General features: G+C 53.5%; 7 protein-coding genes and 2 long non-coding RNA genes across 12 annotated transcripts; 2 read left to right on the top strand and 7 right to left on the bottom strand.

Annotated features, from left to right (window-relative positions):
• Window positions 1-3,975: 3,975 nt before the first annotated feature.
• On the bottom strand, window positions 3,976-20,161 carry FKBP1A (FKBP prolyl isomerase 1A). Its single transcript, XM_044986239.1, has 5 exons — window positions 20,047-20,161; window positions 19,884-19,931; window positions 8,211-8,323; window positions 5,457-5,618; window positions 3,976-5,002 (listed from the first exon to the last, which is right to left on the bottom strand). Exons 1-4 carry the CDS (start codon window positions 20,081-20,083, stop codon window positions 5,490-5,492), a joined length of 327 nt encoding a protein of 108 aa, XP_044842174.1. The 5' UTR covers window positions 20,084-20,161; the 3' UTR covers window positions 3,976-5,002; window positions 5,457-5,489.
• A 140-nt stretch (window positions 20,162-20,301) lies between these two features.
• Window positions 20,302-23,042, top strand: LOC123347989. 3 transcript variants are annotated; one of them, XR_006573137.1, is made up of 3 exons: window positions 20,302-20,575; window positions 21,435-21,514; window positions 22,836-23,042. It is a non-coding gene; the product is annotated as an uncharacterized LOC123347989 (long non-coding RNA). The 3 variants fall into 3 exon arrangements; XR_006573139.1 differs by having other exon boundaries at window positions 22,872-23,042; XR_006573138.1 differs by having other exon boundaries at window positions 22,886-23,042.
• A 132-nt stretch (window positions 23,043-23,174) lies between these two features.
• Window positions 23,175-39,137, bottom strand: LOC123347987 (sodium-dependent lysophosphatidylcholine symporter 1-B-like). Of its 2 annotated transcripts, none has more exons than XM_044985192.1 (14): window positions 38,938-39,130; window positions 37,281-37,403; window positions 36,805-36,929; window positions 35,351-35,483; window positions 34,380-34,458; window positions 33,384-33,541; window positions 33,174-33,264; window positions 32,551-32,672; window positions 31,409-31,492; window positions 31,015-31,098; window positions 28,866-28,978; window positions 27,774-27,917; window positions 27,148-27,324; window positions 23,175-26,033 (listed from the first exon to the last, which is right to left on the bottom strand). In XM_044985192.1, exons 1-14 carry the CDS (start codon window positions 39,022-39,024, stop codon window positions 26,003-26,005), a joined length of 1,551 nt encoding a protein of 516 aa, XP_044841127.1. In that variant the 5' UTR covers window positions 39,025-39,130; the 3' UTR covers window positions 23,175-26,002. The 2 variants fall into 2 exon arrangements, 1 of the variants encoding a protein (XP_044841127.1); XR_006573136.1 differs by having other exon boundaries at window positions 27,148-27,263; window positions 38,938-39,137.
• Window positions 39,138-46,754: 7,617 nt separating this feature from the next.
• Window positions 46,755-65,566, bottom strand: NSFL1C (NSFL1 cofactor). Its single transcript, XM_044986363.1, has 9 exons — window positions 65,410-65,566; window positions 63,537-63,634; window positions 56,247-56,321; window positions 52,978-53,143; window positions 52,502-52,594; window positions 51,657-51,766; window positions 50,815-50,952; window positions 49,863-50,027; window positions 46,755-48,695 (listed from the first exon to the last, which is right to left on the bottom strand). The coding sequence occupies exons 1-9, from the start codon at window positions 65,509-65,511 to the stop codon at window positions 48,533-48,535; spliced, it is 1,110 nt and encodes a 369-aa protein (XP_044842298.1). The 5' UTR covers window positions 65,512-65,566; the 3' UTR covers window positions 46,755-48,532.
• Window positions 65,567-68,963: 3,397 nt separating this feature from the next.
• Window positions 68,964-75,181, bottom strand: LOC123348664 (signal-regulatory protein beta-1-like). Its single transcript, XM_044986256.1, has 4 exons — window positions 75,057-75,181; window positions 70,655-70,993; window positions 69,908-70,013; window positions 68,964-69,138 (listed from the first exon to the last, which is right to left on the bottom strand). The coding sequence occupies exons 1-4, from the start codon at window positions 75,127-75,129 to the stop codon at window positions 69,120-69,122; spliced, it is 537 nt and encodes a 178-aa protein (XP_044842191.1). The 5' UTR covers window positions 75,130-75,181; the 3' UTR covers window positions 68,964-69,119.
• Window positions 75,182-80,817: 5,636 nt separating this feature from the next.
• LOC123348913 (tyrosine-protein phosphatase non-receptor type substrate 1-like) lies at window positions 80,818-87,214 on the bottom strand. Its single transcript, XM_044986613.1, has 6 exons — window positions 87,142-87,214; window positions 85,656-86,000; window positions 84,041-84,355; window positions 83,075-83,425; window positions 82,305-82,412; window positions 80,818-80,953 (listed from the first exon to the last, which is right to left on the bottom strand). Exons 1-5 carry the CDS (start codon window positions 87,212-87,214, stop codon window positions 82,309-82,311), a joined length of 1,188 nt encoding a protein of 395 aa, XP_044842548.1. The 3' UTR covers window positions 80,818-80,953; window positions 82,305-82,308.
• Window positions 87,215-97,577: 10,363 nt separating this feature from the next.
• Window positions 97,578-103,232, bottom strand: LOC123348284 (signal-regulatory protein beta-1-like). The gene is made up of 5 exons (XM_044985792.1): window positions 102,009-103,232; window positions 100,516-100,860; window positions 99,311-99,625; window positions 98,344-98,694; window positions 97,578-97,681 (listed from the first exon to the last, which is right to left on the bottom strand). The coding sequence occupies exons 1-5, from the start codon at window positions 102,079-102,081 to the stop codon at window positions 97,578-97,580; spliced, it is 1,188 nt and encodes a 395-aa protein (XP_044841727.1). The 5' UTR covers window positions 102,082-103,232.
• A 3,859-nt stretch (window positions 103,233-107,091) lies between these two features.
• Window positions 107,092-110,059, bottom strand: LOC123348914. Its single transcript, XR_006573282.1, has 2 exons — window positions 109,928-110,059; window positions 107,092-107,776 (listed from the first exon to the last, which is right to left on the bottom strand). It is a non-coding gene; the product is annotated as an uncharacterized LOC123348914 (long non-coding RNA).
• Window positions 110,060-119,154: 9,095 nt separating this feature from the next.
• LOC123348836 (tyrosine-protein phosphatase non-receptor type substrate 1-like) lies at window positions 119,155-130,228 on the top strand. The gene is made up of 6 exons (XM_044986498.1): window positions 119,155-119,662; window positions 121,685-122,029; window positions 126,890-126,994; window positions 127,097-127,118; window positions 127,608-127,650; window positions 129,816-130,228. Exons 1-6 carry the CDS (start codon window positions 119,590-119,592, stop codon window positions 129,951-129,953), a joined length of 726 nt encoding a protein of 241 aa, XP_044842433.1. The 5' UTR covers window positions 119,155-119,589; the 3' UTR covers window positions 129,954-130,228.
• The last annotated feature ends 821 nt before the right edge of the window (window positions 130,229-131,049 follow it).

The following is a 131,049-nucleotide window of genomic DNA, read 5'->3' on the forward strand; positions in this document are numbered from 1 at the left end:
AAGCCGTACTGGGCAGCAGAGCGGTGCTGGAGCCATGCTGCGGCTCAGGCTAACACAGCTCGGGGAAGATGAAGCTGGCCCTTTCTTTAATATAAGGCAGGATTTTCACAGGCATCAAAGTAGCTTGAGAGCAAAAATGCCCGCAGATGCTTTAGAAAACCCCAATTTCCTCTACCGCCAGTTCAGGCTCAGACCTTCAGAAAGTCGGGAGGAGGACAGGTTTTAATGACAGGCCAAAGCCTTTCCAGGTGAGTATCATCTCCTCATTATCAGTTAGGAGCTCAGAGGCAAGGTGGTGACTCAGATGCTATTTTAAAGTGTGGAACCCCCCACCCCCACCCCCTCCAGTTCTGAATCACTGGCACTGTAACTAGTGACAATTTCGAAGTGAGGCACAGAACTGATGTCTGATGAAGGGACTCACCCCGTGGGATAACTGATGGATGGGTGAGGAAGCTGGGATTCAGGAAAGCTTGATTCAGTGTGCTCAGCTGTGCCACTGCTTCCTCAGATGGCCTTGAGCAAGTCACCCAACTTCTCCACACCCCAATCTCCTCCCCTGTGCCACGCCGCTGGTTACCCACCTTCACAAGACAGCGTGAGAGCCACGCTCATAGTGCAGTTAATTGATGGCTCCTGGGGCCAGATCCCTAAGCATCACCTCCACTCACTGCCCTGCTGAAGTCACAGGCCAACAGAGGACTCGCTGTGACAGGGCGATGGCTGCAGGTGAACGGGCCCCATTCCCGCCGAGAGCAGGGTGCGAATCTGACTTCTGTCCGAGCGGTTTTATGATCACTGCTCTAGATCTCCGTTCCCTCTCCCAGGGCAAAGCTCCTTGGAAGTTGTCTGCCCATTTCCCCCTTTGATGGAGCTTGAGAAGGGGTCAACTGCTATTTTCTTACCACAGACGAATCCTGTAAGCTGAGCTGTTGCTAGCTTTGAGGTCCACAAACGGCAGCACTCAGAATTCAGAGCACTTACACTGGGGAGAATCCACCTGAGTGCAGGTATGTGCTGGGCAAACCCCCCCCCTGCATGTGAAGCAGACCTTGCAGCACCCCTCCTGGCCCCGAAACAGCCAGTTCTCCAGGAACAAATCCAAAGAGCACCCAGGCGGGGTTTGGGGAAGGGGGAAAGCAGAGATTTAGCTCAGCTCACTCAACTTTGCAACTTAGCACCACTGCTGCTGAGTGAAAATAAAGGGCCTCAAAGGCAGAATTCTATTTAGATGTGAACTACAGAGTGATTGTGTGCCCAGCCCCAGCTTACACTAGATACTTCCTGCTCATTCACACTAGCACCCTCAGGTCCCCCCTTCCCCCTCTGGCAAGCAGCTCTTTGGAGGACCTGAACTTTAAGGCCAAAGGAGGCTATGCCTAGCCTCAGTTCTTACTGCCCCAAATGAAGGGAGTGCCAGCAGCTCAGCCTACTCATGCCAATCCTCAGCATTCTCCTCCTCTTGTCCCAGCTCTGGGGTGCAGAATACTGCAGCAGAAAGCCTGATGTGGCAACTCGAATTCAGCTCTTCCAATGATCTTGCCCTGGACTTGCACCAGAGCGTGACAGGCCCTAAGAGAACCCGGACAGAAAGCAGTAATGAGTTCACATTTAAAGCCAGGAAAAAAAAGTATTCATTAAATGAAACATGTTAGTAATTTCAACTATTCTGTCCTTTGCTGGATGAATTACCCTCGAGAGGGAAGCTTCTACTACTATCAAAGAAATCAACTCCGAATCGTGTGCTTTGCCTGCTTTAAGCAATCAGTATGTTATTGAAACTGAAACATCAGAGGTCTCTGGCAATTTCATGAGGAGCCAGGAATACGGCCCGGATCTAGTCACAAGGAGCCGGGGGCTGCTGCGGATCAGACTGCAGAACAGGGCAGCCTCTTTTGGACACTGGCTGGATTTTTTTCCAGGAACTGAAAAATTCCCAAGCCCAAACCAGTTGGTGTTTCGAACCAAAACTGAATTTTCAGGTTTCCCCCCCTCCCCAAAGCAAGATCTCCGACTGCCAGAAGCTGGACCTGGAACACTTGATGACTGCCCAGTTCTGTTCATTCCCTCGGAAGCATTGGCACTGACCAGTCACACAGGACACTGGGCTAGATGGACCATTGGTCTGAGCCAATATGGCCGTTCTTATGTAAATACATCTCATTTTGGATCAAAAACACCTGGCACCAACACAGATTTCCCCCCTCCCCCCTCCGGTTTTTGTTTATGGGCTGTTTTGTTTTTTATGAGGGTGCTGAAGACTCTACCATCTAGATCAGGGGTTGGCAACCTTTCAGCAGTGCTGTGCCGAGTCTTCATTTATTCACTCTAATTTAAGGTTTCGCGTGCCAGTCATAGATTTTAATGTTTTTAGGTCTCTTTCTAGAAGTCTATAATGTATAACTAAACTATTGTATGTAAAGTAAATAAAGTTTTTAAAATGTTTAAGAAGCTTCATTTAAAATTAAATTAAAATGCAGAGGCCCTTGGACCAGTGGCCAGGACCCAGGCAGTGAGAGTTCCACTGAAAATCAGCTTGTGCCCCGCCTTCGGCACGTGTGCCATAGGCTGCCTACCCCGACCTATAGCTTACTAGCAATCATTTCCCCCCCTCAACAAATTCAAGACTCAAAATTCCTCTCATGCCCTTGGATCATAAATAAATAAAATAAAGCCACCAACATGGACCAAGAGCTAAGTGAACTCAGCAGTACGTGAGCACAAGCACGGCTGTCATACATAGGCTAGAGAGATGGATTTTGATTAGGCAAATCTACTTGCAGGGACATGAGTGCTGCACAACTTCTGCTACTGAACAGCCACTAAACCAGAGTCCAAGGTGTAACTTTGATCTCCTTCCCACAGACAAACATTGACGTTGGTATCTCTGCTGTCCACAAATGGTAGCATCAGGTCTCCTCTATGTCCCCCTGGTGCAGAGTAAGCCGTCTGGACGGGTACAGCAGTGTGGCTGCTCCCAGCCCCCCACTCACCCTCCACTGACTTTCTTCCTCCATTTGTACAAGAAGCAATTTCAATTTCCTGCTGCTCCACTTGGCAGTAAAAGTGACAATCTGCCAGATTCCCTGTCCGGCACAGAGAAAAGTAATCAAGGATTAGGAAGAGCGCGCAGGCAAGCAGGACACAGTGGAGGGTGACCAGAAGAGAAAAGGGGGTGAGGGGCAGAGAGAAAGACAGCACTTGTTAGAGAGATGACAGAGGTGGGGACTAGAAGGTCTTTGGGGCTTCAAACATTTTGCATTTGTGACAAACACAAACTTCTCCACAGCAGGGGTTGCCAACCTCCTTCCCTACTCAGGACTCAATTCCTAGCAGCTGGGCAGAGTTGCCAGCAGCTCTCTGCTTTCCCGGCTTCAGGTGGAGCTTGTGGCTGCTGTTCTCACTGATCAGCTAGGAATCAGAAAGGCCTCGGGAGTCCTGTGCTCCCTGCTAAAGGCTGTACTACCACCCTCCCCGCCCCATATGCAGGGGCCCTGAACAATGCTGAGAACTGGAACGCCAAGCTCTGGCGCAATGCCCTGAGCTGCGCTGATACGAGGGATAAACCATTCCAGCCAGGGCTTTCGAACGCTCCCCACGCAGAGCAGGGCTGGTGCTTAGGTGAAAGCAATTTGCCCCCTCAATGTCTGCAAGGTGATACTTTTAATAGCTTTACGGTAATGCAATTATGTAAACTTAGGCAGGCTGCCTTGTCACTAACACTCACAAGGCATCTAACAGCCTGAAGGCAAGTTCTCAGCCTCTCTGAGCCTAAAGGGCCGAGATACCGAATTCAAATGCCTTGCTCTGGAGAGAGCTGGCACACCTACACAAGCCTTCGCACTCCTCAGACAACGAAGGCAGCCGTGCGTCTGCACAGATCTGCTGCCTCCACCGCCAGCTTCCGTGTCAGCGCGCTGTTAGCCAGCCGGGCTAAGTAGCAGAGAGGCGAGCGAAAAACCTCCGACACAGGGGTTGAGAAAAGCCAGCATAAAGCATTTTATTGCAATAATAAAACGTGATACTTTAATGTGGTGGAGGAGGAAGTGATGGCGGCAATTTCTCTTACCAAAAATTACTACACAGGGCAGAGGCAGGCGAGTGGGAAGGACCTCAGCGGAGCAGGACTGTGCGTCATACGGGAGACTGCTGCGAGCTGTGATGACCAGCATCAGAGTTTGGTAGAGAACACTCGGGTCTAAGTCGTAATGACGACGACCGGGGTTGGGGTTTGGTTTTCTCTTGTGGGCTGGTTTCTTTTTGGATCTCCCCCCACCCAAAACAGCACCTTCAATTTAAAAAGTTCAATTCAAGTTCCTGAATGTAGGTAGTTGCAGAGCTTTGATGGCTAAAGATAAAAAGGTCTTTGAAATCCAAGAGAAAATAACCAAGAGATGGAAAAGTCAATGGGGGCAGCTGTAAAGGCAGCCCCAGCCACCCTGGAGGGAAATTACTGCTGGGGCAGCAACACCGCCTCAAAACTGTCCTTCCACGAGGCAGGCGGGAACGGGGAAGCGAGTCGCTCCCAGGGGCCCAGTTTCAGCCAAGGGAACAAATACATTAGCCTAGAACGACTCTGCTTTCCAGAGTCCCTCAGCCCTCGATAGCTCCTATGGCTTTTGGAGCAGCAGCAGTTTTTAATACACGATATTTGCATCCAAAAAATTAACAGGTTTTCTTTGTTCAAACGATTCCTATCTACGGTGAACCCGTCAGTGCACTCACTGGTAAATGCTCAATCATACACAACTTCATCTACACCCAGAACAAAAATAAGATTAAGAATTTGACCCCAAAATGGTGAGGTTTACGGCATACAGTTTAAAAGACATAAAACCACACTACACGGAGGAAGAGTCAGAAGCAAAGCTGAGTGATCAGACACATTCAATCAGGGTATATGGTTATACAATGAGTGTAGTGGAATATCAGGAAAAGCTCCATACAAAGTCATGTGCATTTTTCTTGAAGCTGAGATTCTGGATTCCTCCATGTGCCAAACCTGTTGGAGAGAGAAGAGGAGTCAATGCATCAAAGGAGGCTGCGGAGGGAGCCCAACTTGGAGCCCCAAGACCCCTGGAGGGGGTAACTGGGGCACGTGAGGGGATTTGAAGACAAAACCACTGCAGCCCGGTTATTACCAGAGCAGGTGCATTCTGACATATGTTCAGCTTTTGCAATTAACTCTCCAGCCTGCAGCACGAAAGCCCACTCGCTGTGCTGGGTTAGGAGCAGATCTATGCTCTGCTTCACCTCGGAGCAGGCCAAGCCACCCAAATCCCTACACACAAGCAGGCTCAGTCTGCTTTCCTTAAACCCTGTTACAGGCAACACCTTCCCTCCTCCCCACACACTTCTGACTGATGCTACTTCCCCTCCTCTGAGATCAGCAGAACCAGCTGTACAACATGCAGCAAGTGCTGGCGGTCACCAGGCAGTTCCTGGCTTTCACCTACCCAAGAACAGGGAGTTGAGGAAGGGGCCTCCTGTCATTCCAATCTAATAAGCTCTACATCAAAAATTAGCGTGGCATTTGGGGGGATGATGCCTGGGTGGCCAGTAGAACCGTAGGCGTAATCTGGAGAGATGATCATCTTTGCTCTCTGCCCAACACTCATCTGTGGAAAGACACAGAACAAAGTCAGATGAATGCAAAAACTCCAAACCAGGCAAAGGCACCTCGAGAGGGCAATGCATGTTCTAGCCGGGGCAGCTACCCACAGGGCAGTGCCCGATGTTAGCACACAGGCATTCTGCCCACTGCACAGAGGAGACATCATGCAGTGAACAGACAACAGAACAATGACCACGGTCAGGCTGCTCTTGTGCTCAGACCACTGCCTGTCACACTGACAAAGACTCATTGTTTCCTTGTATTCCCTGTCTGTCTGTAGCTGTTATCTTGTCTTATACTTTGGCTGTAAGCTCTTTGGGGCAGAGCCTGCCTTTTGTTCAGGGTTCGTACGTCGCGAGCGCATGGACCAGCACCTCTTCATGACTACGGCTCCCAGGCACTAGGGTAACACAGATAATTAATAATAATTGGCCCATGCAATGCAGCCCATCCTCCTCCTCGGGATATTCCTGAAGACAAAGAGGAAGGAGAAGTCACTTATCTCCTGTATGTGCTCAGATTCCATCCTGCTCCTACTGATTGATCTAGGAGGTGACTGTGTGGGAACTACTTCCATTTAGACTAGATTACAGACGCACACGGGAATCATCTCACTCAGAATTAATGCACCCATGATTCTTGTGGGAAGGGACTACGTTAGCTACGTGCACTAACCTTTCTGCCCACGGTACTTTAGCATCATGGCAGATGCTCCTTTCTCTGCTTAGTCAAAGACCCGCAGCCTCAGATAGTGTAAGTTTGATGCTAGGCTCCACAGTTCTGCAGAGGGTTGGCATAACCATGGAAGAGATACGCACCTGTATCCAAGTTCCTGACTCAACCAGCATTACAGCAGACAGCTGTTCTGCTCTGATCAGGGGCTGGGCTACAGGCATGCTGCATGGGACGTCAACCAAAGACATGGGGACTCGCACATGTGCTGTGTGGACAAAGGCAGCTAATGAAGCCTGCTGTGCCACCCACTCTGAGCTGAGATAGCTCAGCATCCCACCCATGAGCACTCTGCAAAGCGCAGCGGAAAGCCAAGAGTAAGAGAAGAATGAGACTGGGGAAAAATCTCTGACTTGGCTTAGATTCCTTCTGTCACCCCTGCCTAGGGCACTCCTGCTGCCTAGTGATGGTTAGTCCTCCAAGCCACAGATGCCCTGGAAGCCCCACCCCAGCACACATTTCACCCCTGTCCCATTGGGTGGAAGGTACTTGGAGTGAGATTTTCCAGAGCACCCAAGCGAGTTAGGCACCCAGCTGCTAGTGAAAGTCAATGGGAGTTTGGTGCTTTAGAAAATACCATCATTCTTCTGGCTCCATGTGCTGGCCCAGCCAGGTGGGGAAAGGAGAGCAGTGCAGAGAGTAACACTCAGAGGGAGGAGGAGATGACAAGAACAGGGCAGACCGACACACCCCGTTACGGAGAGACAGAAGACTGACGGTGAAATGGATGCACACCTTGGAACAGGAGCAAGGCCCAAGACCACGGACCCAGGGAATGCAACAGAGGGCGCAGGAAGGCAGAGGGAAGTAGAGAACAGGAAGTAGAAAGAGGAAAGCGAAGGGCGCACCCTGAAAATGGGCTACACGTCCTATTTTTAGATCCCGGTTAAGGCGATGCACTCAGGGGAGGAAGCGGAATAGGAGATGCCCTTCGTATGAGCGGTGAGAAGGGGAGCTCAGACCATTTCCTCAGGATACCGGCCGGCTCTGTATTATGCAGGGGCTGCTACACACCAGGTGAAGCCTGAGCCCTGCACAGTCAGGAATGATGGGAACTAAGTATCCACGTCCTACTGAAACTGCAGGGTCTCAAAGGGGGCAGGGTAGAGCCCAGGACCCCAAACTGGAATTTGGCCAGGACAAGCCAGTTTGCACTCTCCCGCCTGCAGCACGCCTTGGGCTCCATTTTCAAGGGACACCTTTATTTACTCTCTAGGAGCCCTCGTCACAGACCAGGGCCCCACTGCCCCAGGTGCTGTACGAACACAGAACCCAAAGATGGTCCCTGCCCCACAGAGCTGACAATCTAAGTATAAGCTGAGACACCAGATGGATACAGACCTACAGGGGGAGCCCCAAGGAAAACACTAGAGGTCAGCATGACAGGCGATGGTCTGAGCACACCAGCAGCCAGCCACTGCCCAGGTTTTTGTAGGCACCGTAGCAGAGTTTTAAGGAGAGATCTGATGGTGGACAATGATTTTGCAGAGGTTTACAGGGAGCTCTTCCCAAGCATGAGGGGCAGCCCGGGAGATGGTAGCCCCACTTTGGGTCTGTCTCATCAGAGACTGTGCTGGGACATTAGCTCAGCGCAGATTCAGCGGGAGAGATGGCACCTGTTGAGTCACTGACACTCTGTAGGTGTCCCACTGAAGGGCTTGGCAGGCCCAGCCCCGCTGAGCTCACCAGATCCAGGAGGCGGTGAGGCAGAAGGTGACATTTACTCCCACACTTAAAATCCTGGATCGGGGAAAAGAAGAGAACAGCACATGCCGCAAGCATGAGTCTCTCCCACGTCTCTGAGCCTCAGCTGCTCGTCTCCAAACAGCCCTCACAACAGACACGGAGGGATACGGCCACACACCTGCGCGACCCCTTCTTCCCAGCCGCGGATCACCTCCTGCTTGCCCATCACAAACTTGAATGGCTTGTTCCTGTCGCGGGAGGAATCAAACTTTTTCCCATCCTCCAGCATACCTGAAAAGAGAAGCAATACCTCAAACATGCAGCATGGAAAAGACCCCACACCTCATCAGAGCCTGGTGCAGTCTGACCATCCATGTGACAGCAGGGTACTGGCTACCGGACACCGATGCCAAATGTTGCAGTCCTGGCATCAGGGAGGGCTCCCAGCAGAGCTCAGTTACTGGCCTCCAAGGGGCGGCTTTCAAGTACAGGTGCCACCACGGGATGCACAGCCCAGAAAGCAGAGCTCCCAGAGGGAAGACAGTCCCACCAAACACCACTTGCAGCTGGACCCAATGAACTGAGTGCAATTCCAGATGCTATGTCCTCTCTAGCTAGCAACGCAAGGAGAGAAGCTAAGGTCACGGAGAGAAGAAACATTCAGACAGGACAGGTGAATTTATCACTCCCTCCTGTGGCAGGAACAGCTTCCTGACATGTCAGATCACATGCAAGCCTCCCGAGCTCAGAAGGAAGATGGGAACTACAATGATGGCGGGGAGGGAGAAGACCCCTTCCATCTCCTGGTGCTTCTTGATGGGTCATGTTGCACATCAGACTGCACCACTGTTCTTGCTGGCCTGACTGCACCTTGCTCTTCACAAGTTCAAACTCCCGAGTTAGTCTGTAGGAGCACAGAGAAATCTCTCCTCTCGCTTATGCCCACAGATCTGCAACCACCAATTGCCATGCCAACCAGGCACGCAGAGCTGAAAGAAGCTGTGCAGTGAACACCAGGATTTCTGGCTCCTGCGCTACCAACCCCACCCAGCCAAGGGGGGAGATGGCAGGGGTTTTAGAGAGCCAACACTGCACAGCACACCCACGTTGGTCTGCTGCTAGAAGCTGGAATGGGGGCACTCGTATCAAGGTGTTTCTCCTGGATCCCCTGGCTTGTTTCAGCATTGAAGAACCCATAAGCTGCAGCCAGAATCAGGGACATGTTATGCTAGGTGCAGAATACAGCCCTCTTCTAAGGGAGCCCTGTACCCAGCCCTTACCACAGTGAGCGCATTGGTACTTTGGCTAAAGCAAGGTTAACGTCCTCAGGGCTAAATATAGTTCTTCAACACAAGCAAAGGAGGAATTTCCTCCTCTTCTGGCAGTTCCCTCCCTTGCTCCTTGGAGTTTCCATGACCTTCCTGGGGAAACATGGGAGCTTTCACTGCCTTATACGAGCAGCAGAGCTTGTCCATTGGCCAAGTTTCTTACACAAACGGCCAACCCAGGAATAAGCCGTTTGGGGGCTGCACACGCGAGAGGAGCTTGGGGCACACAATGTATCAAAAGTGATTTCTGCACCACCGGGTGTTCTCCTGGAGTCAGCGTCCCATTTCACTGGCTTTGTCCTCATCCCACACATTCCTCTAACCCTCCACACACGGCCAGAGGCAGCCAGGTGACGGTCTAGCCAGTTCCAAGGGGATCTGAGCTGGGACCCCACTAACACAAGAAATCCAAACCATGGGGCCTCCGAGAACGAGGGGCCCAAGGTGCACAGGAAATCGGCGTGCTCACTAAACCGAGGCAGGGCAGTGGAGTGGGTCTGTAAGCAGAACTAAAGAAGCAAACTGATAGTGTGACACAATGGATGCCTGAGGCACTTTAGCCCAGGGGAGGTCTCCTTTCTACAGGAGCCCTAGATCCGGCTAACAACAGGTCACTGAGAAATCAACACCCACAGGCACCAGACTGGAACAGGCTAGTTAGCTACTGCAAACAGGCTGAAGAGTAACCAGGAGTGTAATGATTAACTAACTGCATTACCCACACTTCTCTTTTCCCCAGTTCTTCAAAAACAAGCATCTGTTTTCCCCAGCGGAAGCTGTTTTACTCTTGGAAAAATAAATCCGTTGTCTCGTCCAGCAGGGCACTGTCCAGAGAGATTTCCCCTAATCAGGGCAGGCAGTGAGTCACTGCCCATGGGCAAGAGGACACAATGCACTGTGTGCACGGGGAGAACAACAAATTACATCTTACTTCAGGCTACATTATCACAGCAGCCAGAGCATCTAGGAAGTGGCTAGGAGGGTCAAGGATATGGGCAGGGGCGGCTCCAGGCACCAAGCCACAGAGGGCGGCCTGCCGGTCGCCGTGAGGGTAGCAGTCAGGCTACCTTTGGCAGCATGCCTGCGGGAGGTCCGCCGGCCGCGGCTTTGGCGGCAGGTACGCCGAAGGTGCAGGACCAGCGGACGTCCCGCAGGCGTGTGGCTGAAAGCCACCTGACTGCCATGCTTGGGGTGGCAAAATACATAAAGCCACCCCTGGATATGGGTCTGGGTAGATCTGCTTTTCCGTCCCGTGCTGGGGGGGCAGTAAGCACTGCAGTTCCTCGCATGTGTGAATACACCAGTGAAGGGAGATGCAAGCAGCACAGGAGCTCGCCCTAAACAATGCCGACTAGATGAGCTGCTCCTTGATTGATCTATGCGCACTTGGCTCAAATCAGCTGTCACTGACCAGCCGCATCAAAACCACCATGCGCCAGGACTGCTAACACCACACTCACCGGGTGGGATTCCTGCTCATCAGGCAGCCTGCTGCTATCCAGCCAGCATTCCCGAGGGGTACAGATTTAAATTTTATTAGAGAATATTTAAAATAAACGATACAAAGTGTTTGAAGCGTCAGTTAATATCTCATTGGGGGTTACATACAGGTTGTGGGGGGATGTTAATGTTTTGGTGTTAGGCAGCATATACATATACACAGTCTGTCATGTCCCCAATGCGGGGTATACGGTGGGTGAATTCAAGATACAGTCAGTAAACAGTGAGGGTACATCACTCATACAAACAGGTTACAGATAGTCATGGGCATGAATAAGCGGGCTGAGTAATGGGGTTAGGACGACCCTCCCATGGAGGAGTACGGTTTGGTGGGTTCAGGGCTTAGGGGATAGAGTCCAACGGGGGGGTCCACGGGTCTCGACTAAAACCCACACCAAGCGAGACATGGCCTTTCAAAAAGAGGCCCATTAGCTCACCGCTCGCCAGCAGTGCTGAGGCAGCACCACCTAAAGCCTCGAAGCCAGCAGAGTACATTTGAAAAGCAAAATAATTCTAAAGTCAGGTACACAAAGTGAAATCTGCCCTACAGTCATCCACACGCTTTCTAACCTGTGTGAAACGGCCCTCGCCGCATGGTGCGGTTCAGATTTAACAAGCTGGAGCACATTGCCGTGCGGAGACCATTCGCATACAATCCATTACAGAACATTGCCAGAGTACCTCCCAAAGTGCTGTAATTACCGGCGCCTTACAATAGCGAAAAAACCAAAGCACAGAACGCCCGGCCCCCATTCTAGCTCGCAGCGCCCCAGGCTCCGCAATGGCGCTGCCCCGCTGAGAGTGTAGGCGAGCCTGCCGATAATGGGGATTGTCTGCGAGTACAGAGAGTGCTGGCAGGCTAAGAGGAGCTCTGTGCCTTGCTGTGTGTCAGAGGAGATCTAGCTGCAATTAGCACAGTTCTCACACGGTGCTGTCCAGCTCCATTCGGGTCACCCACTAGCACTCCACCCTACCTCCATGCAGGCATGTGTTTGCTGGAGTTTTGTTCATTTACAAGAATAAGCTCCAGGGATTTTTCAAATACTGCTAATGTGCCCAGTGCTTGGAAAGCAGCTCCACTGCACCAAAGAATTCAACTCCGAGGTCCCTGGCTCAGCAAGTCAGCACCAGCATAGCCCTGCCAAGCAAAACACTGTCCTGGCCCAGGGAACAATGAGCTAGTAATTACTGCTGGCTTTTATCGGGGACACAATCCCTCCCGGTTCTCAGCCCTCTCGCACCTCGGATCAACAAACCAGCTACCATCTGCTGCGACTCCCCCAAAATCCCACAATCCTTTGAGCCACACACTGGGTGCTGCGCCAAAGCAGGAGCAGGAGGCTGGTAGTTTTACAGGGTCAGGCTGGACAGTGCTTTGCTCTCCTCCCCTCTCCCACCACCACAGTGTTCTCTTCCAGGGCTTCCTTTCCTGGAAGCAGAACACAACGCTGCCAGGGAGGTGCTGCAACCAGCTGGAGCAACAGCACAAAGAGGGAGGGAGTGAACTTTCCCTCTCACAGATAACCCTTCCCCCCTCCCCCAAGTCCTCTTTCCTCTCCCAGTTATCATTCTATTAACGATGGGTGTGGCACAGGAGCCTCTCAGCTCCAAAGGGACAGGCGCGGCTATTCTCTTCCTCTCCCCTGCGCCCTCATTTTAGCGCACCGCCCCGGTGGCGTGCATGCCTACAGCACCACGGATGGCACTACGGTCACTGATTTCCTCTCCCCTACAGCTTGCGACTTCGGTGTAGAGCTGAGCATCACATGGCCTGGGTATGTTGTTAGTGCTAGGGAGCAGATCAGCAAATGCTCCCACAAGCCAACTGCAAATTTTAGCGATGTAAAGGGAGAAACTATTCCCCAACCTTGCCCACTCTACAGTCAGGTACAATGCACCACGGCCAGGCCAGCGCTCAGAGTCCATGCACCAGTGAACAGCTTCCTGCCCTGGCCAATGCGTGGGGTGGGAGGATATCAAGGCATCTGATTTCCTGCAGAATTTAAACTCATGTAAGAGGCCCCAGCGAGGATCAGGGCACCGTTGTAATAGGCCGTGCACAGGGAAATGTGGCCCCAGCCCTGAAGAGCTTCACTTTCCAAGTATGACCTGATGAAGTGTTTTCCTGAGTCTGCAAACGCATGACTCTGGTGCGTCTGCTCACACTTGTGGCATGGGGCAGAGGGAAATTAACAGGATGCTAGTCAGTTTCACAGATGCTCTTTGGAACCCTCTGGGCAGCTGTGACACTGTCAAAGATCAAGTCACTTCCACACTGCAGCTGATCGGGAAAGCTCTAGCAGGTCCTGGAGTGAAGCAGAGTGGAGGACCATCCAGAAAGAGAGGGGCAGAGCAGCAAAGACAGCTACCCCTTTTCTTCAGATGCTCTGGGACCAGACACTCTTCCCTTCCAGTGGCAGGAGGCAAAGCATCAAGACACTAACTAATCAGAGGCTGAAATGGAGCCCACAAGCAGGAAAGCACCCTGGTGGGAACCCCAGCCCCCTCCTTTGCTCTCCAGCAGCTGAGATGGCCGGGGTGGGAGAGAGCCAGGCTGCCCACTGGGACGTTGCCTCCCGACCCCAATGGGCAGAGCTCTGCTTCCTGTGCCTTTTGTATTTACTCCTGTAATGGGTTTTTCAAGCTTTGGACTTGATGTTTCCCATTCGTCCCCTTGAGCAAGAGGACAACGTGCTGCATCTGGCATGTTACTATTGCTGCAAACCATGTCGCTAGCTGAGGTCTACATGCCTTTAGAAACACCACTGAGCAAAACCAGCCACAAAGGAGACAGGACGATGTGTCCCCCAACCTCCCTTAGCATCGCCTCTCATGCAAGGTTCCCCCTTCAAGAGCCCCTCCCCCTCAGAAAGAAATGAGCCCTGCAGAATGCCCTGCAACTCAACAGCTTTGGGCTACATCAGAGTGGAGGGTGTAGTGAGCTCCAAAGGCGAGGGACCCCCACAGAGAACAGACCTGCCGGCAGCTGCAGCCCAGGCACCTCCATGGACCAAGTGTGGCTGCCTGGTCCAGGGCAAGAGCCATTCACTCAGGCAGGCAGTTCCAACGCCATTACGGACTTACAGGTTACGGATGTGGAGTCTCCTACCAATTCCTCTTTGGAGGCCTGATCGCTGAGATAATGGCACAAACTGGTGACAGCAAAGCCAAGCCAACAGGAAGTTTAAGGTTCGCAGACAGGGTTATGTTTACTGTGCAATGTGAAGGAGAAGGCATTGTACTAGGACTGGGGCGGGGGGTGTAATCCAGAAAGCAATCTACCTCCTGCACCAGGGATCCCAGCACACAGCCCGCTCTGAACCGCACTTGGCTCTGCTTCAAGAGCTGCAGACAGCACACACTTGGCAGTTCCTTGCTACGGTTTGCTTAGGCGACCTAAGATGCAATGTGCAAGCCAGCTAAAGCTCCCTGCACAGCACCCTGCCCTGTTGGTCAGTAGCGCTGGAAGAGGGATGGCCTGAAATCCACCTGCCCTCTGGATGAACCAGCAGCTTCAGGCCTCTCCATCTCCTAAACTGAAAAGCAGAGTCAAGGCAGACGGAGCCCTCACTGGAGAAGAGGCTGTGAGAAATGGCATGGAAAGCAGAGAGCATTCCTGCACTAGCACTGTTTATTGCGGGAGGTATGAACAGAATGCCTATGTCATCCTAATGCTCTAAGAGACACCTCTGCTCAGGCCAGCTGCATTTCCTAAGGACTGGTAAAGGGGCAGGAAACCTTGTAACTCTAGGTCAGCTCCGATCCAATCTGGCTCAGAGGTAGCCTGTGGATAACAGCAGCATACCAGAGGTCACCAGTCCAGCATCCTGCCACTGACCAACGCCAGATGCTAAAGGAAGGTGTTAAACCCCACATTGAACAGTTATGTAATAACATACCCGTGAGGGGAATCTCTTCCTAACTACAGACAACAGTCACGCTTTGTATTTATGGCAGCACCTCGGGGCCCCAATCATGGACCAGCGACCCACTGTGCCAGGCACTGCCCCCAAACAATTTACAGCCTACATGGACAGGTTCTAACCTTCAAACCAATTCAAACAGACTCCTAACAAGGTCAGCAGGGTGCTATTAATTAAGGGACACTATTGGATTAACCTCCTCTCTAAGTTAACCAATGTTAATTTTTCTAGGCTCTTTCTACAGAAGCTTTTCCACATCCACTGCCCTTCTCTTGACCTTTTCTAATTTCTGCCACGTGCTGTAGAGATGTGGATGATCCAAACTGACCGCGGCATTCCAGGCGAGGCTGCCACCAACTTCCACAACAGCCTGGGGATATTGTCCTTTCCTCAGTGCAGCCTCACACCCGACTGCTTCTCTCTCAGTGCCACCGTGCAGCAAGTGTTTCACTGAGCTGGCCACCGTGACACCTACATCTCCCTTCCAGTGTCCCACATCCTGCATTTGCCGCCACTAAACTTCACCTTCCGGCCCTCAACCAGCTCACCCTCAGCAAGCAGGAACTCCCTCCACCTACCACGGCCAGCCAGGACTCTGGAGCGCAGACACCACAATGAGACGCGCTATGTGAACACCCCCATCATGCTACCCAATCTCCCACCTACGTTAGCTCTTTCTGTGGCTCTTCTATATCCAACTGAGCTAAATAACTGTAGCCTCAGTACGCTTTGCTATCCTACTCCCCCACCCCCCCAATCATTAGTAACCAGCCCTAGCACGGATCCTTCGGACTCCTCACAATTAACCTACTTCCCCGTTCAGAAGTGGCTATTCAGTCCCACTATTTTCTCTTAACCAGTTTCTAATACATGAGAGAACTTTACCCTCGACTTAGTTTCCTTAATAGCCTTTTGTAACAGACTTTATCAAAGGCTTTTTTGAAAACCCAAATGTGTTGTATCCAGCAGGGCTCCTTAGCCGCTGCATTGCTAACCCCTCAAAGAATCCTCACAGGTTGGAGAGAGACACCTTCCCATTACACACACAGCTAAACCCAGGGTTGTGAGTTCAATCCTTGAGGGGGCCATTTAGGGAAGTGGGGATTGGTCCTGCTTTGAGCAGGGGGGTGGACTAGATGATCTCCTGAGGTCCCTTCAACCCTAATAATCTGTGATTCTGTAACACACTGGTTGGTCTAGCATGCTTTCCTAGGTGCTTTAAGACTATTCTTCTAACTTGTTTACCTGACACTGTGGTAAGGCTCATTGATCTAACCGCCAGGATCACCCTGCCCCATTTTTACAGACAGGCACAATACTGATTACCCTACAATAGAGTGGCTGATTTTGATCAATTACATATTTGAGTTGGCTCCAGGTCTAGTTCCTGGTGGACAGGTGTCTATGGTGAAAGCCAAGATGGGCCCTCAGCCACAGGCATCCTCTTTCTGCTAGAGGTGGTCCCTGGGGAAGAGGGTTAAGGTACCTTGGTAGGGAAGCTCAGGGGAAAACGGCCGCTCTGGCCCACGAATACAGACTGTGCGGATTACAGACATCAAGCTCCAAGGATGTCAATCTAGCATCTTTCATGAACGCTCAGTTTGACTGATTTTATAAAACGAAACACTTGTGGAAGTGCTGGGTCAGCGACCCTGGGGACCAGCGCCCGCTACCATCCCACACGTGCAGTACACACATTCTATTGCTGAAGAACTGGTGGAGCAACATTCTGAACACATACTTACTAAGTGGCAGCCTAGAGAGACTTCTCCACAGACTTTTGGCAAATGCAATACATGCTTTTTACCTAAGTCACCGTGCTCAAGAACCAGATGTGTTAAAATGAAACCAAATAGGACAGAGAAACAGGAGCGCTGTGGTTTACCTGCACCCAGCTAAGCTAAGCTGCTTTGCTCTTGCTAGTCACATCCACGCAAGAGATCCTGAGCTTCTCTAGCTTTGCAAATTCAACATAATAGGTACATTGATACTATTAAATAGACCGCTCTCAAAGATCCCCATTTAATTATGTTGAAATAATGGTTTCAGAAGTAGATATTTGAAATAACTTTCTAATCAAATGACTCCAGAACTATAACTTAATGAAGCTGAATTAAATAAGACCTGCATTGCCATATAGCAATTGTGAGCCATTACTGAAAGCTACAAGTATGCAGCCTTGGGACCGGAAATTCCTACACTGCCAAGAATAGAAGCTATTTGCATTTCAGACAATTGTGATTTGGGGATTAATCCCATATCTGTGCCCTTTAAGGTACCTTTTGGGAACAGCATACAATGCACTCCAAATTAGTGCTCTCATTTATGCTGTTCTAGATTCCAGGGATGTTACTAAATAGCCAGCGGGACAGGGGAGCTGAGCTGTGCATGCCTGAAACGTTTATTTAGGACACAGGTCCCCTCTCCAATCTGCACAGCAGAACTCGACTCACCCTGCTCTTGACATCCCCCCCCCCCCCCCCCGGGAGAGGGGGCTATTAGAGCCAACAGCCACTGCGCAGACAGGAGAGTTTTGCTGGCATTGTCCTGGGGATTCAGCACCCCAGGGTCTCTCACTGCTGAGCTGCCATTCTCTCAAGGAACCAACAATTCAGAGCAAATCCTCAGCCCCAAGGGCCATTAGAATATAAGCGGGGGCGGGGGGGGGGAAGCACTGAAGACAGGCTGCTGCTGCTTCAAGAATAGCCTCAGATCTGTAGCGGGGATGGGCTGGGAAGGAAACACTTGGGACATCCCCCCCTGAATGAATCTGTGGGGAGGAGTTAGGAAGGGGTCCCAGCGAGACGCCTCTGTGCTGCCTCAAAGCCAGTAAAGGTTAGCAATAGGGATGGGAGAGGGGATGCGGAGGGCTGGCATGCAGCAAAGCTGGCCCACCGAGAGCCACCTGACTGCCTGCCTGCCAGCCATCCCTTTGTTCTTCCAATGGCAGAGGAAATGGGGCTGCCGGCAAAAGAGGCAGCCCCATTTCCTCTCCCCCACCCCGCCCCCGATTAAAAGGTTAGCGGGGAAGGAAGGAGAAGCAGATGGCCTGGTTGTGAGCCATCAGCCTCGCAGGAGCAAGCACAGAGGTCTAGCCTCTGCGTACCCTGGAACCTTCCCCTCCCCCTATCACCACCATGGGGCAGGACTGTAAGGGGCACGGCTCGATGGACCCAGGCGTTCCTCACCCCATCCCGACAGTGGCTCTTCTTCAAACAGTAGCAGCCTCAGGAGACTGCCACCTCCCCTCCTTCCTCAGGACAGGAGGAAGAGTAGAGTTTGGAGCATGGAGACAGGGGAGAACTATCTGAGATTATTTATCTTAAAAGTGACCAAGTTACTGAAGACAGGCCTAATAGGCTCAGCCATAGCAACATGAGCCTTAGAAAGACCTTGGAATGACCACCACCACCACGAACGGCCGTGAGCTGGGAGTCCTACACTTGGTGTGCCAGAACAGAGACAGGCAACCAAGTCGTAAAACATCCATCGCTCACCAAATGACAGCTGGCATCTCCCACTGCCCCTCTTTACAGCTACAGAGCTGCTCCTAGAATTGAGAGCTGCAGGTTGGCTGAGCGGGTGTGCCATTTTACATCACTGCCAATCTGGCTTCAAACCAGGAAGGCAAAGAATCGCCAAAGAGGGTAAAATAGGCTATGTGCTTGTCCCAGCAGATGCACAATGTTACATCACGGAGAGTGTTAAAAGGTAACAGGCAAGGAATGAGGAGTGGACAGGAACAAGAACACGTGTCACTACAGGATGTGCGGCTGTGGAGAAAGGTTAGTCGGCTCAGATATTTCTGACCCAAGGAGCAGCAAGCCCAACCCTTCTACACAGTTAGTTTTTTTAAATTTCTTGTCAGGAAGACTTTCCAGCTGGGTTTAGTCAAGAATTTACGGGGGGAGAGAGATAATAGCCTGACCAGAGCACAGAATGAACAGCACCTTCACGGAAAGGAGTCTCCAAACCAGAGAACTACCTCTGACTTCTTGTGTGAAGGAGACACCATCAACCACTTCGGGGCACTTACACTCTGCACTAATACAATTGTGTCTTGGGACCCAGTTAAAACACTGTCCCTTGACCTTCCCCTTCTTCTGTGGCTGAAGCTTTGGACAGCACCAAGACATTCACCACATTACAGTCCTGCCTACGCTGAAGTTGGAATCCTATTACAATCAGGTTCCTGACATTTGTAATGTAGATGGACCCATAGCACACACAGCATTTGGACTCCACGCCACCATCCCACATGCTTATCCCTTTTCCACCCCCAAAGGGAACAGACGTCTGGCTGAGAAGGGTAGAACAAACTGGAGACATTAGGGAAAGATGACAGGGCAAGTCGCTTGCAGACCCTCCTGCTAGACCACAGATCCAACCAAACAGCAGGACACCCAGAAACTTCACCAAAGCGCCTCCTATCTGACCTACAACCAAGCGGGGGGCTGCTAAATGCGCCTGTCTCTAGCGAACCCACCAGAAGAGACACAGCAAAGAACAAAGTGAGACGATCCCTAGCAGAATATTGTATGCGAAGGAGCTTTCAAGTTACACAGCCCACGGGGGACTGCCTGAACACAGGGCTACCAAGCAGCTGCTCGTTCAAGTGCTGCAGTGAACGGTTACCCCTTAAACGTGTATCCCAGTCCAGGGTGGGGTCTGCTCTCGGCTCTTGTGGGTTGGTCTCAGCACTTAAGGGGGCTCCTTCTGTACCAGGCCTCTTCATTGCCTCGCAGTGGCCCATCCCATAACCACTCCCCGACAAGCCACACACCCTACTGCCCCCCCAGCTCCATCAACTGCTTGGAGCCCCCACCCAACTCCCCACGGGGCACAGCCTATAGGGCACAGCCCCCACCCAAGCCCACAGCCCCCAGGGCACGCCCACCCCCACGAGGCACAGCCCCCACCCCACGGGGCACAGCCTATAGGGCACAGCCCCCACCCAAGCCCCCACGGGGCACAGCCCCCAGGGCACGCCCACCCCCACGAGGCACAGCCCCCCCCCACGGGGCACGGCCCCCACCCCCACGGGGCACGGCCTATAGGGCAGTCCCCCCCCCGGGCTCAGCCCCCCGCGGCGGGACTCACCCGTGTAGTGCACCACGCAGGTCTGTCCGCGCTTGGGGAAGGTCCGCCCTGCGGGGAGAGACAGAGAGACCGTGAGCGCCGGGATGGGGATGGGGCGAGGCCGGGGGTCTCGCGGGGGGGAGGAGGCAGCCCGCGGGGGGCGGCGGGCCCGGGCGCCCCTCACCGTCTCCGGGGGCGATGGTCTCCACGTGCACGCCCATCCCGCAGCCGCCGCCCGCCCGATCCCGCAGCCGCCGCACTCAGCTCAGGAAGCAGGAGGAGACCGCGTGCGCATGCGCAGCCTCCTCAGCCCGGCCCGCACGCCGCCGCCGCCATAGAGAGCTCGCCGCCTAGAGAGGCCCCGCCCTGCGCGGAGGCGGCGGCCATCTTGCGTGAAGTCCCCCCCACCCCCTCGCTCCCCTGCGCGCGGAGCCGTGTCGGGCCGCCGCAGGGCGGCCATCTTGGCCCCACAGGGCGCGCCGGGATCGTTGCCATGGGAACCGGGCGCCCCTGAGCGGAGCCGCTGCCGCCCGCCGGCCTGGAGCCCAGCGGCTCCCCCCCGCCCCCTGCAGTCAGGGGAGGAGGAAAGAGACCCTAGGCTAGAAACCGGGGCGCTGCAGTCACCTGACTCCAGGAGCTGGGGCTTGGGGGCATCGCGGTAGCGATCCGCGCCCCTTTGGCCCCAGGCCGGGCTCGCTGCAGCGAGCAGGCGGGTAAGACTGTCCCTAGAGCCCCGTGAGCTCGCCTCCCGGCGCTTGTCGGGCTGGGGCTCGGCCCCTGGCAGCTGCGGGGCTGCACTGAAGCCAGACAGGCCCGGCCTCCCTGTAGCGGGGTAACGCCATCGCTCGGGGCGGGGGTGAAAATCCAGCCCCCAGACTTGGGCTGACAGCGAGCACGTGGGAAACATCAGCACAGGGGTTTCTTCGGGGGGAGGGGATAGTTACCTGTCTAAAACATAGCCCCTAATCGCCGCCCGTCTGATCGCCCTACACGCGCCCCGCCCCAGGGGACAGCGCTATGTCACAGGCAAGGTTCTCTTGCCGCCAGAGCTACCACCTCTCGGGGAGGTGGACACTACAGGAGAAGTAGTTGCATCTTCATTAAAACACCAGAGCCGCTGCATCAGGGCTGTAGCTCCACCTGTAGAGAAGCCCTCAGACTTTGAACAATACATTCAAGGGCGCTTCCCCCCATTACCTGAGCAACTGTTTTATCCGAAAATCTCTTCAGGACCCAGGAGCGGCTTTGCATTGAAGAGGATTATTTCTAGTTAGACATCTTATTTCCTCAGCTGAAGTGGAGGAATTTGACTTTTGCTAAGTGAGCAGGGATGCTTCACGGACAGGGAAGCACGTTAAAAAAGCAAACACTTTCAGCGGGTGGCATTAAAATGCGAGACAAGCGGAGATGCGTAACATAATAGATAAGAGGCTGGAACACAGGTTTTTAATTGAAATTCATTGCTCAAATCTTTCAGAAAGCAAAATATTCAAACTCCAACATTCCTGGTTTGCTTTGTTCTTAACTGTAGAAATATTTCAATTCACACACTCCTGTTCTATTATTTGCCAGATTGATGTCTCTCCCACTTCCACCAGACTGGTGCCAGCAGAGAAAAGTGATAATCCCAAATCCAAGATGGAAATAGGAAGGTGCGTGCTCATCTAACTGCTGATTATTATCTCTGTTGAAGGGGACCGCAGCAATCTGCTCTGGAAATCTGTAGTGTTCACCTTCCCCACATTGGTAAATGGGAGTGAGGATGTGGGAAGGGAAGACACAGCTCTGTTTATTTATAAGTATTTTCATGATGCTCATCACTTAAGAATATGAGCACTTTGCACACTTTAGTCATTTTAACTGCCCAGCTTCCCTATGAGGTAGGAAGTGTTACCATCTTTGTTGTCAGCTGGTGAAACCATGCCACAGAGAGGTCACATAAGTAACCTGTAGAATAGCAATGGTCCAGATCACCTGATGTTTAACCACAGGGTGATCCTTCCTCCCTAGTGGAGCTGTAGTGGTGCTAACTCCCGCAAGTCCTTTAGGCAGCAATTAAAAATGAACCGGTATTTTGCCCAGTCAGTTGACTATAGCCCTAAGCACCCAAGGTAGAGATGATCCATTACACAAGATGTGATCGCTAGTAGTAGGCGAGATTATATCTCATGTAATAGCATCATCAGTAGCGTGTTAATAAGTGCCTGGCGAAGACTGGTGCCACCAATGTACCACAGATTATCCTTAGAAAAGTAAAATGGCATCTGCTCACGCCCCCGGTTTCCATCACAGTGTACTGGCAGAAGTGAAGTTTGTCAATAACTCCAGCCAGCGATTACTCTACACTTCCTCAGGCGCCCCTCAGAGCTCTCGGCACCACTCTGGCCTCACAGCAGACTGCTCAGTCACTTTTCTCAGAAGCTCTCCATGTCCCATCTACCCTGCTGGGTCAGGACACAGCAAAGGTGTTTAGTGGCTCCTAGAAGTATCAGAACTAGCTTCTTCCAGCTCAAACACTGAGCCCCAGGAAAATGGCTTTGCTCAGTTAACCTTCCCCACATACAGTCTAAGCTCTAACAAAGGGCCTCCTTTACTTTCTTGGATCCAACTGCTCTTCTGGCCAAACACTTTGTCAGCATCTCTGCTGTGCTCTCTGGAGAAACATCTTACCCCTAACTAGAGCTCCTCCCAGCTGAGAGACAGGTCTCTTTATAGCTGTAGCCAGTTTCAAGTATGCCCAGTCACCTCCCAGCCCTGCCATAATCCCTTCCTTCCCTGTCAGACTGCATGTGAAGGCGTGTACATTCCACCACAAGGCTATGTTAGAAAATACTGGTTCAAGACATAAAGCTCAGAAGAAAAATAAAGAGCTACGTTAGGTCCGTGGTTCCCCATTAACTGTTGTGGAAGGCTTGGTGAGTTAGTCGGTCACCCCTTGAGCTTGGTGTTCTCGTCTTGCTCCTTACTGAACAGTGGACTGGACACCTGCAATGCCCATATGATTTCCAGGATCTCTTTAACAGAACTTTCTTAATGGGGAAGGACGTATAGCAAGGGCTGCCTGAGACAGAGAGATGAGCTGGAAGACCTCAGTGGTCAGCCTTGGTGACACCACGGTGAGGTCTGCACTCAGCAGGGAACAGAATGAGGTGTCAGCTTCTAGTATCTCAGTTCATGGTGAAACTTTACAACCTGCAAAACAAGCTGATTCTCCTTGAACAATTCCCCACCAAGCTGGCTGATATGCAGGGAGAGCTGTGAAGGGAGGCCTTCTCCTGCTTGCAAAGCAAGAAATGCCAAGGGGAGAAAACATTCATGTTTGCACTGGTTTAATACTTTTAAAAATCTGCCTTTGAGTTTATAATTAAAAAAACAGTTGAAAAATACTGACATCAGAAAATACAAATCTACAAATACAAATCCACCTGAAAGGATGGTGCAGCACAATACACATCCTTCCCAACCTGAATGGTGCGATATAGCAATTGCAAATGCGTCTGAACACAGTTCTTATCAACCATATGGCTTTTAGCATGAGAACTAATCATGTTTCATTTCTTGGCACACAAAGGCCATCAAAATACATAGACAACAATGTTGAATGGGAAGCAATGGGCCATAGCCCACTAGGTTCAAAACTCCCAGACCAGCCTTCCTGAATTACATTTCTGGCCCTGGTGACAAAGTAAATGTGATCTGCGTGTAACTGATATAATGTTGCTTTCCTGCCAGGCTATCTGCAGACATCCTGCTACAGCTCTGAGATGGGATCTTCCCCATTCACTGCGAAGTGTGGTTAACTCTTAAGCCTCGTGATGCCACTCTAAGGACCAGATTTTCAAATAAAGTGGGTGCAAAACTGGGGGCTAATCTGCACAAATACTGCCATTGTGTGTGCAGATTGGGTAGCTGCAAGCTCAAATGTTTAAAGCAGTGGTTCTCATTGTGGGCCTCATATGCAGCTCTCTGTGTGTTATGGGGGCTGCGTCCACACTACATATATATATATTCTACCTGTATGGCCCTGAAGATGTCACATGAGCCGCAGCAGTGTGCTGATTGGGCCGCTTGTGGGTTGAGAACCACTGGTTTAAAGAAAAGGCAGAAATAGCACTGGCCTGAAAAATAACAAGCTAATACATGATGCCAAAGGCAATGAAATTTTACTTACTGAAAGTTTAGTCACTACAGAGGGCCAGAGCCAACCCTTGATCTTTGTGCAGTGGGAGATTTGGAGTGTGCTGAAGGTTGTACAAGATGCTGATTTTGTAGAGCTGTTCTAGAAACTATTAAAAGTGCAATTCAGCTGTTTCCATTGAGTGAATTTGACACCCCTGCAGATGGCAGGCACAGGGCAGACCTTGCAATAAACCCCTAAGAAAGCAAGATTGCAGGTAGCTTAGTCCATTCCTGCGACCCCTTTCACAGAAAAATTCATCTGATTGATAACTAGCTGAACTGCCTGCTAATGAACCCAAGGCAGGGAACCATGGTTGGTTTTGGAAATAGTGATACTAGAGGTCGTGTGGTGTGTATACTTCTCCTTTTGGGCATGTGCTTCTCTTTTGAGTTTCTACACTTGAACTTTGGTATCTTTCCGTAGATTAATAGATTCTGTCTTTAAAAACACAGGGGACCAAGCCTCTGGGAAACAAGGTGAACTAGGATCATCCTACTGGCTACTCTCCGGGAACAGCATCATGCCAGCAGGTGATCAAAATACTGTAGCTTTCTCTGGTAGATGATGAAGGCAGGTGCTTAGCCATTGACAACAGGCAGTGAAGCACTTTTCCTTACACCTCCCAAGCCTCACAGCCTACATCTACCATGCTTCCTTCAGCCCTGTCACTAACCAGCAGTAATACCTCAGACCTGGTACCCATGTTACAGCATGTCAGAGTGACTACCTACACTGTATCTAACCCACAGTTCCAAGTGGCTGAATTCAGCAGTTCTCTTTGGCTTGGCGTTCTGGTTGGAGAACAGTGAGTCAGCTGCTCTGCATGGGGGAGGTTGTAATCCCAGGCCTGCGCAGGGCTACAAGGCAACCAACATCCCTACACTCACCTGGGCCACTCCCTGTGACCTACAACCTGCAGAGGAAATTCCACCTCAGGTGATCTGACTGACAAGTGGTCTAGTGATCCCTGATTGGTTCTTTGACCATAGAGACGCCCATGGGGCGTACTAGGAAGTGTCCAGGCAACAATGTGGATTCCTAACTAGCTACTGTACTTCTGAACTCCTGGCACTGACCTTGCTCTGACTTTGATTCTGACTCCTAATCAACCCCTGGAAACCCAACACAGACCCCGATGCCTGGTATTGACCCTGGACATGATTTCTGACTATGGCTAGACCCTCGGCTTGACTATTGACTCTGATCCCTGGCTTCAGTTTTGGGATCCCAAGCTCTTGCCACTAGTCCTGCCTACCTTTACCTAGGAACCTGATAGAAGTAAATCTTCATGCTGCAAGGCAGGAACTGATCACCAAATGGGGTCAAAAGGACCCTTCCTCCCTCATCTCCTCACAGGTACAGTATTATTCAGTCAGGATCATTAAGGGCTTCCTCTGAGCAGCCAGCATTGACCATTCCACTATCAGAGATAGGATCCTGGATGAGCTGGACCATCTGTCTGTTCTGGTGTGACAATTCCTTTGTTCCTAATGAGAGGGGTGGGTTAGTACAGTGCAGGAGACTTCATCTTGCCAGTTTGATGACCTAGAAATATATTATGCATACAATACCCTTCCAAAAAATTTTATTTCCTCCAAAACTTAGCTCTCGATACTAATGATCCTGATCTTCCAAAGAGAAACTCTCTCTTTTCTCCCCACATCCCCCCCACCCTGTGGTCCTGTTTTGAGTGTGCCAGAGCAGCCAGAAAAGCAAAAGCTAAGCCATGCAGAACGCAGTGCTGTGGGGTCACGCCAGCTCTGCAGGCCTCACTGCAGAAGCACTGCAGGGCTGGGCTGGCGCAGGGAAAGGCAGTGAGCAGAGCTGTGTCCTTTGTGATGGGGAAAATCAGCAACAACAGGCAGCTGAGCCTTTAAATTACACTGATGCATCCTCGTGGCCATGGAGCAATACTGGATTCTTTCCAAGTGAATTTCCCGGCAGTGGCTCAAGGTTTAGTTTACCCTGGGTTTTCATTCTTTACCCAATGACTGTTAAAAAGAACAGAAATGAATATGAAGTCCAACTTAAAATCCACATTAAAGAGTGAGAGGGAGGATGCAGTGCTTGGTCCCAGACCCAGTCCCACTGCATCAACATGGAGCCCCCTGGCCATAAACGGGTTTATTTCCTGGCAAATTCTCCTTTTCTCCCCAAACATCTAGGCAGGGGACAAAAGGGAGCAGAGGTGACAATCACTCAAGCTCAGAGACACATTTCAGGACCCATATCTCCAATTGTTCTTGAGGCAGCACTGCCTGCTAGCAAATGGGGGGGTATTGTTCTGGTCATCCCCATCTCAATGTACAGGGTGCAGAGGAGACATCTGACGGAGCCATCACTGCTGGCCAGCCATGTTACACCTCCTGAAGCTTCCCAATTCAGGGGGCCCCCAAGCTGACATCCTGCAGCAGACCCTGGAACTGGTGGCATAGCATTGTATAAAGAACTTTAAAAACCCCAGTGTGCTGGAAAAAGCCTGAGGGCTACACTAGAGGCACTACATCGGCATAGCTGCACCACTGTCGTGTGTCTGGTGAAGATGCTGTATGCTGACGGGCAAGAGCTCTCCCGTTGTCATCATAAATCTGCCTCCAGGTGAGGCGGTAGCTATGTCAGTAGGAGAAGCTCCCCCACTGCCACAGTCCTGTCCACACCAGCATTAGGTCAGTGTAACTTACGTCGTTCTGGTGGGTGGCTTATGCACACCCCATGGGTGGCGTAAATTCTACCCAAGTAAGCGGTAGTGTTGACCTGGCCTGAATAAAGACAGTACTCCCGGCTCCATAGCAGGAATCACTACGGGGAGTGGTGTAGGAGAGGAGACTATAGGGGAGCTCCCCGCTCTCCCAGTCCCAGCCTCTCCTAACTAGGAAAAGGTGTAGAAGGATTTGCTGGCTGGTTGCCATTGAGTGTGGATTGAGATCTGAGTTGAATTCCACAGCAGAGTGGCTATAATATACTCATGCTGGGGAGTCCCTCCAAGTCAGCCATCTCCTTTGTGATGGAGACCTGTGCTTGGCGTATTAGGCAGTTCTAGCATGGAGGCTCGAACCAAAGAACTGCAGAACACGGTAAATTCTCCTCAGAGGGCACTGCACTTACCCAGCTGCCTCCATCTCCACCCTCATCTGTTTCCTCCTCTCCTCATCGATGGGGTAGAAGCAGAATATGGCCATGGCAATGAGCAGCAGGGTTATTGGGACAGGGGCCATGAGTATCTGCAGCGTGAGGATGACAGAGGGGTTGTGTGTGCAGTCACTGGCTCTGTAACCTGCAAAACTGAAGAGAAGCACAATAAAAAAAGCACCAGCTTTCAGCCATGGAAACACTGGCCTTCGTTTCCCCTAGAAACAGGAGCCCCTGGGCAGAGTGCTGGCAATGGCAAAGCTTGCACACACCACAGTCACGGCAGAGAACTGGAAAGGAGCAAACCGCGACTTCACTCGCAGGTTTGCTGAGCAGGAAGTGCTGTGGGGAATGGCATCGGAGAGCTGGCCATAGGACACTGCCAGCTAGTCCAGTTCCAGCCACCTCCAGCAGGAGGTGCTGTGGGGAATGGTGTAGAATGCTGGCCCTGGGGAGCTCCCAGCTAGTCCAGTTCCAGCCACCCCCAGCAGGAGGTGCTGTGGGGAATGGTGTAGAATGCTGGCCAGCTGTTCCTGTTCCAGCCTCTCCCACGGGGTACCTGTGAACCCAGTGATAAATAGAAAGTAGATTTTGAGGCCTACTGTAGGCTCATTGTTGATATCCCCAAGGAGAGTCCTCCTGCAAACTTGTTGAAGAAAACATAGAACGAGTAGAAAAAAGCTTCCAGGTTTAGATGGTTCGGGTTCTTCAGCCTGAAATCATCCACCGCGTCTGGTAGCATGGACCTGGGGATGAACAGCCTGGTAAAGGTGCTAGTCAAACACAACACTGCCGCCTGCCCTGGTTCTCTCCTGTTAGCATTGCCGGGTTTTGACACTGCAGCCCTCCAGCACTGGCCAAAGCTTTGGACTATGATTTGGGGAAAAAACATAGTAGGACCCAGGTTTTCAAGACTGCATGTGCACTTATGTGCCTAAGCTGAGCAATTGCTCTACCTGCATGTGCAAATTAGGCATGCAAATCTGTGCACATATTTGCATGAGTCTGGACATTGGGCCTTGGATGCTATTTTGCAGGAGGCAGTACAGGAGAGAAGGTAAGTGTTTTGCAAAATGAAAGCAGGGCCACATGCGTGCAGCTAACTCGGCGTTTACACTGTTCGCAGACTGACGCAATGCCGGTGCTGTACAATCACTCAGTGACACACAAACCTCTCTGTCTAATGCCACTCACCCCCATGACAAATGTGCCCATCCCCCTTTGCTCTGGAATTTGGCCACGCAGATGAACGCAACCACGTCTAGGCCTTTATCAACCAGGCTTCCCAACAAACTCTCCCTCCCCTGCACTCAGTGGGTAGGTCTACACTACGGGGGAAAATCGATATAAGATACGCAACTTCAGCTACGTGAATAACCTAGCTGAAGTCGAAGTATCTTATATCGAATTACCTACCGTCCTCACGGCGCGGGATCGATGTCCGCGGCTCCCCATGTCGACTCCGCTACCGCCATTCGGGTTGGTGGAGTTATGGAGTCGACATGAGCGTGTTCGGGGATCAATATATCGCTTCTAGATGAGACGTGATATATCGATCCCCGAGAAATCGATTGCTACCCGCCAATATGGCGGGTACTGAAGACGTACCCAGTTTGTTCCTCCTACCAACCTAGCTCTTTAACCGTCCAGGAACGAGCAGCCCCAGCCGTGGCTTGGCGAACCGCTCCACTCACCAGGGTAACAAGTAGAGGACAGCCATGCTGCATCCCGCTAATACCACCATGAAGACGAAGACCAGGAAGTTGTGACTCACTACCGTGATAACGATGAGGGCAGGGATAATTAACTACAGCAGAGAGAGAGAAAAGTGCTTATGCTCCCTTTGCTCTGCATGTGTGTGGCTCTCACGCCCCAGGACCCAAAGACCATGCTCCCCGCTGTCTCCATGCAAATGCCTCCTCGGCTCACAAATACCTACTATGGACTAAACCTCACTTCTCCCACCAGAGCTGCCTGCATCAGAGGCCTGCAAGTCCAGTAGCAGCTCTGCATCAATGCTTGGACATGAGACTATTTCTGATATTTCGGTGCCCCCTCTGTGGTCTAATACTCTATGGAAGCTCCTCGGGGCAGGGACTGCATGTCTCCTTCCTGTGTTCTGTGCAGCCCCCTGAGAGCACGGACGGAGCTCGACAGGTGATAACATAATGCTGCATTAATTACTAGAACTCATGAGTGCCATAGGAACCCCCAGAGGAGCAGAAATCAAATACGATTCTAGCGTAGAAGGGAGCATGGTGCCATGGTCAAACTGGGAGTCTGGATTCCTGGGTTCCGGCTCTGCCATTCTCACTAGATAACCTTGGGTGAGTCACCTAGATCCAGATTTACAAAGGGATTTAGGTGCCTAAAGATGCAGATAGGCACCCCAGTGGGATTTTACAAAAGCACCTAAGCAGGTTGGGCGCCTGACTCTCATGACTGTCAATGGGAGTTAGGCACCTAACCTGCCTAGGTGCTTTTATAAAATCTCATTAGGTGCCTGTCTGCATCGTCAGGTACCTGAGTCCCTTTGTAAACGTGGCCCCTAGAGGTGAGCACCCACAATGGGGGCCAGGCTTTGAGCAGAGCTTAGCACAGTAGATGCAGCCCTAAGGGAGCATCCCAGCTCCCACTGACACTGACTGCAGGTGTGGACACAGACCCCTAGGGCTTGATCTTGTGAGGTTTGGGGTGTCCTCAGCAAACCCTGACCTCCCTGGGAAAAGTCCCTGCACAGCCCCACGTCCATTCCTTCACCTCCCTGCGCCTTAGCTGTACCCGTTGCATGGGCTAGCAGGAGGACAAGTTAATTAACCTGAGGGGTGGAAGGCTCTAGGGAGGTGGGTCACACGTGGCCCATCAGGGTAATCCGCTGGCGGGCGCAAGACAGTTTGTTTACATTGACTGTCCACAGGCACGGCCACCCACAGCTCCCAGTGGCCACGGTTCGCCGTTCCCGGCCAATGGGCGCTGCGGGCTGCAGGGAAGGGCTGGCTCATGGGCCACGGGCTGCCCACCACTGCTCTAGGGGAATGCAAAGCATTAATCACCTCTTCTTACTCTCCCTGGGTATTAAGGACACCGAACAAACAGCCCTGTGAGACTCCAGGGCAGTATGGGGGAGGGGAAGGGAATCATGCTGCAGTCGCTATACTGGTCCCTGCCCGGGCTGTGGCCGATCGGTTTTACACAAAGCTGAGCGTGCGTAGCAGAGGGATCGCAGCAGAGCAGACAGGGCATCTCCATGCTGCACGTTCTCTGCTCTCCCTGCACCGAGCTGAGCCTGTGTGATTAGCCCAGGAGGCCTTTCAGCCCGGTGCCATTTTCAGCCAGCCCTCCGGGGCGGTGCTGGTGCCAGCGAGCCCGCCGCGTCCTGGAGGTGGCTGCGCTGGGGTGTTTGCTGGGGAGTCTCGTGGAAGGGCGCTGGGTCAGACTTTCGCCTTCCCCATGGGCATGTGTTCCACAGCGGGGGGGTGGAGGGGCCCTAAAGAGGAGGGGCTCACAGAGGCACCAGTGCCAGCTCTGTTTGGCAGGAGACACTCCAGGGAATGGGGCAGAACTGCTTATGGACACGCTCATCGCTACCCCGGTGGGGGCCACATGCAGCAGGGGTCCCTGCAAGGAACGGCACAGGTGGGCTGGGGAGGGGCTTTCAGTTACTCCAGTGCCAGCCCCTCCCAGCAGCAGGAGCTGTAGGGAGCAGGGTAGGAGGGCTGACGGGGGGCAGGGTGCCCAGTCCCAGCCTCTTCCAGAAGGAGGCGCTGCGGGGTGCAGGGCAGAAGTGCTGTAGGAATTTCAGTTTAAATATCGATGTAAAGCCAGAGGCCAAAGGAAACTCACCGATAGGCCCACGAACACGGCGGGTTTTTTCCCAAAACGCACCAGGAACCACTGCCAGAAGGGAATGGAGAGCGAAGCCACGACCTGGGGGAGACAGAGCCACAGCGGGAGACTCAGCAAGGCCTTCCAGGCCCCTCGGAGCACCCCCCAGAGACATCCATGTTATGGCACGGGGGCCACGGGCAGCAAAGATACCGAAATCCATCAGACCGGCCTTGGGCACCGTTACCCCCTTTCCCTGGAGGCTTCAGATCAACCTCTGTCATGCGAGGTGAAAGAGTGGGAGGGGCCCTGGATAGGTGGGGGTTTGACCCCTCCCTTGAGTACACTATGGGGCACCATTGGCATCAGCGAGGGGCCGTGAGGGGAGACGGGTTCCGCTGTGTAGACGTACCAGCATGATGAGCATCAGATGCTGGAACCTCCCAGCCAGCCCAGCAGCGTGTGTGCAGAAAAAGGCAAAGATCCCCTGAGCGATCTGGGAAGGGAACATACAGACGCTCAGCGCTTAGCTCCTGGGCCTGCTCTCCAGCCCCGAAGGAGCCTGCAGCGTAGCAAGCTGGGAGGTCAGGGGGTTCTTTGCTGCTCCTCACCAGCTGGCTGGAGATGCCTGTTCCGCCTGCCCCCCACTCGCATACACTGACCCCCCATCCATTTCTCCAGGGGTCTCAGAACCCACCTGTGGAACGCAGTTCTCAGCCAGTCCCAGCCTGCACTTCGTATCACCAGGCCTTCATCTCCCACCGCCTCCCGGGGGCGGTTTCATTTTATTTTAATTTTAAAGCCATAAAAGCTCCTGTGAGTTCTGTGCTGGTGAAACGAGTCAGACCAGCCGCCCCATGGACCCAAATTCTCTCTTTGCTCATGGAGCAGGCACATCATGGGAGCAAACGCCCCCCTAGCACCTGCCAATGTGCCCTGGATAGACCCTCCCCACAATCAGGGGGTGTTCACTCTCTTTGCCCATTCACTCCTTGGTCTCTCTGCCGAGGCTGCCGGCTAGAGGTAGGTGAGGTGGTTCCTAGGATACCAACACTCATCCTTGGGGAATGTGACGGAGAATACGGGACTCGTGATGACCAAGAGGCCACCTAACAGTGTCTCGCGGGAACACCTCTCACTCACTGCAGACCTGAGATGGATTTGAACCCGCACCCTAGAGTTAAAGGCTCTGCCCAGGAGCTCTCCTGGCCTATTGACGCCCTCGGGGGTCTCATCACCACAGTCCCACAGCAGGGGCAGCTGCAATGGGGGATTGTCTTGGTGGGCAGGGATGGGAAAGGTGGAGCCAGGGGCAGGGCACAGCCTGTCCCACGGGTGGTGAAAGCCCCAGGAGTCTGTGCAGGTCCCGCCTTGCCTCTTCCCCCACAGCTCGTGTGTTTCAAGCTGCCGGTCCCCCTCCATCCCCCTACACCTCGGTGACCTGCTTCTCCTCCTTCTTCAGATACTTCTGCCCCAGGCCGTGCGGGAAGAGCCCAGCTGCCGCCCGCGCTGCCGTCACCCCTCTCTCCACGCCGGCCGGGGCCGCCATCGTACCTGGAAGGCCAGGGACATGAAGAGGAAGCCACCCAGCAGCCAGGCGTAGGGCAGGTGTCCCAGGATTATCCGCAGGCTGTGACAGAAGGGCAGCTGGGTCCTTCCCAAGGGACTGAGGGGCCCTGCAGGGGTGAGAGGGGAACTGCTGCAGAGTCACCCCCAGCCCCACCCCACGGTTCGTGTTCAAGCCCAGAGCCGCAAACACCAGCCCAGGCCGCCTCGCCACTGACGAGGCCTTCGCCATGCTCGGCCCGGCCCCCAGCCTGACCGGGGTGCTGGCCGGCCTTGCCGTCCCGCGGTCTCGTGTTTCCTGCTGCCTTCCCAGCCGAGGGCAGCAGCCTCCGCAGAGCCGCTGCAAACTGGATGGTGGAGGAGGCTGGAAAGCAACAAGCCACCAGCTCCCACGACATCGCAGGCTGGTGAAAATCGTGAGACTGAAGCATGCCCCATGCCCCTCGACCTGCCTCCGTCCCACCCACAGGCCAGGCACGGTGTCTCCCGACAGCCCGCCCAGCCGGCAGAGTCCCAACTCCCTCCCCCGCAGGACTTGCACCCATCCCCCAGAGCCGCGGCCACAGGGCACCTCCCAACCATCACAAGAGGAGCCAGAGGAGGGACCTAACCAGGCTGCTCCTTCACTCCGAGGAAGAGAATCAGGCAGGCCATGCAGTAGAGCGAGCCCAGGACCACGGAGGCGATCACGTACGCCCTGCGCTGGAAGACAAGAGCCGAGGCAGCCGTCACAACCTAGGCGCTGGCTGCAGGGAGCACAGACGGCGCTCTCCCACCCCGAGCTCTGCAGCGGGGCAGGGAGCAGACGGCCAGGTGCTTACTGTGTTCTCCAAGGTGTCGCTGAGCCCCGCGGAGGTGCTGTTGTACAGAGTCCCATTGAGCACGCTGCAGCTTTTCATCATGCTGGCGTGGTACCCGCCGACTATCTGCCCCTGGATACCCGAGCCGACCAGCGTGCTGAACACCTCCACCCCCATTCCTGCCAAGAGCCAGGACAGATGGGAGAGGGGTCAGTCAGCCTTGCGGCCTGAGCCTCAGAGCAGATCCCCTAGGGAAAGGGAGGCCAGCATGTGCCTTGCAAACTAACGTATTGGCTTTGTGTGCCCGAAAGGTAGGGTGACCAGACAGCAAATGTGAAAAATCAGGAGGGGGGTAATAGGAACCTATATAAGAAAAGGACCCAAAAATCGGGACTGTCCCTATAAAATCAGGACATCTGGTCATCCTACTGAAAGGGTAAGACTGCCCTCTGGTGGCTGCTCACAAAGCAGATAAGAGATCTACTGTTTCTGCCTGCTCTAAAATTTCCCCCTTCACTCCAGTGGTAGAGGGCCTACATTTTGGGAACTGAGGGGCTAGGAGCTGGTCCTGGTTCCCCATGGGAGTTGTTTGTCTAATAAACGCTTCTACGCAGAGACTTTTTACAGGAACCAGCCCCAGGCCTGTGTGTGTTCAGGATAACCACACCCCGTGCCCTGTGATATTGCCTGCGCCGTGGGTGGGCTGATTTAACAAACGAAGAACTTCTTCTAGGGATGCCACGTGCCCTGAGAGTGAGATCCAAGCCATCAGGGCGTCCCTGGTTAACACTGCAGCCCAGTTATTGTTTAGCTACAATAACATGGGGATCCCAAGTAGGGGATTTTTTTTTCTCCATTTTATAACGTATCAGGTCAAATTCACACCCGGCGTGACCCTATTACAAACCCAGATTCAGAGACAACACCCCTCTGGCCTGGAGTGAGAAGTCACACACTGGAAGGACACACCGGCCTGGGACCGTGAAGGAAACCCTGCATCCGGGCACAGACACTTACTGTAGGCAGTGGCCGAGTCCCGGTCTCGCTGATTCCCTCCCAGAAACATGGTCAGGGAGGAATATGGCACATGATAGCACTGGGGAGAAAAACAGCTCAGATACCAGACAACTCAGCTGCTTCTCCTCTGTCTGATCCTGGGATCCCCTGTCTCTCACATCCCACCCTCTTGGGGCAGACACCCCCCTCCCCTCCCGGGAACACCTCTGGTGACGTGAGCCCCTTGCAGGAGCTACCACCACAGAGAACAGATGTGAAAACTAAAACTAGTGCCCTGGTTCACGATGGCACTATATGACCAACCAGATACCATGCCCTACAGCGCCCCCTGCTGGGAATAGCTGGGATGGGAAGAACTGTGAGCTCCACCCCACCCTACAGACTGACCTCCACCAGAACCAGTTACCCTCTACCATGCCCTACAGCGCCCCCTGCTGGGAAAGTCTGGGGCCAGAGCAGCTGTGAGCTCTGCCCAGAGCCAGTGGTCTTTTAGCGTTCCCTACAGCACCCCCTGCTGGGAGAGTTTGGCACTGGAGTTGCTGTGAGCTCCCCTACAGGTTGAGTTCCTGTTCTCGAAGGGCCACTCGGGCACCCCCAGCATAGCAGAGATTCTGGTACTTGCAGGCAGTGGCAGGCGCCTGGCATTCCTGGGTGACCCAGCCCCTGCTCGCGTGACCTTGCATGCACACTCCGTGCGAGCTCACGCCCCCAGAACGTGCCATTTTGAAGAACATGCCACTCCACCCCTGCTGGCATGACCTCGCACACACAGCGTGCTCCAGAATGGCATCCCTCATCTGTGATATGGGAAACAAACACATCCGGCTTTGTGTCAGTCCCAGGCAGGGGACAAACCATTTAGAAACAGGATGGTCCAGCTTAAAACAGGACAAGCGGCCTGCCTAGCCTGTTCTCTGCAGCAAGGTGAAGACGGCTCCGGGCATGCTTAGCCGCAGGCACTGTGTCCTTACACTCATGCTTGTCTGGAAGAAGCAGTACATGGTCAGGTACCAAAGGAACTTGAGGGAGACAGGCATGGCGTGCGAGGGGGTGGACCAGACCAGGCAGTAGAAGACCACCCCGAACGGCGTGGAGGAGACAATCCTGCAGGGGCAAGAGATGATTTGACACAAGCACTGAAGCAAAGTGCGAGTCGGGTTTATTCCTGCCTCATGCACTGGCCTCCTTTGCTGCTCGCCATGCCACAGGTCATCCGCTGCAAGATTAGGGTTGCCAGGTGTCCGTTTTTCAACCGGAACGCCCAGTCAAAAGGGGACCCTGGCGGCTCCGGTCGGCACCACTGACCGGGCTGTTAAAAGTCCAGTTGGCAGCGCAGTGGGGCCCGGGGCTAAGGCAGACTCCCTGTCTGCCCTAGCTCCATGCGGCTCCCAGAAGCAGCTGCCAGGTCCTTGTGGCCTCTCAGCACATGGGCAGCCAGGGAGGCTCCGCATGCTGCCCCGCCCCTAGTGCCGGCTCCACAGCTCCCACTGGCTGGGAACTGCGACCAATGGGAGCTGCGGACGGTGCCTGCAGGCACAAGACCAGTGCACTGAGCCTCCCTGGCCGCCCATGCGCCTAGGGGCCAGCCAGGGTCCTCACCCGCCCCCCACCGCAACATCCTGCCCCAGCCCGGAGCCCTCTCATGCACCCTGAACCCCTCATTTCTGGCCCCACCTGGACCCCACACCCCCAGCCCAGAGCCCATCCCTCCCACCCCAAACCCCTGCCCCAGCCGAGCCCCCCACACACCCCACATCCCTGACCCCACCCCAGAGCCCGCATCCCCAGCTGGAACCCTCACCCCCCTCCTACACCCCAACCCCCTGTCCCAGCCCGGTGGAGGTGAGTGAGGGTGGGGGAGAGCGAGCAGCAGAGGAAGGGGGGATGGAGTGAGCGGGATAGGGCTGTTCTGTTGTGGGTGATTAGAAAGGTGGGGCAGCCCTCTGCAGGCCCAGGGTGCGCAGGGGAGGGAGCTTTGCTCAAAGCAAGGAAAAAACAGACAGGCAGCAGCAGAACCCCGCTGGCCCCAGATCTGCTTATCACAGCGCCGGCTCGAATATTCGAGGCTCTGAGCCAGCAGTGGGATCCCTGGGGACAGGGGTCCAGCCACCGGGACCCAACTGCAAGGTCAGGGGTTAAATATTAGAGCCGCAATCCTCTGTGTATTTACTGTGCTGCTCACTCCAGGGGAGAGTTGTCCCCTCCCACAGCTCAGCGGATTGTCTGGAGGGCTCCACGGAACGCAGGTGAGAGCCACTGGGGAGCAAACCTCCAGTCACCTTGACTAGTTAGTGAATCCTGCAGAAACTGCAACTGTTCCGAGCTGAGCGATTCCTGTCAGCGCTCCCCCCTTTCAAACTGCCCGTCCTAAGCGCAGAGCCAAAGCCAAATCGACGCCCGCTCTGCCTCAGCCCCCAGCGCTCACCACGGGATCAGCTTGCCAAGCCTCCTCCGGGGGCTCCTGCTGACCAGGAAGCCGACAGCGGGGTCGGTAACTGCGTCCCAGGCTCGCCCGAGGAAGAGGATCAGAGAGGAGTGGAACGGTTCCAGCTGGGAGAGAAACGGCTGGATCAGGCCACAGCGCGAACGTGAACAAGAGCCCAGCCAAAGGTGGAAAGAGTCCGAATGACTCGGCTCTGGGCAGAATTCCAGGCTATCTTTCTGGGAACTGGAATGACATGGAAACCTCCCCCCCCCCCCCACACCCTCCTCCTGCAGCTCTTTGGAGCTAAGGCTCCTGATGAAATCAGAGCACTTGAAGCTGTGGGGCACCATCAAGGTCTTTTTCTAAGAACAAGCTGCAAGACCCACTTTCACCCAGGCTGCCCCACACATGCACACTCCGGTACGGAGTCGCTCTGCTTCCGAGCCCCACCATCCAGCGAGACAGCGGCCGCTCACTTGCACAACGTCCAGTAGGAAGATCTGGAGGAAGAACCCGAGGGCATTTCCTGTCATTTGGTAGGGAGCACCCCCTATGGCGTAACAGAGCTTCCTGTAGAACGGCAGTGGGGCCGGCTGCATCTGGAACCAAGACACAAATGAGCCCCACTCGCTGCAAACTGACATGCGCCCAAGATGGGAGCGACCCTGCTCTCTGCCGACGCTCTTCCCATCCCTGGATATCCTCCCAGCCCTGCCCAGAGCCTCAGCTTTCCCCTACCCATGATCCCTGCCACTGCAGCTGTCACTTGGGCTGAGGACTCCACAATCTGATGCAGCCCCAGGAATTGGTGTGACATGAGGCTCTCCTCTTTCTTCCTTCCAGGCCTGAGTATGTGACTGCAGCCCGCCCACCACGCTCCGGCCTAGCAGGGAGCAACGACCCATGTGTGCAGTGGCCTGTGCAGCGTCCGGGCACGTTCCTGCTAGATGGACTTTTCTGGATCAGCGTTTAGTTGGCTAGATGCCCAACTCTGCTAGGAGTCCGAGACACTAATGCAACTTCCATTCCTGCTCTTCCCAGCCTGTACGTTTTCACTCCTTGTCCCGTGTGCACCCAGGTGGGACTATTGTTAGGTGAGCTTCTGCCTTGACTGCATGCTGTTGGGATCCGCTGCTTTGGTACTTTGTGGACATGAATCTCCCAAGTTACAGACACCAATGGCTTCGTTCTCCTCTCATGTACCCTGGTGTATGTCTGCGAAAAACACCACATTTCCACTGCACCACACTCAGAATCTAGCCCTAAAGCACCAGTTAATCACTGATCTGTTCAGATAACACCCTTTTGCTCTTCCTTTTCCGCTGAGGCTTCATGATAACACATAAGTGTGAATTTCACACAGCATCACTGCTGCTGATCCAGGGACAGAATAGAGTCCAGAGTCCACTGAGTTTTTATAGATCGGGGAGAAGGTGCAGCAGGGGAACATTTTAGGGGAAAGGAGACGGGCTGATGACAGAGTCCATCATTCAGCTAGGTGCAGACAGATGTATTCATTTTCAGAGCTGGCAGCAAAGATCTAGGATCTCGTGAAGTGGGATTCCCTTGTGTTTATAGACAGTTTCACTTTCCGGCTCTCATGCACAAGCCCACAGCTACCAGGGCTGGCGTGCATGCAGTGCAGGGAGTGCTGAATTGTTTAATTAACAGTTTCCAGTGCAGCTCCGTTTTTAAAATCTCTTGGCTTTGTAAAAGTGTCTCTTCCCCTTGTGCTTCCCTCCCCATCTTTTCGGGGCCCCCAGCAGAGGTGTTGACAGGTCACCTCTTCCTTGAGTGCCGCCTTACAACAGGTGCTAACTACTTATGCTAAACACTCTGTCCCACCTCGCCTTGCTGGGAGCCCCTGTCCCAGCCCTGCGCAGAGCTGCTAGGGGCAGGTCAAAAGCGTGTAAGTTGAGCCACCAAAATATATTAACCCTCCCGCGACTCGGGATATGTGAACGTCTGCACAGCTCAGTGCCATCCGCTACCCAGTATAAACGCTTCCCTTACCCAGGGTGTTCTCAGGCTGAGTCATAAAAACCACCGAGGCCCTTAAAATCCCCCCTGGCTCCCCGAGATTGCACCGGGCTGTGAGGGTCTGGCCCCAAGCCCGGAGCCCGCTGCTCTTACCTCGCCGTGGCTCGAACTCGCCGCAGCGCTGCCTCCCGCGTGGGTTAACCCGGGCAGCGGCGCACGGCCCGGCCTGTCTGGAAGCATGTTTACAAACACGCTGCCTCCCTTGCAGGCAAGGGAGCCTCGCTCCTGGGTGGGGAAAACAACCCCCAGCAGCCCCCGAGAGGAACGGGAGAGCCCGGCCCAGGCAGGGGCTGAGCTGCCTTATCAGTGGGCAGAGGCAGAACCGAAACTGACCACACACACCTCGGGGAGGAGCCTAGTGAGCGGCAGGGGGGAGACTCCTGGCTCGGGTCCCACGCTGCCCTGGGTAGGGGGAGGAGGGTTTGCACTGAAACAGGCCGGTCCTGGAGGCAGCTCCCAGCGAGTGGCTGGGGGGCTGGAGGTCAGCGGTTCTCAGCCTTTGGGGGCCCAGGACTCATGTGTCAATGTTTATCGGCTGTCACGGCCCAGGAAATAGTCTGGGGGTGGGGGCCCGGGGGGTCCTGCAGCCGGGGAGAGGGTTGGGTCCTGCCCAGCACCCACCCCACAGTGGCACTGCCTGTGCAGCGGGGTGCCTGGACTCGGCTCTCCACTCCAGGTGCTGCAAGCTCCCAGCTTGAGGCGCTGCTCAGGTTTACCCCCCCGACTCTCCTATCTGGACCAAACCTGGGGGAGTGGAGTCATGATCTGGCTCATGGGGTTGCAGCGGCTCACGTTCAGCCTACCCAGACTCCCGTCGTCATGGCGGCTGGGCCAAAGCTGAGTGGTGCTGGGACCCTGGTGGCTTCAGTGCCTGGAGCAAGGGGGTGAGCTCAGCCAGCCCTGGGGGACAGGAGCCACCACTGCCCCTCAGAAGCATCCTGGCGCCGCAGGGGTTGAGGAACCCTGCTGTAGAACTGACAGGTGAGGGATCATCATCAGCCCTTTCCAGTCCCCTCCAGCTTGGGCTAATTTACTAAATCTGGAGATTTTGCAGGCTGAGGCACCAGGCTCCGCGAATAACAGCGCCGTGACTGACTCACAAGCACGTCTTTTCATCACCCTGTTACTCACGTCCTGGATCACAGACATTACTCATACGGTACCACAGCCGAAGCAGTTGCAGCCACCTCTGACTCCCACCAGCACCCCGAAGGCAGTTTTATTATACCTAGCAGCAGGGAGGGAAAGACTGTGAATCCCAAACAAAAATCCACCAGGGGCCAGATTTTTCAAATACACCATTGTGCGCCTGCCTGCAACCCGCAACTCCCCCCAGGCGCACACTGCATGAGATGGAGAGGCACAAAACAGCCTTTGGCAGTCAGGCCCTTAGTGCTTGTCCCCTCTGACTCTCCTGCGGTTTCTGGGTGCAGCAGGCTGCCTTTTCCGTACACATGATAAAAATGGAGTTTGTGTAGGTCAGTGGTCCCCAATGCGGTGCCCAAAGGCGCCAGGGCACCCGCCGGAGCATCTATGTGCGCCCGTGTACTGGCCGGTGGACAAGCGTCTGCCGAAAAGCATCATCAAGAGGCGTTGCCGCCGAAATGCTGCCGAAAAGCGGCGTCATCAAGAGGCGTCGCCGCCTAAATGCTGCTGATTTTTGGTGGCGACGCTTCTTGACGTTGCCGCTTCTTGACAACATTTTGGCGGATGCTTGTCCGCCAGCCATGGTCCTTGGTGGCTCGTTGTCCGGTGCCTGCCACCCAGAAAAGGTTGGGGACCACTGGTGTAGGTGCTATTAAGCCTGCAGCACAGCTATGTCCATCGCTGCCTGGCTAATGCCCCACAATTCCCTTCAGTAGAGGAAAGCTTTGCTATTACTCCATTCAGGTCCTGCTAAGGCCTTTCGGTGTATCCCCACTCACACCCGCAGCAAGCCTAGGCCAGAGGTCACTAGAGGTAATGCAGACCCAGGAGGTCATGTTTGCAACCCGCTCAGGCTTGAGGGGCTGTGCCAGGGTGAGCAATTTTAAGAAATGGCACCAACCTTCTTCTGCCATTACACCTTCATACCCTGGGCTACTGGGATCTCTCAGGGCTGCGGGCGATTAACAATGCCATGCACCAAACCCCAGAAGCTGCCAGAACCAGCTCTTGAAGCACAGGGAACGCAAGAACGGCCAGACTGGTTCAGACCAATGGTCCAGCTAGCCCTGTAGCCTGTCTTCCAGCAGAGGCAAGTGCCAGGTGCTTCAGAGGGAACGAACAGAACAGTGCAATTAATGAGTGATCCATCCCAACAAGTTTCAAGGCAGCTCATGGCTAAGGAATGTGCTCCTGAAGGAGTTCCAAACAGAGCTAATTAAGCAGCTTTTCTTCGGTTGCAGCAAAGTAGAGGGGCTGGTTACTGCGGAGGAATCCTGCCAATCGAAACGTCTTCAGCCCTGGAATTTCTTTGCAGCGAACCCAGCCTTTGGATAAATTACATCTACCAGCCCCAAGAAGGCAGATTCCTCCCTGCCCTGCCAAAGATAGGCAACAGCAATATCTTCACAGAGCTGCAGCAGACGCCTTAATGGAGTTTGTGAGATGAATGTGCGAGTGGTCATGGCTGGAGGTGAGGAGAAAGGGGAATGGAAGTGCAGGTGCTGTGTGTGTCAGGCTCTGGGCAGCTGGTGTCGAAGATTAGAGAAAGCACATTGCACCAGCTCCAAGACTGATTTAATGCTTTTACATAAATTTACTGCCATAAGTTTTGGCATATACATTATTTACCTGAGTGAGAACAAGAATCACAGTTCAACCCTTAGCATTAGCCAGTTAACTTCAGGGCTTTTTTCCTTCTTCACGTAAACTGAAGGGCTTAATCCAGGGTAAAAATGCCAGTTTGAAATCCCTGCTCCTCCACACAGAGGTGTGACTGGAAAGGCCCGGCTCTTCCCAATTGTACATGGGCTAGTCCAGGTCTCATTTACATGCATAATTATTGCAATTGCACATGTACATTCAATTTGACAGCTACATGGGTGTTTGGTTGCTACAACGACAAGCAACACAAACGAATGTGTTTGTACGTGCACAGTGCTGAATATCTGATTCCAGTTACAAAGAGTTGAAAAGCTTTTCAGTCGCTCGGCTCTCCATTCAGACATACAGAAACCGGGGTCTAGAGAGCAGCTCTTGAAAAGGGCCCGATCCTGCAGCCTTTACTCATGCAACAACTCCTATTGACTACCATGGTTTTGCCCAGAATCATCATTTAAGTGCCTCCTTACATGGCTTGAGTTGCTTATAAATGTAACCGTTCTGCCCGGCGGAGCTGGCAGGAAGAAGGGCTGGGTCTGTCTCACAGGGTTCCTCTTAATACAAAACGGAGCCAGCGTGGGCCATCACCCAGTAATCTGCGAAAGTTAACCACCCCCGGGCGCAATACTTCCCCTCTCGCAAGCACTGAATCTGTGCACAGCGAAGAAAACTTAATACAAAGGGCAAAGGAAGCGAGAATTCATCTGGGGAAACACCACAACCATCATTCAAAAACATCAAGAGCAGCCTCCTCCCAGAGTGCCTTGGGCGGTGTCCTTTGCCCCGGTTTCTCACCTTGCGGTCTGAAAGTCCAACAAATGTTCCTTCGACAGCCCACTGCCCTCTCCCTCCACTGCCCCGGGCTCACAGTCGCTGTCCTTGGTCAGTGAAGACCCAGAGTTCGGAGGTGGTGAGGGAGTGAGGCATCACACAACACCTCAGCTGCTGCAGCCCTCATTACAACTGGGCTGTCCCTACCGTGGGACGTCACACTCGAGGTTCCGCCGCTTACCCCAGCTCTCAGCAATTTCAGCGTGCAGAGATTTCGGCAGGTAGTGGGGAACCGCACTGAGTGCAGGCTGTGCAGTCTCTTTCACAGCAACCAGGGCTCAGGCTCAGCACCCGGGTGTCACCGATTGGTTCAGTGATCACTCGAGCTGAAAACAAGGACTCTCAGTGGAATCCAGTCAGCTCTGTCTTTACACAGTGGACAGAGAGGCTCAAATGGTACCTAGGACTCCTTAGGCAGAGCTCACACCACCATGTATCTATTGGGTTTCCGGGAAACGGGGCGGGCGGAAGCCCGCCCCATGCTAACGGATCCCCCCCCCAGCCTAAGGGGAGGATCTACAGGACCTCAGAAACCCACTAATTGTAGGGGACAACTAATGAAATAACAGGGACAGGAGTGCGGTCAAAGGGTCATAAGAAGGGAGCCTGACGGGGACACCGAGCAGAGAACCCCGGGCAGCGCCCACTGCTCCTCGAAGGCGTCAAGGGAGCCAGCGGCCGCCGCCCAGAGGAACTCCGCCCGGAGACGTGAACGGACTAAGGATCAGAAATAAGCCCCACAGTTGCACTTAACCCCACCCTCTCCCCCTTTCCGTGGGATTTGGCATGCCTGCCCCTTGCCTAGTGAGTGAGGATCAGTTGAGGGTGAGCCCCTCAATCAAGACAGGCTACGTGCAGTTCTGCTGCCCTTTGCTCAGACAGTGGATAATATTCCATTACCTTTGCACTCAATACTGAAGTGATTTGTAACCCACCACCAGCCAAAATTGATCACTTTGGCAAAGCAGCTCCATCATGCTCTGCATCTAGGTAGAGGAGGGGTGTTCACGCAAATACAGTCTGTTCCTTAAGCCTCCTTCCCCCAGCTCATCACTAGACATTAGGGGAGAGCTCATTCAGACCCTGCTTCCATAAACGTGAACCCAGACGGGGGAAGGGAAACCCAGAGTTCTGAACTCTGCTCTTTGCTAGAGAATCAAGGGTAAATTACTGTGTTTTAACATAACTCTGTAGTTTAAGATGTATAAGATTTGGGCCCTTGATTTTTAGGCATTTCCCATTCACCGCTAGAAACAAGCATCTACATTTAGGGGCAGGGGGAGCGGAGCTCTGTATTCCTTCAAATGTGCAACCGGCCTGTGAACACACACGCAGCTGCAGACGTCTATGAACATGCCTGCGCTTGTTTCAAGGGCTCGATCCAAAACCTACTGAAGTTAACAGGACACTTTCCACTGACTTCCGTGGACTTTGGATCAGGCCTCGTGTGTCCTAAGGTGACTTACTACGTGCGTGCACACCCCGAGCTGGTTTTCTATGGCAACTTAACTCCAAAGGTGGCGTGAATTCAACGACAAGTAGGCAAGGGAGGTGAAGCTTGTGAAGCAGCTCTATTTTATAAAAGCCGAAAGGTCACCAGCAATAGACTGAACTTCAAGAGAGCATCCTGGGAGCGGACTCTGGTTTTTCAGAGGTTCTATTTAAATGTGTAATGCCGGGCAGCAGCATGAAGGCCAGTTTCTAGTTCTTGGAGATGTGCTGTGTTATGATCAGACATTTCCTAGTGAGCAGGAGAGTGTCACAATCCTCAACTAAATATGGCTGATTATAGCCAAAAGGTAACAATGACGACCTGCTACTTTAAAATCAAATCCTTAAAAAGAGATTATAGGTCCATCCATGTTAAACCAAACAGAAAATGCCCACTGAAAGGGAACCTTAGAGCAGGTCACATCGGGGTAGTGAAGCCATCTACCACCAAGGAGACCCTTACGTGGAAATAACAGGGGTGGAAGCAGCATATAGCACTGCAAAGGGGAAGGACAAGCGTTCTGGACATAGGGGAAGAGCCGAACCTGCTCAGAGAGGGGCAGAGGTTGGGCCTCAGTTGCACAAGTATGTGAAAAATGTGCAGTTATTAGAAAGGGAGGAGGAACAATGAACCAAATATGGAGGAGGCGGCGCACGAGAGAGGCCTGTGATTTCTCACCTCTTGGAGGAGACGGCCACTGCAGTGAGAATGCTTGTCAGGGGAGTGGGAACATTTATACAGCTACGACTGCCAACCACAAACAGAACAGTCGGAGTTATTAAACTTTGAGCAGTACCCTCTCCCCTACTAATACTCACACACACACACACAGAGCAGTGTTTACTCTTTACAAATAAAGCTCAGCAGACCTATGAAGGGGTCTCTCACATAAACATACACACACAAAAAATAGGCAGAAATCAAGAGGTGTAAATTCTAACATGAGAAAGTGAGTTTTTGCCAGGGTGCATTATAAGCCATGAGACATGCAGGCAGAACTCTGCCTGGGAGCAGGGAGAGAGGAAATTGGCTGCTTTAATAATAAATAAGTAACAATCTAGTGTCTCGGGCCCTGAAAGAGAAAACGTGTTTTTAAAAAGGAAATGAGACAGCAGCATGAGTCTGACTCTCCATCGGTTTTATCAAGTGTGGCACAGATTAGCTTCCCCCACAGAAAAACGGCAGAACATGAACAGCTGAAGCCCACTGAATCCACCCAGGAGTGCAGGAAAAAGGCATTTTCGCCCTCAGAAAGCTGACTGTGTTAACTAATGGACATCCCGGCAGTAGGAGTTGCAGAGGCAAGGATTTCAGCGTGAAGCATGCAAGGCCCTCAATAACAGGTTAAAAAAGGCAACTCGCCATCCCACTTGCAAGAACCATTGTGTGCTTTCCGGCCCCATTTCACCTTCTACTTTCATCCACTCTGGTGCATTTTTAACGTTTCTGTCTCCAGCAATAAGCCTCACTAATTTTCCTGTGTCTATTATTAATATTGCCTATTGAAGAAGACAAGCTTGACTCAGGAAGATCCCAGGTACTGGATAGCCAGGCGACTTTACAAGCCCCCCCCGTGTCACTAGTAGTAGTTATAGCAAATCTATATCCATTTGCACTGCTGTGCTCAGGCAAACTCTACACAGCCCTGCAGTGTGAGATGCTGCAGCCATCACCAAAGCTACCAGGAGATGAGGACTACACATTACTAGGAAAGCCTGAGAGAAGAAGGGAAGGAGAATTAGCAGAGCAAGGCGACAAGGGAGCATATGAAACTAGGCTTCACAAATGTGTGTGATAGAGAGTTAAGCCTTGCAAAGCTCCTCGGATATTCAGAGCTGAACGCTCCCGGGCAGCTCAATAACACAGATGCTTCCCACTAAAAACCTTGGCCGCGGTGCCACCCTCTGGCTTGGAGAGGTAATACACCTTTCATAATGGAAAAGCTGCTGGGGAACATGGTCTGAAATCAAACCTCCCTCTCGCCCCACACCCATCTACCCCAAATCACAGCACATGGGATTTCAAGGGTTCTCATAGAAACCAGGCTACAAAACTATTTCAGTTGTCCAGCAGAACCAGCCCAATCACAACCCATGTCTGAAGCAATCTAATCTGAATCACACTGACTCGCTGACATGCATTATGGCACACCCAGCCAGAGACAACAATGAAAGCTAGCCTCCTGCCTCAGTTTTCTTGGAAAACCACCACCAGTTAGAGGGGAAATGGGGGATTTATCTTCCTTTACTAAACTCCTCTAGCTCCGCTCAGGCAGTTGCGCCCTCTGCTGCACGTGGGTTATTACGTATGCACTCTCCCCATAGGGCACGCTGAGGCGAGCCTGCCATTTGGTGGCATTACAGCACAAGAAAGCAGGTTCATTTGGGACAAACGATTGTGAGATCCAAGTTCTCCTCTGACAAATCGCTTTGAAACCAACATCCCGGCATGCGGCAGCTCTGGCTCTACTCCGGCTGTGGGGAAAATCCACCTTCATGCTCTTTTGAGTGCTGATCACACAGTCGCCTTATCCTGAAGTGTGACACGTTGCCACTTACGGCATTAAACAATCTGTGCTAAGCCCTAACTCCATAACTCACAGTGGCTCACCGTCAGTGGAACAGCAAATACTGCCAAGATATTAATGCCAAATTAGCTGAAGATTGTTCCGTACAGAGCAAACCTGCTAGTAACACACACCCAGAGTGCAAAAGCAGATGCCAGCTGTTCCTCAACAAATGTGGACAATTTCATGCGTCACATTAGAAAGGGTCAGAAGACATTTTCCTATTTTTTAATGGTCACTTTCACAATTTACAACATTTGCCGTTACGTACATCGTGTAGCCATTTAATCATGAAAAATGCTAATTCATTCAACCCCCAGTAGGTCTGCTATCCACTCCCCTGCCTGTTGTGCTTGATGCACCTAGCCAAGCAAGTTTCTCACGCTGAGCTTGTGGAACCTGCTGACCCCTCCCCCGCGCAGGCATGCTTAGTGTTTGTTCTCTGCTCTCCGAGGAACAGAAAACTGTGAAGCATCAGGGGAGGTAGTGTTACAGTGCTCGAGCGCTAAGCTCGCGCGGGACTAAGCCTGGAAAATGGGATGCATGCTCTAACAACTCATGTGGTCACAATTCAGACACTTGCATCAGAGCGATACTACTGGTCTCAGTGTAGCATCGAATTAGCTGGTGCCACAAAGCTAATGATTCAGCACAGCTGGCCGGCTCTGCACGGGATAAATCCAGAACACCGAGTCAGACGCAAGGTGCACTGGGACGTGAGGTGCACTAGGTGGCAAACCTGCATGCACTACACGCCTGGCTCAAGCTAATCCCATTAGCCCCTCATTTCTAGGAGCACCGAATTCACCCCCAGGATTCTTAATAAAAGAAGAGACCTGAGCCCAAAATGCAAACAGTGAAACAGACAAAGTAGAGGACTCCAAGTGTGCAGCTATACTGGTCCTCAACAAATGTGAGAAAGTAAATTAAAGGGTTAATCTCTTCCCCCCAGCCTTGAGTTACACCCCGGCCATTCCTAGCAGCTCAACAATTCATTTGTAAAATTCCTTACCAAAAATCTCCACTTTCCATTAAGATAGAGTGTATCCACCTTTATCACTTTTCACTTCCATTCACTTCCACAGCAGATCCAGCATCCTGCCCTCCTGGGGAGGAAACCAAGGAGCAGGCTGTACTTCCCAAAGCCATGAAGCAGCCCCGCACACAGCAAGGCAAAACTGCAGACAGTCTTGCCTAATGGAGGGAGGAGAAAACAACTAGACCAGGCTGGATGCTGTGAGGTAGAGCCCTGCATGGGACCATTTTTTAATCCCGCTCCTGCTAGAACGGTGGTGGGTCCTGCAGGACCCCAGTCCCTCTGCAGAGCTCTACACTAGTCCCATGCAGGGCTCTCCTGTGAGGAACGTCAGAACCTGTAGTGGGGGCAGGGGGAAATCAGAACTTTACTTCTCAAAAAGGATGAGAAAAGCATTAACCTTACGCCCCTACATGCAAATCCACATACGGTACAAGAGAATTGTGGCTCCCCATGGCTCTATCGGCTAGTGCTGGTGGTACAGCAATGTCAGTGTCAGCCTGGCAATCAGCTGGGATGGTTTTATTGAACACACTGAAACAAAGGAAGCATTTTGCATAAGGCTCAGGAGGAGCGAAGAGTAATGGGTTGCTATAGGAGTCGTTCTTCCCCAGCATGGATGGAAACTACTTCCTTTGAGCTCCCTTTCAGCAGACCTCCCTCCTCCTCTACAGTCAGTAACGTGATCCATAAAGCAACTGGGACAACTCCAGTGGGAGAATTTGTGGCACAATAGGCTGCAGCCTCTTTCAAAACAGGTATGTTTTGTTTATTTATTTTAAAGTCCACTGATCATCACAAAAACATGGGAAATGCAACTAATGAGAAAAAAGTCCAACCAAGATCTAAGAACCCAGAGCTACAGGTAGATGTGACACTGCTGCATGGCGCAGGTGCGCATACAGGACGAACGACACATGCGCGCAGCAGGTAGACGCGTGAAGAGAGGTGGGTTCCATTATATTAATCGCTGGACGATGACAGCATTGAGCAGGTTGGCTTCCTTCAGGGTTTGGTCCTCGTCAGAGAGCTCTTTATTCGGGAAGGTGGTCATGAGGACAAAGCTGGTAGCAGCCATCGCTGGCCGGGCATCCACTATGAAGAGCCGGATGTCACGGATGCTGTCCAAAGGGATCAAACACACAATGGTGACCCTGTTATTTCATTTACTGCACAAATGTGTGGGAAACAGACTAACCTAAACCCCTGCAATGTCACGGCACCAACACTGCCAGCAAACGGCAGAGGCCACATTAAGCAGATTTCACATTTCAGCTACTTTTAAAGGTGACTTTTCATTTTCTGTTGCACATCTCTACAGACACACAAGTCCCCTGAAATAACACATGAAACTGCTTTCTACCTATAAGCTGTGGTCACAACTAAACAGTCTTTGTAACTTCCTGCCTTAAACACGTGCAGTGGTTGGTGGCTGTACTAGAAAGTTTTTAATACCTGCAGATCACCATGGTGTCTGGGCACGTTGGTGAATCAAGAGATTCCTGGATGTATCGTTTGTAAAATGCTTTGGTATCCCTTCAGGATGAAAGGTGCTGTGTCATTTACAAAGTGCTGGATGGGCAGGAGAGCAGCGTTCTGCCTAAGTGCAGCAGATCCCAGATTATCTGAACCCTTAGGGGGCATGATACCATTGTGGATAACAAGGGGGCCTGGAAAAGAGATTTGTCTTCCAGTCTCCCCTGCTTGAGCAGAGATGTGGTTCAATTCTCCTATAAGAACTGGAGGAAAGTATGGGTGACCAGCTGTGTTCTCCAAGACTGGCTGGCTGAGCAGGACTTCAGCACAGAAGTCACCTGCTTAAATCCTACTGAGCAATGGACTCCACGGAATTAATTTTGCTCCTCCCACTGAACCGGTTTTAAAGGGGAATCTCCTCTCTCAAGCTATCTGCAGTGAAGAGAGAGTGGCTAAGCAAACAAGTTTGTATTCAGAGTCAGAAGAAGTCAATTGAGACAAGCTTCTTAATTATCTGAAGATGTCCAAAGCCCTTGGGATAATTTAGCTGGCACTACAGACAGTTACACTGATAATACTGAAGTGTTCAAATGAGAGCTCACCAGCTCAATTAGGAAAACAAATCCTATCCTATCAATAGTTAACCATCGCCAAACCCCACAGTAATTCTGCTCCTATTCACCTATACAGAAGGCTCCCCAGAGCTCCCTTTAGCGGGCTAGCCAGGATTTTAACATCTGCTCCAGCTGTGTACAGTTTGCAGTGTCACTCAGGCCTTCCCAGTTAGTAACCTGTTTCCAGTTCCCTTGTACCTGTGGCTGTGGTTAAATTTCTGGACCAATCGCCCGCCGTCAGCGAGCCGGATTTGTATGTTGGTGGTGGGCTCTGACTCATCAATGGTGATAGAAGAACTGGCTTTGGCTTCGTTCTCTGCTTGCTGTGCTGGAGAGCTGGTGCCCATCACCTGGGGGGCAGTGCTAAGAGGAGGAAAACATGGAGGACAGATTTTATAAACCACCTCTTTCCGGGCCCAAGAATCAGGATTCCCACAAAAGAGGCACAGATGCAAACATATTAGCACTGAGAACAGGAACTCAGGAACCAACCAGTGACACATCAGGGGCCCTCAGACACTTATCTAATCTCCAAACCAACCTCTCAGAGCCAACAGATTATACAACTTCCCCTGCCTTCCAATCCAACCCCAACTAAACCTCACCTAGACATTCCCATGCTCCCAGACATCTAATCATGGTCTCTATTACCTCCCCATCTCCTTGCTTCGGACTGATCTCTTCACCATAACTGAGGGTGCACATCACACACAATATTTAGCATTTACAAACATTAAATGATTAATCACCACCATGTTATCCTCTTTTTACACATGGGGAAACAAAGGTTAAGTGATTTGACCTAGGCCACAGAATCAGGATCAGAGCCAGGAATCAAACTCATGTTTGTGGCTCAGAGACTTGTGCTCTGATCTCTGCATCACACTTTATATCTGCCATCAATGCCATTTTGCAATTGCTTCACAGGAGTTTGCAATAGGGAACTAACAGCAAGGAGTTAAAGCCAGTCCTTCATATTTGTTAAAAACACCTACGACATTAAATGCTATTAATCTTGCTTATAAAATGCCACCTATTCCTTCATCCTAACAGCCAGCCAAATCAACTGCTGTTTTATTAAAGAAAGAAACTGTGAGAGCTCAGATGGGCTATGACAACAGATACCAAATCAGAACTGCAGTCTTCTCACCTGCCCAGTTTCTGCCCCTCTCCAGTGAAAGCCCGGAAGGCACCTTTGGATTTCACAAAATCCTCGTCACGGTGGTCCTCCATATCCAAGTTCACTTGTCCACCGCGTGCTAACCTGCGGAGCTCAGCTGGGACTTCCCTGGAAGCAAGAAGAATGTGCATTGTAATAAAAATCCATACATGAAGCGCTGAAAACTACCTTCTGCGGTCTCCTGATACATAGATGGGCTCCTCTTCCGGAGCAGCTTCAAAATGGTGCTACAACAGAGACAGGCATGCAGAAGAGATTACAGAACATGCACCCAGATAATGCTTGTTTCCTATTTATGCTGCCCAGGGAACTGTCACCACAAATGCCAGTCCCATCAGAGGCTCTTAGAAACCTTCCCTCCTGTCCCCAGGAATCAAAGCATCCTTTCATCATCATCTCATCAGCTAAGCAGGATTTGAGGAGGACTCACCTTCCCAGGGCCTAACACACATGAAAGGTTTCTCACACTAGCCTGCATTTGGGATAACCTGCCTTTTGTAATCCTCAGGAGTCTGCATCCCACATATGGACGAGACTGTTCCCTCACTTCTAATCCTCAAAGTCACATCCCTTCATGGGATGGGGCTGCTTCCACAGCTAAATACCTGATAGAAAGGCAACTGCAGTATTTGACCCACCCCACTGCTACTACGTTAAGATACTTATGAGAATGCTTCAGACGAAATGAGCTATTTATATGAAGCTCTGATTCCCAGCATGCTGGATTTCCTACATTGCTATATTTTAGCATACAGGCTCTTCCTTCTCAGGCACACCCCATCAGAGGTTCCCCCAACCCTCATGCTGCATACCCTCTGCGGATAGACTCCAGAAACTGGGCATTGGAGGGGTCTTGGTAGCTCCTCAGCTCCCCGTTGTCCAGGCTGAATCCACTCTTCCACAGCTTCAGTACAATATGTACCTGCAACCACCCCAAGCAGAAGTTAGCTCCTCACCAGTGTCTTAACAACACACAGCAATGACTGGCAGTGAAAAGCCTGAACATCTGGGTAATTTCAAATAGAGGACTGTGCCCCAATGGGGACTCCTCTAAGCCAACCCAGACAAAAGAAAGAAAAAAACCATCTGCTGGCTGCTCGGTGGTATCACTCCACAACAAAGCTACCATCACAGATCACCCTCTTTTTTGGCAGGTCTGGTTAAAAAGCCAAGGAGCACATGGGACAGGGAGACTGACCCACACGCCCACCCCAGAGGTGGCCCCACCAAGCTCACAATGGAACACACTGGTCAGGCAGGGGAGAGAAGCCTACACTGCTACTGCTGCTGTTCCTCCCGTGGGGATACAGGGAATTTCATTCTCCAGTGCTTTCTATACACCACCTCTTTCAGGAGCATTAAATTCACAGCTAGAGATGTTGATAAAAGGTCCTTGAGCCTATGTGGAGCTTCCAGGTTTTTAATTAACAGTTCAGCAGAACACTGCCTACAGAACACTTGATTATTCATTAAATCTACACTGGAGCAAAGAGCACTCTCCAGTCTAAGAATTTACCCAAGCTAGGCTTACTGCACCTCAGCCTTCTATGTCCATTGCCTTCTCTGGGCTCATCAAGAGGGGAAACAGACACTGTAGATAAATAAAATAATCCACCAAGGAAGATTTTTGCAAAGTTGAAAGGTGAGAGCTACTCACATCCTGCCCAGAATGCTGCCTCCTCTCTCCTGACACATAGGCCGACTCCTCCTCCGGAGCAGCTCCAAGGCGGTACCCTCCCCCTGCAAAGGGCTACAAGAGAGAGAGGCATGTAGAAGAGATTACAGACTGATATGCACCCAGACAATGCTTGCTTCCCCTTCACGAACATCACCATGTGAAAACATGGACTTCACTGTACCAGCAATACGGTTATAAGCTACATAACATCTCAAAGCTGCAGTGGCCAACTTGTTAGCCAATTAATCATCTGACACTGCGAATTAGCTTTTCTTGCCATTATGGCGCACATCCTAGATCAGCTCTAATGGAGGGGTTTGGATACAGCTGTACTCACAAGATAATCCCAGAACTCACCAATATAGAACAGCTGTCACTGAGCTGGTGGAGGGAGAACAACTCCATTAAAAACAGATTTAAATAAGGAAAGGAAAGAAGACCCCAGCATTCCTCACTTTTGCTCTGCTGCTCTCGCCGGGGCTCTTAGCCGGCCGATCGACAGCCACCGCTCCGTGCTCCTTAGCTCCTTTGAACAGATCCTCCACCAGCTCATTGGGGCTTTTCTTCCTTGGAGGGCCAACGATCTGCTGCCCACTTCTCTCCGAGCCCCCAGCATAAAACCTGAACAGAACACACATTTATCATCTAGGGACTTGGGGTTAGTTACTTGGACAAATGATTTTCCAGGACATGGACCTGAGAAGCCCCAAGAGGTTACAGGATAAGACTGAGTTTCAGGTCCAGGATGTGGCTGCCCACACAGTTTTTGTTCTTGCACAGTTTGTTATATTATTAGTAGTAGTATATTATTATTATTATATATTATAAAGCTCTCACATTTAACAAATGGGTGGCGGGGGGAGAATCTAGTCTAATGGGACTGGTTATCTGCTATCCTGGATTCTATTGACAGATACACAACCAACTTAAGTCACTGAACTGATCTGTGCCTTAATTTACCCATCAGTAAGAGCGTTTATATACTTGGCCACCTCACAGGGATACTGTATGGCTTCATTCAATTTGCTTTGCATGTCACCCGTAAACTACTTATAGAATCAGAGAAACGTAGGGCTGGAAGGGCCCTCGCGAGATCATCCAGTCCAGCACCTGCGCTGAGGCACAATCAAGTAAACTGAGACCACCCCTGACAGGGTGTTTGTCTAACTCGCTCTTAAAGTCCTGCAATGACAGGGATTCCACAACCTCCCTTGGAAGCCATTTCCATAATTTAACTACATTTATAGTTAGGAAGTTTATCCTAATATATAACCTAAATCTCCCTTGCTGCAGATTAAGTGGATTATTTCTTGTCCTACCTTCAGTGGACATGGAGAGGAACTCATCAGTGTCCTCTTTATAACAGCCCTTAACATATTGGAAAACTTACCAAGTCCTCTCTCAGCCTTCTTTTCTCAAGACTAAACATGCTCACTTTTTTAACCTTTCTAAATCTGTCATCATTTTTGTTGCGCTCCTTTGGATTCTCTCCAATTTGTCCACATCTTTCCTATAGTGCAGTGCCCAGAACTGGACACAGTACTCCAGCTAAAGGCCTCACCAATGCTGAGTATAGGGAGACAATTACCTCCTGTGTCTTTTAAACATTCCTGTGAATACACACCAGAATATTAACCTTTTTAGCATCTGCACCGCATTGACGACTTGTATTCAATTTGTGATCCACTATAACCCCCCGATTCCTTTCAGCAGCGCTACTTCCTAGCCAGTTATCACCCATTTTGTAGTTGTACATTTGATTTTCTCTTACTAAGTGCAGTATTTTGCACTTGTCTTTATTAAATTTCATCTTGTTGATCCCAGACCAACTCTCCAATTTGTCAAGGTCATTTTGAATTCTAATCATGTCCTCCAAAGTGCTAGCAACCCCTCCCCCAGCTTGGTGTCAGCTGCAAATTTTATAAGCGTATTCTCCATTTCATTATCCAAGTCATTAATGAAAATGCTGACTAATATCAGACCCAGGCCTGATCCTGCAGACCTCACTAGATATGCCCTCCAAGTCTGGCAGTGAACCACTGATAACTAGTTGTGCACCCATTTTATAATAATTTCATCTAGGCCACATTTCCTAGTTTGCTTACCAGAATGTTATATGGGTTTCAGAGTCCGGGCTGCAGCCCAAGCCAGAACATACACACTGCTATTTTTAAGCCCTATAGCCCAAGGCCCGTGAGACCGAGTCAGTTGACCGGGGCGCTGAGACTTGGTGCAGCGAGTGTTTCTTTGCAGTGTAGACGTACCCTTACTATTCTTCCTATCTTTCCCTCGCATCAGCATGGTTTCCTATTGAGCCCCTAATACTGTCTCTGAGAAACTGCCATCTTTGCTGAACTCCTTTTGGGACCTTACCTACCAGTTCTGAGTTTGTTACTCTGCTTTTTTAAGTCCATTGCTACTCTCTCTCCTTCCATTCCTTAAAATCATGAAATCTCACATTTCATGATCACTTTCACCCAAATTGCCTTGAACCTTCAGATTTTTCAATCAATTCCTCCTTACTAGCCAGAATCAAATCTAAAATGGCTGTCCCACTGATTACTTCCATCATTTTCTGAAACAAAAAACCGTCCTCTAACACATTCCAAGAATTTTTTGGAAAAATAATACAGCAAAACCCAAAATATCCGACAGATGTCTGGGTAGTTACAGTCCCCCATTAATACTTGTGTTTTGTATATTTCTGTTATTTGTTCTCAAAACGCTTCATCCACCTCTTCCTCCTGATTTCTTAGTCTATAGAGACCATGACATCGCCCATTTCCCCCCCTCCTTTTACCTTCATCCAGAGACTTTCAACTGGTCTGACTCTCACCTCCTTCTGGAGCTCAGAGCAAGAGTACACAGCGAGGTACAATGCAACACCTCCTCCCTGGCCTCTCCTTCCTGAACAAGCCATAACCCCACTATACCACCAAGTCTCTGTGATGCCAATTAAGTCATAATTTAGCTTACGGACTAATACTTCCAGTTCTTCTGGTTTACTCCCCATATTCCTGGCATTTGTGAATATAGACATCTAAGAGGTTGAGCAACTTCCCCCATTGCTGCTGCCCCTCTTGTTGCTCCTATGACCCTACCGTAATTTTCCATTCCTGCTCCCCCCACCCCTCAACATTGAGTCCTCTGTTAACATCGCTTTGTTTTATACCTGCCTGTGGGCTTGTCTCACTTGCCCCTTTTGCATCTAATTTAAAGCTCTCCTCACTAGCTGTCATTACAGCTGTCACTGCAGGAAATTTCCCACTAACGTTTCCTAAATGATGCTCAAAAGATGGGAAAAACCCAGATGAAAAGGAGAACTGCAACTGCATTCCCACACAGCAGCGTCTCAACCAACGACACAGGAGTGCTGGGGCTCACTGCTCTAGCCAAAGTGCAAACACTCATTGTGCAGGCCCTGAAATTAACTTCTGTAAACAACGGGGAGAAGGAAATGCATTCAGAACTGTACTGATCACCACTGAATTTAACATCTCACAACTCACAAACCAGTACAGAACATTTCTACAAACAGCGCTAAGCCTGGTCTTGCAGAAACCATTTTCATTGACTAGCCTTTCAGAATAAGACTCAGTGAGCACGAAAACGTGATACTCATCAGCAGTGGTTAAAATACAGATTTAAATAAGGTTCTGTACAATTCCATGCTCCCCCACAAGACAAAACACCATATGGTTTACACATTTAACCGGAGACTGACCGTTGTCCCTCTTCCTCTTCATCATCATCTTCTTGAGCATGAACAAGGTCTCTGAATGATGTCACCCGGTGGTCACTGTGAAAAGATAACCAAATGAGCACACACATTCCCCAAAGAGACAGATCTGTATCAGCCATGTAACGTGAACTATACAAGCAGGAAAGTGGCTGTTATGTTGTGCTGCTGTCCTTTACTATGCATCTGGGTTAAGCAGCATTTATTTCCACTGAACTTCAGTTCTTGCACTAATTAAACACCCTCTATATACTGATCAAATGGCAGCTCAGAGGGGACAGGTACTATTGCTGTCCTCATTAACCATTCAGCAAAGCCCACCTGCTCTTTCCCTCTTGGGGACTGTTGTCAAAATAAGGGAGAATATCCTACTCTTAGCGCCCTCCCCCACCACAACTAAACCCAACAACACACACTCTTAGAATAGTCTAAACATATCTAAGAGATCGCTAGAAATAAATAGGTTTGTGCCTTGTGTCTATGATATGTAAAGAAAGATCTGAAAGGTTTCTGTACAAGAGAAAAAAAGGAACCTGGATTGAAGAAAGCTGGAGTGGAAGAATTTCTGCACTTATACAGTGGATTAATCTGGGTCCCTTCCAATCCTAGGGACCTGATTCTTCACTCCACTGGACCATCGAGTCACATTGGTGTAAAACTGGTGTAAGAGTGGTGAATCAGTCTCCAAGTATCTGAGCCTCTCCCCATCACATCTACAAATACCAGGTGGGTGTACGCACAATGCTTGAAAAGGGGTCACGAACACAACCAATGTAATCTTCAGTCATTTCCCTGCAGATGTACTGGATTTAGGAACCTTTATTTATCCACAGAATAGTTATGGCATAACCCCCAAAAATGGAAGGTATCCTATGCTGCCTTGTTCTAGGGAGCCTCTGTTAAAGGTGAATGGAGTTCAGGTTACACGTCTATTGATCCTCTGTGTTTCTGTTGAGCTACCTGCTAGGGTGTGTGACGTTATTGATATAAATGGGGACCATATAGAACATGGGTTGCAACCAAGGTCCTGTAGTGGCACCAAATCCTAAGTAAAGGGGGTCATATAAGGTGTCTAAGACCAGGTTCTGGGTTGCTGATTATAATTATGCTGTCTATATGTCTGTATCATTTTTAGTTGAAGTTATGAATGTTGGCTCTATGCTGTCTGTATTTCAAGTTTGTGCTGTGCTTCTGGGGGAAGCCTCCCAGACAAGCTGGTGTTAGCTCTGCCTAGCCTGTTTGATGGCCCATTAAGGACCATTAAGGACACAATGGACCCATGGAGAGAAGGCAGACACGCCTTGTGACTCAGCAAAGTATGCAGGGACTGGCCCATGTGACTCCAGGCTCCATCTTGCTGTAAATTTCCACAGTGAAGACAAAGAGATTCTTACACCTGGAAAGGCCTATATAAGGCTGATGCTTCATCTCCATCTGGTCTTCAATCCTGCTTCTGACCTCTGGAAGGACTTTGCTACAAACTGAAGCTTTACACAAGGGACTGAACGACCCATCCCAGTGGGGGATGCATTCCAGAGACTCAATTTGAACCTGCAGTTTACTCCAGCACTGCTGCAAGCCTGAACTAAGAACTTTGCCATTACTGTATGTAATTGATTCCATTTAACCAATTCTATCTCTCATTTCCACCTTTTTCCCTTTGTAAATAAACCTTTAGATTTTAGATTCTAAAGGATTGGCAACAGCGTGATTTGTGGGTAAGATCTGATGTGTATATTGACCTGGGTCTGGGGCTTGGTCCTTTGGGATCGAGGGAACCGTTTTCTTTTATTGGGGTGTTGGTTTTCATAACCATTCATCCCCAGGACGAGTGCACTGGTGGTGATGCTGGGAGACTGGAGTGTCTAAGGAAATTGCTTGTGTGACTTGTGGTTAGCCAGTGGGGTGAGACCAAAGTCCTTTTTGTCTGGCTGGTTTGGTTGGCCTTAGAGGTGGAAAAACCCCAGCCTAGGGCTGTGACTGCCCTGTTTGAGCAATTGGTCCTGATTTGGCACTCTCAGTTGGGTCCCGCCAGAATCGCTCCGTCACAGTGGCGTAGTCGTGCTTGGATCCACAGAACCAGGTCAATTAAGCTTTGGGTCAGAACCCCACGCTATCCAAATTTTAACTTTGGGATTGAGAGTTTGGTTGGTTAAAGATCAGTGACCATGAGACAGAGAGCATCAGGAAAAGCAAGGAAACTGCAAGCCTTGAGAGACAGCCTGCAGTTTGATTATGAGCAAGAACTGGCAGAAATTCGAATGGAGAAAGAGGCTGATGAGAGAAAGAAAGAAGTTGCTAAGAGAGAAGAAAAAGCTCGTAAGAGGCGTCTGGAGCTGCTGGCTGCTGAGGAGGAGACTCGACAGATGCAACAGGAGACAGCTAGACTCCAACTCCAAGTCAAAAAAGCAATGGAAGAACAGCAGAGACTGTATCCTCTTGAAAGTCCAGTTTGTAACAATGTTGGTATGTTGTATAACTCTGAGCAGTTGTGTGGGGATAACCAAATGTACCCCAACAATGCCACCTTTTATGTCAATGCTGTTACTGTGTGTTCAGTAGGGGGTGGCCCCATAAATTGTGCCAGTGCTATGGATGGGAATGGTAATGGAAAATTCATAGAATGTGTAAAAGTCAATGGTAAAAGCTGTTTAGGGCAAATTATGGCTTCTAACATCACTCTTGTTAAAGCAGATCTGGTCAAAGAGGAAGATTATTTACCAAATCAGAGTGTGAATGTTGTGATCCTCTGTGAGTTTACTGTCTGTGTGCCTTTAGCCAGAATCCACCTTGAGTGGAATGGGGCTCAGCATGAAGTGATAGCTGGCGTCAGGAAGTTATTGCCTAAAGATCTTTTAATTGGGGAAAATGTTAAAGCTTTGTTCAATCCAGGTAGCCAGTCACAGGAGAGGAATGATCTTAAACCTGTGTCTAGTGTGGGCAATGATTTGCCTGAGGTGGGTTGCTCCAAAGGTTTGTCTGTGCCAAGAAGCAGCGTGTCTGGGAATGAAGTTTCTGAATGTCTGTCTGATGTCTCAGAAGGAAATCTGGAGTTAGATCAAGAGCAGAAAGATCTCATTGGGGAGGAAAATGTTTCTCAGGAGCAGATTAAAGTAGATGGTCAGGTTAAAGCCCTAACTAAGGAAGGAGAGGGTAAATTTGTAATGGGTAATGGATTGGTGGCTAGTGCAGCTTGTAGAAGTAAACCTGAAATGGGTAACTGTGATTTGCTAAAAGTAGCTCAGTGTAGTGAAAAGAGCAGCAGCTTATCTGTTGGGAGAGGCAATGTGCCTGGTAGGGAAAGTTTGGAGGAGCCTAGGCAGCCTTGTGAGCTGATGGCTTTGTCTAATCAGCAGTTTGGGAAGGGAGGGATAGTGGAAGATGAGTGTCCATATCCCTTACCTGTTTCCTGTGTGGAGAAATGTGACAGTGGAGGGAATGTGCCTGTCTCTGTCAGGAGTATTGACTTGCCTATGAAGGAAGCTACCCCAGTCTCCAAGCAGTTGTCTGTGAACAGCCCTGTGTGCTGGGACGAGGGAAATGAAATCCCAAGCTGTGTGTCTGGTGAAGGAGAATGTGTCTCCGGCTCTTCTGTGTCTGTGGAGCAAACAGAAGGGGCCTTTCAGCCTGTGATGGTTGAGGGTGATTCAGTTGTCTCGAAGTTGGTTGTAAATACAGCTAAAGCCCAGGAAGGGAATGGTCCTGAGTTTGTGTCTGCTGGGGAAAATGGCACTGTGACTAGGTTGCATCCAGTTAGTGTCTTAGCAAAATCCCAGAGAACAGACAATTCTGGTGCTTGTAGTTTGCCAGTTGCTAATGTGTGGTTGGAAAAGGGTGTAGCAACTCTGTCTGATCAGGGTGATACCCTAGCCAGGGCACAAGGAGAGCATGAAGGTGATTTAATGGTGTTACTTACTGACAGTTTGACAACTTGTAGCAAGAAGGAAAAGATTCCTGAACTTGTTCATGGCCAAGGGAAGGAGACTGCTTCTGACCTGTTATCTAGAAAGTCTGTAGGTGTGCCTAAAAGGGGATTGTGTAGAAATCCGCCTGTGGGGCCTGAAGTGAGTCTAAGTGTAGGTGAGACCCAGAAAGCGGCTGTGGTTGCTCAGGGAAGTGTTCCTGTAAAGCAAGCCCTAGGTGGAGAGGGGAAGGGCAGAATTTCTGTGAGGGGTGAATTGCTGCTTAGAGAAGCTCCTAGGGAAAGGAATCCTCATGGTAGCCTGTGCAAGCAGTTTACTGCAACTGAAGGGTGTAAAAGTGATTTAATCAGGGAAGTTTCAGTTCCTAACAGCCAGAAATTTTCTGTTGTGAATGGATCCACTGACTTTCCTTTTGAAAGATCCAGTGTGGGCAGCTTTGAAAAGGTCTCAGGTGGAGTAGAAGCTGTTAAGGAAGTTGAGCAGCCCTATAACCACCTGGCTGTGTGTAGCCAGCTTGTTGGGGAGACAATGCTGTTGGGACAGGAATGTCTCCATGCTGAATCGGTAAGTGAGCAGTCTGTGCTTCAGGATCTGAGGACAGATTCAGTTACTGGTTTTTCAAAGCAGAACAGTTTTATGGCTGAATGCTTGAGGAGGCAGGGGAGAGCAAGCCAGCTCTCACCCTCAGACTCTTTGGATTTGTGTGGTACCTCTGTGAGACAAAGTCCAGCCTTGGAATCCATAGCAGCTGAAGAGTTAAAAGCTAGTGTCTGTGTTGATGCGAATTACTTGGCTGGCAGGGAGAAGAAAGACTTGCTAATAGCTGTTAGCACAGAGGGCCCACCCCATCAGGCAGTGATCTCTGTTAAGCAAGAGAAATCAGGGTTTAATCCTAAAGGACAAGAAGGAAAGAGAAGACTGAATTTTGCAAAGGGAACTCACAGGTTAACCCTAAAAGGCCCAAACTCCAATGGTATTGAGCCAAGGATGTGGCATGACAAACATGTTTGTAGATGGACACTTGCAATCAATTTGTTGTTATTGCTAATGCTAACTGTAACAATGTATAATGTGCCTAATCTTTTGGAAAATCCCTTGAACATGTTGAAAGGAATACATGAAAACCCACTTTATGTTAAAGGGCCTTGCTATACAGATGTTTCACAGTTAATGCCTGTAAACAGTGTTGGAACTTTTCACAGGGGAAAATACATTCCAGACCTGATGTGCTGTATGAAAGGGGAAACTGAGGCACACTACCATATTGCGTTCATGGCTAAATGCCGAAAGTCCTGTACTATGAACAACATCAATATCTACATTGGTTTAATGTTAATTGGGTTCAAAACATTGGCCAAAGCTGGTATGGATAAAGTAGCTGTTTTCTTTAGCTCTTGGCAAGATCACCTGAAACATACAGGAACCATGCTGCAAAAGCTAACCAAGTTATACCTTAAGTTTGTAAAAAGATTCATTCATGTTATTGAACATGACTTTGATAAACCATTTCGGTTATACACTGGTACGGCCTCTAGCCCAACACTAGCTGTAGTGAGACAGACCCAAGGAAAGGGGGCTCTTGGGATGCAGTCAGCGATGTTTTGTCATCCCTTCCTGCATCAATTTTGCGTTGGGGGTGTGACGTTATTGATATAAATGGGGACCATATAGAACATGGGTTGCAACCAAGGTCCTGTAGTGGCACCAAATCCTAAGTAAAGGGGGTCATATAAGGTGTCTAAGACCAGGTTCTGGGTTGCTGATTATAATTATGCTGTCTATATGTCTGTATCATTTTTAGTTGAAGTTATGAATGTTGGCTCTATGCTGTCTGTATTTCAAGTTTGTGCTGTGCTTCTGGGGGAAGCCTCCCAGACAAGCTGGTGTTAGCTCTGCCTAGCCTGTTTGATGGCCCATTAAGGACCATTAAGGACACAATGGACCCATGGAGAGAAGGCAGACACGCCTTGTGACTCAGCAAAGTATGCAGGGACTGGCCCATGTGACTCCAGGCTCCATCTTGCTGTAAATTTCCACAGTGAAGACAAAGAGATTCTTACACCTGGAAAGGCCTATATAAGGCTGATGCTTCATCTCCATCTGGTCTTCAATCCTGCTTCTGACCTCTGGAAGGACTTTGCTACAAACTGAAGCTTTACACAAGGGACTGAACGACCCATCCCAGTGGGGGATGCATTCCAGAGACTCAATTTGAACCTGCAGTTTACTCCAGCACTGCTGCAAGCCTGAACTAAGAACTTTGCCATTACTGTATGTAATTGATTCCATTTAACCAATTCTATCTCTCATTTCCACCTTTTTCCCTTTGTAAATAAACCTTTAGATTTTAGATTCTAAAGGATTGGCAACAGCGTGATTTGTGGGTAAGATCTGATGTGTATATTGACCTGGGTCTGGGGCTTGGTCCTTTGGGATCGAGGGAACCGTTTTCTTTTATTGGGGTGTTGGTTTTCATAACCATTCATCCCCAGGACGAGTGCACTGGTGGTGATGCTGGGAGACTGGAGTGTCTAAGGAAATTGCTTGTGTGACTTGTGGTTAGCCAGTGGGGTGAGACCAAAGTCCTTTTTGTCTGGCTGGTTTGGTTGGCCTTAGAGGTGGAAAAACCCCAGCCTAGGGCTGTGACTGCCCTGTTTGAGCAATTGGTCCTGATTTGGCACTCTCAGTTGGGTCCCGCCAGAATCGCTCCGTCACAGGGTGCTAACTGAAATAGCAATTTTTTGTGATGTGGACACTTATCCACTAGAATCTGGATTTAGACCATCACATTCATCTCACACAGACAACTAACCAATCAGATGATAATCTCTGTGCTTCAGATCCCTCATCTGTAAAATGGGGATAATATTTTCCTATTTCACAGGCATAGGATGAGGCCAAATTCATTCAAGCTTGTAAAGTGCCTTGGCATCCTCAGATAGGCAATGTATAGAATTGCAAACTATTCTAGAGAATTATGGTATTGTGCAGATCTCATCTGTATTACAGAAAATGTTTAGCTCAATCTACTGAGTTCTCGTCTGGCCCCAAAGCAAACTAAAATAGAATAATCCATTCTTCTTGAGCAATGAGGTAAAATCATTCTACACAGTTCTTTGGATAAAATGTGCAATACCATCCAAGACAGGGGAATATAACACTGCTGGGGTTTTCACAAAGGCTAAAGAAACTTACGAAATAAAGCTGAACAGAATTCATGGATGTCTTCGCTGATAACTGTTATACAGCAATGTGATGAGCATAGTATAAGTACTTTGATAAGTGACTTCCACCCCCACATGTATAACTGCTTAATGAAGAGGCCCATATAATTTGGAAAGTGTCTCCTCACCTGGGTGCAGTGCCTCTGGATACAGAGCTGGCAGTTGGCTGAGGAAGCGTCACAATGTCTTCATCACCCCCATCCTCATAGAAACTAGCTAGAGCAATCTGAAAGGACAGAATTACAGTAGGTTTTAAAAGAATAAGCCCAATCACCTTGTACATCATTGCAGTCAGAAAGATGTCAGAACTATATCTATTAAAAGGGTTAATATACTGCATTTACTGAGAACTTTTGTCACACCCAATCGCTTAAACCACATCTACTCTAAGGAATTTTACAAACCAGTTTCCACCTTCAGGAGTCTTAGCAGAAACAAGGCTCATCTAGCAGCTTCCAGTTTTTTACTGCCATGGTAGGGGTTGCCTACACTCAGAAATTCACAGAAATGGCTCTTCTGGAATAACTCCTTGTGGGGATACTTATTCCAGAAGAAGGGTGCTTGGTTCTGATTTAGTTTAATCTACTTCTAAAGCGGATTTAGCCAAATCTGAAAAAGGCAGCCTTATTCCAGAATAAGAGTATCTTCGTGAGGATTTATACACAAATAATTATTACAGAATAGCTATTTCAGTAAATTTCCAAGTATACACAAGCCCTTAATTAAATGTGCTAGTGTAGACATGGCCAGAGGGTAAGTTTGCAGGGAAAAAGGCAATTGGTCAAACTGGTGATCACACATTCACTTACAATTTTCGGGTCCTGTTCACACCATGGCTAAATCTGTACTAGCAATAACTGGTTTTCACCACTTCTGACCAGGTGGATACTATTCACAGATCATTCCACTCTACCTAACTGGCTAAATGCAGGAGTCTGTATCATACACAACCTTGATTAAGCATATTGCATAGACTTGGAATAGTTTCAGTCAGCTGAAATTAGGATAATCAGAGGAATTTTCAGTGCTCTTAATATATATGAGAGGACCAGTGCCTGTTTGGGTTAATCACACATCTATGGAATCTTATACCTCAAGCTAACAAAACTCAGTGATAAACATTATTTACCTGAATAGATTGCCTCAATCAGTTACACAGATATTTGTAAGGTTTCAAAATTACAAAAGGAAGTGATTTGTCACTCAGTTCTTTCACTTGATGATTTAATCTGCCTCTAAAGAGTTTCAGTTATTATTAAAGTATAACAGGTATAGAGGGGAGGCGCATTACTGCACAATATTGTGAGTCAAGACTCCTGGCTCCATCACTGTGTGAACGTGGCTAGACAAGTCACTTCATTACTGTGCCTTGGTTTCCCTAGCTGGATAATACTTATGCCAATGGCTCTGTGAGGCCTAATTAATGCCAGTAAGGTGCTTTGAGGTTTTTGGATGAACCCGATGTGCTAGAGAAAAGCGAAGGGAGGGCAGAGACTCGGTTTCTGTCATGCAAGAGAAGCCTGCAGGGATTTACAGGAGGCCTGGGAACTAACTGACGCCACATCTTGAGAAAGGCGCCCAGCTCCAGGAAGCGCCTGAGTTACCCGCCCCCAGCCTGCAGCAGACACGGTCTCTGTGACGGGCTCACACGGAGGAGCCAGTGGCCAGGTCAGGGGTGCGGCGCCTGGGAGAACAGGCCTGGGGGGGGGCCTTTGCTCGCGCGGGCACCGGCTCGCGCCCAATGAGCCCCCCCCCTCCCGCCCGGCAGGAAGAGCGGCCGGAGCCCGGGGAGGCGCTGGGGGGGGGAGCAAGTGGAGCGGGGCCGGGCCAGCGGTGAAAGCGGAGTCTGGGCCGGGGCGAGGGAGGCCGCCCCGCGGGGGGTGGGGGACGAGCCGGAGGGGGAGGGGAGACCAGGCCGGGTCCCCCCCCCGCCGGGATGACGGTGCGGTTCCGCGGCGGCCCCTCCCCCGGCCGCCCGCCCGCTGCCCGGCCCGGCGCTACCTGCAGGTCCCAGCCCGCGGACTCCAGGAAGAAGCGGGCTCGCTCCTCCTCGGTCCCGGTCACGGCCACGAACTCCCTCAGCGCCTCCTGCCGATCCGCCATCTTCCCGGTGCAGCGGCCAATCCCCCCCGGCCCGCGCCGGAGGCCGCGCCTGGCGGGCCGGGCGTGCAGCGCTCAAAGCCCTCCGTGCGGAAACGCGCGCCGCCCACAGCGCCACCTGCCGGCGCCCAGCGCCGCCTGCAGCTCCTTGAGCGGGAGGCTTCCGGCCGGGCGCAGAGGCGGACACGCTGCCCTCTGCTGGGGGGAGGTGGAAACGCAGCGGCCCCTGGAGTCGCCGGTTCCCACGTGGGTCCCGTCCCACCACGGTCCATCCTGGGTGCTCAGTCGCCTCCTGCATCTGACCCCCACTCACACCCCCAGGTGCTGGGCCAAGGGAGGGAGAGACACGGACGGTTCCCAGGACCAGTCGGCGCTGGGGCTTAGGGCGCTTCTGGGGTGCGTGACGTGAGGACCCCGGCTCCGCCGAGCTCAGGGGATGAGGGCTCAGTTCCCAGCCCTGTCACAGTCTCCGCGCACAAACCACTTACCAAGAGCTTTAAAAGCAGCCACTGGTTTTGGGTGCCCAACCTGGGCCCAGTTTTCAGACACACTGAGCATCCCTCCCGCACTGGGAGTCACCATGCGAATGATGCCCTCCCTGGAGCGTGCCCCAAACCGGAGCCGCTCCAAAATCAGGGGCTGCTTTTGAACATTTGGTCCCAATCTCTCTGAGCCTGAATTCTCTTTGCATACAATGGGCATAATAACCTCAGCCTACCTCCCAGGGTGCCAAAAGGAGACAGGCCCAGACCCTCAAAGGTAGAGAACCCAGGCACAGGGGCTACAATCAGTCGTTTGTGAGCTGCTCCCATACCACTGTGGCGGGGCCATCAAAGTCCCTGGGCAGATTAGACAGACGTGAAGGTGGTCAGTAAAACGGTTCCCACCGCGGGGGAAACACTCCCACAATCAGAACCCAGACTTGCACACTCTCCCGGCAGCACAGAACCAGCAGGGTCCCGGGAGATCACGGGCTGTAAGAGCAGATCACGCTGCAGTTCTGCTCTGCAATACGTCCCGTGACAATGAAGGACTCTGCACATCTGGGGGTGAATTCAGGCATCTTCAGAGCAGCTTATCTTAATACAGAAGTAAATGCAAAAAATGTCCTGCCTCCTTAAGACCCAGAGGCAGGAGGCTTCAGACCAAGGCTCAAAGCAGCAGAAAAGGCACAAGAAATCACTATAGATGGTCTGTGTTCCCTGTTCCCATGTCCCAGAGCTCAGCCCAGTATGGCCACCTCCAGATCTGATGCTGCTTAAAGGAGAGGCTGGGGTCCTGACGCACCCCAGAAGCAACCTAAGCCCCAGCATGAGCACCCAGGATGGACCTTGGCTGTTGTTTCATTTTCACCTTATTTGGGTTTTTATTTCTCACCAGATTCATTTCCTCATCCCCATTCTACCCACATCAGGCTATGACACCGTTTCAGTTACCCGAGGTGTCTGCGGTGAATTATTAGTGCTCCGATAAGAGGGGTCTCCAGTATGGAGGGAGCTGTGGTAGAGATTACACAGCCCCCCACCCCCAACCCTCTCCACACACAGAGCTCCAAACCTTTGTCAGATGCTCTCTGTGGCCAGGGGGACTGTGCTGCAGCCACAGCTGACCTGGCCCTCCAGGCAAGCAGGATGAGACCCATGAGCAGAGGGGAATCGTCTGCACATGGGCCAAGGGCGTTTCATCCCCCAACCCCATATTTTCTACCCACTCTTCTTCCATCCTGGCCCCTCTTGTGGATGGACACCAGTCTGCTGCAAACGGAGCCAAACCCTGAGTCCATGAGCTCCTGGTTCTGGGCAGAGATTGGTCCCTGATCCTAGCTCTGGGTCTCTCAGGTGCAGGCCCATGTCTGTGCCCCTTCTGAGGCAGCGGGACTCCACAGTCTGCCTGCCTCAGACCCCAGATCCAAACCCTTCAGCAGGGCAGGAAAGCACCTAGCACAGGCTTAGCAAAGGAGATTCTCACCCACGGCCGTGCAGGGGTCATGGGGGGTGTGTGTTTGTTTTGAGCACAAGGAATGAGGAGGGCTGGTCACCCATAACCCCCACGGGACTTGTCAAAGCCGCAGTATTGCTAAGCCCCAGCATTCAAAACATCCTGAGTCAGACCCCAAAAATCAGGAGACAGCTCCCAAAATTATGAGATTTTTTTTTAAAAAGATGAACGGTTTTTGAGCTGTCTTCTGATTTTTGATACCCCCACCCCATGTGTGCGTGTCACGTAGTGTTGCCAGTTTATAGCGGGGGATACAATTTTGGCCATTGCATCCTGACAACAATTCATTCCATGTGCCAGCCCCCACATCAGCTCTGCACCCCCAACCCCTCCTCAGTTAATATCGTGTCCTCCAGCCCTGACCTCTTCCCCAGCCCATCGACTCCGCCCACTGAGCCACACAACCCATTCTGCAGCGCCCGGTGCCCCCAGCTCCACACCAGTTAGTCGAGTGGCCCACAGCACAGCAGGGGCACTTTATAAGCAATACAGACAGCAACACACTGATCAGCCATTGCATTAGCGCCTCACTACAGACACGTCACTCAGGGGGCGTTAAGGTCGCTGCTGCACAGAGCGACCGCCGGCTCCCCAGGGCTTTCAGGACTGTGGGCATCAAACCCAGATCTCAAAACACTAGGAACCCACACAGGTCCCCACAACCTGCACCCACAGAGAATGCTTGATGTTGTCCTTGACTGACTACATGGGAGAATTCGCCCTGCCCCCGCGGGAGGTCAGCCCGAGGCTCTGCGTGTCCGGGTAAGCGCCGCTCTCTTCAATGTGTTTTTTTTCAAAGGGAAGTGATTACCGAGTTACCCGCTGCCCGCTCCCGAAGGCAGGAGGCTCCAGCCAGTCTGAAAGTAGCAGGAAAGGTGTAATAAAGCTCCCTGGATTGTGAGCTCCCTGCTCGCATCAGCCCAGTTGTGCACAGTGCATTTGTTCTTCGGAGGTTGCCCGGAGCAGAGAGGTGGGTGATTAATGGGGAGGGGCGGGGGCACTTCCATTTCTCACACTGTGTTGTGATCCCCACAGTCAGGCCCAATGGCCTGTTCCCAGAGAACGATATCGTTTAAACCCCCCTCTCCAGGGTGCTCCCGAGATTGGTCGGGGCAGACCCAGCGGTAACAGCCCGTGACTAGTTCTTTCCAGTCAGGTCACAGGGTCACATCTGCAAAACGCCCAGCTCCTGCCAGCCCAGGGGGCAAGAGTCTGAGGCTCAGGGTTGAACCGCAGGACTCAGGGGCGCTGCTGCGGGGCCACCGGGTCACAGCCACACCGTGTGTTACACAGGAGTAAATTGCATTTCCGCCCCTCTGAAAGGAATAAAATCAATAATTAAATTTCTCTTGTTTGCGCTCTGCTCCCTGAAGTGCAGGTCAGTGCGGACGGCGCAGAGAGACGGGCGAAGGGCCCAGGAGCCAGGTCAGGAATTCCCTGTCGGCTGCTCCATCAGGAGGTGGGTGAGTTTGGCGGGTACATCCCATCAGGCCTGGGCTCCCTGCCCGACCACCAGGGTTCACTGCAGGTGCATCCGTGGTGGACTCATTGCCTGGCCTGCGGGGACGGAGGTGCAGACGGAGACGTTGGCAGGCAGCGACGGTGCGAGAAAATCAGGAAACGGCCCTCGGGCTGCAGAAGGAAAGAATCCAGCTGATGAAGGAGGAGAGTCAGTCAATGACCCTTCCCTGAGCATTAGCCCGGCCCAGCCAGGAGCCCCCAGGGGAAAGTGCCACCAGCACCTCACATCCCGAGCTGGAGAACGTCCAGCCGGTAAATCATCGTTAGCCTGGTAGCGGAGGTGTTAATTCTCCAAGGCCCAGTGCTCCTGCCAACTCCACCGCAGCCCCGGGCTGGCTGCGTGGCAGGGGAGGAGTGCAGTGGGCCCAATCCCCCTGCCACTGATACCCCCTAGCTGCTGGGACAAACACAGGGTGGAGGGTCCTGCTGCCACTTCTGCCTCTCCGGTGGATGGGGGGAGGACACAGCTCTGCTGCTGGCCCTCGGGGGAAGAGGCTCCTGCTGCCATTCCTGAGCAGAGGAGGGGCCCTGCCACTGCTCCCAGGCAGAGGGCACGGGGCCGTGCCATTGCTGGGGGGGGGAGGGGAGCCCCTGCCGGCCAAGACACCCCCCAGCCCAGCCCAGAACACACCACAGCTCTTGTGCGCAATGTGACTAAAGCCTGGACTGCATAATGCAGCCCCGCCTGAGCCAGTTACTCTCCTCTTCCCAGGAATCACTTTCTCCAGGACGGAGGCCGCCCACCAAGTCGGGACCCCAGAGACATCCAGAGCATAACGCTCCCTTCCCTGGGGGCTTTGTCCCTGGGCTGCAGCACTAATGCCGCTCACGCTAGTTCCCGTGCTCTACCCAGCGCTAATGACAGAGAAGCGACAGGTACCCTGTGCCCATCGTGGAGAGGAAGGAGAAGAGGAGGAAGGCGGCAATCAGCACCTTCTCCAGGAAGAGCCCGATCCAGAGAGCTGGGCTGGCGAACGGCCACCTACCTGCGGTAGAAAAGTATCAGATCAGCAAATGGACGGGAGCCCCTTGGGAGTTTCTGTGAAGTGTGAGAGTGGGACCTGCTCAGACCCCCCATCCCCACCCGGCAAAGCACAGACTGGAGAACTGCTGGTTCCCAGCCACCCCGCGCTCCCTCCTATGCCCCTGCCCCGGCTCAGGTCAATCTGAGCCTGCATCTACCCCAGCAGGGGAGGCTGAGACCCTCACAGGCCCGTTTGGCTGGAGAGATTTGCAGAGAGAATTAACAGTTCAGTCCCGTACGTCTCCCCCGTTGGGAGGAAAAATAGCAAAAAGGGTCCCCCCCGCTGTGCGCGGCTTCTCTCTCTCACACACACACACAAGCACTTGCTGCTCAGCTAGGTGAGGGGTGAGGGGTGCGGGGGATGGGGGGCAGGAAGGGGGAATCTCCAGAGCAAATCCAGAGCTAGAGCAGAAATTCCCCCTGGTCCTTCCTGTACTGCAGCCCCCGCCTTCCATAGAGGCGTAAGTCTCCCCCTGGCCCCACTTTAACACCGGCTCAGTGAACTCTCCGGTTAGTGTCTGGGCTGAGCTGGGTTGTTTCCCTCCCGCCCTGGTACCAGCCCCCGGTGGGGAGGGCGTGTGGCTGGGGGGAGCTCGCACTCACCGCTCACAGACACGGCCGTGCCAGCGCCGGAGCTGATCTCATCGGGTCCCGACCCCTCCTGAAACTTCACACAGTGATAGGTCCCGGCATCCTCGGGGCGGGTGTCACTGATGTGGATGGTGAAGTCTGTGTCAGAGGCACTCACAGCCCGCGTCACCCGGAGGAATGATCCCGTCAGGTCATAAACGAGCTGGTGGCCACTGCCCGAGCCCTTGAACCACTTCACGGGTCCTGGTGGAGCGAGCCCAGTCACAGAGCAGCTCAGAGTGAGAGTCTCTCCCACTGGCACCGACACGTTGCTCCGGGGCTGCAGCAGCTGGAACTCCTGGGCCCCGGCACCTAACACAGAGAACAGGCCAGGCGGAGAGCGGAGAGAGAGACATTTAGTTTGGACAGCCTGAGCCGAGTATCGGGGAGCCATGCTACTCTGTTGGGTGCCTGAGTCTGAGCCCTGCTGTTTGAGAGACTTGTTCTCACGTCCACCTGGAGCTGGGAGCCCTGCACAGGTGAGAGAATTACTGAGGGAGACGGAGCTCATGCTACAGCTCGTGTTCAGGGGAGACGTCTGTGATGGGTTATCCCCGGTGCCACTTGGAACTGGGGTACCACTGAGCCCACCTAACCCACCAGCCTGGGTGTTAGAAGACTGTGAAGTAAATAGGGTAAAGACTAAACAATAATACCACAGCAAAATGAAAACCAGCCATCAAGTGTAAGGTGTGTAAATAGTAGTAAACCCACCCCATAGTGTACCAGACAACCCGGGCCCATTATAATGGGAAGCCTAAACACTAGTGGCCTATAGCGATAGGCCAACGGGTGTGAAGGGCTTCGGAATATGCTTGCTTGTTTAGCCCCGATAAACCCATCGCGTTGCCTGCAGACTGGACTCCGGACTGTTATTTTCTGGCAAACTGTGTCTGGGGACTGAGAGGGAGGAGGGAGCTGGACCCCCACCAACACTGGGCTCCTGTTAACTGTACTGCTGTGACAAGCTCCCGGTCTCACGCTTTCACCACCACACGTACAAGTAGGGAAACACCCAGCTGGTGTAACATGCAAACTGGCTTTCTGACTAGCCCCTGCATGGCCTCTTGTTGGCATCCTTTCATCTGCAAGAGATGGTGGGAACTGCAGCCTATGATGTAGATGGTTTGCAATGTCTCATGTGACTGAATAGGCCAATGTGAGGTTTGCATGATCTTTGGCAGTTATTGCAAATGTCTGTGTCTGGGTTGGGAGCTGCTTGCTTCCTACGGGCTCTTTCCTCTTCAAGCTTTGGGGGGTCAGCTTCTATCATGGACTTTCATACCCTGATGGAGACAATGGCGCCACTTGTCACGATCACTTGCCAAAATTTCCCACTGGTCAGGATCAATTCCAAATTCCTTCATATCTCACTTGTGTGTGTCTTTCTAGTGAAGCTTGGGATGTCCTGCTCTGAGAGCTCCCCTTACAGCATGTCCTTGGGTATGCGTCTGTCTTCCAACCTACTCGGATGGCCCAGCCAGCGCAGTCGTCTTTGCTTGAGCAGGGCTGTCACACATGGTAAATTTGCCCTTTGAAGAACCTCTACATTGCTGACTTTATCCTGCCATTTGGTGTTGAGTATGCGGCGTTAACAATGGAGGTGGAAGGCTAAGGTACTCAGGTGCACATCCCCTTCTAGAAGATAAACCCAAAATTGTCTTGTCTTGCGCTGCACAGAAAATTATACAGTGTAAGCCCATGAAATTCACCCCCTCCCTCAATGTGGAGAAAGATTTGCACAGCTTCTCCCACTCCCCGCCCGTTACAAATTCCACAAACTGGTTTTAGAGAAAACAAAAAAGTTTATTAACTACAAAGGATAGATTTTAAGTGATTATAAGGGATAGCAAACAGATCAATGCAGATTACCAAGCAAATAAAACAAACATACTAGCTAAGCTTAAGATACTAAAGAAACTGGTTGCAAGAAGTAATTGTTCACCCTAAATGCTGTTTTAGGCAGATTGCAGAGATTCTTGACGGGCAGCTGTACTTGCCTGCAGCTTAAAACTTCAGATATTTCATTCACAGACTAGTCCTGGGCTCAGGTCTTCTCCCCTCTCCCCCTCAGGCTTTGATTCTTAGCTGTTTGCAGCAGTCATCTTGGGTGGGGAGGCAGGGAAGAATGAACCACGATTGTGACACTCCCCTGCCTTAAATAGGTTTTACATATGGCGGGAATCCTTTGTCTTCCAGTGTGATTCCCACCTCCCAGTCAGTGGAAAAATACTCATATTATTATGGAGTCCAGTATCAGGTGACTTGATCTCATGACCCTGCAGCCATAACTCACAGTTAGTTTGCAGAGTCTCCAGGAAGACTTCTCTGTGGGTGATAAACATCTTCTGAGACCTATTGTTTTCTCTAATGGCTCCTTTCTTCACAGCAGTCATGGAGACTGATTGCATTCTGTCTGGGGGCGTTCCCCAGGTGTAATTGATACATACTCAATATTCCTACCTTCAGATACAGAAATGATACATGCATACAAATAGGATAATCACAGTTAGTAAATCAGAACCTTTCCCATGATCCCTCACATGACCCATCTCGCAGAAAATACATCCTAGATCTGCTACAATCATATCATAAGCAGATCTCTATGACGAATATGGGGCGTCATGTCCCAGTGTCTCCTAGAAGAGCCGGGTTTGCAGGGCTGAGGCGAAGCACGGCTCAGCCACCTCTCCCAGACTCACTCACACAGAGTCAGGCTCTTCAGTGGGGATTTGAAATTAAAATAAAGACGTCCCTGGCTCACTGCAGAAATACAGGGAGGGATCTCCCTGTGACGAGGGCTTCCTGGTGTGTCTCCTACACATCTAGTCAATGGCGAGACAGCAAGATTGCCAGCCCCAAACGTTAAAAATATAAATCACAGGTCAGGTCCCCAAAATCACGAGATTGGCTTAAAAATCGGGAGATTAAAAATAGATATGCGGGGAGGGCGGTATTTATTTTCTGGGTTGTCAGCCTGTAGGGCACACTCACCTCACATTCTCCAGCTTCTCTCCACAAGGAGGGCGAGAAACTTAAGTTAAAAATAAACTTTAAAAAATGTTAAAAAATTAAACACAATAAAAAGCAAAGAACACTATAGAAAAGCAAAGCAAAGCTGGCAGTTTGCTGATTCCAGCAGCTAAGAAACACTCCCAGTATTGCGAGACTCACGATAAACTCATAATAGCTGGCAACACTGAGACTTTGTGCCCTTCACAGCCTAGCCCGAGGGATCAGATTCCCCAGGTCGCTGACCGGCTCCTTCAGGAGTTAGCAAGGGCCTCGGCAAAGGGAATCTCTACCCTTTCTGACCGTTCCCCATCAGCGCCAGGTTATGGGGTGAAGTGCTGCCCGGGGTTACGGCACTAGCTGGAAGCCAAGAGCCAGTGGCCACAGCTCAGCGGGGAAAGAAGGCAAATGCTGGGGTGTCCAGGGCTAGGACAGGGGCTGGGCCAGCTCTTTGTTCGAAGTGCAGTTGAATAGCCACGGGGCATCCTCGCCATTAGTCAGAGCACTCAAGGCAATGGAGGACTGTGGTGAGCTGGACAAAGGCACTAGAATGCTCCACACCCGCAGATCAGACTCAGCGCGCATCACTACTTATTCACTGTGCGTCTGCACTGTGGGAGCACGTGGGAGTCTCAGCCACAGCCCGGGACCCCGTTGTCCGAGGTGCTGCGTGAACACAGAGCAGAATGACGGGCACTGCGCCAGAGAACGGCCAGGCTGAGTCTGTCTGCACTGGAGCTGGAGGGCGGGATTTCCAGCCGCAGGCGACATGCCCCCACTAGCTTTGATTGAGCGAGTGCCCTAAAAAAAGCCGTGTAGCCCTGGCTGCACTGGCAGCAGGACGGGCTAGCTCCCCCAGGACGTACCTCGGGTTCCTATGGTGACACACCATTACTCATCTCTCAGTGCAAACCGGAAGGAAGTTTAAAAACTCCATGCTGGTGGGTTACGAGCTAATTTGAACTGCCAGGAGGAAAACAAACTGCAGCACTGTGGCTAGCCAAAGGAAGCCATTGCTCTCTGGGCAGCAGCAGTCAAGAAAGAAAGAAAGAGGAAATCAGATGCTGTTAAGCAGGGATCAGACAGTAACGCAGGGAATGCTGCCATGCCACTGTGGGAAAGGAGAAATAGAAAAGATCCATAGACGGGCAACAAACTTTAGCCTAGACGGTTAGTGCCCATATGGGCAATAGATATGTTGGTGGGTAGCGTCTACACTTGTGGTTTTGACCTTTTTTCGTTTGCGGGCACCCCCAAAAAAATTTCGGATGGAAGTGCAGAATCCTGCGGAAGTCTTAGACATAGTCTGCAGACCTACAGGGGTCCAGAGCGCACAGGCTGAAAACTGCTGTTCTACACTCACCAGGGATCTCCAGGAGAAGGACCAGCAGCAGGCATGGAAGAGACAATCCAGACACTTGGGTTGATGTAGCCATTGTGATGGCAGAGGGGAAACCTTTCAGCCTCGCTGCCTTTGCCCGCTCTCCAGTGTCCGTGGAGCTACTGCGAAGCTTACGGCTCCAGCTCAGAGCATCCCCTACCGCAGAAGGAAGTAGATTGCGATAGTGATGGCTCCAGCTTCCAGATTTGTTCAGACTTAACTATTAACGTACTTTGCGTCTCACAGCAAAGCAGTTGCTGTCCCACGTTCTTTCATGAAGCTTCACTTTCTCCAGTCCTTTGCCCTCCTCGATATAATGGTCCGATGGGGCCAAAACTGCAGAGATCTCATGACATGAGCCCCTCTCCCAGATCAAAACCTGGTCCATGACATGGGCCTTTTCCAGTCCAGCTCAGACATGGAACTGAAACTGCAGGGGCAAGTCTGGATCCAGAGCTTCCAGCCTGAAACCCCCATTCAGTAAAACCAAGCCCTTGGACTCAAAGGAGCCCGTCTGGCCCATCTCTGATTGTCCGGGTGCATGAACACATGAGATGTTCGGGTTGAAATCCCGCTTGATTTGTGCCCAACCAGCTCCTGCTTGAATGACCTTACAGGTAGGGCAGGCACTGAGAGGGTTAACGATCTGCGTTCGTTTCTCTTGGTTTCCTGTTGTGACTTCCCAGTTCCCTGAGCCTGAGCTCAGCCCTACAGCCCCACAAACCGCTCTCTGCGCACTAGGCCTGTGGGGATTTGCCTGGCCTACAGCCATCACTGGCATAGACAGGCCAGATTGCTATGGGCGCTGGTGGAACGTCCCAGCTTTGCCCGTCTAATCCAGTAGCTAATCCTGCATGGGGACGGGCTCCGGTAGCTCCCTACGGCCAGGGACGGGCTCCAGTGGCTCCCCGCGGCCAGGGATGGGCTCCGGTAGCTCCCCACGGCCAGGGACGGGCTCCGGTGGCTCCCCGCGGCCAGGGACGGGCTCTGGTAGCTCCCCGCGGCAGGGGACGGGCTCCGGTGGCTCCCCGCAGCAGGGGACGGGCTCTGGTAGCTCCCCGCGGCCAGGGACAGGCTCCGGTGGCTCCCCGTGGCCAGGGATGGGCTCCGGTAGCTCCCCACGGCCAGGGACGGGCTCCAGTGGCTCCCCGCGGCCAGGGACGGGCTCCGGTGGCTCCCCGCGGCCAGGGACGGGCTCCGGTGGCTCCCCGCGGCAGGGAATGGGCTCCGGTAGCTCCCTGCGGCACAAGCAGCACATTGATAGAATTACAGACACACACACACCCCCGGCCAAGAAAAGTAACCCTAATAAATCAGCATACCCCAAAGTAACAGGCACATCACCCCCACTCCTACTCCATCCCTTCCCCAAGGCCCCACCCTGCCCTACCTCTTCAGGCCCCAGCCTGTTCCTGCCCCCACTCTGCCTTGCCCCACCCCTTTGTGCCCCATTCTGCCCCCTTCCCCAAGAGTGCCCCGCCCTCGCTCCTCCCCTCCTGCACACCGTGGAACAGCTGATCCATGGCAGGTGGGAGGCACTGGGAGGGAGGGGGAGACGCTGATTGGCAGGGCCGCCAGCAGGTGCGAGGTGCTGGGGGGAGGGGGTGGCGCTGATCTGGGGGGGCTGCTGGTGAGTGCTCAGCACCCACCATTTTTTTTCCCATGGGTGCTCCAGGGCTGGAACACCCCCAGAGTCAGTGCCTATGCAGGGAGGTGCTGCGTGGGTGAGCAGAGAGCCCTGTAAGGTAATATCCGGGTACCTACCCACGGGCTTCAGGGTTGTCTTTACCGTACATGCCTAACCAATGTCTCTCCATCTACACTAGGGAGGCGTGTGGTGTATGTGCCCTGCACACCGTCGAGCGGAGTGTGCCGTGTAGACCTACCCTAGAACAGTGCCAAGTGAGTGCAACCCCTCGCTAACCAGCGGAGCAGCACCTCCCCACGCTGCATGCCCAGCACGGAATGGGGCCCTCTGCGCTCCCCGCTCCCCAGGGTCATTGCGTAGGGATCAGAGCCAGGGCCGGCTCCAGACCCCAGCACGGCAAGCAGTCATGCCTGCGGGAGGTCCACCGGAGCCGCCGGACCAGCCAACCGTCCGCAGCTGCGGGAGGTCCAGCCGAGCCGCGCGACCAGCGGACCCTCCGCAGTCATGCCCGCGGGAGGTCCGCTGCTCCCGGGACTCCGGGGCGTCTCCCGCACATGACTGCTTGGGGCGGCCGAATATGTAGAGCCGCCCCTGCAAAGGCTCCACGTTTTCTGGATACAACACAGTGTGGGTGCTTTAGAAATAACACCTGCAAGAATGAACAGTAATAACAGCAGATGAGCCGCTGTGTCCCTGGTCAATAACAAACACTACACTGTTGTTCTTATAGGAGCCTTCTAATCCCCAGGACCTTCCGAGATGTGGGACCCCGAACATCTCAACTCGTATGTTAGGAAAACACACACACACACACGCACACGCACACACACACACACACCCAGCTGGCTCAGTGGCAGATCAGTCAAAGGACTCCGCACGGCTGGGGGTGAATTAAAGCATTGCCAGAGTCCAGAGTAGCAGAAAAGCCACAACCCAGCACTGCACATGGTCTGTGTCCCACCTCCCCGGTGCCCCAGAGCACAGACCAGCATGGGCACCTACGGGATCCGGCCCCACCCACTGCCCTCAGGGACCCTCTCCAGGCCGCCTCGGTGATTGGCCAGACCCAGCAGTAACAGCAGGGCACTATTTCTCTCCAGTCAGCTCAGAGGGTCACATCTCCAAAACGCCCAGCTCCTGCCAGCCCAGGGAGCAAGCGTCTGAGCCTCAGGCCAGACCTGCAGGACGCAGGGGAGCTGCTCTGGGGCCACCAGATCTCATGGACACACAGCGTGTTACACCCCCGTATTCCACATATACTAGTTTTGCTCTCGGTAGTGAAGCTCAGCACAGACAGTGCAGAGGGCTGGGCTAGAACGGTGGTTCTCAAACGTTTTGTATTGGTGACCCCTTTCGAACAGCAAGCCTCTGAGTGCGACCCCCCCCCCTTAGAAATTAAAAACACATTTTTATATTTAACACCATGTTAAATGCTAAATTTAAACCCTGTTGCTTAAAATGAATTGACCTTTTCCCACTGCTTTTAAATTAAGCCTAAAACACATTTTTATCAAATTAAATATATAAGCAGAAAAGTTATTTTATTGTACTTGACAGCTATGAATAATCTGAAGCAGCCAAAAACCAGTGAGATGGATGATGCTGTTTACTTGACACAAGAAGTTTTATTCTTGGTGTTGTTTTAGAAAGGGCGCATCTGAGGTCGTCCTTCACATCAAGCCGGCTTCGAGATTTTGTCTTTATTGTGAGAAGGCTGGAGAATCCACTTTCGCATTTGTAGGTAGTGGGAAACGGCAGAAGGACTCCCAGGGCCATTTCAGACACCAGTGGGTATTCACTTGCACCTGAGCACCAGGAATGGTTTGGAGGCAGCTGTGTGAATTTTGCTTTCACTGCATCATCATTGATCATGTCAACAAACTGTTCCTGTGCGTGAATATCGTCAGTGGGTAACTGCTCGGCTGTCACACTGAACGGGGTCTTCACCAGGGAATGAAGAGCTTCTGGGAGCGCTGGGAAGTAGTGTGAGAACTCCTTGTGAAGGGCTCTCAAATGGTCACTGATCGCTGACTTGAGAGCACTATCAACGTTAACTTCCTCCTTCTCGCTGAACGAGGAAAGTGTCAGAAACGTGCCGGATCTGTCTGTGTCCAGCTTCCTGCACCATGGATCCAACTTCATCTTTTAAGGCTCTGATTTTTTTAGTCAGGTCTATTCATGTTGAACATTTTCCCTGGAGCGACAGATTGAGATCATTAAGGCTATCAAAAATATCAACTAGGTATGCCAAGCAGAGAAGCCATTTCTTGTCACTCAACTTTTTGTTCGGCTCTTGTTTCTCTTTTCGCAGGAAAAAAACTGCTATCTCATCGTGCTAGAAAGCCATCAGACTTGAGTGTGGAAAAGCAGAACTTCATATTCACCACCCATTTCATTGCAGAGCTCTCGAAAGAGAAAACTATTCAGAACATGAGCTTTAATGTAGTTCACTGCTCGTATGACAACATCCACCACAGCATTGAGGCATATTGGCAAGGTCTTTGCAGCTAGAACTTAACGATGGATTCCACAATAAATGACAATCACATTAGGTGAGACACGCTTTCCCTTCTGCTGAAAGCCAGACCGTGCACCCATCGTTGCTGGAGCACTGTCATTACAGATACCACAAAGATTTTTCCACTCAGTGCCATTGCTTTCGAAAAAGGCATTCACCTTATTGAAAACAGCCTGGGCTGTTGCAGTTGTTTCAAATTGTTCACAGAATAAGAACTCATCCTTAACATCCCCAGCATTAACATACCATACGAATGCCATCAATTGTGCGCAGTGAGTAACATCAGTAGTTTCATCAAGTTGCAGACTGAACATACTGAAAACAGAGTGTTTAATTTCGTGCACAACTTGTTTTTTGATATCTTCAGACATCTCACATATTCTGTGTTTCACAGTATCATTAGACATGGGAAGCATATTCCATTTTTTGGACGTTTTTTGGCAGTTTCATTTCCAGCCATAATATCTTTGCATGCTGGCAGAATAAGCTCCTCACATACTGTACGCAGCGTTTGGTACGGGCCATTCCTAGTGACACATCATAGGCCTCCACAGCTGAGGACGTTTGCTGTCGGAAACTTCCATCAGCATCAAGCCTGGCCTTCTTTGTTGCTTCTTCTCTACATTTGAAAAAATCCATGTTTTGATTTTTAGGCTCAGGATGTCCAATTTCCAGATGTCGCTGCAGTTTGCACGGTTTCATTGATTCGGCAGAGAAGACTTCTCAGCAAATGACACATTGCAGTTTGTCAATACCAGAGGTGATGATACTGCTGGTAAAACTGAGTTTAATGTAAGACGGATACTTTCGTTTTTAGCGGTTTTAGCAGTACAGGTGGCCATTATTTTCAGGAGAAGGTTTGCGCTCATGTATCTGACAATTAATAAAGTACCTGTTCAGCTGCTAAAGAATCAAACCTTCTAATGTTGTCTCAATACCAGGACCAGCCATAGAAAAAATGGTGCCCTGGGCAAACTTCTATTTGGTGCCTTTTCTCTGGAGGTGGAGTGGAGTTGGGGGTGGAGCTGGGCTGGAGGTGGAGCGGGGATGGAGGCGGGGCTGGGAATGGATCAGGGCTGGAGGAGCTTGGGGCTCTGAGGTCGGCACATGGTGAGGATGGTGGCTCACAACCAAGCGCCCGGCCGGGCTCACAGCGGGTGGCGGGACTCGGGGCTCACAACCCTGAGTGTGGCAGGGCTGGGGGTTAACAACCTTGTGCCTGGCGGTGCTCCCGGCTGATAACCCTCTGCACGGTCAGGCTCTGCCTGACCACTCCAGTACAGGGGTTGGGGGTCACTGCGTCCTGGATGCCCTGGCTCAGGGCTCACAGCCCCACTCCTGGTTGGGGTTGGGGATCACAACACCGCACCCGGCCAGAGTCGGGGCTCGCAGCCCCGCATGGGAGTGCGGGGTCGGGGCTCTCGGCCCACGCCAGGGTTGGGGCTCGTGAGGCCCCACACAATTCGGTCGCAACCAACAGGCTAAAAGGAGCAGGGAGGCCGGTCAGGATTCCTTCCAGCGGCTTCGCAATCAGTAGGCATGAGTGAGTGGTGGGTACATCCCATCAGGGGCCTGGGCTCCATCTGATTGGCCAGCAGGGGTCACTGCAGCTCCACCATCCAGGGACTCGTTTCCTCCACTGCGGGGACAGAGGCTGCAGACAGAAGTTGGCAGGTGGCGACAGTGCGAGAAAACCAGGAAATAGACCAGGGGCTGCAAAAGGAAAGAATCCAACAGGTGAATGAGGCGAGTCGGTCAATGACCCTCCCCTGAGCATTAACCCGGCCCAGGGAGGAGCCCCCCCGGGGCAAACTGCTCTAGTTCGCTCCATGTCAGCCCCCATCACGCCCTGAGCTGGGGGTGTCGGGGAGCAGTCATCCCACGCTGCACGTCTAACCGAGGGGAGATTTACCCGGGGCTCTGACTCTCCTGAATTTCCAGTGACTGTGACAAGCTGGTACCTGAATTCCCCCCTCCCTAGAAAGGGGAGGGTCCCTCCAGGTCAGGGGTCCGGACCGGGGCACGACTATTAGGAAGCGCAGAGAACAGCGATGCTGGAGTGGATTCAAGCTGTATCTGTGGTGTTCCCCGAGGGACGGTGCCACCAGCTCTGGGCTGAGGATCAGGCTGAGCAGGATGGAACGAGCTGGGGGTTTGTGTCTTTGAGGCACAGATCCGGGGACCTGGGCAGCAGTGCCAGGGGAGGCTGGGTAACAGCAGTCCCAGGGCTCTGGAACTAAGGAATCGGGACAATAACCATGAATGGGTCACTGGGATGCTCTGTACAGACCCGGCGCAGGAGAGGGTCAGGGACCCGGGAATGCCGGGCCCTCGGGCTGGAGTGGGACTCTTGTTCTGGAGGGTGAATACCCTGGGGCAGGATTTTCAGCAGCGACATGGCTGGGACAATGCACCTAACATGAGATAAAGAGGAACTGATCCCCTGTGTGTCCCGGACCCAGGCCCCTGCAGGGCTCCCCCGACCCGCCTGGCTGTTTGGGGCAGAGATTCCAGAGCTCACCAGGGCCCTGGACTGCGTCCCCCGGGGAACCTGCCCCAGCGGAACCCAGGAAGCATTTTCCAGATGGAGGGAGCGTGTGGGGAGGAGGCTGCGGGTGGGCAGGAGAGGAACAAAGGGGCTTCTCTGTGACGGAGGCGCAGCCAGTGCTGGAAAGCCTGCCCAGCCCCGCCAGCTCGCCATGGAGCTCACCCTGAGCCAGCAGGACCCACTCCATGGGGCTGAGCCATTCACTTCCCACTTGTACCCAATCTTTGGGGGCTCTGATGCCCGGTGAGAGCAGCAGTCAATGCCCAGGGAGATGTCACCTGGGGATGGGGCCATGTGGGCTCTAGGAACTGGACTGGGGCCCTGAAAAAACCACTAGTGATCTGGGCTGGCATCACACTGGGAGGGTCTGTATCCTATGAGCAGCCCCAGAGACATCCAACCCCACAACACTGACTCCCTATGAGCCTTTAACCCTTCCTGCTCTGCTCCTGGGCTGCAGCATTGCAATCCGCTCCCTCTGGCTCCCAGGGGAACTCACGGAAAAGCTGCATTTACCTGGTCACTGTTTACTTCTCAGGAAGAGGAAGAGGAGGAAGGCGGCAGTCAGCACCTTCTCCAGGAAGAGCCCGATCCAGAGAGCTGGGCTGGAGAACGGGCTCTGACCTGCAGTGTAAATCAGATCAGCCAATGGACAGAAACACCCCACGGACAAGAGAACGGCCGGTTCCCGGCCATCCCGCCCTGGCTCACACGCACCTTTATGGGCTCCGAGGAAACTGGCCTTCCATGGGGCTTGGCGAGTTCCTATCTGTGAACCGTGGGTTGGCAAATGGCCCCTGCAGAGTTTGCACAGCTCTGCCTGGCAGCTGTATCCACACGCTGCTGGCTGGCCCCAGGGAAGCCCAGACTCTACAGTGGAGACCTCGAGCTTTGCAGAGCAGGAGAATAAGGACTCAGGAGCCACCTGCACTTTTACCCAAAAGCCTCAAATCCCCGAGCAGTGTCGGAGTCCTGGGATCCCCAGCTCTGCAGCAGTGACCATGTTCCAGCCCCTCTCTAGGGACAGTCACACCCTGCAGGGCTACACAGAGCATCTGCCCTGGGCACAGAGTGCGGCCAGTGACATTTCCTGCCCCCCACCTTCCCCCTCCCACTCCGCCCACGGGCCCCAGGAGAGCCGAGCCCAGCGATAATCCTGGAATAAAAGAGTGGCTGTTACACTGAGGGGCTCCCCTGGCGGAGATGGGCTGAAATGGCCCCTGGGTTCAGCAGAACAGACCTGGCATTTCCCAGCAGTGCAGGGGAGGGTTCGGCTGCACATTTACCTGTATCACATGAAGTGGGATCTTTACCTGGCTCAGCAGGTGACTGGGAGAATCTCAGCATCTCGCAGGCACCGACTGGGGGCTGGGAATTGTGCACAACCCGACAGGTGAACGCAGACTGACTCCTCTGCTCAGTTGCTTTGACCTCCAGGGAGCTCTGGAGCGTGTACGTCCCGTCTGGATTCTCAGCCAGGGGGGAGGATTTTCCCAGATCCATCTCATTTCCGTTCTCCAGCCAGGTGAGACTCGCGTCCTTCGGGTAAAACCCCTCCGCGCGGCAGGTGAACGTCACAGACTCGTTCAGTGCGATGGGCGCCGCTGGGTCAGTGCCCACTCGCAGCCTGGGTGGAACTGAGAACACAAATACCCTGCGCTTGGCATCTACAGAAATTCTCCTTTTCCTGCTGAGTTACAGGGAAATTCCTGGGCTGGACAGACTGACCTTCCCATTGACCCCACGTCCATCCACCCTCACACCCAGGGCCCTCCCTGGAGCACGTTCAGCTCTTGCTGGAATCTCTTCTTTATCCAGGCCCCAGTCACAGCTGGGGGAGGCTCAGGGAAATTCTTTAAAAACCACCAGAATTAGCAGAGGGGAAAAAAATGTTTCCCACGTCCCCACTTTCCCTCCCCTACCCCCCTGGACAAAGCGCACAGCGGGCTGGGTAACTTCAGCTGGGGGGTGGGATCTGACCGGGGTTCAGACCAGGACAAACACCCTCCACACACACCCGACCCTTCTGGGCCGGAGCAGGGCACTTCCTGCCCCAGGGAAGGGGCTCTGCGTTCTAAGGGCCTGAGGGTGAGAGACGGGCACAGGGCAGAGACTGGACCCGAATCTGGATTTCAGTGTCCGACCCCCACAAAATACCCACCCGAAAGGGACCCAAAGGGCGATGGGTCCATCACAGCCCCCGCACCCCCCAGTGCGGAGCCCCCAGTGCTCAGCCCCGGCTGGGCTCCTACCTCGCAGGGCAGCGCTGAGGTAGTAAGTCTCACGCAGGGGAAACGGGGAGGTGCTGTGCTGTATCCGACAGGTGAGCTGGGAGCGGACGTCTCCTGGGGTCAGCCTCACCCCCACGGTGCTGGACATGTTATAGGAGACACCCCCATTTTCAGGCTGAACCCAGGTCTGGGGGTCTGGGAGTTTGGCCCAATTTTTGAACCAGGTCACATTGATGTCTCTGGGGGAGAATCCTCCTGACGTGCAGGTGAAATTCACTGAGGGACCCGGCTCTGCCCTGCCGGGGGGGCCGGACACGGACGGGAACGACGGTCTGGCTGCAGGGAGAAGCGTTTATCAGTCAGATCCCTCTGCGACTGAGAGCCCATCCCCCGCCCCACGGGCCCCACCTCCCCACAGGGACAGCCTGAGAGCAGGGGAGCCCCAGCCCCTGCCCCTGCGCAAATACAAAGTGTGTGGGGGGGCAAGGCTAGGAGGGTCCTTGCTGGGGCTGGGGAAGGGTCATAGGAAAGGAGGGAAAAACATCCCAGTAACCCCATGGCTGCAGCCGAGCCCTGTGCCCACAGCCAGAGCCCTGCGGGGGATGGGGGCGGGGGGTCGAGTCAGGGCCGGCTCCAGACCCCAGCGCGGCAAGCACGCGCGTGGGGCGGCCCTTTCCCGGGGGGGGGCGGCAGGCTGGGCCGGCGGACCTGCCGCAGTCACGCCTGCGGGAGGTCCACCGGAGCCCCGGGACAACCGGACCTGCCGCAGGTATGACTGCGGAGGGGGCGCTCGTCCCACGGCTCCAGTGGACCTCCCGCGGGCATGACTGCGGACGGTTCGCTGGTCGCGCGGGGACCTGCGAACCGTCCGCAGCTGCGGGAGGTCCAGCCGAGCCGCGCGACCAGCGGACCCTCCGCAGTCATACCCGCGGGAGGTCCGCTGCTCCCGCGGCTCTGGGGCGCCTCCCGCGCATGACTGCTTGGGGCGGCCAAAAAGGTAGAGCCGCCCCTGGGTCGAGTAGATTCACCCCAGGACTGGGTCTGGCCGCAGCTCAGTTCTGCCAAGGAAGCACAAACTCTGTGCAGCTGCCCCAGCCTGCCTGCTCCTCGCTCCCTGTCTCCGTGGGGCTGCCCCGGGCACTGGGAGGGGGGGAGAAACCCCCGGTGCTGGGAGCGATTCCCCCGCGTGGGTGAGTGTGAGGAGTCACAGCCGGTTCGGCTGGAGGCTGCGAAGGGCGGCAGAGCCCCCCCGCCCCCCGCCAGCAGCTGCGGCAGCGCCTTCTGGGGGGACCGAGTGAGAAGAATCAACCCAACACCCCCCCGCCCCGAATGCACCACCCGGCCAGTCACCCCCCACTGCACAGCCTGGCGCATCTGGCACTTCGTTTTCATTGGGGGGGGCAGCGACCCCTGGGGCTAGAACAGAAATTTCTCCCTCTTCCCCCACATCCCCCTAAAACCCACAATCCCCCCCCCCCCCCATACAGGTGCTGGTCTCAACCCAGGTCCCGCTTTGCCGCAGTCCCGGTGGGAAGCGCAGCTCCCCGGTCAGTGTCTGGACTGAGCTGGGTTGTTCCCCGCCCGGGTACCAGCCCCCGGTGGGGAGGGGCGTGTGGCGGGGGGGGCTCGCACTCACCGAGCACAGACACGGCCGTGCCAGCGCCGGATCTGATCTCCTTATCGCCTCCCGACACCTTCCTAAACTTCACACAGCGATAGATCCCGGCGTCCTCGGGGCGGGTGTCACTGATGCGGATGGTGAAGTCTGTGTCAGAGCCACTCACAGCCCGCGTCACCCGGGGGAATGATCCCGTCTGGTCATAAACGAGCTGGCGGCCACTGCCCGAGCCCTTGAACCACTTCACGGGTCCTGGTGGAGCGAGCCCAGTCACAGAGCAGCTCAGAGTGAGAGTCTCTCCCGGTGACACCCACACGGTGCCCCGGGGCTCCAGCAGCTGGAACTCCTGGCTCCCCCCGGCCCCTGGAAGGAGAGAACGGGCCAGGCTGGGCGATGCTGGCTGACAAGCCCCAGTCCCGCAGCAGCAGGGGGCTGAGTCCCACGCCCGGCCCCGCTGGGTGGATCCTGCTCCCAGCCCTGCCCGGAGCCGGGCCCTGCCCGGGGAGGGGCTTTGCCTGCCCGGGGAGTAATTTTGTGTCGTTCCACAGCGACCCCTGCAGGCTGCCCCGGAGCCGCGTTTCCAGAGCTCCGCCCCGGCTCCTGGGAGCAGGCAGGGCCCAGGGAGCTGTTGCGCTGAGCGTGAGCGGGGGGCCGGGGCAGGGACAGAGCCTCAGGGACAAGAGCCCTGAGCCTGCGCTGCTCCAGCCACAGAGAAGGAGCTTCTGGGTGTGTCACTTACTGCCCATTAACGGGGGGTTATTTTGCCCCTGGGTGGCCCCACACAGACGTGGCACCCGATGAAGTCTGAAAGCAACACGATTTAAAGGGAGAAAAAGAAATATTTTTAACCCAGCTCTAACCAACCTGTGGAATTCACTGCTGCAGGATATTGTTGACTCTAATTGCTCAGTAAGATTTCTACAAAAAGATCAGACCTTTATAAAAAGAAGAACGGCCCCTGCACTGATACCAGCTGGGATCTAGTTCAAACACTGTGACCGGTTCTCACACGCCAGAGCACAAGCTGAGCACAAACTGGAGGCAGGAAGTTCCTCTTGCCATATAAAATACACAAGGGTTTATTCCTCCTTTTAGAGCCGGGGTAGGCAACCTATGGCACGCACGCTGAACGCGGCACACAAGCTGATTTTCAGTGGCACTCACACTGCCTGGGTCCTGGCCATCAGTCCAGGGGGCTCTGCATTTTAATTTAATTTTAAATGAAGCTTCTTCAACATTTTAAAAACCTTATTTACTTTACATACAACAATAGTTTAGTTAGATATTATAGACTGATAGAAAGAGACCTTCTAAAAATGTTAAAATGTATGACTGGCATGCGAAACCTTACATTAGAGTGACTAAATGAAGACTTGGCACAGCACTTCTGAAAGTTTGCTGACCCCGGGTTTAGAGCATCTGGAATTTCCCTCCGTTGCAAGCAGCAAGAGAGCAGACTGGACGGCTTGTGCCTGCCTGGGCAGTGTCTATGTTCTACACTCACCAGGGATCTCCAGGAGAAGCAGCAGCACCAGGCATGGAAGAGACAATCCAGACACAGGGGTCGATGGAGCCATTTTGTTGTCAGAGGGTCGACCTTTCAACTCCGCAGCCTTTGCCAGCTCTCCTCACTATCTCTTCGGACAACGAAGTTTGAGGTTCAGGATCAGACCATCCCCCAGTGCAGAAGGAAGTGGATTGCGTTAGTGACATTTCCTGCTTCCACCTCTCTGCAGACTCAGCTGTTTTTCCCCACCATTAATTTTACTTCTCACAGCGAAGCGGCTGGTGACCTGTGTAGCCTCACGTAATCCAGCCTTTGACTGCCATGACCTTAAGCATCCAGGCTAAGGCTGCTGGGGTACTGAAGGGTGGAGAGAGGGGCCCTGGCAGAGGGCTGCTCTTTGGGAAGGGAATTCCCTGACAGTGTTGAAATCTCCCTCCCAAACACCAAACCAGAGCATTTACCAGCCACTGCACCTTCAGAAACACTGTCCACAGAGACGTCTGAAAGCTGGGCCCGGAGACCCCTGTTCTGGAGCTAGTCCCTGGCTGTGACTGCTACCAGAGAGGCTCCTTCAATACACGTCTCAGTGGGGGGACGGCACATGGCCACTCCCGGCACCTGATCTGTTAATTAGAGATGGGCTGGGCAGGGAGAGGGTGGATCTGGATTAGGTCTAGGCTGGAGTTTGGCTTTGGGAGTTAGTTTGGATCCAATTTGGCTGAGAGGAGAAAGAAGATCTGTGCTAAAAGAACTGGACTGGGATCCGGGAGACATTCAATTATCTGTGACCTTGGGGAAGTCGCCGAGTCCTTCAGGGCCTCAGTTCCCATCTTGAAATTGCCTTTGTCTGACTTGGCTAGTTCGATGGTAAATTATTTAGGGCAGAGAATTGTGTCGTACACTGTGTTTGTACAGCACCTAGCACCATGGGGCTAGATCTCAGCGCTGTGCTCCAGACTGTACAAATAATCCTGATAATCGTTAATAAATAAATGGAGGCGGCATTAAACCATGCCCCCTTCAAATATTCGCGTGGGTTAGAATTTGAGAGTCTGGTTTTGATTTTGTCCCATTTCTAGTCTTAAAGCTCCATAAACCTCTGCTCCTCTGAGTTTTCATCTCTGTGCTTCTGGCATCCTGTTTGCATAGGTCCTTGGTTCTGAGCTGCTTGTTCGATTATATCTGCCATGAAACACTCCAGCGAGTACCCAGCAGCCAGGTGACGGGTCTCGGAAGTGTCATCGCGAAGGGTGTGACACAAGGGCTTTGGGTTCTGCAGCCATAGTGCAAGTTTCATCAATTTTCAAAAACTGACTCCCCACCCTCCAGCCATGAACATCCACCCCACATCCGGGCCCAGACTCTGCACAGCCTGCCTGGGACTTACCAAGAGAAACAGCCCCAATGGGCCAGATCCAAACCTTCTGCCATAAACTCTTGTGGGGGGCCCAGGGAACTGCCTCTAAATTCTTCTGTCGGGGGCAGAGGAAAGAGTGGCCTTTGCCCCACACAGAAGCAGCAGGGGGTCTGGCCCCAGACATTGTGGAGCTCGCAGTGCCCACCAGAAGCCAGGGCCATCAGCCGGAAAGCTCTGTACGGCTGCACCAGCCCTAGGGCCCTCCGCACCTTCCTTCAGCTCTCTGGCAGGGTGACTCCAATGGCCCCCACTGCCAGGCCTCCCTCTGCCAACAGCTGCCCCTGGGTGCCACTAAAGGGAGGCAGGTTGTGTTGTTACACAAATTTCTCCTGCCTCCTCACAGCTGAGCAGAGGCAGGAGGTTCCAGCCAGAGCCCAGCATCACAAGAAAGGCACAAGCCAGCACTACAGATGGTCGGGGCTCCCTGCTCCCATCGTCTCCATGTCCCAGAGCACAGACCAGCAGGGTAACTACAGGATCCAACCTTGCCCAGAGCAGAAGGCGGGTGCTTAACAGGGGGGACGGGGGTGCTGCGAATCGTTTCATTTTCACCGTACTTCGGCTTTCATGTACCACTGTGTCTTCTCCTCCCTCCCCTCTCACAGTCAGGCCCAGAGGCCTCCTGCAGGAGGAGAACAGGGTTTAATCAGGCTGCTCCATCACTGGGCCAGGGCAGACCCACTAGACTGGTTCTCTCCTATAAGTCCCGGTGTCACGTCTGCAAAACGCCCAGCTCCTGCCAGCTCAGGGAGCAAGAGTCTGAGCCTCAGCGTCGAACCCGCAGGACTCAGGGGAGCTGCTCCGGGGCCACTGGGTCTCACAGACACGCCGTGTGTTACACCAGAATCCTGTGCCTTGTACCCCGTGTTCGAGCTCTGCTCCCCGAAGCGCAGGCCAGTGCAGACAGCGCAGAGAGACAGGATGAAGGGGGCAGGGAGCCAGGTCAGGGGTTCCCTGTCTGCTGCTCCATCAGGAGGTGGGTGAGTTTGGTCCAGCTCATCAGACCTGGGCTCCATTGGCCTGGCCAGCGGGGGTCACTGCAGCCCCATCCATGAACTCATTTCCCAGACTGCAGGGACGGAGGCGCAGACAGAGAAGTTGGCAGGCCGCCAAGGGCATAGGCGCCGACTTATATGGGGCTCTGGGGCTTTAGCCCCATGAATAAATCCCAAGCAGGGGCTCTGCCCCACCAATGTTTTTTCTCCCCTGCTTGGAGCGCCCCCCCGCCGCTGCCGCCGCCGCCGCCAGGGCTGCCCAGAGCCCTTTAAATCCCAGCCGCCGCCGGGAATCAGAGGGCTCTGGGCTGCCTGCTGCAGCGGGAAGCCCAGAGCCCTCTGATTCCCGGTGGCGGCTGGGATTTAAAAGGCTCTGGGCTCCCCGCGGTTGCAGGCAGCCCAGAGCCCTTTAAATCCCAGCAGCGGCTGAGATTTAAAAGGCTCTGGGCTCCCCGCGGTTGCAGGCAGCCCAGAGCCCTCTGATTCCCGGCGGCGGCTGGGATTTAAAAGGCTCTGGGCTGCCCGCCGCGGCGGGGAGCCCAGAGCCCTCTGATTCCCGGCCGCGGCTCGGATTTAAAAGGCTCTGGGCTCCCCGCGGTTGCAGGCAGCCCAGAGCCCTTTAAATCCCAGCCGCGGCCGGGAATCAGAGGGCTCTGGGCTGCCTGCAACCGCGGGGAGCACAGAGCTTTTAAAATCCCAGCCGCGGCTGGGAATCAGAGGGCTCTGGGCTCCCCGCCGCAGCAGGCAGCCCAGAGCCCTCTGATTCCCGGCCGCGGCTGGGATTTAAAGGGCTCTGGGCTGCCTGCAACCACGGGGAGCCCAGAGCCGTTTAAATACGAGCCGCGGCCGGGCAGCAGGGGGCTCAGGGCTCCCCGCCGCGGCGGGCAGCCCAGAGCCTTTTAAATCCCAGCCGCGGCCGGGAATCAGAGGGCTCTGGGCTTCCCGCTGCAGCAGGCAGCCCAGAGCCCTCTGATTCCCGGCCGCGGCGGGGATTTAACGGGCTCTGGGCTGCCTGCAACCGCGGGGAGCCCAGAGCCTTTTAAATCCGAGCCGCGGCCGGGAATCAGAGGGCTCTGGGCTCCCCGCCGCGGCGGGCAGCCCAGAGCATTTTAAATCCCAGCCGCGGCCGGGAATCAGAGGGCTCTGGGCTGCCTGCTGCGGCGGGGAGCCCAGAGCCCTCTGATTCCCGGCCGCGGCTGGGATTTTAAAAGCTCTGTGCTCCCCGCGGGTGCAGGCAGCCCAGAGCCCTTTAAATCCCAGCCGCGGCTGAGATTTAAAGGGCTCTGGGCTCCCCGCCGCAGCGGGCAGCGCAGAGCCCTCTGATTCCCGGCTGCGGCTGGGATTTAAAAGGGTCTCAGCTCCCCCCGGTTGCAGGCAGCCCAGAGCCCTTTAAATCCCTGCCGCGGCTGAGTTTTTAAGGGCTGCGGGCTCCCCGCGGTTGCAGGCAGCCCAGAGCCCTTTGAATCCCAGCCTCTGTCCGCTGATTGCCCCCTCCCCAGACCCCTGCCCCAACTGCCCCCCAGAACCTCCACCCCCTATCTAAGCCCCACTGGTCCTTGTTCCCCAATTACCCCCTCCCGATACCCCTGCCCCTAACTGCCCCTTGGGACCTCAGCCCCTATCTAAGCCTCCCTTCTCCTTGTCCCCAACTGCCCCCTCCTGAGACCCCACCCAACTTCCCCCCCCCCAGGACCGCACCCCCTACCTGTCCCCTGATAAACCTCTTAGACTCCCATGCCTATCCAATTGCTGCCTGTCCCCTGACTGCCCCTTCGAACCTCTGCCCCATCCAACTCCCCCTGCTCCTTGTCCCTTGACTGCCCCCCGGAACTCCCTACCTCTTCTCCAACCCCCAAACTGCTTACTGTGCCACTCAGACCAGCGTATCTGGCTCCATGCAGCTCCAGACAGTTGCTGCCATGCTCCCCCATGGAGCCCACAGCCCTCTCCCACCCCCAGCACCTGCCTTCCAGATTTGAACACCTCAAAATTCAGGAGTGCTCAAGCTCGGTTTGGGCAGCTTTTACTTCATTTCTCCCAAATCAGTTTCCCCTGCAAGGTGCCAACTGAAGGTGTTGGAGAACAGAGAGATCAGGTGGCCTCCTAATGCCTGGAAAAGAGACAAAGGCCGGAGGAGGGAGTGTCAGTGCCTGTGCGGACTTCTGGGAAGTGCACGGTGTGGAAGGGGATGCTGTGATGCTTTGGAACATCTCCATACAAAGCCAGTCAGGACTCTGGGGGAGCCTCCTCTCTCGGAGCATACTGTCTCCAGGGCAAGAAGCTTACACCTTCCTGGGTCTGACCTCGGAGCATTCAGCATGCCCTTCCACGTCATGCACTTTCCAAAGTGAGTCTGCCCAGGCTGGTCCTGGGGCAACCAGAGGTCGCTGCACCCCAACTCTGCAGTCAGATGTGACTCTCAGCCAGACAGTAAAACAGAAGGTTTATTAGATGACGGGAACACAGTTTAAACAGAGCTTGTTGGTACAGAAAACAGAACCCCTCTGTCAAGTCCATCTTGGGGGGTGGGGAGCCCAGAACCAAGTTCTGGGTCTCTCCCAATTTCCCCAGCCAGCTCCAAACTGACACTCCCTCCTCTGGCCTCTGTGTCTCTTCTGGACAAGGAGGCCACCTGATCTCTTTGTCCCCAACACCTTCAGTTGGCATCTTGCAGGGGAAACTGAGGCACCCACACAGTATTCAGAGAAAATATTAAGAACATTCCCACTTCATCACAACAGATGCAACAAAATATAATACCGTATATTGAAGTAGGCAAGTGCTGCTTCTGACTTTCCACTTTTAATTGACCCTTGTAATCTTGTGGCGCTGACGCGTTGTAGCTTCATTTTATATCGGCTTACAGGGCGGGAGCGGGGGGGCACCACCATTTTGGGCCCCACCAAAAATTATACAAACCTGCCGCCTATGGCCAAGGGTGCAAGAAAACCAGGAAACAGACGTGGGGCTGGTGAAGGAAAGAACCACAGAGATGAAAGAGGAGAGTCAGTGCATGACCTTCCCGTAGCATTAACCCAGCCCAGCAAGGAGCCTCCCCAGGGCAAATGCCACACGTGCCCAGTCAGGAGGGTAAATCATCATCCAGCTGAAGGGTTAAACTGAGAAAAAAGGTTAGTTGGGACTTTGCTTCTGAAATGTCCTGCGATTATGAGAAGCTGGTTATTGAATTCCCCCTCCCCTAGGAAAGGGGACGACCCCTGGAGTCATCGTGGATAGTTCTCTGAAGATGTCCACGCAGTGTGCAGAGGCGGTCAAAAAAGCAAACAGGATGTTAGGAATCATTAAAAAGGAGATAGAGAATAAGACTGAGAATATATTATTGCCCTTATATAAATCCATGGTACGCCCACATCTCAAATACTGTGTACAGATGTGGTCTCCTCACCTCAAAAAAGATATTCTAGCACTAGAAAAGGTTCAGAAAAGGGCAACTAAAATGATTAGGGGTTTGGAGAGGGTCCCATACGAGGAAAGATTAAAGAGGCTAGGACTCTTCAGCTTGGAAAAGAGAAGACTAAGGGGGGACATGATAGAGGTATATAAAATCATGAGTGATGTTGAGAAAGTGGATAAGGAAAAGTTATTTACTTATTCCCATAATACAAGAACTAGGGGTCACCAAATGAAATTAATAGGCAGCAGGTTTAAAACAAATAAAAGGAAGTTCTTCTTCACGCAGCGCACAGTCAACTTGTGGAACACCTTACCTGAGGAGGTTGTGAAGGCTAGGACTATAACAATGTTTAAAAAAGGACTGGATAAATTCATGGTGGCTAAGTCCATAAATGGCTATTAGCCAGGATGGGTAAGGAATGGTGTCCCTAGCCTCTGTTCGTCAGAGGATGGAGATGGATGGCAGGAGAGAGATCACTTGATCATTGCCTGTTAGGTTCACTCCCTCTGGGGCACCTGGCATTGGCCACTGTCGGTAGACAGATACTGGGCTAGATGGACCTTTGGTCTGACCCGGTACGGCCTTTCTTATGTTCTTATGTGGCCATCTAGGAATCATCAGAGAAGCACCAGACTCTGGTCACTACTGTTCTGGGCCGGAATCAAGCTGCTAACCCAGAGGTGCGAGGGGCTGTATCCTATTAGCATCCCCCAGAGACCCGGCGCCCCCCAGTGCTGACGTCCCTGCCTGGTGTTAACTCTTCCTGCTCTGCTCTGGGGCTGCTGCCTGGAGTTTTCCCACTCGCTCCATTGCCCTGGCAAGTCCCAGGCAGGAAGCGTTTACTCACTACGCGACCCCCTTTCTCTCAGGAAGAGGAAGAGGTGGAAGGCGGCAGCCAGCATCTTCTCCAGGAAGAGCCCGATCCAGAGAGCTGGGCTGGAGAACAGCCAGTGACCTGCAGTAGAAATGTACGTGATCAGCAAGCGGCCAGGAGTCCCCTGCGGAGTTTCTGCTAATGCGTCTGAGGTGTGACTGGGATCTGTCCAGTGGCCTCTCCCCTTTACACAGACAAGAGGTTCCTAGAACTGCCCCTTTGCCTGCCTGGGAGAAATCTAACCCTCCATAAGGCCGCGCAGGTGGCTCAGAGATCCTCAGCGTCTCACTCGCCCTGACGGGGGGCTGGGAATTGTGCACAACCCGACAGGTGAACACAGACTGATTCCTCTGCGCAGTTGGGTTCATCTCCAGGGAGCTCTGGAGCATGTACGTCCCGTCTGGATTCTCACCGGGGGGGAGGCCGTTCCTAGACTCGTCTCATTTCTGTTCTCCAGCCAGGTGAGACTCACGTCCTTCGGGTAAAACTCCTCCGCGTGGCAGGGGAACATCACAGACTCGTTCAGTGTGAGGGGCACTGGTGGGTCGGTGCCCACTCACAGCCTGGGTGAAACTGGCAAACAAATGAAAAACATGGAAATCTCTATGTACAGAAATGCTCCTTTTCCTGCTGATTCCAAGGGATATTTCAAGACTTGGAAAACAGCCCTTCCCAGTGGCCCACGTCCCACTCCCCACCAACAGGGGAGTTCAACTCTCTCCTTCACTGGAGCATCCCCCAGCAACACCCCCCTCCTGTCCTGCACGGGGGAGACGCTTCAGATGCCCAGCCCTCCCGGTTCCCTTCTGGGATGAACTGGATCCGGAGGAATCCCAGCCCGAGGGGGAATCGTCTTAAATTAAAAGAGCCTGAGAACAAGAGATGGACACAAGCCGCGGACTCCAGCTCTGAATCTGGATTTCAGCGCCCCAGGGACCCTCTCCCCACTTCATCCAGCCCTGCCCCCAATACTGGGCTGGAGCAGATGCCGTGGCCGAATTTGGACTCATCGCTGCTGTAGGTGGGAAGCCATGAGCCCTGCTGGGGTGCTGCTGGGAGACTGGTTACCTGGGCGAAAGGCCCATCTCAGACCCAGCCCAAAGGGCGATGGGTCCATCACAGCCCCCCACCCCGCAGTGTGGAGCTCCCAGTGCTCAGCCCCGGCTGGGCTCCTACCTCGCAGGGCATCGCTGAGGTGGTAAGTCGCACGCAGGGGAGCCGGTAAGGTGCTGTGCTCTATCTGACAGGTGAGCTGGGAGCGGGCGTCTCCTGGGGTCAGGCTCAGCCCCACGGTGCTGGACATGCTGTAGGAGACGTTCTCGTGTGCAGGGAGAACCTGGGTCTGGGGGGCTGGGAGTTTGGCCCCATTTTTGAACCAGGTCACAGCAATGTCTCCCGATACCCAGTGTCTGTCTGTCCCCCACCCTCCCCTGCACAGCTGGGTCCTGTCCCCTCCCCCCAGCACACAGCTGGCTCTAGACGCCCAGCTCACAGCTCCCTCGGCACACAGCTGGCCCTTGCCCCAGCTGCCCACATGACAGCTTGACAGGGGCCTTCTGATCCCAGCATCTTCCAAGATGTGGGACTTCAACTCATCCCAACTCACGTGGTAGGAAGGCAGGAAATGCTCCCTGAAGGTCTCCTCTCCCTCTCCTCCTGCCCCAGATCAGCCAAAGGACCCTGCACGTCTGGGATGAGTTCTAGCATCGCCAGGGCAGTTTATTGTCAGACAGAAATTATTACACAACCATCTCCTGCCTCGCAGAGCTGAGCAGAGGCAGGAGGCTTCAGCCAGAGTCCAGAGTAGCAGGAGTCCTTCCAGTGGCTCTTTCATCAGCAGGCAGGAGTGAGTGGTGGGTACGTCCCAGAGATTCCTAAATTCCCAGGCCAGAAGGGACCGTTGTGCTCCTCTAATCTGACCTGCTCTACAGCATAGGCTAGAGAACCTCCCCTGGATAATCCCTAGAGCAGATCCTTTAGAGAAACAGCCAGTCTGGATTTTAAAATTGTCAGAGATGGGGAATCCACGACTCTCGGCTAATTGCTCCATTGGCTAATTACTCTCACCATTAGGCTTCATTTCCTGTCAAAATTTGTCTGGCTTCAACTTCCAGCCATTGCATCGTGTGTCAGACCTTTACCTGCCAGACTGACGAGCCCATTATGAAATATTTGTCCCCAAGCCACGTAGGAACGTATAGACTGTAACCAGGTCACCCCTTAACCATCGCTCTGTCAAGCCTGGGCTCCATCTGATTGGCCAGCAGGGGTCACTACAGCTCCACCATCTAGGGACTCGTTTCCTGCACTGGGGGGACAGAAGCTGCAGACAGAAGTTGGCAGGTGGCGACAGTGCGAGAAAACCGGGAAATGGACCAGGGGCTGCAAAAGGAAAGAATCCAACAGGTGAATGAGGCGGGTCGGTCAATGACCCTTCCCTGAGCATTAACCTGGCCCAGGGAGGAGCTCCCCAGGGGCAAACTGCTCTAGTTCGCTCCATGTCAGCCTCCATCACACCCTGAGCTGGGGGTGTCGGGGAGCAGTCATCCCACGCTGTACGTCTAACCGAGGGGAGATTTACCCGGGGCTCTGACTCTCCTGAATTTCCAATGACTGTGACAAGCTGGTACCTGAATTCCCCCCTCCCTAGAAAGGGGAGGGTCCCTCCAGGTCAGGGGTCCGGACCGGGGCACGAGTATTAGGAAGCCCAGAGGAGAGCGATGCTGGAGTGGATTCAAGCTGTATCTGTGGTGTTCCCCGAGGGACGGTGCCACCAGCTCTGGGCTGAGGATCAGGCTGAGCAGGATGGAACGAGCTGGGGGTTTGTCTCTTTGGGGCACAGATACGGGGACCTGGGCAGCAGTGCCAGGGGAGGCTGGTTAATAGCAGTCCCAGGGCTCTGGAACTAAGGAATCCGGTCCAGAGCCACCAATGGGTCGCTGGGACCCTCTGTACAGACCTGGCACAGGCGAGGGTCAGGGACCCGGGAATGCCGGGCCCTCGGGCTGGAGGGGGACTCTTGTTCTGGGGGGTGAATACCCTGGGGCAGGATTTCCAGCAGCGACATGGCTGGGACAATGCACCTAACATGAGATAAAGGGGAACTGATCCCCTGTGTGTCCCAGGCCCCTGCAGGGCTCCCCCGACCCGCCCGGCTGTTTGGGGCAGGGATTCCGGAGCTCACCAGGGCCCTGGACTGCGTCCCCCGAGGAACCTGCCCCAGCGGAACCCGGGAGGCATTTTCCAGATGGAGGGAGCGTGTGGGGAGGAGGCTGCATGTGGGCAGGAGAGGAGCAAAGGGGCTTCTCTGTGACGGAGGCGCAGCCAGTGCTGGAAAGCCTGGCCAGCCCCGCCAGCTCGCCATGGAGCTCACCCTGAGCCAGCAGGACCAACTCTATGGGGCCGAGCCATTCATTTCCCACTTGCACCCAATCCTTGGGGGCTCTGATGCCCGGTGAGAGCAGCAGTTAGTGCCCAGGGAGATGGTCACCTGGGGATGGGGCCATGTGGGCTCTAGGAACTGGACTGGGGCCCTGAAAAAACCACTAGTGATCTGGGCTGGCATCAAACTAGGAGGGTCTGTATCTTATGAGCAGCCCCAGAGACACCCAACCCCACAACACTGACTCCCTATGAGCCTTCAACGCTTCCTGCTCTGCTCCTGGGCTGCAGCATTGCAATCCGCTCCCTCTGGCTCCCAAGGGAACTCACGGAAAAGCTGCATTTACCTGGTTACTGTTTACTTCTCAGGAAGAGGAAGAGGAGGAAGGCGGCAGCCAGCACCTTCTCCAGGAAGAGCCCGATCCAGAGAGCTGGGCTGGAGAACGGGCTCTGACCTGCAGTGTAAATCAGATCAGCCAATGGACAGAAACCCCCCGCGGACAAGAGAACTGCTGGTTCCCAGCCATCCCGCCCTGGCTCACACGCACCTTTATGGGCTCCGAGGAAACTGGCCTTCCATGGGGCTTGGCCAGTTCCTATCTGTGAACCGTGGGTTGGCAAATGGCCCCAGCAGCGTTTGCCCAGCTCTGCCTGGCAGCTGTATCCACACGCTGCTGGCTGGCCCCAGGGAAGCCCAGACTCTACAGTGGAGACCTCGAGCTTCGCAGAGCAGGAGAATAAGGACTCAGGAGCCACCTGCACTTTTACCCAAAAGCCTCAAATCACCGAGCAGTGTCGGGGTCCTGGGATCCCCAGCTCTGCAGGAGTGACCATGTTCCAGCCCCTCTCTAGGGACAGTCACACCCTGCAGGGCTGCACAGAGCATCTGACCTGGGCACAGAGTGCGGCCAGTGACATTTCCTGCCCCCCACCTTCCCCCTCCCGCTCCGCCCACGGGCCCCAGGAGAGCCGAGCCCAGCGATAATCCTGGAATAAAAGAGTGGCTGTTACACTGAGGGGCTCCCCTGGCAGAGATGGGCTGAAATGGCCCCTGGGTTCTGCAGAACAGACCTGGCATTTCCCAGCAGTGCAGGGGAGGGTTCGGCTGCACATTTACCCGCATCACATGAAGTGGGATCTTTGCCTGGCTCAGGAGGTGGCTGGGAAAATCTCAGCATCTCGCTGGCATTGACGGGGGGCTGGGAATTGTGCACAACCTGACAGGTGAACGCAGACTGACTCCTCTGCTCAGTTGCTTTGACCTCCAGGGAGCTCTGGAGTGTGTACGTCCCGTCTGGATTCTCAGCCAGGGGGGCGGGTTTTCCCAGATCCATCTCATTTCCGTTCTCCAGCCAGGTGAGACTCGCGTCCTTCGGGTAAAACCCCTCCGCGCGGCAGGTGAACGTCACAGACGCGTTCAGTGTGACGGGCGCCGCTGGGGCAGTGCCCACTCGCAGCCTGGGTGGAACTGAGAACACAAATACCCTGCGCTCGGCATCTACAGAAATTCTCCTTTTCCTGCTGAGTTAGAGGGAAATTCCTGGGCTGGACAGACTGACCTTCCCACTGAGCCATGTCCATCCACCCCCGCACCCAGGGCCCTCCCTGGAGCACGTTCAGCTCTTGCTGGAATCTCTTCTTTATCCAGGCCCTTCCCAGCTGGGGGAGGCTCAGGGAAATTCTTTTAAAACCACCAGAATTAGCAGAGGGGAAAAAATGTTCCCCACGTCCGCACTTTCCCTCCCCTTCCCCCCTGGACAAACCGCACAGCGGGCTGGGTAACTTCAGCTGGGGGGTGGGATCTGACCGGGGATCAGACCAGGACAAACACCCTCCACACACACCCCGACCCCTCTGGGCCGGAGCAGGGCACTTCCTGCCCCAGGGAAGGGGCTCTGCGTTCTAAGGGCCTGAGGGTGAGAGACGGGCACGGGGCAGAGACTGGACCCAAATCTGGATTTCAGTGTCCGACCCCCACAAAATACCCACCCGAAAGGGACCCCAAGGGTGATGGGTCCATCACAGCCCCCTCACCCCCCCCCCAGTGCGGAGCCCCCAGCGCTCAGCCCCAGCTGGGCTCCTACCTCGCAGGGCATCGCTGAGGTTGTAAGTCGCACGCAGGGGATCCAGTAAGGTGCTGTGCTCTATCTGACAGGTGAGCTGGGAGCGGGCATCTCCTGGGGTCAGGCTCAGCCCCACGGTGCTGGACATGTTATAGGAGACGCTCTCCTGTGCAGGGAGAACCCGGGTCTGGGGGTCTGGGAGTCTGATCCCATTTTTGAGCCAGGTCACAGCGATGTCTCTGGGGGAGAATCCTCCTGACGTGCAGGTGAAAGTCACCGGGGGACCCGGCTCTGCCCTGCTTGGGGGGCCGGACACGGACGGGGCCGACGGTCTGGCTGCAGGGAGAAGCGTTTATCAGTCAGATCCCTCTGCGACTGAGAGCCCATCCCCCGCCCCACGGGCCCCACCTCCCCACAGGGACAGCCTGAGAGCAGGGGAGCCCCAGCCCCTGCCCCTGAGCTAATGCAAAGTGGGGGGGGGGGACACAAGGCTACGAGGAGGGTCCTTGCTGGGGGTGGGGAAGGGTCATAGGAAAGGAAGAAAAACATCCCAGTAACCCCATGGCTGCAGCCGAGCCCTGTGCCCCCAGCCAGAGCCCTGCGGGGGATGGGGGCGGGGGTCGAGTAGATTCACCCCAGGACTGGGTCTGGCCGCAGCTCAGTTCTGCCAAGGAAGCACAAACTCTGTGCAGCTGCCCCAGCCTGCCTGGTCCTCGCTCCCTGTCTCCATGGGGCTGCCCCGGGCACTCGGAGGGGAGGAGAAACCCCCCGGTGCTGGGAGCGATTCACCCGCGTGGGTGAGTGTGAGGAGTCGCAGCCGGTTCGGCTGGAGGCTGCGAAGGGCGGCAGGGCTCCCCCGCCCCATCCCCCGCCAGCGCCTTCTGGGGGGACCGAGTGAGAAGAATCAACCCAACACCCCCCCCCCAATGCACCCACCCGGCCAGTCACCCCCCACTGCACACGCACCTGGCACTTCCTTTTCATTGGGGGGCAGCGACCCCTGGGGCTAGAACAGAAATTTCTCCCTCTTCTCCCCATCCCCCTGAAACCCACAATCCACCGCCCCCCCCACTACAGGTGCCGGTCTCAACCCGGGTCCCGCTTTGCTGCAGTCCCGGTGGGAAGCGCAGCTCCCCGGTTAGTGTCTGGGCGGAGCTGGGTTGTTCCCCGCCCGGGTACCAGCCCCCGGTGGGGAGGGGCGTGTGGCGGGGGGGGCTCGCACTCACCGCTCACAGTCACGGCCGTGCCAGCGCCGGATCTGAACTCCTCATCACCTCCCGACACCTTCCTAAACTTCACGCAGTGATAGATCCCGGCGTCCTCGGGGCGGGTGTCCCTGATGTGGATGGTGAAGTCTGTGTCAGAGCCACTCACAGCCCGCGTCACCCGGGGGAGTGATCCCGTCTGTGCATAAACGAGCTGGCGGCCACTGCCCGAGCCCTTGAACCACGTCACGCGTCCTACTGGAGCGAGCCCAGTCACAGAGCAGCTCAGAGTGAGAGTCTCTCCCGCTGACACCGACACGGCGCCCTGGGGCTGCAGCAGCTGGAACTCCTGGCTCCCCCCGGCCCCTGGAAGGAGAGAACGGGCCAGGCTGGGCGATGCTGGCTGACAAGCCCCCGTCCCGCAGCAGCAGGGGGCTGAGTCCCACGCCCGGCCCCGCTGGGTGGATCCTGCTCCCAGCCCTGCCTGGAGCCGGGCCCTGCCCAGCGAGGGGCTTTGCCTGCCCGGGGAGTAACTTTGTGTCGTTCCACAGCGACCCCTGCAGGCTGCCCCGGAGCCGCGTTTCCAGAGCTCCGCCCCGGCTCCCGGGAGCAGGCAGGGCCCAGGGAGCTGTTGCGCTGAGCGTGAGCAGGGGGCCGGGGCAGGGACAGAGCCTCAGGGGCACGAGCAGGGAGAAGGGCCCTGAGCCCCCGCTGCTGCGCTGCTCCAGCCACAGAGAAGGAGCTTCTGGGAGTGTCACTCACTGCCCGTTAACGGGGGGTTATTTTGCCCCTGGATGGCCCCACACAGACGTGGCACCCGATGAAGTCTGAAAGCAACACGATTTAAAGGGAGAAAAAGAAATATTTTTAACCCAGCTCTAACCAACCTGTGGAATTCACTGCTGCAGGATATTCTTGAATCTAATTACTCAGTAAGATTTCTACAAAAAGATCAGACCTCTATAAAAATAAGAACAGCCCCTGCAGTGACGCAGCTGGGATCAAGTTTAAACACTGTGACCGGTTCTCACACTCCAGAGCACAAGCTGGGGCAGGAAGTTCCTCTTGCCATATAAAATACACAAGGGTTTATTCCTCCTTTTAGAGCAGGGATCAGCAACCTATGGCACGCACGCTGAACGCGGCACGCGAGCTGATTTTCAGTGGCACTCACACTGCCTGGATCCTGGCCACTGGTCCAGGGGGCTCTGCATTTTAATTTCATTTTAAATGAAGCTTCTTCAACATTTTAAAAACCTTATTTATTTTACATACAACAATAGTTTAGTTATATATTATAGACTTCTAGAAAGAGACCTTCTAAAAATGTTAAAATGTATCACTGGCACATGAAACCTTAAATCAGAATGAGTAAATGAAGACTCAGTACAGCACTTCTGAAAGTTTGCTGACCCTGGGTTTAGACCATCTGGAATTTCCCTCCGTTGCAAGCAGCAAGAGAGCAGACTGGACGGCTTGTGCCTGCCTGGGCAGTGTCTATGTTCTCCACTCACCAGGGATCTCCAGGAGAAGCAGCAGCACCAGGCATGGAAGAGACAATCCAGACACAGGGGTCGACGGAGCCATTTTGTTGTCAGAGGGGCGACCTTTCAACTCCGCAGCCTTTGCCAGCTCTCCACTGTCTGAAGAGATACTGAGAAGTGTGAAAGCAGCAAAGAATCCTGTGGCACCTTATAGACTAACAGACGTTTTGCAGAAGTGTGAGGTTCAGGATCAGACCATCCCCCAATGCAGAAGGAAGTGGATTGTGTTAGTGACATTTCCTGCTTCCATCTCTCTGCAGACTCGTTTTTTCACATCCTTAATTTTACTTCTCCCAGCGAAGCAGCTGGTGACCCGTGTTCTCTCGTGAAGCCTCACGTAATCCAGCCTTTGACTGCCATGAGCCTAAGCATCCAAGCTAAGGCTGCTGGGGTATAGAAGGGTGGAGAGAGGGGCCTTGGCAGAGGGCTGCTCTTTGGGAAGGGAATTCCCTGACAGTGTTGAAATCTCCCTCCCGAACACCAAACCAGAGCATTTCCCAGCCACTGCACGTTCAGAAACACTGTCCACAGAGACGTCTGAAAGCTGGGCCCGGAGACCCCTGTTCTGGAGCTAGTCCCTGGCTGTGACTGCTACCAGAGAGGCTCCTTCAATACAAGTCTCAGTGGGGGGACGGCACATGGCCACTCCCGGCACCTGATCTGTTAATTAGAGATGGGCTGGGCAGGGAGAGGGTGGATCTGGATTAGGTCTAGGCTGGAGTTTGCCTTTGGGAGTTAGTTTGGATCCAGTTTGGCTGAGAGAAGAAAGAACGTCTGTGCTAAAAGCACTGGACTGGGATCCAGGAGATGTTCAATTATCTGTGACCTTGGGGAAGTCGCTGAGTCCTTCAGGGCCTCCGTTCCCATCTTGAAATTGCCTTTGTCTGACTTGGCTAGTTCGATGGTGTCATGCTGAGTTCCCACTCTGGCACTTGGAGTGCAGAAGGTGGGGGCCTGCAAGGATTCTAAAAATTAATACTGGTTACTCCAGGCTGGTATTAAACTCCCAAGTTTACAGCTTCTCTCTGAACTTGGATGGGTAGATGCTGCCCCCACTCAAATGCAAAAAAAACCCTTTGGGAACCCAGAAAGACACAGTTTGGAATTTCTTCCTGTCGGGACCCTCAAGCCCTTTCACCCAGCCTCCGGGGAAGAGCTGAGAACAAAAAACAAAGGAAATCAGCTGTTACCACCAACTAGTTAAACAACATGCACAAACCTCTTAGGGACACAAAAATCCAATCCTGTTCTTAAAAAAGGTAAATGTTATTAAAAACAAAAAGAAAGAAAATACATCTGGAACTAAGGCTTTTGCTGGATCTTTAGCTTGTGGTTCAGCTTAAAGGTTACAACAAGCAAAACAAAAAGCACCTGGGGTTAGCACAGAGGAGTCCACAAACCAATAAGAAATAAAAGAAATAACCCTGATCACGTCTTCCTAGACCTTCCCTGACTTATTTACATAGCTGGGGTTTCAGATAAGCAATCTCTAGGGCTGATCTGATGATTTTCATACCTGGACTTTAGCTTCTCACAGCATAAGTGCTGCCCTGTTCCCCTTTCCTGGAAAACCACAACACACAGACAAGAGGAAGTTGTTTCCCAATTTTAAAAAGTTCTAGTGCTCCCATTGGCTCTTTTGGTCAGGTGCCCACTCCCTTCTTTTTACCTGTGGGCTTTTCTTTAACCTTTTACAGGTAAAGCAAATACAAGAACAGCTACTAACAGGGATTTCATAGCTAACTGGCTGGCTGAGTGTCCATAAAAGGGAGCTACTCCCAGCCCCCCTCCTTCATTTATGACAGATGGGAAATTATTTAGGGCAGGGAATTGTCTCTTACACTGTGTTTGTACAGCACCTAGCACCGTGGGGCCTAGATCTCGGCGGTGTGTGATGATCATTAATAAATAAATGGAGGCCGATATTAAACCATGTCCCCCTCCAATATTCACGTGGGTTAGGATTTGAGAGTCTGTTTTTGTTTTTGTCCCATTTCTAGTCTTAAAGCTCCATCAACCTCCGCTCCTCTGTGTTTTCACTCTGGGTCAGTTTGTGAAGAACTCCATCTCTCCCAAATGAGATCACAGGGAGCAGGGCAGGCACCCAAACTGAATCACACACGTCTTCGGTGCTTTCTGCTGTGATGTTTTTCCTTTGCCAGCTGAATCATCTGACCCCAAACCTACAGCAGCACCAAGGGATCTCTGTGCTTCTAGTGTCATGTTTGCACAGGTGCTGGTTCTGAGCGGCTTGATCAGTGACGTCTGCCATGAAACACTCCAGCGAGTACCCAGCAGCCAGGTGATGGGCTCTTTGGATGCAGTTCAGCGGGTTTAATGGCTGGAGCATGAAATCAGACAAGGGATGATGCCTGTGTTTCGGGGCAGACAGAGCTAGTCATCAGCGTATAACAACCGAATTGCTAGTGTGAACACAGATATAGGAATTGTCTCTCTCTGACTGTGTCCCTCTCCCCGAGCCATTCCCATTGCACTGCTGTTCTCGGACTCTAGGCTCTTTGGGGCAGGGACCATTTATTTGTATGTTGCTGCCAAGCCCGGCAGCACTGACTCTGCCTCAAACACTTTCCCAGGGGCCTTTCTGCACAGCACCCCTCTGTTTCCCCCCAGTCCATGAACGGACACACGCCACTCAACATACCCACGTCACACAGCAGAGCCACCCAGCCGGCATTGCTGTGACCTCCCTTCTGCAGAGCTGGCCTGCAGGGAGCCCCTCAGAGCTGCTAACAGCCCCCGGCTGGGGGTACAACACAGCAGCAAGTGATGTGGAGCCTGGAGGAGCTGCTGGGCCCAGCTCGTTAAAGAGCAGCGACCACTGGCCAGACAACTCTGGAAAAGCTGAGGAACAAATTCCTGCCGTTCCCCGTGACTGTGTCTCCTTTTGCTTATTTCCTTTCACTGAGGAGATCGGCCGGGAACGGGGGTTGGGGTTGGGTTTGGGCCAGGATCATCGGGCCCAACCCCCATTCCCATCACAGTTCTCCTGGCCTCCCCGATCAAATGCCGCACGTGCGTGTGGAAGAAGCAGCTACCGTCCAGGACCTCTTAAAGTGACACAGTTCCTGCTTTCATGCAAATGCCCAGAGCTTATAGATAAAGAAAAAGGGGCAGAGAAATACCATGAGGGGCCCGCAGAGGCCAGGCGCTTTCTGAAGTGGATGGTTTCCCCCAGTTTAATTGCTCAGGTCAAAGCACAAGAGCTTTTGGTTTTGCTGCCGTTTTGAAACATTCATTACTTCAAACAGGCCCAACACCAGCCTTCGGCCACAAACCGTCAGCCCCTGTCCCGCCCCACAGAGGTGAAACTGAGGAGGGGGGGTTACATGGGGTAACGTTCCCCTCCTATTTCTACCACCATTTATATCTCCTGGAGACACCTGACTCTTCCCCAGGGCACAGGGCAGAGGCTGGGGGCTGGCTGCTGTATGAGACTCGCCGCCAACTTCTCCCCTTCTCACACAGGCCTGGGCTCAGCAAAACCACCCCAGAGCTTCCCCTGGGCAGGCAGGGCACTGGGCAGTGGGGTGCCAGGCTCCCTCGCCATGCTGCAGAGAGACGGCGCCTGAACCTGCTCTGGGCAGTGTCCAGAATGCCTCTCCCCAGCTCATCCCCCTGCACAGCTGGCTCCTGGCCCCTCCCCCCAGCACACAGCTGGCTCTAGGTGCCCAGCTAACAGCTCCCCTGGCACACAGCTGGCCCTTGCCCCAGCTGCTTGCAGGCTCAGGGCAGATCCCTCTCAGCTAGAGCCTCTCCCCACCCTCCTGCAGGCAGCTGGCTCCAGGCGTTCACTGCCAGCACCTACAGCTCCTGCCCCCGTTCTCTCGCTAACACAGCTGGGGCGCTGGGCTCTCCGCTCCCGCCTGCCCACCCCAGAAAGCCATTCAGCTCCAGCAGCTCTCTGCCCTCTTCACTTGTCTGCCCCAGGCCCTGCCTTCCTGCCCTGCCCAGAGCTCCCCTGGGCACCAGCTGCAGCAGCCTTTCCCTTGGGTCCTGAAGCCTGACAGGTCTCCTGCCACCAACCAGGCACTGCCCAAGCTGGCCGTCCCAGTCGGCCGGAAGCTCAGGGGCAGCTCTCTGCTGGAACAGTCTCCAGCTGCTATTACAGAGCATCCTACGCCATGACAGCCAGAGTCACTCTAGATCCAAACTCCTTTGTCTCCTGAGTGCCAGCCCTGAACCCCGCTGCAGGACTCCAGAACCTTTAAATTGTGTCCGCCACTATCCCCACTCACACCTCACCTCTGCCTCCCCCTCTCTACGGGCAGCTCCCCGGTTCTGCCCCTCGACTGGGGCGCAGGGTGCTCAGCTCCCAACTGCTTGTGCCAAAGCCACCGGCATCGGCTGATTTCACACTCCCCCCGGTAGGGGCCAGGGAGGCAGATCTGGCTCTTGGATGGGACTTTTGTTTTCCGGGCAAGAAATGATAAAGGACAATGGGAAACCAGCTCCGGAAAAGGGACTCTCCAAAAGGAGGTTAAATAGGACAGAGCAGGGTGGAGGGAGGGGAGCGGTTAAACCTGCTAACTGCAGAGGGGCCAGATAAACCCTGGGCTGCTCCAAAAAGGCTCCAGATGTTCTGGACACACCGTAGGAGACGCTCCCGTGTGCAGGGAGAACCCGAGGCTGGGGGGCTGGGCCCCATTTTTGAACCAGGTCACAGCAATGGCTCCCGATACCCAGTATCTGTCCCCCACCCTTCCCTGCACAGCGGGGTCCTGTCCCCTTCCCCCAGCACACAGCTGGCTCTAGGCACCCAGCTCACAGCTCCCCCGGCACACAGCTGGCCCTTGCCCCAGCTGCCCACATGACAGCTTGACAGGGGCCTTCTGATCCCAGCATCTTCCAGGATGTGGGACTTCAACCCATCCCAACTCACATGGTAGGAAGGCAGGAAATGCTCCCTGAAGGTCTCCTCTCCCTCTCCCCCTGCCCCAACAGAGCCACAAAGAGAAGCTGGATGTTTTCCTTGCCGTGGGACGGGCCGGCCGGCTCAGGGGCAGATCAGCCAAAGGACTCTGCACGTCTGGGGTGAGTTCAAGCATCGCCAGGGTGGTTTATTGTCAGACAGAAATTATTACACAACCATCTCCTGCCTCTGCAGAGCTGAGCAGAGGCAGGAGGCTTCAGACAGAGTCCAGAGTAGCAGGAGTCCTTCCAGTGCCTCTTTCGTCAGCAGGCAGGATTGAGTGGTGGGTACGTCCCAGAGATTCCTGAATTCCCAGGCCAGAAGGGACCGTTGTTCTCCTCTAATCTGACCTATAGCATAGGCTAGAGAACTTCCCCTGGATAATCCCTAGAGCAGATCCTTTAGAGGAACAGCCAGTCTGGATTTAAAAATGGTCATAGATGGGGAATCCATGACTCTTGGCTAATTGTTCCATTGGTTACTGACTCTCACCATTAGGCTTCATTTCCTCTCAACATTTGTCTGGCTTCAACTTCCAGCCATTGCATCGTGTGTCAGACCTTTATCTGCCAGACTGATGAGCCCATTATGAAATATTTGTTCCCCGAGCCACGTAGGAACTTATAGACTGTAACCCGGTCACCCCTTAAACTTCGCTTTCCGAAGCCTGGGCTCCATCTGATTGGCCAGCAGGGGTCACTGCAGCTCCACCATCCAGGGACTCGTTTCCTGCACTGGGGGGACAGAGGCTGCAGACAGAAGTTGGCAGGTGGCGACAGTGCGAGAAAACCGGGAAATGGACCAGGGGCTGCAAAAGGAAAGAATCCAACAGGTGAATGAGGAGAGTCGGTCAATGACCCTTCCCTGAGCATTAACCCGGCCCAGGGAGGAGCCCCCCCGAGGCAAGCTGCTGTAATAGGCTCCATGTCAGCCCCCATCACGCCCTGAGCTGGGGGTGTCGGGGAGCAGTCATCCCACGCTGCACGTCTAACCGAGGGGAGATTTACTCGGGCCTCTGACGCTCCTGAATTTCCAGTGACTGTGACAAGCTGGTACCTGAATTCCCCCCTCCCTAGAAAGAGGAGGGTCCCTCCAGGTCAGCGGTCCGGACCGGGGCATGAGTATTAGGAAGCCCAGAGGAGAGCGATGCTGGAGTGGATTCAAGCTGTATCTGTGGTGTTCCCCGAGGGACAGTGCCACCAGCTCTGGGCTGAGGATCAGGCTGAGCAGGATGGAACGAGCTGGGGGTTTGTGTCTTTGGGGCACAGATCCGGGGACCTGGGCGGCAATGCCAGGGGAGGCTGGTTAACCGCAGTCACAGGGCTCTGGAACTAAGGAATCCGGTCCAGAGCCAGGAACGGGTCGCTGGGACCCTCTGTACAGACCCGGCGCAGGAGAGGGTCAGGGACCCGGGAATGCCGGGCCCTCGGGCTGGAGTGGGACCCTTGTTCTGGGGGGTGAATACCCTGGGGCAGGATTTTCAGCAGCGACATGGCTGGGACAATGCACCTAACATGAGATAAAGGGGAACTGATCCCCTGTGTGTCCCTGGCCCCTGCAGGGCTCCCCTGACCCGCCTGGCTGTTTGGGGCAGGGATTCCAGAGCTCATCAGGTCCCTGGACCGCCTCCCTGGGGAAACCTGCCCCAGCGGAACCCGGGACGCATTTTCCAGATGGAGGGAGTGTGTCGGGAGGAGGCTGCGTGTGAGGAGCACAGGAGCTGAATGTGATTATGGCCCTTTGTTTTCAGTTTTATTGATTTTTACTGAAAAATTCTTTGTTTTACAGAAGCTACTGTTGGGTTTTTAATGATTGTCACCGAACTTTGGGCAACTCAAGGACAGGAAAATACAGATCTTGTTAAAAACATCCAATTCATTACATTACATGACATAGATGTGGTAATAAGTTAGTACAAGTGTAAATGTGTAAGGAAGTTTGGCTGTGCAGTGAAAGATACAAACGTACACACTCACGCGTGTGCACCTGTGTCCATATTGTTAATGAGAGAGACAAGGTAGGTGAGGTACCATCCACCAACAGAAGTTGGTCCAAAAAAAGAGATCACTTCCCCGACCTGGTCTCTCTAATAGCCTGGGACCAGCACGGCTACCAGAATCCTGCCACCATGCCGTTAATCATCCTGCCAGCTGGGAGGTCCAGACAGTGCTGGAGGGGAGACGGGGGGACTAGGTAAGAGGCAATAAGCCTCAGACAGAAGCCCCCCCACACACACACACACACTCACTCACCAGGGCACAATGTGGGTGCGGAGGGATCTGAAATAAACCACAGCATTAAATTCCCTTTACTCTCAGTACTGTGACTTTTTTCTTTGTTGCTTTTATTCTTTTCCCCATCCCTGAATATCAACCCCAATATTCAGCCTGAAAACTGTGAAGTGATTTTCTGCACTGATTTGCTCTCGGTTTTTTAGTCTTGTAACAAACACTGATAAATTCCTGGCAAATTGTAAACAAAATAAACACTGAGAATGAAGGGCCTTGAATGTGTCTGAGGTGCAGACGGCAATGGAAGGCCTGGCCCGGCCCGCCAGCTCGCCATGGAGCTCACCCTGAGCCAGCAGGACCCACTCTATGGGGCAGAGCAAATCATCCGCCCCGTGTACCCAATCCTTGGGGTCTCTGATGCCTGGTAAGGGCAGCAGTTAGTGCCCAGGGAGATGGTCACCTGGTGATGTCACCAGTTAATGTCACTAGGAACAGGGCTGGGACCATCAGAAAACCACCAGGTCACTAGTGATCTGAGCTGGAACTGAACTGGGAGGGGCTGGAGCCTATGAGCAGCCCCAGAGACACCCAACCCCACAACCCTGACTCCCTATGAGGCTTTAAGGCTTCCTGCTCTGCTCCTGGGCTGCAGCATGAAATGCGGTTCTCTCTAGCCCCCTTTCTGCGGGAGCTCTGCCCAGTGATAATCACAGAAAAGCAGCAGTTACCTGGTTACCCTTTGCTTCTCAGGAAGAGGAAGAGGAGGAAGGCAGCAATCAGCACCTTCTCCAGGAAGAGCCCGATCCAGAGAGCGGGGCTGGAAAACAGCCCAGACCCTGTAGTGGAGATTTGATCTGCAGTGTAAATATATCAGATCAGCCAATGGACAGGAATTCAGTGGGGAGTTTGTGTTAGTTCCTGTGAGCACATCCCAGTGCCTGCCCCCACCTGCCCCCGGCCCCCGGCACACGCGCGCACCCCCCACACACACACACACTGACAGATCTGCAGGCTCCCAAACATCCCCTTGGCACGGCTCAGAGGACACTGCACTTCACCACGGCTCAGCACGGAGCTTGCAGGTCAGACAGGTGAACAGCGGTGTGCCAGCTGAACCCAGCAGGGCCAGCCCCGCTCTGCCTGGCAACCGTCTCCACCAAAAGCGGCTGGCCGGCCTCAGACCAGGCCCATAGGTGCTGGAAGTAGGGGAGCTGGGGATGCTGCCGCACCCCTAGCTTGAAGTGGATTCCATTATATCCAGGGTTTACTGTTTGATTCAAAGGCTCAGCAACCCAAATATAAAAATTGTTCCAGCCCCCATGGCCAAGCCGGCCCTGACTAGCGAGAGGAGTCGTTGGGTTTAGGGAGCCTCAGGCAGCAGCTTCAACCCAACACCTGACCCCCCCCCCCAACCACCAAATGCACCACCCAGCCAGTCACCCCCCACTGCACACCCGGGCGCACCCGGCACTTCGTTTTCATTGGGGGGCAGAGACCCCTGGGGCTAGAACAGAAATTTCTCCCTCTTCTCCCCACCACACCCTACTAAAATCCACAGCACACGCCCCCCCCCATACAGGTGCTGGTCTCAACCCAGGTCCCGCTTTGCCGCAGTCCCGGTGGGAAGCGCAGCTCCCCGGTCAGTGTCTGGACTGAGCTGGGTTGTTCCCCGCCCGGTTACCAGCCCCCGGTGGGGAGGGGCGTGTGGCGGGGGGAGCTCGCACTCACTGTGCACAGACACGGCCGTGCCAGTGCCGGAGCTGATCTCCACATCCCCTCTCGACCCCTTCTTAAACTTCACACAGCGATAGATCCCGGCGTCCTCGGGGCGGGTGTCACTGATGCGGATGGTGAAGTCTGTGTCAGAGCCATTCACAGCCCGTGTCACCCGGCGGGGGAGTGATCCCCTCGGGTCATAAACGAGCTGGCGGCCACTGCCCGAGCCCTTGAACCACTTCACGGGTCCTGCTGTAACATTCCCACTCACAGAGCAGCTCAGAGTGAGAGTCTCTCCCGCTGACACCGACACGGCGCCCTGGGGCTGCAGCAGCTGGAACTCCTGGGCCCGGGCCCCTGGAAGGAGAGAACGGGCCAGGCTGGGCGATGCTGGCTGACAAGCCCCCGTCCCGCAGCAGCAGGGGGCTGAGTCCCACGCCCGGCCCCGCTGGGTGGATCCTGCTCCCAGCCCTGCCTGGAGCCGGGCCCTGCCCGGGGAGGGGCTTTAGCTGCCCGGGGAGTAACTTTGTGTCGTTCCACAGCGACCCCTGCAGGCTGCCCCGGAGCCGCGTTTCCAGAGCTCCGCCCCGGCTCCCGGGAGCAGGCAGGGCCCAGGGAGCTGTTGCGCTGAGCGTGAGCGGGGGGGCCGGGGCAGGGACAGAGTCTCGGGGGCACGAGCAGGGAGAAGGGCCCTGAGCCCCCGCTGCTGCGCTGCTCCAGCCACAGAGAAGGAGCTTCTGGGTGTGTCACTTACTGCCCATTAACGGGGGGTTATTTTGCCCCTGGATGGCCCCACACAGACGTGGCACCTGATGAAGTCTGAAAGCAACACGATTTAAAGGAAGAAAAAGAAATATTTTTAACCCAGCTCTAACCAACCTGTGGAATTCACTGCTGCAGGATGTTGTTGAATCTAATTGCTCAGTAAGATTTCTACAAAAAGATCAGACATTTATAAAAAGAAGAACAGCCCCTGCAGTGACACCAGCTGGGATCAAGTTTCAACACTGTGACCGGTTCTCACACTCCAGAGCACAAGCTGAGCACAAGCTGGGGGCAGAAAGTTCCTCTTGCCATATAAAATACACAAGGGTTTATTCCTCCTTTATTCCTCCTCCTATGGCACACACGCTGAACGCAGCACACGAGCTGATTTTCAGTGGCACTCACACTGCCCGGGTCCTGGCCACCGGTCCAGGGGACTCTGCATTTTAATTTAATTTTGAATGAAGCTTCTTCAACACTTTAAAACCCTTATTTACTTTACATACAACAATTGTTTGGTTATCTATTATAGACTTCTAGAAAGAGACCTTCTAAAAACGTTAAAATGTATGACTGGCACACGAAATCTTACATTAGAGTGAGTAAATGAAGACTCAGCACAGCACTTCTGAAAGGTCGCCGACCCCGGGTTTAGAGCATCTGGAATTTCCCTCCATTGCAAGCAGCAAGAGAGCAGACTGGACGGCTTGTGTCCGCCTGGGCAGTGTCTATGTTCTACACTCACCAGGGATCTCCAGGAGAAGCAGCAGCACCAGGCATGGGAGAGACAATCCAGACACAGGGGTCGACAGAGCCATTTTGTTGCCAGAGGGGAGACCTTTCAACACCGCAGCCTTTGCCAGCTCTCCGGTGCCTGAAGAGATACTGAGAAGTTTGAGGTTCAGGGTTGGACCGTCCCCCAGTGCAGAAGGAAGTGGATTGTGTTAGTGACATTTCCTGCTTCCAACTCTCTGCAGACTCAACTGTTTTTCCCCACCATTAATTTTACTTCTCCCAGCGAAGCGGCTGGTGACCCGTGTTCTCTCGTGAAGCCTCACGTAATCCAGCCTTTGACTGCCACGAGCTTAAGCATCCAGGCTAAGGCTGCTGGGGTATTGAAGGGTGGAGAGAGGGGCCCTGGCAGAGGGCTGCTCTTTGGGAAGGGAATTCCCTGACAGTATTGAAATCTCCCTCCCGAACACCAAACCAGAGCATTTACCAGATATTGCTCGTTCAGAAACACTTTCCACAAAGACGTCTGAAAGCTGGGCCCAGAGACCCCTGTTCTGGAGCTAGTCCCTGGCTGTGACTGCTACCAGAGAGGCTCCTTCAATACATGTCTCAGTGGGGGGATGGCACATGGCCACTCCCGGCACCTGATCTGTTAATTAGAGATGGGCTGGACAGGGAGAGGGTGGATCTGGATTAGGTCTAGGCTGGCATTTGGCTTTGGGAGTTAATTTGGATCCAGCTTGGCTGAGAGGAGAAAGAAGATCTGTGCTAAAAGCACTGGATTGGGATCCAGGAGACGTTCAATTATCTGTGACCTTGGGGAAGTCACTGAGTCCTTCAGGGCCTCCGTTCCCATCTTGAAATTGCCTTTGTCTGACTTGGCTAGTTCGATGGTAAATTATTTAGGGCAGGGAATTGTGTCGTATACTGTGTTTGTACAGCACCTGGCACCATGGGGCCTAGATCTCAGCGCTGTGCTCTAGACTGTACAAATAATCCTGATGATCATTAATAAATAAATGGAGGCGGCATTAAAACATGCCCCCTTCAAATATTCGCGTGGGTTAGAATTTGAGAGTCTGGTTTTGGTTTTGTCCCATTTCTAGTCTTAAAGCTCCATCAGCCTCTGCTCCTCTGTGTTTTCATCTCTGTGCTTCTGGCGTCCTGTTTGCATAGGTCCCTGGTTCTGAGCTGCTTGATCGATTACGTCTGCCATGAAACACTCCAGCGAGTACCCAGCAGCCAGGTGAAAGGTCTCGGAAGTGTCATCGCAAAGGCCGTGACACAAGAGCTTTGGGTTCTGCAGCCATAGTGCAAGTTTCATCAGTTTTCAAAAACTGACTCCCCACCCTCCAGCCATGAACATCCACCCCACATCCGGCCCCAGACTCTGCACAGCCTGCCTGGGACTTGCCAAGAGAACCAGCCCCAATGGGCCAGATCCAAACCTCCTGCCATCAACTCCTGTGGGGGGCCCAGGGAACTGCCTCTAAATTCTTCTGTCGGGGGCAGAGGAAAGAGTGGCCTTTGCCCCACACAGAGCAGCAGGGGGTCTGGCCCCAGACATTGTGGAGCTCGCAGTGTCCACCAGAAGCCAGGGCCATCAGCCGGAAAGCTCTGTACGGCTGCACCAGCTCTGGGGCCCTTCGCGGCTCCCTCCAGCTCTCTGGCAGGGTGACTCTAATGGCCCCCACCGCCAGGCCTCCCTCTGCCAACAGCAGCCCCTGGGTGCCACTAAAGGGAGGCAGGTTGTGTTGTATGTTGTGGGTCTCTGGAAAATGTCAGACCACCTGGGCTGTAGGGGCAGAGTGGCCATTGGTGCTGGGAGAAGATGCCCATGGGTCAGTGGGCTACAATGTCCAACCCAAAGCAGGCCCAGGGCAGAGTCTGCTGCAGGAAACACCTCGGGCCCAGCTTTTAGGTGGCTTCAACTTATCTCCAGAAACTGCACATGCCCATTTGTCGCCCACACCCTCTGGATGTGGGGTTCCCCCAGGCTGGTACATGAACTAGTTGGGTGGTGCTCAGCTCCCACTGCTTGTGCGAAGGCCCCCCTGGTCCCTGCAGACTGTACACTCACCACCTGGGAGGCCAAGCCAGGAGATCCGACCCTGGTGTGTGACTTGGTTTTACAAGGACAGATCTGGGTGGGTGGCCAGAGAACTCCAAATTCGAACCAGGCCCAGCCAGCACAAAGGGTGGTGAATACACCATGAACCGTCCTAGTGTCCAGATAAACCGTGTGCCCCGACCAGAGTCTCCAGGCTCGGCTGGATACAGAGACAGGGTTCCCAGACTGACTATAACCATGAAGAACCTTATAAATAACACCTGCAATGAACAGATGAGTCGCTACATTATCTATTCACTCACAGACACTTCTCTCGGGTGGGGTTAAGGAAGCTCCTGCACGGTGTGGGGAGGGGGGCTCTGCCCCCCCAGGCCCACCTGAGACATGGGACTTTAAAACAGCTGCACATGTTAGGGAATTGCTCCAGGGCATTCCTGCCCCCCAACCCCATCCCCAATGGGAACAGCAGCTTTAGTCCTGGGTATGGGACAGGCCAGCTGGCTCAGCAGCACAAGAGCCACAGAACTCTGCAGTCAGGGGTGAGTTCAAGCATTGCCAGAAATTGCACAAATTTCTCCTGCCTCTTCACAGCTGAGCAGAGGCAGGAGGCTCCAGCCGGAGTCCAGAATCACAAGAAAGGCACAAGCCAGCACCACAGCTGGTCGGGGCTCCCTGCTCCCATCACCTCCGTGTCCCAGAGCACAGACCAGCAGAGTAACTACAGGATCCAACCTTGCCCAGAGCAGAAGGCGGGTGCTTAACAGGGGGGAACGGGGGTGCTGCGAATCGTTTCATTTTCATCGTACTTTGGCTTCCATTTACCACTGTGTCTTCTCCTCCCTCCCATCTCACAGTGAGGCCCAGAGGCCTCCTGCAGGAGGAGAATAGGGTTTAATCAGGCTGCTCCATCACTGGGCCAGGGCAGACCCACCAGACTAGTTCTCTCCTATAAGTCACGGTGCCACGTCTGCAAAACGCCCAGCTCCTGCCAGCCCAGGGAGCAAGAGTCTGAGCCTCAGCGTCGAACCCGCAGGACTCAGGGGAGCTGCTCTGGGGCCACTGGGTCTCACAGACACGCCGTGTGTTACACCAGAATCCTGTGCCTTGTACCCCCTGTTCGAGCTCTGCTCCCCGAAGCGCAGGTCAGTGCAGACAGCACAGAGAGACAGGATGAAGGGGGCAGGGAGCCAGGTCAGGAATTCCCTGTCGGCTGCTCCATCAGGAAGTGGGTGAGTTTGGTCCAGCTCATCAGACCTGGGCTCCACTGGCCTGGCCAGCGGAGGTCACTGCAGCCCCATCCATGAACTCATTTCCCAGACTGCGGGGACAGAGCCGCAGACAGAGAAGTTGGCAGGCCGCCAAGGGTGCAAGAAAACCAGGAAACAGACGTGGGGCTGGTAAAGGAAAGAACCACAGAGATGAAAGAGGAGAGTCAGTGCATGACCTTCCCGTAGCATTAACCCAGCCCAGCAAGGAGCCTCCCCAGGGCAAATGCCTTACGTGCCCAGTCAGGAGGGTAAATCATCATCCAGCTGAAGGGTTAAACTGAGAAAAAAGTTAGTTGGGACTTTGCTTCTGAAATGTCCTGCGATTATGAGAAGCTGGTAATTGAATTCCCCCTCCCCTAGGAAAGGGGACGACCCCTCCAGGTCATAGATCAGGATATGGATGGTAGGAAGGACTCAGAAGGCTAAGACCAGGGAGAACTACACCTGTCCCCCTGGTACCTCCTCGGGAGGGTGCCACCAGCTTTGGGTTGGATCCTGGGCTGGCCAGGACAGGGAAGCCCAGAGCGGAGTGAGCTGGGGTTTGTCTCTGAGATAAGGCAGCGTGGCCTGGGGACCACCCCCAGGCAGGGCGTGTTACATCAGCTTCATTGCACTCCAACTAAGGAGGAGTCCTGCCGGAATCCACCCCAGAGACAGCAATCGGGCATGGCCACTTGCACAGACGCCACCGAGAAATGGATCAGCTGCCTGCTAACGCCACGTCATTCTCCCGTCCTCCCTTTGCCACAGGCCAGTGGCTCTGTGTGCCCCCTGCCCATCTCCCCCTGTACCTGGGGTTCCCCATTCTCCCACCCCATGCCATGGGCTCAGTGTGCCCCCCATTCTCCCCTTTCACCATGCCCTGCCATTTCCCCCACGGTTATTTCTTTTCTTTCTGCCTGGGACAGAAGTCATGGAGGGTGTCAGCATGTTACTCTGCCCTGGGATGTTGGGCAGAGCTGAGCTGTTAATGTGGAAGGTGTTTATGGGCTGTCATCACCCAGTTCTTCGATCTCAAGCCAGTTACTGACCGAGCTGAAGCCAATGTGCGAGCTAACCAGGGACAAGGGGCTCCATGTGTCCCCCATTTCTGCCTTCTGGTTTTCCAGTTTTCACCGAAATCAATTGGCTTCCTCCTGTTTGGCACCTGTAGCTGTCCCTGAAATGTTGGGATTGTAGATTAGAGTTCAGAAGTTCCTGTGTTACGTCCAGCCAGGAGAGGAGTGGGGTGCAGGCCCTGCTTCCCTCAGCGATAAATCACCAGCTCAGCGTACGTTACAGAGGGACCACCAGCGACGAGGGCGCTGCTTTGGGTGTCACCCACTTCCCATAAAGGGAGAGACACTTTGCTCCTCAGACATTCCCACCCGACATGGCAGCCCCGCTGGGCTGGCAGAGCCCTGTAGCAACGTGCTGAGTAAATGAGACTCTCACAGACTTGACCCTTGTAAACTCCCCCATGGGGCTTTTTACAGGCGCCAGCTCTGGGGTGAGAGGTGTCAGGTGAAGCGAAGGGAATGAAAGGGTAGGAACCAATGACCAGTTCTCAGCCTGGGAAGGGGACGGGAACCCAGGGCTCAGTATTAGGCTGGATGATCTTCTGGGTATTTGTTTGATTGTGGGGTCAGGAGGAGCAGTGCATGCTCCTGGGCTCTGACCTGTTGTAATTTCTCAGGACAAAGGTCTAGGCAGCTCTGGGGGCAGCTCAGTGAAGACAATTTCTCAGTATACATGAGCTGCAGAAAGACTGGAGTGAGACCGAAGAATCTGGGAAAATGGGGCTGGACCATAAGGTCTCAGCCCCGCTCCTGGATCCAAACAGGATCCCTGCACACCACAGAACCCCTTCCACTGCGATGGGACGGAGGCGGAGAACGGCTCGCCAGGAGCAAGCTGGTCACCAGCTGGGGTCAGGAAGAAGTTTCCTCTTATGGTATAAAATAATACAGGGGCTTAGATCTTCCACTGACGCATTGGGAATTTATTACTGTTTCAAGGAGCAGGAAAGCAGTCTAGACGGTTTGTGCCCACATGGGCAATACACGTGTCAACTGACTTACCGGGGATTTCCAGGAGAAGCAGCAGCAGCACCAGGCATGGCCGAGACAATGCAGACGTATGGGTGAAGAAAGCCATCATGATGGCAATGGGGAGATCCTTCAACACCGCAGCCTTTCCCAGCTCCCCATTGGCTCAAGAGATATTGAGAATTCGGAGTTAGGGATCAGACCATCCCCTGATGCAGCAGGAAGTGGGTTGCGTTAGTGACATTTCCTGTTTTGAATCTGTGCAGGCAAAACTGTTTTTTCCTCACTATTAATTTTACTTCTCACAGCAAAGCGGCTGGTGACCCGTGTTCTCCCATGCAGGATCATGTAGTCCAGCCCTCTGACCCCCATGAAATAAAGCACCCAGGCTAACACTGCTGGGGTATTTAAGGGGGGAGAGAGGGCCTTGGCAGAGTGCTGCTCTTTGGGAAGGGGATTCCCCAACAATGTTTAAGGCAAGGAAATCTGCCCACACACAGCCCCCAAAAGTCAGACCAGAGAATGTTCCAGCCACTCCCTGAGACCCCTGTTCTGCAGCGATTCTCTGAACAGGGCTGTTAATCTGCCAGGCCCCTTCAGTGCTCATCTGAGTGGGCGGAAGTCACTTGACCACTCACAGCACCTGAACCATGTGAATTGGCCAAGGAGGTGGGGGTGGATCTGGATTAGGTCTAGGCTGGGGTTGGGTTTGATGGTGGAAGTCTTATGAGACCAGCTTTTCTCTGGAGAGCCAAACCTGAGCCACGAAACAGGCCTTTTCCAGTTTTGGATCCAATGCAGAACTCACACTGCACGCGCCAGGAAGGTCTTGCGGTTACGGCACAGGTGAGCTGGGTTCTTTCACCATATCTGCTACGGAGTCACCTCGAGGGACCTTAGGCAAATCACTATCTCTGTGCTCCCGTCTCCAGCGGTGCAGTGGGGATAACAGCACCTTCCTTTTCCTGCCCCTCATCTGTCTCGGCTCCTTAGATGGCAAGTTCTGTGGGGCAGGGACCGTCTGTGATGGAGTAGGGACTGTCTGTGTGGGGGATGGGAGAGCCGGGGAGGATTTTAGGTGATGGACAATACCTGAGCCTGTAACCTGAGCTAGGCAGGGGGAAGAGGAGGTCAACACCTTGGCCTCAGAAGCTAGATAAAGGCAGAGAGCCGGCTGGAGAGGGTTGGGTCAGTTTCGGTTTGGGGCTGGGGGGTGCAGTGCAGGGAATCCCAAGCTGGGAACTAAGCTCCCTGCACCCCCAGAAGGACCAGTTTGAGGGGTCCTGGCCGTATTTCCAAGCTCTGCTGTATCCTGCATTCCTGTGGTCCAATAAACCTTCTGTTTTACTGGCTGGCTGAGCGTCACTGTGAGTCCCAGAAAGAGGGGTGCAGGACCGGACTCCCCCACACTCCGTGACGCCATCAATTAACAGTGCCTAGCACAATGAGGCCCAGAAGTTGCTGTGTCCTCCAGCACCCTGTAATAATGATAACAAAATGGATGGACATGAGCCCCTTGCCTTGAAGGGGTTTGGATTTGAGATACACTTTGGGTCCATTGCTAGTGTTCAAACGGAATGAACATTCCCTCTGCGTGTTTTAGCTCTTCGTTAGTTTGGGCACCGCCAGGTCTTTTCCTGAGCGATGGCTCAAGCAGCAGGGCAGGCACTGAACGTGTTAATTACGCATGCGCCAGTTGTTTCTGTTTCCTGTTGTGGCTTCTCATTTTCCTTTGCCAGCTGAGCTGACTGAGCTCAGACCATTGTTGTTAAACCTACAGGGCTGACTGGTCTCCAACCTACAGCCCTGCAATGGCTTTCCGCACGTCGGGGCGGCTTCAGCTGCTGAGCTTATTGCTGGGTCTCTCTTCCATGGACAGGTCAGGTGAGTACAACGTGGGCAAGTGATGGGAGCTTTGCAATACAGTTTGGCTGGGCTAACGAACAGAGAAAGAAATCAGCCAGTTAGGGATCTCTGTGCAGGGGGCAGACAGAGACAGACATCGATTTATGAGAGAGAGAGAGAGAGAGAGAGAGAGAGAGTTTAAAATAAACACACAGCATTTACCCTCCCGGGGAGGCTGGGAAGCAGCGTGGGCGGCGTTGCAAGGTTAAAGGTCTTTCCATGTATTTCCCGGTGAATGGGACTCGACTCTACAAAAACATCCCAGCTCGTGGACTCTTTTCCAGGAGCTCCTCTGCAGTTTTCCTCCAGGTACATGCACACAGCACAGACCAGGCAGCATACATGTGTCCTGTGCACTTTCCGTGCATCCAGCCCTGCACTGCTGTGACCTCCCTCCTGCAGAGCTGGGCTGCATGGAGTCCCGGCAGAGCTGCTCCCACATCACCTCCTTGGTTTTACAGCAGAGCAGCAAGTGATGTCAATCCTGGAAGAGCTGCTGGGACCCAGCTTCTTAAAGAGCAGCTGACGCGGGACAGAAAACTCCTGAAAAGCGTTGTACTTAGAAACGAGTGCTCCCCGCCTCTTCCCGCATTCGCTGCGTCTCTGGGGGCTTATTCCCTTTCAGCGAGGAGATCTGCAGGAGAACAGGGTCTTGGTTTGTACAGAGATCATCCGACCCATCCGCTTCCCCCTCCCATCCCCGTCTGCCATCACAGCTTTGATGATCTCCCAGCCCAGCAATAACGCATAACCTCTTAAAGAGACAAAATTCCTGCTTTCATGCAACCACCCCGAGTTTATAAATAAAAAAAGAGGAAGAGAAATGCACAGGCATGACTTGAGAGTCACTCTGCACAGAACGTTGTTTCCAGGTTTGCATGTCCAGCACAAGCAACACGCGGAGCTGGTTTTCCCACTGCTGGGCTGGGCTAGTACCTTCACCAGCATCCAGCCAGGAACATGGCAACCCACGACCTGCCCCAGAGTTGGTGCCGAGAGAACCAGACTCAACCTCTCTGCAGTACTAGCCATGGGATGTGCCCTGGGTGGCTCTCTGAATTCTTTTGATGGGGCAGGGAAAAGGGCAGGCTTTGTTCTGCCCCTTGCAGCAGCATTAACCCCAAACATTGTGGATCTTGAAGGATCCACCAGAGATCCTGGCCACCAGCTTCCAAGCTCTGCGGCTTCACGCCGACTCCAGGGCCTTCTTCATCTCTCCCCAGCTCCTGGCAGCACAGCTCCATGGAAACCCCCCTGCCAAGGCTCCCTCGGCCAGCAGCTGCTCCCTGGATGCCCATAAGTGGAGGGCTCGATGCTATGGAGTGAAGCTCCAGAAGAGGGTGCATGGGGCTGCTGGGCAGTGTTGCCACAGGGTTTGGGGGGACATAATCCCATTGGATCTAGGGGCTACCTATCCTAACACAAGCCAGTCCAAGAGCAGAGTCTGGGCCTGTGGGCCAAAGCATTCAGCCAACCTCAACCAGGCACCTGATAGGGCATGGAAATTGTGCATTTCACACACACACACACACACACACGCACACACCTTTGCACATGCAGTCCCCAGAGTTGTGCACAGAAATTGGGTAGTTTGGTGCCCAACCACCCATCTGCCTGGGCAAATGTACCTGCTGATTTAAGACATGCCAGTGTGGAGGCCCAGGCTGGGAATTTGCCCCGGGGTTGTAACTTGGATTTTGTTTACAGCATAAGGAACCATTAAAGGTTCAGGTGGGAACAACCCCCCACCTTGATCTCCTGGGACTCAGCCAAGTGAGGGGTCTAAGTAGGCTGGAGCAAAGTGCAGGGAGGTAAATGGTTAAACCCAACAGATCAACTCAGGGCTTCCAGAACCAAGTCTCCAGTTCCTTGTGGGTGGAGAGGAAGATCTCACTGAACACGCTGTGAGCACTGTGCAAATAATACACAATATAAGGAATAACAACAACCCCTTATCCTTGTCATTAACTAAAACCCGCCCGCACTGTCTCTGCGCTGCAGGTGCCGGGGCCCAGGAGTTCCAGCTGCTGCAGCCCCAGGGCGCCGTGTGGGTGTCACCGGGAGAGAATCTCACTCTGAGCTGCTCTGTGACTGGGAATGCTACAGCAGGACCCGTGAAGTGGTTCAAGGGCTCGGGCAGTGGCCGCCAGCTCGTTTATGCAGACAAGGAGCCACACCCCCCCCGGGTGACACGGGCTGTGAGTGGCTCTGACACAGACTTCACCATCCGCATCAGTGACACCCGCCCCGAGGACACCGGGATCTATCACTGTGTGAAGTTTAAGAAGGGGTCAGGAGCCGATGAGGAGATCAGATCCGGCGCTGGCACGGCCGTGTCTGTGAGCGGTGAGTGCGAGCTCCCTCCAGCCACACGCCCCTCCCCGCTGGGGGCTGGTACCAGGGTGGGAGGGGAACAAACCCAGCTCAAACTCTTCCTGCCTGTATTGTTCGCTATTCTTGTAGCTGTAATATATCTTGTGCAGTAGAGAAGACACAGGATTCAGCAGTAACTGAGATAAAGATAGCAAAGAATCCTGTGGCACCTTATAGACTAACAGACGTTTTGCAGCATGAGCTTTCGTGGGTGAATACCCACTTCTTCGGATGCAAGTAGACACCCACGAAAGCTCATGCTGCAAAACGTCTGCTAGTCTATAAGGTGCCACAGGATTCTTTGCTGCTTTTACAGATCCAGACTAACACGGCTACCCCTCTGATACTTGAGATAATGATGAATCCTAGCAAGGCTGCAGGACACAGGCACACCCTGTGGTTCTCCAGCTTCCAGCCTAACACAGCCTGTGCTGCCCAGTGTCACCACACGGTATCCCCCTGAATCCTGGCCTGGGTTTTTAACATAGATTCCAAGGCCAGAAGGGACCTTTGTGTCTAGCCAGACGTCCTGGATAGCACAGGCCAGAGAACTGCCCCAGAATAATCCCTAGAGCAGATCTATTAGAAAAACATCCCAGTCTTGAGTTAAACATTGTCAGGGATGGAGAATCCTCACAAGCCGTGGGAAGTTTTTCCAGTGGTTAATTATTCTGACTGTTAAAAAATTTACACCTTGTTTAGCTTCAACTTCCAGCCATTAGATCATGTTAGACCCTTCTAGACTGAAGAGCCCATTATTAAATGTGTGCTCCCCAATGTAGGTGCTTATGGAATATGATCAAGCCAACCCTTAACCTTCTCTTTGCTAAGCTAAACAGATTGAGCTCCTGGAGTCAATCACTATAAGACAAGTTTTCTGATCCTTTAACCATTCTCGTGGCTTTTCTCTGACCCCTCCCCAATTCATCAACATCCTTCCTGTATTGTGGGCACCAGAACTGGACTCAGGAGTCCAGCAGCAGTTGCACCAGTGCCAAATACAGAGAGAAAATAACCTCTCTACTTCTACCCGTGATTCCCCTGTTTATGCATCCAAGGATCTCCTTAGCCCTTTTGGCCACTGCATCATGCTGGGAGCTCGTGTTCAGCTGATTAGCCACCACGACCCCAAAATCTTTTACATCCACTACTTCCCAGGATAGAGTCCCCCATTGTGTGAATGGAGCCTCGTTCTTTGTTCCTAGATGTATATATTTGCATTTAGCCATGTTAAAAAACATATTGTTTAATTGGTGTACAGAGTACCAAGCAATCCATATCGCTCTGTATCAGTGACCTGGCCTCTTCATTATTTACCATTCCCCAATTTTTGTGTCATCTGTTCACTTTTATCAGTGGTGATTTTATGTTTTCTTCCAGGTCATCAATAAAAATGTTTAATAGTGTAGGGCCAAGAACCGATCCCTGCAGGATCCCTCTGGAAATGCGCTTTTGATGATGACTCCTGGTTTACAGTTACATTTTGAGACCTCTCCGTTAGCCAGTTTTTAATCCACGTAATGTTTATATCTTTCTAGTTTTTCAATCAAAATATCCTGCATCAAATGCCTTACAGAAGTTCAAGTATATTACCACTATTACCTTTACCAAACTTGTAATCTCATCAAAAAAAAGATATTAAGTTAAACAGGATTTATTTTCCATAAACCCACATTGGTTGGCATTAATTATATTACCCTTCTTTAATTCTTTATTAATCAAGTCCCATATCAGCTCCTCCATCATCTTGCCAGGGGTTGATGTCAGACTGGCAGGCCTATAATTATCTAGATCATCCTTCTTACCTTTTTTAAATATTGCACAACATTAGCTTTCTTCCAGTCTTCTTGAACTTCCCAGGTGTTCTAAGACTTATTGAAAATCAACATTAATGGTCCTATGAGCTCCTCAGCCAGCTCTTTCAAAACTCTTGAATGCAAATTATCCAGACCTGCCAATTTAAAAATATCTGATTTTAGTAGCCACTGTTTAACATCCTCCAGAGACACTAGTGGAATGGAAAGAGTGTTGTCATATGACATGACTACATGATATGGTTTTTCCCCCAAGTATAGAACAGAAATATTTATTGAACACTTCTGCCTTTTCTCCATTATTACTGATAATTCTACCATTTTCAAGTAATGGATCAGTTCCATTGTTAGGATTCTTTGTGTTCCTAATATATTTTTAAAACCCTTATTGTCCTTAACTCTGCTGGTCATAGATTTTGCCTTGTATCCCTTTGCTTCCCTTATCAATTTTCTAAAATTCCTAGCTTCTGATTTATATTCATTACTATCAACTTTCCTTTTCTTCCAGTTGTTTTATTTATATAGATAAACAATAGCTGCCTTCACTGCCTCTTTCAACTAGGTAGGTTTTTTAACCAACATGGCCTTCTTCATCGATTGGGGCTTTTGGGACATCTAGTAGAGTGTTCTTAAACAATTCCTAATTATTCACTTTTTTCTGATTAAATTCTTCCTCCCACGTGATTTGGCTCATAATTTATATTCAGCTTTGTGAAACTGGCCTTTTGAAAGCACCATGTATATATCTATATCACTTGTCTGGACTTTATTCTGTTTGCACATTGTAAATATGATCAAATCATGACGACTTGTAACTAAGATACCATTGTTTTTTAGTTCTGTGTTCAGTTCCTCTTTATCTATCATGACAAGGTGTAATACAGAATTCCCCTGTGTTGGATGCAACACTTTTTGTGTTAGGAAATTGTCATCTATAGTGTTTAGAAATTCCCAGGATGTTTTAATCCTGGCAGCATGAGACCCCTAGCATATGTCACTCAAATTGAAGTGCCCCATCCCGTTCCCTAGTATAATTTGGACCCCAATTAATAGCCCATCTGGTGCTTTACCTGTTAGGACATTGATCCACAAGCATTCAAAATTGTTTTCTTCTAAGTCATCAGTGACTCGAAAACAGGTGATGCCATCTTTGACATAGAGTGTCATGAGCTCTCCCCTTTTGCTCACTCTGTCTTTCCTAAAGAGGTTGTCACTGTTGATTTTAACATTCCAATAGTGCGCATCCTCCCACCAGGTGTCAGTAACACCGCCTAGATCAGGGGTGGCCAACCTGAGCCTGAGAAGGAGCCAGAATTTACCAACATACATTCAGTGGTGAGCTGCAGCCGGTTCGCACCGGTTCGCGCGAACCAGTTGTTAAATTTAGAAGCCCGTTTAGAACCGGTTGTTCCTGGAGGGACAACTAGTTCCAAAAGGGCTTTTAAATTTAACTAAAGCTCTAGCAGCTCCCTGCCCTTCCCTCAGCCCCAGCTCACCTCACTTCGCCTCCTCTGCTGAAGTTCCTCCGGCTTCTCCTCCCCCTCCCCAGCTTCCTGCGAATCAGCTGTTCGCGCGGGAAGCCTGGGAGGGCTGAGAAAGAAGCAGCAGCTTCCACGAGGTGAGCTGGGGTCAGGGGGCAGGGGTGCCAGCGGGAGGAGGGCAGGAGGCGGCGCGCCGCTCGGCGAGGTCGTGGCGGGACTCTGGGGTCGGGCGGCGGGGCTCCTACCCCCAGGGTCCAGCTGCGACCTCGGCCGGGCGGCGCGGTTCCTGCCCGGCCGCCGGATCCGGCCCCGACCTCGGCTGGGCGGCGCGGTTCCTGCCCGGCCCCCGGGTCCAGCCCCCGGGTCCAGCCGGGCGGCACGGTTCCTGCCGGCCCCCGGGTCTGGCCCCGACCTCAGCCGGGTGGCGCGGCTCCTGCCCGGCCCCGACCTCCGCCGGGTGGTTCCGGTCCCGGCCCCAGCCCAGCTGGGCCCCCATCTCCAGGCAGCACTGTAAGGTAAGGGAGCAGGGAGCGGGTGTTGGATAGAGGGCAGGAGAGTTGGCGGGGGGGTGGATTAGTGTCAGGGCAGTCAGAGGGCAGGGAACAGGGGGATTGAACGGGGCCAAGGGTCCCGGGGGGGCAGTCAGGAAGGAGTAGGGGTTGGATGAGGGGGTGGGGGGCAGTTAGGGGTAGGGATTCCAGGGACAGAGAGAAGGGGTGGTTGGATGGGGTTGGGGTCCCCGGGTGCCATCAGCAATGAGAGAAGGGGTTGGATGGGGGGCAGTCAGGGGACAGGGAAGAGGGGTGGATAGGGCACGGGTCCGGGGGGGGGCTGTCAAGGAACATGGGGGGGTTGGATGGGGCAGGAGTCCCGGGGGGGCATGACCCCTCATGGGGTGAGGAGGAGGGAACCGGTTGTTAGTATTTTGGCAGCTCATCACTGCATACATTGCCAAAGAGCCCCGGTAATACATCAGCAGCCTCCCATCATCTCCCTGCCCCCCTGCCCCCTGCTTCCAGCGCCTCCTGCCCACCCGCAGCGCCACCGATCAGCGTCTCCTCCTCCCTCCTCACACCTCCCAATCAGCTGTTTCTTGGCATGTAGGAGTCTCTGGAGTGGGTGGAGGGGGAGGAGTGAGGGCACGGCAGGCTCAGGGGAGGGGACAGGAAGGGGTGAAGTGGGGGCAGGGCCTGTGGCAGAGCCAGGGGTTGAGCAGTGAGCACCCCCCGGCACATTGGAAAGTTGGCGCCTGTAGCTCCAGACCTGGAGTCAGTGCCTAGACAAGGAGCCGCATAACTCCTTGTAGAGCCACACGCGGCTCTGGAGCCACAGGTTGGCCACCCCTGACCTAGATCAAACGTAGGAGCCATTCCAATTCCTTTTTAGTACCCAGGCTCCCAAGCAGTCCTGGAAGGTGACTGTGGACCGTGGTACAGAAGCATCGCAGACAAACTCACCCATCAGTTATTTATGTGCTGCAGAATGGTCTCTGCCACCCCCTGAAGTGCAACTTGTGCCTCTAGATTCTATTTCCTCAGGTCACCCCCCGGCTTCACCTGTGGCTGCTGCTGCCGGGACAGTCTGTGTCCTCCTGGTCGTTTTATTCCTTGTCTCCACTTACTTCTTTGTGAGAAAGAAGAGAGGTGAGTGCAGTGGTTCAACCAGCCGGTTCCATTTACTCCAGGGATATTTGCTGCTCCTAGCACGACTAACTGACCCGTTGTTTCTTTCCTCTGCCCATCTAGGTAGGAGCCTCCGCACAGCCAGGTCTGTATAAAATTGGTGTTAATCCAACAGCTCTGTTAGTCAAGCTAACCCGTTCTCGCTCTGTCTGACCCAACAGCCTCCTGGCTTAAACCCCTCACTGCATTTTGTTCTGTAAAAGATCTTTTATCCATAGCACGTAGCTGTGCCCTGTTATTGTGACTTGAATTCTGCCTGAAGCCAGACCCCAGTAGTTTGTCTCTATGCTGGGACATCGCTCTGTGGCCTAGGCCTTTCTCAGGCACCTGTTACCTTGGTATTTAAGAGTCCAGCAAAGCAATATAAAAAGCAAGCGCACAGAACGTCCGCCTCCAAAATCACCCCAAATACAAAGCTGATTTCCAGTTTGGCCAAGAACCCCGGGCAAACTTTCAGGGCCAGATTCTGTCCCGGGGATGGGCCCAGCTGTTTTTCTTCTACACAGTTCAGTTCTTGGGGGCGGGGGGACAAAAGCCTCTTCTCTGTGTCTCATGAGGATTCTCTTTCCCACAGGTCTCAGACTCCCTTTCCAGACACCATGAGGACTCAGAGCCAGGTATGGCAGGATGCTGATACAAAGGGAGAGTTCACAGCTCAAGCGAGGGGTGCGGTTCCCAGCCTGAGGAGACGTGTAACCTGCACTGGCTCGGCTCACGCTTGGGTGCTAACACCAGACAGTAGCTGCAGCAGCGGGAGCGGCTAGCCGGGCCCCCTGGGTACACACACGTCTGAGACCGTAGGCATGTTCTCAGGGCAGCCAGCCCCTCCCGCCACTCGCACCGCTGTGGCTTCACTCTTGCGTGAGTGTGTCTCCTCGACCTGGGAATCGCGCTCCCAGCTTTAAGTGGAGACATACCCAGGGATGAAAGTCACTTAAAGGATTTACTGGTACGCCGGAGTCTTGAGCAGGGGGGCGGGACCTCAATCAGAAGGGGTGTGGCCTCAACCAGAAGGGGCGTGGCCTTTAAATCCCCAGGCCCTTTAAATCACCGGCCTGGGAAGCCAGTCCAGTATGCCATACCGTACCGGCTTACCTTCACCTCTGGACATACCCCCAGCTGCACTGGGCCTCCTCACTGCTTCCTAGGACCAGGCCCGCAGGGTTTCAGCCTGATGCGTAGAGGCTGCGGGCATTTGGTCCCGTTCCCAGGATGTCTGAGGCTGCACAAAACCCAGCGCAGCAGCCCCAGCTGGGGCACAGGGGAGCTCCCCAGCTGCTCCCCTTCTGGCCTCCCAAATGGGTTCACTGAGCAGCCCAAGAGACTATCTGAGCTGTCACTTTCCAGCCTGCGCCACCTCCCAGCGGCGCACAGAGGCACTGGCCAGGTTCTTCTCTCACTGGTGTAAGGCGGGAGTAATTCCACAGAGGCCAATGCAGCGACACCAGTGTAACCTGGGGAGAATCAGGCTCATTGCCCCATCATCGCTGTTAAAACACCAGGGTTATAGTGTTCCAGGCCAGAAGGGGCCACCAGATCGTCCAGCCCGACCTCCTGTATGGCACAGGGCCAGGCCACCAATGCCCAGCACCCGCACACTGACCCAGCAGCCCCAGGCGACAGGCTGAGAATAGAAGGGACCACGGTAATTCCCACGGAAAGGGAAGTCAGTGACGTGGGGCCAGGGTCTGTGCTGGGCCTCTCCGGAGGTGAAGCACAGCAGGAGCAACCTTATGCGCAATTCCTAGGTGGGGGACAGTCCCACCAGGGGCCTCTTTGGCCCTGTCTACACTGCAGTCGGGAGGTGTCACTGCAGCACTGTAGACAAACCCGAGCTAGCTTGCTAACAATAGCAGTGTGGCCACGGTGGCCCGGACGGCAGCATGCCACCCTGGGCCCGCTGGGGACCCGGCCCGGGGACCTGCTCAGGTGGCAAGCCCAGCCCACCTCCACTGCACTGCCATCTTGACAAGCTCTTTAGATGGAAGCTAGCTCCGGAATGCTTCCATGTGCTGCACTCACACCTCCGCCTGCAGTGCAGACGTACCCACGGTCATCCTGGCAATTCCCGGACATTACCAGGAAAGGGGCTGCAGCGGGAGCAGCACCTGGCCCAGGAAGGGGTCACGTTGATTTTCCAGGCTTGCATTGGTACCAGAGTTGAACCCCTTCCAGCCCCTGCTGTCGCCCAGGCACAGGGAGATTTTCCAGCCCGTGGCTACTCCCCCCGTGGCGCATTGCAGCTTGGGTGGCGTTTCAGCCGCTAGCTCAGGTTCCTGTTGGGGTTTCTCTAGAGCCTTCGTGTTCTTTTTTTAAACCTAGCGTCTGTGTGTGTGATTCACTGGCAGCCCAGCTGGCATTAACCCCTCCGGTGCCAGGCATGGACTGTGCCCAGAGAAGTCGGGAGTTTGCAGGCCGTGTGGGGAGGTTTTATTGAACGGAACAGCATCCAGCTCGAACCAGGGCATGCACGGTACAGCTCTGGCCGTATGTGCTGAGAGCAGAGAGGGGATGAAGAAATAAACTGCCTGGAGGGCAGGGGGAGGAAACTGGCCGGTTCGGGCTGACTGTAACTTTGCAATCTCTCCTCTTCTCCCCCTCCCTGCTCGCTGGGTGCAAAGCGACACCACAGCGGGGCAGGGAGTAATTAAGAGGGATAAGACGAGGGCAGTTTGTTCCTCTACACGGGGATACCACACCGTGCCTGTGCTCATGCATAACTCAGCACGTACCCAGCTCGCTACTGCACCCAGGAACCAATTCACAGACCCTTTCATTTCAGCCCGGTGCTAACAAAGACTCTGACGTGCTCTACGCTGACCTGCAGCACTCGGCCGAGCCCCAGCAGCCCAAGAAGAGCGTCCCAGCAGAGCCTTCTGAATACGCTGCCGTGAAGGTAACCCAGGCCATCGCCAGGTAGAGGGAGAAGGCAGCGAGGCTCTGGACACCCTCGGAGAGACTGTCGGAGGAGGAAGCAGCAGCTCTCTGCAGAACACAGCGCACAGGCATCCAGGTCACACACGGTCTGCCCCGTGGGGGGCCAGGAACTGACACAGAGTCTCTTGTTCCCTGGCACCTTATTGCGATATCGCGGGTGACTCAGAACCGGGGAACTCATGACCTGGAGAGCCAGCAGCCGCCTGGCATGTTCCTGTTTTCATAAACAATTAAAGGTTTCAATCATATTCTCTCTAAGCAGAGCCAACGACTGTTTGCCTGTGAAATCAGCCACGGCCTTTGAACGGACGGTATCAGAGGCCAGCACAGGAACTGCCTCTGGGATTTCTGAGGTTGTTCTTAGGATGAAGTCTTCTAACGGTGGGACGCACACATAGGGCTGAATTTTCCTTTTCCCTGGGGGTGCTCAGCCCCTCCTCCGCCCCAAGGCTCTGCCCCCACTCAGCCCCTTCCCGCTGAACAACTGTGGGGCCTCCTGGCTGCAGTCCCAAATGACAAACCAAACAATCCTGCAGCCCACAAAACAGCCCGGGCTCGCCCCGCGCAAGGCAAATCGCCCTCGGGAAGGGAGGCTGGGTTTCTAACCCCCTCGAGCATCGTGGGAGGGGGGGGCAGACTCAGCCAGGGGGCCTGGGGCAAAAAAAAGTTGCAATACTCTAGAATATTATATTCTCGTGGGGGCCCCTGCAGGGCCCAGGGCCTGGGGCAAATTGCCCCACTTGCCCCCCCCCACCGCCCGGGCAGCCCTGGACTCAGCACCCTGGGCTCTAGGGGAAGCAGAGCAAACTACAGATGGCCCCTCTACCTCTCCAGAGGATCTTCAGCAGCTTTCCTGACCCACAGCTCCTTGTCGGGGGGGCTTGGGAGCTCAGGCCGGCTCCCCTCCGAGCGCCAGCCTGCACCAGGCTCAGATCCCCCCGTCGAGGGGCTGCCCCTCTCCAGGTTTGACAAGCTGCACCGGTGGCTGGTTTGGGGCTGCCTGTGCCCAGAGGAGCTCTTTAACCCCATCCTGACCGGGAGAGGGGGCCGGGAGAGCCCATCCTACCACAGAGCAACAT

The sequence above is a fragment of the Mauremys mutica genome, chromosome 13 (assembly GCF_020497125.1).
Source record: "Mauremys mutica isolate MM-2020 ecotype Southern chromosome 13, ASM2049712v1, whole genome shotgun sequence".
Classification (NCBI taxonomy): Eukaryota; Metazoa; Chordata; order Testudines; family Geoemydidae; genus Mauremys; species Mauremys mutica.

Excerpts from the sequence above, each read along its gene's own strand:
- FKBP1A (XM_044986239.1), bottom strand. The coding sequence starts at position 20,083 with ATGGGCGTGCACGTGGAGACCATCGCCCCCGGAGACG. Across the intron at positions 19,932-20,046 it reads GACCATCGCCCCCGGAGACG|GGCGGACCTTCCCCAAGCGC; the intron begins GTGAGGGGCGCC and ends CTCTCCCCGCAG. Across the intron at positions 5,619-8,210 it reads GGGAAGAAGGGGTCGCGCAG|ATGAGTGTTGGGCAGAGAGC; the intron begins GTGTGTGGCCGT and ends GTCTTTCCACAG.
- LOC123347987 (XM_044985192.1), bottom strand. The coding sequence starts at position 39,024 with ATGCTTCCAGACAGGCCGGGCCGTGCGCCGCTGCCCGGGTTAACCCAC. Across the intron at positions 33,542-34,379 it reads GGACTCGGCCACTGCCTACA|GAATGGGGGTGGAGGTGTTC; the intron begins GTAAGTGTCTGT and ends GGCTCTTGGCAG. Across the intron at positions 31,099-31,408 it reads ATCTGATGCTCATCATGCTG|GTCGTGGCTTCGCTCTCCAT; the intron begins GTACGTCTACAC and ends TGTCTCCCCCAG.
- NSFL1C (XM_044986363.1), bottom strand. The coding sequence starts at position 65,511 with ATGGCGGATCGGCAGGAGGCGCTGAGGGAGTTCGTGGCCGTGACCGGG. Across the intron at positions 53,144-56,246 it reads GAAGAGGAAGAGGGACAACG|GTTTTATGCTGGGGGCTCGG; the intron begins GTCAGTCTCCGG and ends TGTTCTGTTCAG. Across the intron at positions 50,953-51,656 it reads CTGGAGTCTATCCGCAGAGG|GGAAGTCCCAGCTGAGCTCC; the intron begins GTATGCAGCATG and ends TCTTGCTTCCAG.
- LOC123348664 (XM_044986256.1), bottom strand. The coding sequence starts at position 75,129 with ATGGCTACATCAACCCAAGTGTCTGGATTGTCTCTTCCATGCCTGCTG. Across the intron at positions 70,994-75,056 it reads CCTTCTCCTGGAGATCCCTG|GTGCCGGGGCCCAGGAGTTC; the intron begins GTGAGTGTAGAA and ends TCTCTGTGTTAG. Across the intron at positions 70,014-70,654 it reads CACGGCCGTGTCTGTGAGCG|GTAGGTGGCCGTTCGCCAGC; the intron begins GTGAGTGCGAGC and ends TTTCTACCGCAG.
- LOC123348913 (XM_044986613.1), bottom strand. The coding sequence starts at position 87,214 with ATGGCTCCATCGACCCCTGTGTCTGGATTGTCTCTTCCATGCCTGGTG. Across the intron at positions 86,001-87,141 it reads GCTTCTCCTGGAGATCCCTG|GGGCCGGGGGGAGCCAGGAG; the intron begins GTGAGTGTAGAA and ends CTCTCCTTCCAG. Across the intron at positions 84,356-85,655 it reads CACGGCCGTGTCTGTGCTCG|CCAGACCGTCGTTCCCGTCC; the intron begins GTGAGTGCGAGC and ends TTCTCCCTGCAG.
- LOC123348284 (XM_044985792.1), bottom strand. The coding sequence starts at position 102,081 with ATGGCTCCGTCGACCCCTGTGTCTGGATTGTCTCTTCCATGCCTGGTG. Across the intron at positions 98,695-99,310 it reads CCTCAGCGATGCCCTGCGAG|TTCCACCCAGGCTGCGAGTG; the intron begins GTAGGAGCCCAG and ends TTGTGTTCTCAG. Across the intron at positions 97,682-98,343 it reads TCCCACTTCATGTGATGCGG|GTCAGAGCCCGTTCTCCAGC; the intron begins GTAAATGTGCAG and ends TTTACACTGCAG.
- LOC123348836 (XM_044986498.1), top strand. The coding sequence starts at position 119,590 with ATGGCTTTCCGCACGTCGGGGCGGCTTCAGCTGCTGAGCTTATTGCTG. Across the intron at positions 119,663-121,684 it reads CTCTTCCATGGACAGGTCAG|GTGCCGGGGCCCAGGAGTTC; the intron begins GTGAGTACAACG and ends TCTGCGCTGCAG. Across the intron at positions 122,030-126,889 it reads CACGGCCGTGTCTGTGAGCG|GTCACCCCCCGGCTTCACCT; the intron begins GTGAGTGCGAGC and ends CTATTTCCTCAG.